Raw genomic sequence first — 134657 nt, 5'->3', positions numbered from 1 at the left:
GTAGCAAAAACAAGAGCTGTCTCCGTAGGATGACATATGCCCCCGATAACCGCTTTCATAGAAGTTATGAGCATTTTTCAAAACCTAAACGCCGACCCTAAGTTCAAGGTCAAAGGGGTCAAAATTTGTGTGTGTATGGGAAGGCCTTGTCCATATACACATGCATACCAAATATGAATGTTACATCTGAAGCGACATAGAAGTTATGAGCATTTTTCAAAACCTAAATGCAAAGTGTGACGGATAGACAGATGGACAGTGCGATCACTATATGCCCTCCTTTGGGGGCATAAAAATGTGTTTCACATTGTTTTGGTAAATTAGTAATGTAGTTATAAGAACAGAATCATCAATTATAAAGTTATTGATTATAAAGTGTTGCTGGCATATTTGATGCATTCTTCTAGCTATAAGAAGGTCCCTGTTTTATCCCCACTGGCACCGAGTGAGGGTTCTCAAAATCTTTAAACAATATAAATAACTACATATAGGGTCAAGAGCCTTGTTGATATGGGGGCTAAACACCTGAAATCAAAGCGACCCAGGATAAAGGCCGAGGCCAAATAAATAAACCAGAGGCCGCATGAGCCTGCTATACTCTGAACAAGTATTGTTTCTTCTCAGAAAACTGGCTTAAGTGTCTTACTAAGCTTTAGACTTTGAGTTTCAGTGCAATCAATCTAAAATAAATTGGTCAAATTAAATAATAATTTGTAAAAAATAAACATTCTGCACAAATTCAATTATTTACTTTACCTGTGTGCATGAATCAATTTAGTCTTGATGGTTAGTGAACTATGTCAAAAGCACCATATCTATGAAACACTTGTATTTTGAATAGTGCAAGGTTCCACAGAAATAATGCTGATGATAATTCTACACGATGATGAATTACTAGATATATTTCTAAATTCCATTTCCACCAACAATTCGGTTATTCCACTACCAGTTCACATGCTTCATACACAGTTGAAAATAACACTATTCCACTCATCAACCGTGACAAATGTACTCATTTTTTCAACTTTTCGCAATTAAATTGTCTTCTACTGTTATTGTTGTTGTTGTACTTTTGAAAGTAGTTCGAAAGATGGCGACTATTAACCCAGAGATTGATTTATGAAATAAATCGTCTGCTGATCCAGAGTGTGGAAGCAGATGGGACTGGAGAGGTTAACATTTTCTGCTACAATAATGCTCATAATGGAATACACGATATGTATCATGCATAACACATCGTCACTTCATTACTAATAATGTGTTTATATCGGGCTTCTAACCCTATTTTCAGGTTTCGTCAACGTTTTATTTAATGTTTGTAGTATGAAACTGTAAGTTAATTACCATGAAAATAAGTCTACATTTAAGTCTATAAAATAGTCCAGTGTTTTAATGGATGTGCAAACGAATTAAAACTAAAAGAAACACATTACTGAAATAATTTTTAATTGCACATTATTTTATTTATGTTTCCAAAGAATTGCATAATTATGTTCTACTTTCAGCAAGTTGGATTATAAAACGAACGTGAACATAAAAAACTAAATCAGTCAAAAAGTTAATATACAAATTATAATAAAATACAAAGCTGAGATTATTTACAAAAGCTTTTTAAAAAACATAAATTTCTCTTTAGCGAAAATAACGTTATTTCATTGTGTAAAATAGATTATGATTTTATTATTTCACAGTCACTCACCAACTTATTTCATATAGATTCTTACATACAAATACAATCCAATTATTATTATTGTCAGTATAATAAGGCATTGTAAGTCAAAGCATATCCAATGGTGTAATAGTGTAATAAGGTAACCGCCTTACGGAGGGGGGGTTATGATATTCCACTAATCAACAAGTAAAAAAGCTCGAAAGGAGAGCTTCAAAACTACTCATTATTACACTGATATTTTCAAATGCAAAACTAAAATGTATAGTGCATTGATTTAATTTCTATATCTTATGTATATTAAGACTGTAAAGACTTAATATGGCAACAATTAAAACACAGTTGAAAGGAAGATAAATCATACATCTTTTAATGTCACTTTGTGAAAAAGATCTTACAATGCATACACAATTATTTCTTACTATGATACTACCATTTTAACTGTAACTAAGATGTACACATAAAGAAAACAATTCGTCTTAAATTAAAGGCGAAAATATCGTATGTGGTAGACATACAAACAATTGTACATCAAATTAAAAAATACATTTTTTATGATTTTTTTTTGTTTTAATATGAGAATTTAAGAAGAATTCACATCATCAAAAGCCTTTTTACAAAAATATTAGCACTGTTTGTCATTTGAATATTAGGTGTCGTAATGTGCTGTAACAAAAAAGTGAAAATAAACAAATATCAGAAATGATATTGAATAAAGACAAAAAAGCCTCAGTAAAACAAATTATTAAGTTTGTATAAATCATAGTTTACAGTATGCATGCACAAATACTGTGTCAGACTTGTAAGAAAAAAACATCTAATGTATCGAAGGTCACGTAAGATAAACAACAGACTTGTGAGTGGCTTACCTTCAATAACCTTTCTATCCCGACGTCTACGATCTTTAAATAAACTAGGGAAGCACGAACACCGTATATCCGGATGGGCATGGCGTATTCATTTTTAAGATTCAAAGTTTAAGATTTTATTTTTTATAATATTTCCAGAAGGCCATTTGTCCATTTGGACACATTTTAGTACATGCAAGTGATAACAACATTAATAATACTATAAACATATATCTGATGAGTACTTAAGTTATGAGTAAGCGAGATTGTTCAATATTATACATACTACATGAATAATATCAATAGATCAATATCTGCATTTAATAATACATGCATTTACTCGTCGCACAAAATCATAGTGAGACTGTAAAAAGAACTGACACAAAACTTTTGAAAAAACATAAGAAGCTGAGTAATACAAATACCATAATGCATTGTTTTCATTTTAAAATAACATTTATAGAAAATGCACTAAATGAGATTTACAACCAATCGTGTTTCATTCTAATAACAGAACAAATTACGTGATTATAAACTAAATAAATACAAATTTAAGTAAACAAAATAATAAAAAAAACACATGGAAGATGACATGTTAAGTATGTATCGTATAATAACAATTTATAAAGACACATATTACATTCGATTGTTTATTAAATGAGCACAATATACTTAACATTTTGATAACATATAACATACATGTTCGTTTGATTTACATACACAAATAAAAACAAAAGACATTTACGTATTTTATCACATGCTATACCCTGTTTCCCATGTAACACAACCATTACATATTTTTTTTTATTACACATGTGTAATACAACATTTTTAAGCGTTTTCATTGGCTTAGTTTTCGTTTATTGACCAATCGCATTTTGTTATTTTGCTGAAATGACGTTGTAACTTCAAATGATGGCACGAAATGTAAACAACATTCGGGATTTATCATTTTGTTTGCGTAAATATTTATTTAATTTGCTCATTTAAAAGCATGTGATAAAAAAGATCTGACACTCGTTGTCATATCATACCATATTTTATTAAACTCGTCCAGGAAATTCGTTAGTAAGCTCACCAAAGGCTCGCTTACTAACAAAATTCCTGAACTCGTTTAATAAAATATGGTATGATATGACAACTCGTGCCAGATCCTATATTTATCTAGTGAAATATGTCGATATCATTTATAGATATACGTCATACGTGGAATATGTTTAATGGGTACATTTTCATCAAATGGACAGGCACATGGTAATCTAACTGGAACTGCGACATTTTTGCATATTGGGTATGTTTCTAAGATATGAAGGTATATATTTACATCTAAAGCTGTGTATGAGTTGCATTCAAGCACAAAATGATATAGCCGGCTACAAGTAATACATGTCCTTTGCTCATCAGGTTTAGGATTGGGTTTAGACCATTTGCCACTTTGTATTCTTAATCTATGAGAAGATAATCGTAACCTTGATAAGCTAAATTTGTACTGTTTAATATAAAATTATTTAAATGTGGTTGAATTTAAAAGTTTGCTATATTCTATAAAAAAAAGCTCTACTCGAGTTTACCAATCTACCGTTCCAATTTGGGATTAAATTACCTGTTGATCTCTGTTTCATAGCACCTAGAAATATAGTATATTGACCGACATCCTGAAAATACCAGGCATACTAACAGTCAAGTGTGTTAAGCAAATCATGTAGAAGGGAGCATCAACGTTTGTGTTATGATATCTTTCGCAATCATTCAACAATGTGAGTTATTTTTTACTTAACTTATTACTATCATTGTGCAATATTTTGATCAAATATTTTATAATATTAAAATATCTATTGTTTGACAGTTCACTATGTATAATATCATTTTGAGTGCTTCTTTTTACACCAACAGCTTTTTATAAAATTGCATATGAATGCCTTGTATAGCGTCGCCCTTGAAAACAAAATTCGCTACCGTAATTAAGAATGGGCGAGATTAGTTTATCAAGCAAATCTAGTCTGTGTTTCACAGTAATCTCGAAAACGTGTTAAGGTATTTGCTCACCTTGAATATCGCCTTCAAAGCTTGACCATCTAGTGTGCTTTGTGCTCAGAGAACGAGCCACCAGGCATACAACACCAAGATAATTAAACTTACTATCTCAATTTAAATATGATGGTAGTGGAATGAAACATTGTTTGGCAGCCGCCCCCCCCCCCTCCCCCTTCTGAATACCATGACTTTAGTTTAATCAGTGTTAACTGCTTATTGCCAGGGTTTACAATATTTATGTAATACATTTAGATTATGTTGCAATTCCTTGGCGTTATTTGCAAAAATAATGAAAGCGTCTGCATACAACACGAGAAATAGTTTTAAATCATTTATATCTATACCATTAATACCACTTTCAGAAAAGACTGATTCTAAATCATTTAAGAACATAGAGAACAGGAACGGCGATAAACAATCCCCTTGTCTTACACCTAGCAAACATTCGAAATCCCCACTTAATTTATTATAATATTTTACTCTTGATTTAACAGTTGAGTACATTGGTTTTACTATATCAAACATTTTGCCTCGTATCCCTTGTTACACCCAATGGTTTTCTCGAACAACATAATCAAACGATTTACTAAAAGCCACAAATAAACAAACAACTTTTTTCCTTGATTAAATAAGTGTGTCATAAGAGCCTGCAGTACAAATAAATTATCAAAGGTGATCATATTTTGTCTAACCCCCCCCCCCCCCCTGTGCTTCTACGTATACGTAACAATGTTCCGCAAAACGAGAAAGCCTCATATTTAAAATGAGAGTGAACAGTTTTTCTTATATAGTATAGGTCCATTTATTATATCTTTTCATATAATTTATATTAACTATTTTTAGGAAATTCTGTCCTCTCTAGTATTCGTTCACCCATGCAGCTGATGCAATAGTTGTTATGTCCAATCATAATAATGAATTCTTCCGATGTAAGATTTTCATTGGTCATTAAAATGTAACTGTTGATTTCATAATGAAATAACTGACCACGCTTGCATTTGCCAAGGTCGTCAAGTGGACGCAAGTCCATCCTCGTGGTCTTCACTTTATTCCAATCTAGTGAGTTGTTAAACGGTTTTCATTTATTGAACTTTGTGTATGGTTGCATTATGAAATGTGTTTGAATTAGGTTAAATATTGTGATATTAATTTAATTCATATTTCGTAGTATAGCTTATTTTGTTCTGTTTGTAAAATATTTTCATTTTTCTGTTGAGTTCTTTTCCGTCATTGACTATATTGGTCGACGTCTACAATAAAATGGATATAAACCTCCATTGACTTGACTTACCACGTGTCCCCACTCCTAAACCCACTACAATTACGTACTCAATAACGTTATGCCTCTATAGCTATTTTCAACATTAATACTACCTTTCTTTTGCAAAGGTACAACGAAGCCCTCATACCAAGAAGTGGAATTATAACCACTATCATTTTTTATTTGTTAAAAAGTTTATGTAAATATGGCGTTTATTAGAATTAAGTTCCTGTATAGATTTATAAATTAGTTCTATGGAAATTGGTTATTTAGTTGATAAAACATAACACAACATTCGTTTCTCTCATACCATTCCACGAAGTAGACTTATTCTTATTTAGTAACATTCTGTTTTCATTTGTTTTATTATTTTTTTTTATTCAGTTAACTGTAAAATAGATCCCTTTTACAGCATATTCTTGAGAAAACAATGGTTTTTATGAGTATTTTGTTGTGAGCTAACTGCAAGTATTTCTAAATTTGCATTTGAAAAAACAGGAGGCAACTCCATCTAATATTTCATTAAGATTAATTATGCAACGGTCGAGATCATATGATGACGCGCTATTACTTACGCTCGATTGGTCATTGTCGGCTCGGGTACTACTTACATGTATATCGGGTACTCTTAAGTATACTTACATGTACCCCGGGTACGGTGAATGTACTTTATTATGTTCATATATATGGCAATATTCTGTAAAATAGCCTCTTCACTATCGAAACTCCTGCTCAAAAAAACATGTTGAAGAATTTTTTTTTCCAAGAGAACTTTGTTTCGTATTCCGTAGCGTGTTTTACGACATCGGTTTTTGGGCGGGAATAATACTTTAGTACATTCTAAATTTGCCGGTAACGTGTTAGTATATGTTCCGTACCCGGGGTACATTTAAGTATACTTAAGAGTACCCGGGGTACAATTAAGTAGTACCCGAGCCGACAATGACCATTCGAGCATTACTTACAGCATTTCTCCATGCACTTTTACAGTAACATCACTTGAGCGTAAAGCTTCCAGAAATAATTGCCCTAGGTCAGTGTCCCATACATATTTATATTAAAAGATAATCCTTACAGACTACCATTTTGATCAATATAAGTATTGTTTGACTGATTATTATATTTAAATGTAAAAGAGCAATCAATTAAGCAATGGTCGGACAAAATATTTGGATCCTCAACTCGGAAAGAGTGAACACTATTAAAAATACCTTGCGTTGCTATAACATAATCAAATACACTAGAGCACGTTCTCCAAATGAACGTGCACTTCCCATCCTGATGTATACCACACCTACCATTTAAAATGCGCATTCCGGTATCTGTACACAAATCTAGTAATATTAAACCGTCATTATTACATATACCTTTATCCTGGTAACACCGCGCGGTGTCAATATCAGCTACGTTATCTTTGGGTAAAAACTTTATGTGATCTTTACTTTCATCTGGCACAAAATCGGGTAAATCATATATATGAGCATTCATATCACCACACTACGGAAGCGTATATGGTACACCCAAATAATATGGTCTTGCCAGATTAATTTATATCGACTTACTGTTAAATAACATGATATGTCGACATAGTTTTGCAGCTTTTTCCCCACTTAATTTTACTCGCCATAACGACATTAAGTTAAAGTCTCGACGTAAATGTTTCCGGCTTTTCCCAAAAATTATTTGGTCGACATAATCTAAGTCGACAAATCAACATAATTTTTGGCGTCATGGTCTTGTGAAAATGACTAACCATCATATTTTTGTCGACACGATGAGCTATTTTTTACGCCATTACACCTTTTTCATATCATGTCGTCATAGAATATGGTACACCCAATAATATAGTCATGCCAGATTAGTTTATATCGACTTTCTGTGAAATAACATGGTATGTCGTCATAGTTTTGTAGGTTTTCCCCTTATAATTTTACTCGCCAAAACGACATTAAGTTAAAGTCTCGACGTAAATCTTTCCGGCTTTTCCTGAAAAAATATTTGGTTGACATGATCTAAGTCGACAAATTAACATAATTTTTGGCGTAATGCGCTTGAGAAAATTACCATCATAGTTTTAGTCGACACGATGAGATATTTTTACGCCATGACGCCTTTTTATATCATGACGTCATAGAATGTTGGCATTATCACAGCATCAGGGTGTACCATATACGCTTTCCATACCACACAATATAACATTTAAAGTGTCACCTTGTTTTGAACAAAGATTATCTAACCTAGTGCTCTGTCAAGTGGATGGCGTTCTTCCATAGCCTGCCTCGAACTATTCGCAGGTAAAACATATGAATATTTATAAATTTTAATCAAAACACATTTGAGATGGAGATATTTTTACACAAAGGATGTCATCTTCGCTGGTTAATACTCAAGTATCTTTGCATTTCATTTGAAATGTAAAACATTATTCCTCCGGATGGTCGTTTGCTTGATTTTAATTTACTGAGTTCGATTTAATACATTTAAATCCGAAAAATCGTTCGTCCATGTTTCAGTAAGTAAAACAATAGCATGTAAAGAAAAAATATTAATATGTAAATAATTTAATAAAAATAATAGTTAATTAAGTTTAAAGAAATGTAAATTTAAAATGGCTTGGCGGGAGAAAATATTCATCCTATTCAAACTAAAAAAACGAAATGACCTCGTTGTGCAAATCAGCTGCAACTACATAAACATACACTTAAGAAAATAAATATTAAAACATAAAGATATAGAAATATATAAACAAAATAAACGTCAACTTAAGCACAGTAAGCCCAGATATACATCCTCCCCACGACCTCGGAAGTGTAAACACGTGTTGCCTAATCATGTTAATGTAAATGGAGCATTCGATCATTCGATATGAAGTATCATTCGGTTGATTAACCAGGATATCTCATAAAGGAGCTTATTAAGAAAGTAGGCTTTTTTCTTAGTCAAACAAACACATAACGTCGTGGTTTGTTGTATTGTATTCTAATGAGATTGGTATGGCAAGGTGATGATTTGATTAAATGAAATATACAGTGTATATTGTTAAAAGTATAATAAACAATTTGCATTAAAAGTAATGTTGTTTGTATTTATATTGTGTTTTTACGTCCCGTTAACCTTTTATGATCGTTACCTGACAGATTTTACCAACCACGTCAAAACAACGTTATTATCAACCGTTGTTAAGTCGTTCTACTATGGTCATACTTGATTTGGTTAATTTTAATTTGAATCTTAATTTATTTTTGTAAACTTATGTAGACAAGTGTAACTTAAAAAACAGTTTTTATGAAAACTTCAGAGGTACATTTTTTAAGTGTGATTTTAAATTAACAACACCATTTATTTCCTTTTTCAATATGTAGTTTAAGTTCAAATTTTTACAAATTCAAAGAGCAATGATCTAGGATAAAACAATCGTATGTAATGAGAATTTCGCGTATAAAATGCATGTATACTTGTTTGACATTTACTGTTGTTGTTGTTTTTAGATTTGCACGTATCTACCATCTATCTAGACTTTTCTGAGAAAATCCATGTTCACCATTGTTTTATGTAAAGAGCTGACCGTATGCGCGCCACGTCTGACTTGCTTTTTTCTCCAACTGCCTCGTTTTACTGTTGAATTTGTATTACGTGTACTATAAGACAATGCAGCAAAACGCCGTTGCAATGATTTTAACATATGCAAGGTAACAATTAATAAAACTTTTACAAACTTAAACGATATTTCATTTAATACACATTTAGAGTTTTGTTTTTATTAAAATTTATGTTCGAATAAAATAGTTTACAATCATGTTATTTTTATTGTTAAACATTCAGAGTTAGTTTTTAAATATTCAATAAATTAATAGTATTTTGTATTTGTGTACAGATAATAAAAAAAGGCATACAGGATGCGTAAAAACATATTGTTCATACAGCTACTTTTATTTGAGATATATCGTAACCAATCACATAGAAATGTATGCATGCACATATTTATTATTTATAATTGTAGTTTTGACTTAAAGTTCCATGTTAATCAGGAACGTATATCAAGCCGATGTATAAAAAATCAAAACAACACAACATCAACATGATGTAAAAATATGCTTTTCGACATCTATTTATAAGCCAAACTTGAAATTTGACTAACATGTGTTTCTTTTCGCACTAGATAACAAATTATTTGTTCACTTATACCTTTATTAGATAATTGTTGGATAAATACGTATCACTGATTGATGCATGTGTCATCGTGTAATGAACCAATCAAAGATTACTGTTTGTTTAATGGTAATCAAGATAAAAAAAATTGTTTCATCATTGTTGCCGTTTGGTATCTTTACCATTTTATTTTATAGTGATATAACTACTTTTTCGGCGTAATTGTCTTAGCCAGCTTTTCACCTTACCTGACCTTTGTAAGTGCCCAATAACTTTCAAATAAAATTTCCCGCGGCTAGATCCGAATGAATACACTTCATTTATCCCATTGGCTGATTTGAGCATAATTCCAAAGAACATCGGCAACACGACCGCGTCTTTGTAACGATGTTAAATGCGTATTCAGCGTGAATCTACTTCATCTCTTATAAAAAGGCTTGAGGGATAGAACAGTTTCACACTCAACTCACAACATCAATATAGTTTGTGTGTGCCCCTGTACATTTAGAAGATTGTCAGCGCCATAGCGTGTGTACTTAAAGGCCGTGTTATCATATTTAGTAATTACTACCGCATTGCATTCTCTAATCACGTATATTTTAGTATAAAGCTTTAAACAAACCGTCGTTCCAGCAGTGGAATCGTGACCTCACTTTAATGCATTGCATTCCATCTCGGAAGGTATAAAGTTCAGTTCACGGTCAGTACAAGACTCATTATATAAACTCTGTCGCGTTAACCCGGTAAACATGACCAGAAATATCTTTATTGCAGATATTCGGCGATTATAATTATCGTTGCTAAGCGCCCAATACCTAACTTCTAACGCAACACCTAATAATCCTTTTTATCCTATATATTTCCTTAGTATTGGGAGCTACCGCCCCCAAACCCCCGCTTTGTCGATAGTGGTAAACAACTGCGTACCGGTAGAGTGCAATCTAGCCTAAAAAACAACAACAACACGCAATGGATCCGACGATGAGCGGAAAGTGTTGAATAATTGTGAATTAAGAGGAAGGTAGTTCACGGTAAGCAGTGTTCGTAGTTTCTTTCACCGGCCTTTTGATTATTATACCATTTTTCGATGTAGGGTACCCTGTTTTTCCAGTAATTTCCCTTGTTTACTGGAAAATGGGCGGGTCCGGGGTCTGCTGCGTTTCATTTCTGTAGTCTTTATACTATAAAGGGGTATTTTTTTATTTCGCCATTAGATTAGCTTTATGGGTAGAATTTCAAACTCTTGTGCTTAAACCTACAGAACAAATCGAAATTTAAAAAAATCTGCATTAATCTGCAGAGATTTCTTAGTTATATAACAAATGCATCACAAAATATCTGGAAGAGGTAAACCAGCAGGAAGGAAGTGGAAAGCTCAGACAATACTGCCAGATAATCAGGAAACTAGAGTGTTCAGTCAAGTTTATTTACTATATAAATATAAGGACTCCCCCCCCCCCCCCCCCCCACGGTGACCATGTTTTTTTACCGATCCGAACCATTTTCGAACTCAACTGTCGTATCCAGATAACAAATGTTCTGACCAAATTTCATGAAGACTGGGCAAACAATGTGTCTTCTAGACTGTTCACATGTTTTCACGATAAACATATAGAGATAACTGCCCGCCCCCTGTTTTTTCACCGATCAGGACAATTTTCGAACTCGTCCGAGATATCAATGAAACCAATGTTTTGACCAAGTTTCATGATGATTGGGCAAAAATTGTGACTTCTAGTGTTCACAAGGTTTCTCTATAGCCATATAAGGAATACTGCCCCGCCTCCTTGCGGCTATGTTTTTCAACGGATCGGAACCATTTTTGAACTCAACCAACATATCATTTAGACAATATTTTGACAAAGTTACATGGAGATTTGGCCTCAAATGTGACTTCTACAGTGTTCACAAGGTTTTTCTTTTTTGTTGACCTAGTGACCTAGTTTTTGACCCAGCATTACCCAGTTTCGAACTCAGTCGAGGTATCAATGGGACAAATGTTCTGACCAAGTTTCATGAAGATTGGACAATAAATGGGGCCTCTAGAGTGTTAACAAGGTTTTACTAAAGCCATATAAGGAACAAGAGCTGTCAGAGGACAGCGCGCTCGAGTATTCGATTGCTTGACAGTATAACGTAAGCCATCATGGGAAAATTGTTCAAATTATTCAATAAGGTGAAGGTAATAGTTCAGGTATATTTTCCACAATCTATTGAACATTTGTAAAGACATAAAACAAAGTAATAAGATTATATGTTAAGTTTGATAGCAATAGCTTGGGTGGGAAGTTTGGACGGTCGTTCAAAAATAAAATAAATATATGTGTTTTTTGTAACCATGTTTTAAAGAAAAGAAAATTGTTTTGGGTTAGTTAGGAGTGGGGGTGTTTAGATTGAGTATAATGTGGGGTGTGGTAATTTATTACATGAGGAAGAGGGGGGGTATAATGTGGGGTGTGGTAATTTATAAGATGATGCATAAAATTAAAATAAAATAAAAATTAGGGGGTGGGGGGTGAGGGGTAAGTGTTGTTTTGTGAAAGTAATAATAAATGTGATCACAAATAAAGAAGTTATGGCAATTTAAGCAAAATTTTAAATTATATAAGTGTAAAAGGGACCATAAGTATGTCAAAATGCTTGATACAGTGGTATGCTGTTGTTTATAAGTTGGAGTAATGTTGGTAAACAAGTATGCAAAATATAAAAGAAATGTGTCAAAGGATATAGGAAATATAATTTGGGGTAGTACGCAAACTTTAATATAGATTTATCAATAATATGCATATTCTAAGTATAAAAGGGGCAATAATTCTGTCAAAATGCTTGATACAGTTGTCTGCTCTTGTTTATAGGTTGGGGTCATGATGGTTAACAAGTATACAAAATATGAAAGCAATATGTCAAGGGACATTGAAAATAGTTGGGGTAGTACGCAAACTTTAACATTTGCTGCATATTGTAAGTGGAAAAGGGGCCATTATTATGACAAAATGCTTGATAGAGTTGTCTGCTCTTGTTTATAGATTGGGGTAATGTTGGTAAACAAGTATGCAAAATATGAAAGCCATATGTCAAGGCACAATGAAAATATTTGGGGTAGTACGAAAACTTTAACATTTGCACGCTAACGCAGACGCAGACGCTAACGCCGACGCCGGGGTGAGTAGGATAGCTCCACAATATATATTTTATTTATAATAGTCGAGCTAAAAATGCCCCGCCCCTGGTGGCCATGTTTTTAAAGCAACCAAAACCATTTTCAAACTCATCCAATATATCATTGGGAAAAATCTTCTGACCAGGTTTCATGATGATCGGAAAATAAATGTGACCTCTAGAATGTTAACAAGGTTTTACTAAAGCCATACTAATGCCCCGCCCCCTGGAGGCCATGTTTTTTTATCAAACCGGCATCATTTTCGAACTCGTCCGAGATATTATTGGGATGAATCTTCTGACCAAGTTTCATGAAGATCAGACAATAAATGTGGCCTCTAGAGTGTTAATAAGATTTTACTATAGCCATATACATGTATAGCCATATAAAGAAAAATGCCCCGCCCCTTGGCAGCCATGTTTTTCAAGCAAACATAATCATTTTCGAACTCATCCTAGATATCATTGAGACCAAGGTAACAACATCAAAGACACGTCTGTTTGCAGATGATGGGCTCCTCTACAGAGAAATCAGGACAGAGGCTGATTCAGTTGAGCTACAGAGGGACCTTGATGCCCTTGGTGAGTGGGAGACAAGACGGCAGATACACTTTAATCCCTAGAAAAGCCAGGTCTTACATATGTGTACCAACAAGCGGTTCCGCAGAAAACATTCATACAACCTTCATGGACACATTCTTGAGGACGTTGAAAATGCTAAGTACCTGGGAGTGACACTTACTGGAGACCTTTCATGGAAACAGCATGTCGACAACACTGCAGCCAAGGCCTCAAAGACACTTGGATTCCTGAGGAGGAACCTGTACAACTGCACCAAAAAAGCTAGAGAAAAAACTTACCACTCCCTTGTACCATCCCTCAACTATGCAGCAGCCGCATGGGACCCATACCAGGCCAGAGACATAAACCAGCTGGAACAAGCCCAGAGAAGAGGTGTTAGATTTGTTCACAACAACCACTGGGACAGATCACCAGGCTGTGTGTCACATATGCTCAAGGATCTTAGATGGCGGCCACTACAGGATATGAGACAGGACCATCGTCTGACCCTCCTTTACAAGATACAACATCAGCTTGTAGATGTAGATCCCGGACCTATCCCATCACGGAGCGACACAAGAACAAGAGGAAAATCAAAATTGAAGCAGGCAAGCCCACAATCTACTGTCTATAACAACTCGTTCGACCCCAGAACCAAAAGACAGTGGAACCAGCTGCTGATCCTTGTCACTGACTCCGCCTGTCTAGAAGGGTTTAAGACTGCTCTGGCCCAGCTCAGAGCCTCACCCTCTAGGACAGCGTTACCAGCCAATGCCTGTACATAGTTTTAATGCGCACATATCCTTTTAGATTTTAAATTGTTAAATACCCAGTGGCTGTCTCATCCCTCAATTAGGTCAACCGTACAGTCTATCAAAACTCCTGACCTTTACCTAAAGAAGAAGAGTCTTCTGGCCAAATTTCGTGAAGATTGGACAATACATGTGGCCTCTAGAGAGTTAACAAGGCAAATGTTGACGCCGCACACAGACAACTTACGACGCACGATGGACAAAAGGCGATCACAAAAGCTGACCATGAGCACGTTGTGCTCAGGTGAGCTAAAAATAAGGAGTGTATGTCACCTCTATGCCACCGAGGGTTCATGCTACTTCTAGTGTGTGTTTTTCTCAGCTTTGACATGGTGACTTAGACTTTGGACACCCATATACAAGATTCAAACTTGGCCTCGAAGTTATCAATAAAGGCATTCCAAGCGATTTCCTTCCGCATTGTATCATAAATGTGGCCTCTAGAGTGGGTACAAGGTTTTGCCAAAATCTTGTTTTTTGGCACACAGATCCTTGATTCAAACATGGCGTGGATATTGTCGAGATAAACATGCTGAGTAAGTTAAATAAAGATTGAATCATAAACGTAATATCTAGATTTACGTGTCGTTTGGTGCTCTCTCAGACGGCTGTGCATGTAAAAGCAACAAAACTTGTCCGACCTCTCTAATGTCTATCATAGATGTGATCATTTACACATGCAAATCAAAAGGTTGAAGCACACTACACTTACAATGAATGATCAGGAAAAAAAACTCACTTTGTGCTCAGGCAAACTAAAACCAGGAAGAGTCAGGACATGGAACTATCTTTAGTAATATGTGATAGATGTTTTGGTAATTAAAATAACTCAGTTTAAGGAAAAAATTTCTTTTAAACTGGACACTCCTGCCGAACTCAACTGCTGACCACTATTCATGATCTTCTCACCAGCTACAACTCTAGTTAACAGAGAGACATGGCTATTTTGGACTTTCAGTACTGTTCCACATTAAAAAGCTCCTGCATAAACTAGAGCAGTATGGCGTGACTGCAAACATTAATCACTGGCTCGAGGACATCTGTACAGACAGAGTTTGAAAGTTGGAAGGAGAGGAGTCCACTCCTATTAACCCCATGGCACAGTCCTAGGCCCCCTGCAATTCCTATGCCACATCAATGATACCAGACTCAGTAAAGTCTTCAGCACTTTTTTGCAGACAATTGCCTTCTATACCATTCTATCAGTAGTCGTCTGGACCACGATATCGTACAGCAAAACCTGAAGCAATTGCCAACACATGACGAATGCGCTTCAACAAACAAAAATGCTACGGCCTGACCATATACATGTACCAACAAGAGCTGTCACCATAGGATGACTTATGCCTCCTTTAAACGCTTGGTAGAAGTTATGAGCTTTTATCAAAACCTAAACGCAGATTTCAAAACCTAAACGCGGACCCTAAGTTCAAGGTCAAGGTCACAGGAGTCAAAATTTGTGTTCGTGTGGAAAGGCCTTGTCCATATACACATGCATGCCATATATGAAATTGCTACCTAAAGCGACATAGAAGTTATGTGCATTTTTCGAAATCTAAACGCAAAGTGTGACGGACAGACGGTCTGATCACTATAAGCCCTCCTTCGGGGCATAAAAATGTCTTAGAATATCAAAATAAATCAGAAAGCCACATAAACTAGAGAGCGGACACCATGCTTAATCCTTGAAATGCACTAAGTGACCCCGTGACCTAGTTTTTTACCCGGCATGACCCATATTCGAACTTGACCTAGATATTGTCTTGATACAACTTCTGACCAAGTTTGGTAAAGATCAGATGATTGACCTACATGTATTTCTTATTAAGCAATTTGATCCAATCCGAGCTGTCGTTTTATCGGCCTATGAACCAATCGAAACTCCGCTTTTTAATAGCGTTAGGCTCAGTCGCTTTGTTGTTACATTGAGTAATGCATTTATAACGCTTGTAATTTATGTTAAGTAATTCTATTTTTAACTACTAGATTTTAATTAAAGCACCGCACCAACACTGCAAAGTATCCTATTTTATAAATGGTACAGCCCAGTAAAATCGGGCTGACCATATTATGGCCGTTTTCGACCTTTTAATGCAGAGTTTTATGTTAAGCATTGTGCTCGGGCAATGCTTTTTTAACCGAAGTCCCGAGGGTAAACAACCCCATTAGTCAGTAAAGATCAGATGAAAACTACTTCAATTAGAGAGCGGACACCATGCTAAATCCTTGAAATGCACTAAGTGACCCCGTGACCTAGTTTTTGACCCGGCATGACCCATATTCAAACTTGACCTAGATATTGTCTAGATACAACTTCTGACCAAGTTTGGTAAAGATCGGATGAAAACTATTTGAATTAGAGAGCGGACACGAAAAGTGTGACAGACAGGTAGACTGACGGACAGTGCGAAAACTTTATACCCCCTTTTCTTCGAAAGGGGGCATAAAAATCTCTCAAATTCTACCAGCATGAAAATCACTTCCTTCAGCAAATTCAAGAAAATCCATATTTTGACATAACAATACCTGAAGACTTATTTAAGAGCTCTCATGTAAACAAAATCACCAAAACAAGGAATTCCACACTTGGCTTCCTTAGGCGTATTGTAAAACATTGCCCTAAATCCTGCAGTAAACAACCAATCTAGCCTTGGAATTGTCAAACAATAACATCGTCTGAGACCCATATGTAACAAGAGATGTGTTTGTCAGAAACACAATGCTCCTTATTGCGCCGCTTTGAAATAAAACTTCAATATATCATTTGGCAGGTTTAGAAATTATCTCCCTTTTTAAGATTATTACTTCCTTTGGATTGTATTTTTTGACTTTTGACCTTGAAGGATGACTTTGACTTTGACCTTTCACGACTCAAAATGTGCAGCTTCATGAAATACACATGCATGCCAAATATCAAGTTGCTATCTTCAATATTGCAAAAGTTATGGCCAATGTTAAAGTTTTTCGGACAGACGCACAGACTGACAGTTCAACTGCTATATGCCATCCTACCGGGGGCATAAACATATCCAAAAGCAGGTAGTGAGATTCATTACCCATGTCTACATTTACTCTAACACCTCACAAGTATGCTAGAAGACATGAAGATCCCTCTACTCCATGAAACAATAGGGCCAGAAGCCAACAATCGCTTACCTGAGACTTCGGAGAACTGAACTGCTCTTAGCTGAGCAACTTTTGAGACGTTTCTGAAACCATTTTTAAGCTTGGCCAAAATATCAACTAGAGAGTAAACAAGGTTTTACTATGGCCCAACAAGGAAAAATGCCCCGCCCCCTGGCAGCCATTGTTTTCAACGGACAGGAACCATTTTCAAACTCAGCCCAAATATCATAGTAACAAATGTACTAACCAAGTTGCATGAATATTGGATAAAAAATGTGACTTGTAGAGTGTTAACAGGGTTTTACTTTGGCCATATAAGGAAAAACGCCCCGCTGTCTGACGGCAAATTTTTAGACGAACCATAACCATTTTCAAACAAAGGTTCTGACCAAATTTCATAAACATTGGACCATAAATGTGACATAAAGAGAGTTAACAAGGTTTTACTATAGCCATATAAGAAACAAGACTATTGCCAAGCAATAAAAGTCCTCTACCGGCTCCACCATTGTCAGAAATTCCATCATTGTCAGAATATTTTCTGTTGCCATAGCAACCAGACTTTTTGACGTAGGAACAAAATGAAATGACGTGCATAATGTCCATATTGCCATCTATCCATGTTTCAAGTTTCATGAAAAAATATTAAGAACTTTTAAAGTTAACGCAGGATCCAGAAAACCACCATTTTCAGCAGTATTTCTAGTCTTTTTGTTGCCATAGTAACCATAATTTTAGACGTAGGAACAAAATGAAATGACGTGCATAATGTCCATATTGCCATCTATATATGTTCAAAGTTTCATTAAAAAATATGAATAACTTTTAAAGTTATCGCAGGATCCAGAAAACCACCGTTTTCAGCAGTATTTCTAGTCTATTTGTTGCCATAGCAACCAGAATTCTTGACGTAGGAACAAAATGAAATGACGTGCATAATGTCCATATTGCCCTCTGTCCATGTTTCAAGTTTCATGAAAAAATATTAAACACTTTTAAAGTTATCGCAGGATCCAGCAAAAAACACCATTTTCAGCAGTATTTCTAGTCTATTTGTTGCCATAGCAACCAGAATTTTTGACGTATGAACAAAATGAAATGACGTGAATAATGTCCATATTGCCATCTATCCATATTTTAAGTTTCATGAAACAAGAGGGCCATGATGGCCCTGAATCGCTCACCTGACTAACCAAATACAATCCCAACCCAGATTTCATCAAACATTCTGACCAAAGTCCATAAAGATTAGATGAAAACTGTGACCTCTATTGTATACACAAGATTTTTCTATTATTTGACCTAGTGACCTAGTCTTTGACCCTAGGTGACCCAAATACAATCCCAACCCAGATTTCAACAAGATAAACATTCTGATCAAATTTTATAAAGATTGGATGTAAACTGTTACCTCTATTGTCTACACAAGGTTTTTCTATTATTTGACCTTGTGACCTAGTTTTTGACCCCGGATGACCCAAATACAATCCCAACCCAGATTTCATCAAGATAAACATTCTGACCAAATTTCATAAAGATTGGATGAAAACTGTGACCTCTATTGTCTATACAAGGTTTTTTCTATTATTTGACCTAGTGACCTAGTTTTTGACCTAGTGACCCAGTTTTTGACCCCAGATGACCCAAATTCAATCCCAACCCAGATTTCATCAAGATAAACATTCTATTCAAATTTCATAAAGATTGGATGAAAACTGTGACCTCTACTGTCTATACAAACAAATTGTTGACGGTTTTTCTATTATTTGACCTAGTGACCTAGTTTTTGACCTTAGATGACCCAAATACAATCCCAACCCAGATTTCATCAAGATAAACATTCTGACCAAATTTTATGAAGATTGAATGAAAACTGCGACCTCTATTGTGTACACAAGGTTTTTCTATTATTTGACCTAGTTTTTAGCCTAGTGACCTAGTTTTTGACTCCCAGATGACCCAAATACAATCACAACCCAGATTGTATCAAGATAAACATTCTGACCAAATTGCATAAAGATTGGATGAAAACTGTGACCTCTACTGTCTACACAATGTTTTTTCTACTATTTGACCTAGTTTTTGACCTAGTGACCTAGTTTTTGACCCCAGATGACCCAAATACAATCCCAACCCAGATTTTATCAAGATAAAAATTCTGACCAAATTTCATAAAGATTGGATGAAAACTGTGACCTCCACTGTCTACACGTTTTTCTATTATTTGACCTAGTTTTTGACCTTGTGACCTAGTTTTTGACCCCTGATGACCCAAATACAATCCAACTCAGATTTCATGAAGATAAACATTCTGGCCAAATTTCATAAAGATTGGATGAAACCTGCGACCTCTATTGTCTACACAAGGTTTTTCTATTATTTGACCTATTTTGTGACCTAGTTTTTGACCTAGTGACCTAGATTTTGACCCCAGATGACCCAAATACAATCCCAACCCAGATTTTATTGAGATAAACATTCTGACCAAATTTCATAAAGATTGGATGAAAACTGTGACCTCTACTGTTGACACAAACAAATTGTTGACGGACACACGCACGCACGCACACACGCACATACGGACGCCGGACAACACACGGTCACATAAGCTCACCATGTCACTTCGTGACAGGTGAGCTAAAAATATTAAGAACTTTTAAAGTTGTCGCAGGATCCAGAAAAAAAAACACCATTTTCAGCTGTATTTCTAGTCTATTTGTTGCCATAGCAACCAGATTTTTTGACGTATGATCAAAATGAAATGACGTGCATAATGTCCATATTGCCATCTATCCATGTTTCAAGTTCATGAAAAAATATTAAAAACTTTTAAAGTTATCGCAGGATCCAGAAAAAAACACCATTTTCAGCAGTATTTCTAGTGTATTTGTTGCCATAGCAACCAGAATTTTTGACGTAGGAACAAAATTAAATGACCTGCATAATGTCCATATTGCCATCTATCCATATTTCAAGTTTCATGAAAAAATGTTAAAAACTTTTTAAGTTATCGCAGGATCCAGAAAAGTGTGACAGACGGACGGAGACAAAACCATAACCATAAAAATACCCCACCCCTGGTGGCCATGTCTTTCAACGGATGGGAACCATTTTCAAAATAAGCCCAGATTTCATTAGCACAATTGTTCTGACTAAGTTTTATGAAGATTGGACTAAAAATGTGACTTAAAATGCAAACAAGGTTTTACTATATCCATGTTAGGAAAAATGACCCAGATGCATTTTTGAACTAATCCAAAATTTCATTAGAACAAAATTTGTTGTGACCAAATTTCATAAGGATCAGATAATAAATGTGGCCTCTTTAGTGTTAACAAGACAAATGTTGACAACGCACGACAGACAAAAGGCGATCACAAAAGCTCACCATGAGCACATTGTGCTCAGGTGAGCTAAAAAGGAAAGCAAACAGGTTGAACTTATATAAAGTGGTTGAGAGGCTGGTACCAGCATTACCAGCCAAGACTTTATAACTCCAGTCCATCAATCCAAACAGAGTTACCACAAAAACTATCTAGATAATAAGGCCGAAATTATAGCAAAAAAATACTCAATAAATAAATCAAATTTTTTCTTGCAAATACAATGCAAAACTTTGTTACTTTAAAAACACATTCTTCCCTTGGGATATATTTGTGAGGAACAAACATGGAGATGTCTCTTAAACAGCTGACAGCTTCATGTGCTACAGCAGGATTAACCACCCTCTCTCCTGTTGCGCCAACGCTCAAAGACTGCTATGTACATATCCAGATCTAGATCAGGGTATTTAGTTTCTTTGTGTTATTAATAAGTTGGCTTTGGAAAGGAAATATTGTATCCAAATGTTTGCACTGATTGTCAGAATTACTTTGCCAATAATCATATATTTCTCTAAAAATAATTCGACTTAAATTACATTATACATTGTATTAAAATTTACATTGCATAGTTTTCTAGTGACAGATTTTGATGGGATTAGATGGGATAAGAAGGTAATAAGTTGTAATCAACAGGTTTTTCACTGCTGATCGCCACTGTCGCAAATTGCAAAAAAAAAATCAAAGCAGCGAATTTCATGAAAGACAACTTATTTGTAGACTGAGCTCATCTGTATTACAATAAATCTGGTTTGGTACATTACTTGAGCATATTTATTCACCACATTGCATGCTAACTAGCTCTATGGGAATTGTTTGCTATATTAAGTTAATTGTTATTAAGATATTTTCGTATATTATATTTTTGGGACCCGATGAAACCGTCAATAATGTTGACATTATTTAATGAATGATACATACATCATCAATCACTAACAAATATGCTTTATTTCACAATTATCAGTTTTATGGTTACATTTTTGTCACAAAGTTCAAAGTCAATGGCAACATATTTAAATGTATTATTGAAACATTATGTTATATACAACATACATTTATGTTAACATTTAATATGGTTTAAAACAGTACAATTTTTATGGCATGTTTAATTGTACATGGAGTCAAATTATACGCATTAAAAAAAGCAAACTAACAATAAAACATACACATAAAAAGATGTGAAATATTGATATCCAAGACCCTTTTCAAAGACAGTGCAGCATATAAAACTCTTGATCAAGTCTTATCATTTACATACAAGTTAACTGTATGCCTTTCTTTTGTCAATACTTGTTATTCATAAGCGCTCTATTATGCCGTTGTGACAGACGCTCCAGATTTACCACAAATGTCTTTTTATTTCATACAAGTGTTTTCATAATTGTACATTATAAATGATTGAACACATGAACGCATCTCAGTCTCTCCATCTATGGCCGCACTGCATATTGCAACACTTATAGAATGTTGTCATGGGCTCATCAGCAGATCTCGTCTGTATCTGCATGAAGAACGCCCGGTTGTGAGAACACTTGGGACACGTCTCTTCCGTGGAGTCTACATTCTCCCACGCTGCTGACCCACCCAGCACATCATCCACTTCCTTCAATTTCGGATAGGTTCTGTTCGAAATTTTTCGGCTGACATTCTGCACGTAAGGGCAAGTCTGACAAGCAAATCTGTAGCACTGTGTACCTTCTTCAACTACCAAAACGTTCGCACACGTGGGACAAAACAGAAGCATGATTATTATGCGAAAAAGCTGTGTTACTGTCGTGTTGCAATTATTTTCATCATTTGGCCGCCATGACACTTCCGATTAAGGAGTAAATATTGTGACCAAATTCACAATCATTAATGGACAACATTCCTTCATTAATTTTTAAACAAATAAAATACATAATTTTAAACTATTTTTAATTGATTATTTAGTGTTAAAAACGACGAGTTCTAAAAACGAATTATCTTGTTGATATAATAATGTACCATGTAAAGGGAAGTAACTTTTAACAAAAAGGAATTTGACAGATCAATCTGTCAAGCATATCCTCGTTTAAACAAATAACGTTCTGTAATGATCCCCAATAATTGTTGGACATGAAGGAGTTGTACTCCTGTATTTTAATAAGTATTATGCTTATTATATGGTAAGTTGTCTGTTTAATATATTACTCAGAACTACTGCCGTACTGACAGAAGGAACCTGAAAAAATGTTTTCATCCATTGGTCAATAATGGGTTTGAATGAGTAACAAATAGTTTTATAATTTTGGGAAAGCAATGTTTATGTAATAATTATATCATATCTCAATTGATTTATTGTGCATAAATATGCATAAAGTACTTGCACACTACACAGTACTGTAAAGAAAATTTGAAAATCTGTTTTGTCGGATTCTTGTATGATACCGCATGTAGTCTTATTTATAAGACGCGGAAAGAATTTAGAGATACTTTTTATATGGGTTAAATTCTTTGGAAATATTACCAATATAAAAAGTAGCTTAATATTTGAGAGCGTCAACAAGTTGGACGAATACCGCATGCTACTTTTTAATCTATGCTGTCATGAGAAATTTTACTTAAAATCATGATTGTTTGACATTTAAACAAATATGTAACCCAGCCAGAACAATCCTCGACTATATAAATAATAAAAAGCTTCAAATTATTTTCAGTGCTGCTTATAAATCAGATTGAACATATGATATGGGTATTTTTTTACAATCAAGTTAGTCCAGGTGTAAACACAGTGTTGGGGATGCTTTGCATAAGGCCATCCTTAAAAAATTGTTTGTTTGGCATAACCCGACCCAGGTAAATTTGGGTGGGTCGGTAGGTAGGGATTTTATTTATTTTTTTGTATTTTTTTTCTGACATTGAACTCCGACAAATACCAAACTGAAAGGTTATTATCAAATACAGCTCCAAGTATTCTGCCTCATGAAAGGAAATTGGTAAAGATTTTTCTACACCGTCCGTATCACCGCACGTGTATTCGTACGTCTATTTTTTCTATAAAGAGCTTCTTTTCATTTACTTATTTTTTATACGACTCTTGCTATTGGCCGTTAAATTGTAGGCAGACGACAATATCAACTGTGTATTCCTTTATCTGCGCATGAATGACCCAATATTACTCTATAGTCAACTCAATGTTGATTGGCCTGCTACCATATGCGCTTCAAATTGTTCATGGAAACAAAGAGAAAAAAGTTTTTTAAAAACACTCCGGATTAAAATGGTGGATGTTTTCAATGAAATTTAACGAGATTTAAGCATAATCGCAAATTATATTTTTCTAGAGACAAATTCGCTATACTTTTGCAAATGGCGAATGATAGCGCGAGCCCTGTAGAAGTGAGCATTTAACACAATAATAACACGTTCGCAATGCTCACGCTGTCGTTCGCCATTTGAGTCATTCGCAAAACTATTGAAAATTTAACTCAAGAAAAATCTAAATTGCGAAAATGCGCAAATCTAGTAAAATTTTGTTGAAAACATCTGCCCTTTTTAATCTGAACTGGTTTTCTATATTTGTCTCTTTGTTTCAATGAAAGTGTTTGCAATTCGAACAGTTTACGAAACCCGGTCTGTACCCGATTAGACATTGCTTGACCTTATTGTTAATGAAGTGCACATGGTAGCTGGCCAATCAGCATTGAGCTCGCTTACACATGACATGACGTTGTCGAATGTAACGTGAGAACGGGTGGAGCTATCGGATAATATTGGGTCATTCATGCGCAGATGTTGTATAATTTGAATATACATTTAATAGCGCCGTCTGCCTCCAAAATAGCGACCGGTCGGAAAGTCGTATAAAGAGATATGCAAATTAAACAAAAACGTGACAATACCCGTCAATAAATATTTCTAAGCTGACCACTTTTTATCTTTCTACCGAATATTAAATTAAAGAGTGATAATTAATTAATTATATGGCGATAATATTACACATCTCTGCCGATTGCCGAATTGAATTGAGCGGTGATAATTAATTAATTTGTTTTTTTTACTCCCAAACTATCCTTAGCGACAGCAGCGTATTTTAATTAAAGGGATACAAGAAAAACAAGAGCAGTTTAATTGTATTTAAAGTCTAATTAATCGCATATGCATATGTCAAATAAATAGGCGACTCAAATAAATACCGGTACGCGTTTTGTTCATTGCTATTCTAGATATCCTTGAAAGAGCATTCAATTAAATGACGCAAATAACCGGAAAGGATAAAAAGCGGAAAGGACAAATTTAGCGGAAAGAAGTTTCGGCGAGCAAAAAAATTTTTGTTTGAAAAGTAACAAAAAAAGAATTCAGTCGAGCCGATTTTAGTGGGTCGGTCGGGTTATGCCAAACAAAAGAATTAAGGATGGCCTAATTCAAAAGTTAATTCATTTGTATACACACAGTTAATTCAACACACAACATAATTGCCTGTTCATGGCAGTAAAACAATTAATAAACAAACTCACATTTGTACACAATAGTTTTCATCCATTTTAACAAATCCTAAATATTCCAAGTCAAAATTTAAAATTTTATTTTTCTGATTGATTACAAGTGGTGTCTTTTTTGTCTGATTAACACACAGAACATTCAAGAATAGGCATGTGCTGCTTTTTTGCAGAATATATAGCATACTGTTCAACATTAAATACTCCCACCTCTCCCCAAAAAAGAAAGAAAAGTGGATACACATTAAGTCAAACTCCATTAGGATATCACACACATGCAAACCTTCCTTCCCACCAAAATACACGCCACATTTATTGTCCAATCTTCATGAACTCTGCTTAGAATATTTTCCGAATGATATTTCAGCTGAGCTCAAACTTGGTCACATATTGGATCAAAATCTAGGACACTAGTTCAAATTAAAGAAACAAGCCTGTGAACAACAGTAGGGGGCATCATTTATTGCCAAATCCTTGAGGGGGCATCATTTATTGACCAATCCTTATGAAATTCGTTCAAAACATTTCATGATTTGTCCCAATCATAATTTGCTTAAGCTAGACACTGTGTAACTAGGGGTCAAGAACTATCTATCTATCTGCATGGTATGATCGATTATCAGAAGCAGGCGCGTTGTCAGAAAATAGTTGTTAAAAATATGTTAAGTGCAATATACTAGGTAAAGATAAAAAGATATCAGATAAAAGAAGCTACAAGATTGAGATAAAAAGTTAAAAACAGAGTAGACTTTGAACTGGTGGAAAAGATGCAGCTGCCCAATAAAGATACCTATACTGGAACTAGCTTTTAATGGCACAGGCAGGCCATTCCAAAGTCGCATTAAAGAAACAGCTGTTGAACACTCCAGAGGCCACATTTATTGCCCAATCTAAATAAAACTTGCAAATAACATGTTTCCCAATAATATCTCAAATAAGTTTGAAACTGAGCAACATGGGTTCATAAACTAGTTCGCTATGTTGAATTACTGAAAAAGCTTGTGAAAATTATTGAGGCAATAAGCAAGGTTTTCCTTGAACGCTCTAAAAATCAAACATGTAACCCCTCAGCATGAAACTTGTTTATAAAAGAAAATAAATTGTGTTGTTATTATATCTGGACAGCGTTAAAAAATGATCTTGGCTTGTTCAAAACCATTGTGCAACTTAGTGAACACTACTTGGTCAGAACTATTATGTTCCTAGGGTTCTTAGGTAAGCGCCTTATGCTCTCTTTTTCAATATTAAGAGAATTATCACAAATGCATCAAACTAGGCTTCAATTCAAATCACTGATAATTTAATTACAAGTTTCAATTCAGCTCTGTAATAAAAGACTTTATCCAACTTTATCTCCCTTGGGGCAATTTAGGAAACTACCTGCAATAGTTATGCTAAGAAATGAGCCCTGAGCCATATTCTGCCCAGCTTATATATATTCTCATATACCCGGTACCAAAAGTAACCTTAGGCCTTCATGGCTTACCAGAACATCCTACCAGGAAAATCCTGACAAACAAAGATATTCAAGTCCCATAAAAGTGACATCAATATAATTATGAACTAATAATTTCTTATACTTGACGTATTGGGAAAATAAATGGAGATTTGGTTATAAAAACTACTGAATGAGGAAAGACCTGATTAATTGTTCAAGAAGTTATTGCCTTCAAGCAATCTACATGTAAACCAAAAACTGTTAGTTTGTGTTTCAGCTTATTTGGGTTGAGTATGTGTGGACATGTACATTCTTTTTGTAGGTTTTCAAGTCTGATTGGACAAATGTATACTTTCTGTAGATATTGAAGTATGTAATTATAAACATATGTATAATATTTTTTGTTGATATTGAAGTATGTCTGGATATATGAATACTTTTGGTTAATATTCAAGTATGTATGGACATAATGTATACTTTTTGTAGATATTCAAGTAGACATGTACATATGTATACTTTTTTTTAAACATTCAAGTATGTAGGGATTTTTGTATACTTTTTAGCCGGATTTTTTTCGAAAAAATCTCGGCTTATAGATTGATGTTGTCGGGCGGGCGGGCGGGGGGGGGGGCGGGCGGGCGGGCGGGCGGGCGGCGTGCTCGAAAATGTTAAAGTTCTTATTTCATGGTATAACTTTGGTATGCTTGGACCTAGAGTCTTCAAACTTGACATGAAGGTTGGCCAGGATTAACAGATGACCACTGGTCATTTCAAGGTCATTCATTTGAAGGTCAAGGTCACTGTGACCTTCAATATAAAAAATGTTAAAGTTGTTATAACTTTGGTATGCTTGGACCTAGAGTCTTGAAACTTGACATGAAGGTTGGCCATAACTAGTTAGTAACCACTGGTCATTTCAAGGTCATTCATTTGAAGGTCAAGGTCACTGTGACCTTGAATGTAAAAATGTTAAAGTTCTTATTTCATGGTATAACTTTGGTATGCTTGGACCTAGAGTCTTCAAACTTGACATGAAGGTTGGCCAGGATTAACAGATGACCACTGGTCATTTCAAGGTCATTCATTTGAAGGTCAAGGTCACTGTGACCTTCAATATAAAAAATGTTAAAGTTGTTATAACTTTGGTATGCTTGGACCTAGAGTCTTGAAACTTGACATGAAGGTTGGCCATAACTAGTTAGTAACCACTGGTCATTTCAAGGTCATTCATTTGAAGGTCAAGGTCACTGTGACCTTGAATGTAAAAATGTTAAAGTTCTTATTTCATGGTATAACTTTGGTATGCTTGGACCTAGAGTCTTCAAACTTGACATGAAGGTTGGCCAGGATTAACAGATGACCACTGGTCATTTCAAGGTCATTCATTTGAAGGTGAAGGTCACTGTGACCTTCAATATAAAAATGTTAAAGTTGTTATAACTTTGGTATGCTTGGACCTAGAGTCTTGAAACTTGACATGAAGGTTGGCCAGAACTAGTAAGTAACCACTGGACATTTCAAGGTCATTCATTTGAAGGTCAAGGTCACTGTGACCTTGAATGTAAAAATGTTAAAGTTGTTATAACTTTGGTATGCTTGGACCTAGAGTCTTGAAACTTGACATGAAGGTTGGCCAGAACTAGTAAGTAACCACTGGACATTTCAAGGTCATTCATTTGAAGGTCAAGGTCACTGTGACCTTGAATGTAAAAATGTTAAAGTTCTTATTTCATGTTATAACTTTGGTATGCTTGTACCTAGAGTCTTCAAACTTGAAATAAAGATTGGCCAGTACTAGAAGATGACCACTGGTCATTTCAATGTCATTCATTTGAAGGTCAAGGTCACTGTGACCTTAAATGTTAAAATGTTAAAATTGTTATAACTTTGGTATGCTTGGACATAGAGTCTTCAAACTTGACATGAAGGTTTTCAAGCACACTTAGATGACCACTGGTCATTTCAAGGTCATTCATTCTAAGGTCAAGGTCACTGTGACCTTGAATGTAAAAATGTTAAAGTTCTTATAACTTTGGTAGGTAAAAATGTTAAAGTTCTTATTCCATGTTATAACTTTGGTATGCTTGTACCTAGTTTGTGACCTTAAATGTTATTGTTGTTCATGTATATGCATGCATTCAAAACATAACACAAGGTTTGCTCATGCCTTGAAAAGTACTTACATTTCATTTTGACCTTTGAACAATATTTCAGTAATTTAAGTATTGCATTGACAAAAACACGAAAGGTACTTTCCTGTCATTTAAATAAAAAATCCGGCTTCAATGCGGTCATCTCCGACCGCGGAACTCTTGTTGTTGATATTCAAGTATGTATGGATATATGTTTACTTAGGGCAAGCAGATTTAGTCAGCTGTTAAGCCCTGCCAGGCTTGTGGCTATTGACAGATTTGAACACCCCTATGGATTTGCATCCAAACTAGCAATTGTACATTTCTTTTTATCTCCACGCTTTTTCAAAAGCGTGGGGATATTGTGGTTATCTCCGCCGTCCGTCTGTCTGTCCGTCCTGGCCACTATCGCCTCATACACTATAAGCACTAGGACCTTGAAACTTACACACATGGTAGCTATGAGTATATGTGTGACCCTGCACTATTTGGAATTTTGATCTGACCCCTGGGTCAAAAGTTATGGGGGTTGGGGCGGGGCTGGGTCAGAGATTTTCACTCATTTTTTATAATATAATATTTTACATTAACTTCTTCATTTCTGCACCGATTTACTTCAAATTGTTACTGAAATTCTCTTATGAGAATACGGTCAATCTCAACTATGCATGGCCCAATTACCAACCCTGAGGCGCCCAACTTACATAGGCCACACCCACCCAAAATTGCCTTTTACTATAACTTCTTCATTTCTACACTGATTCACTTCTAATTGATACTGAACTTTTCTTATGACAATACGGTCAATCTCAACTATGCATGGCCTAATTACCAACCCTGGGGCGCCCCTCCCAAATAGGCCACACCCACCCCAAATTGCCTTTTACTATAATTTCTTCATTTCTACACCTTAGTTAGTTTTATTTGTGTATACATGTCAAGCATTTTACAGTTCAATATAATAAATGCATTACAATATCGTAACATGTTAAGTACAAATACAAATACTACGATATAGCTAACATTGTAACTTCAAGTGTAAATGATCACAGATCTAACTAATATAACGACATGATGTATACACAGGATAACCGTAAAGCCTAGACATGTAAACATGGATAAGCTTATTTCCAACGGGGTCCCTGGATTTTGTTAAACAGGTCTTATAAGTGACTATAAATATATAGTTTGTTTCAGTTCTTAAGATAAAAACGACATGATCTTTAAATTATTTCTTTTACATATTAAACAAGTGAGACTTTCAAACGTTAACATGATAATACACAGACTCATACAAATTAGCATAAAACTAAGCAATTTCATAAAATAAAACAAATCTAAAAGTAAAAATACATGGAATTCTCGTCTTCCTTCATTTCATTTAATAGATGGTTCTTAACAAGTTTCTTAAAAGTAAATTTCGATTCGATGGACTTTATATTATCAGGTAATCGAACCAAGATATTTTACATGCGACTGAGATTTTATAACATTATCATTACATTGTATATTAAAATTGTCCACCTTAGTGAGTTTACCTATCGAACCAAAAAGAATACACTCTGTTTTGCCTAGATGGAGGGATAGCTTATTGTCTATTAACCACTTACTACAGGACTCGAACTCTTTGCCTAAAATTTGACTATTAATGGTACTAGGATGTTTATGTGATTCACTTCTTATTGATACTGAACTATTCATATGACAATACGGTCTATCTCAGCTATGTATAGCCCCATTTTCAACCCTGGGGCGCTCCGCCCACATAGGCCACACCCACCCAAAATTGCCTTTTACTTAACTGCTTCATTTCTACACAGATTCACTTCTAATTGTTACTGAACTTCCCTTATGACAATACAGTCAATCTCAACTATGCATGGCCCCATTACCAACCCTGGGGCGCCCCTGGGTCAAACATGCTGCGTGGGGATACGCGTTGGCCTCTGCCGCGCCATTTCTAGTTTTAATATGGTTTTTATTTATGTTCTTAATTTTATTTGTTGTACAGTGTTTTAAATTTTGGCCTGAAGTTCTGTTGTGTTTTATTTTTTAAGCACAGCAGAGCTTTCTAGTGAAGAAGCCTTAGCATATCCCTACAAAGAGGGTAATGTGGATCGGAGAAACGCAGATGGATGCGTGAAGTTTGCCTATCAGAGGCAGTTGTACGCCCTATATCCTGCACATACTGGAAACATTCTACAAGATCATGATTCCGCTGAAATACCTTTGAAGTCTGAGAGCAGTACAACAAATAGAAACCCAGAAAAATCAAAACATATTTTACCAACTACCTCTTCTGCCATTCTGAAGGATGTTCTGTTTAGTTTAAAATCATCATCAAAAAGTTCCTTGAACAATAGCAGAATATCAAGCAGACTTGTGCACAATATAGAGTTCTTTCATGGCAGTGAAAGCTTTGGGCGGTATAATGACAAAAGATTTGTGTTCTATCACTTAGCTTATATCAATAATCCTAGAAATACTCTCTCGGTATATGAGCCGTTGATAGATGGAACATGTCAAAATGGCAGTTTTCATCCTGCCACAGTCATTGAAAGTGGACAGTCTAGAAAATGTAAACTCGCTACAAATGCAGGATTGTTCAACACCAAAACTGGAGCTTGTTACGGTAACATTTCACTATTACATGCTTAGTCACTGTAATGAAAAACGCATTTACACTTGTTTAATATTTATAATCCCATCTTATAACTTATGTGGCAATCGTTGCTCCAGACCAGCCTGAGCAATGCACAGTCTGACCATGATGCAGCTCTTATGATATTCATTAATAAAATAATGCATTTCAAATCAATGTGACATTTGGCATTGCTTTGTTCAGTGGAAATGTTGGTTTATAGGTAACATAGTGAGCAACGGTCGACTGGTGCAGGACACCGGAGGCATTAGAAATGCTCACTTTGGAATCACAAAACAGAACCAGCTCTTCTTTGGGTGAGTGGTTGCTCAAATTAATCTGCGTAGGGTCTTGGGTCTGCCATAGTTCTAAGTGAGCAGCGCTCTGGGAAAACTGGGCTTATTTCATGTGCATAAAGTGTTGTCCCAGATTAGCCTTTGCAGTCCACACAGGCTGGTCAGGGACAATGTTTTCTGCCTGAACTTGATTTTTGTTTAAAAGAGACTTCATTTAAAGAAACATACCAAAAACGTGTTAAGTGTTGTCCCTGCTTAGTCTGTTAAGACTGCATAGGCTAATCTGGGACGATATGCTATGCACATCAATTAAGCCTAGTTTTCCCAAAGCCCCAATTTACACACATGTATTGAGCATAGTTTTCCTAAAGTGCCAATTAACACACATGTATTAAGCCTAGTTTTCCAAAAGCGCCAATTTACACAACTGTATTAAGCCTGGTTTTCCAAAAGCACCAATTTACACACATGTATTAAGCCTAGTTTTCCCAAAGTCCCAATTTACACACATGTATTAAGCCTAGTTTTCCCAAAGTCCCAATTTACACACATGTATTAAGCCTAGTTTGCCTAAAGCGCCAATTTACACACATGTATTAAGCCTAGTTTTCACAAAGTGCCAATTTACACACATGTATTAAGCCTGGTTTGCCTAAAGCGCCAATTTACACACATGTATTAAGCCTGGTTGTTCCAAAGCGAGAATTTACACACATGTTTTAAGCCTGGTTTTTATAAAGCGCCAGTTTAAACACATGTATTAAGCCTGGTTTTCTCAGAATGTTGCACAATTGTAACTTTTTGCATTAAGAGATTTATAAGTGAAGCAAAATATAATTGAATCTATACTTTACAGCACTTGTCATAGTTTTCGGGTCAATGAACAATACTTTTGGGGTGCCAAAGAATTTTATGTAATGACAGATATGTTTAAGAGCTGAAATACATTTGTTTTTATAAATTATTTTGGTTGTTACATAGTCAGATAGATAGGGAATACAAATTTCTGTTTTCTAGGAAAACTGGGCTAAATGCATGTGTGTACATGTATGGTGTTAAGGACTTGTCCCAGATAAGCCTGTGAAGTCTGTAAACTAAAGCCAAATCAGGAATAACACTTTCCTCTTTCATTTTGTGTTTGTTGAAGTCTCTTTTTAGCAAAAATACAATTAAGACTTTAAGTGTGGTCCCTGATTAGCCTGTGTGGACTGCACTGGCTAATCTGGGACAACACTTTATGCACATGCATTAAGTCAGTTTTTCTCAGAAAGCAGCTCAATCATTGTTGTTTATAGTCTTAACAATCAGCAAATATTTTGTGAAGCAAAAGGAGCTCACATGTTTTATAAATGTTTCAGATACCTGTCTGAAATTGATCTAGTCGCGGATGATTTCCAGCAGTTGGTGGGTGGGGTAATATGGGTGCTGAGGGATGGCGAGACGTATGTTGACAAGAGCATCCAATCAGAATGCAGGGATACAGAGGAGACGGGGACATTGTACACGTTCGCTTCTGTGATATCTGCACGAACTTTGGTTGCCCATGATAAATACGGCAGAGTGATGATCCTGCAGGTGGAGGGAAAGACGTATAATAATGCAGGGTTCGTTGTAGCTTTTTTAAAGCTGAACTCTAAAAAAACAGGACTTAATGCATGTGGGTAAAGTGTCATCCTAGATAAGCCTGTGCAATGTGCACAGGCTGATCAGGTACTACACTTTCGGCTTTTATGTTATTTTTTGTTTAAACAAAGTCTCTTGGAAACCAAAGTGTTGTCTCAAAGTGTTAAAAACCAAAGTGGAAATCTAAGTGTTGACTGACTGTTCACCTCTGATAGTGTTAACATCTTTTGAAATTCAATTTACGTTTGTAAATATTTAATGGCACATTACAAGACTATGCTTTTAAACCTTATTAATGACAACCTTTGGACTGATGGAAATTTCTTTGATAAAGCGGGTGATTAGAAACTTAAATTATGCTCGTATTTAAGGTAATTGTTTCAATGTGAAACTAATAAATGACATGTGTTATAAAATATTTGTATCAATCTTACTGGTATATGCAGTATCTATTTAAATCAACCCATTTGACAAAATTTCAAAACACAAATTTCTTATTGTTACTTGTTATTTTTTCCCAAAAGGTTTTAGAAAACAACGATGTCCATATGATCTTAACTCTCTGCTCATAAAACAGGCCTTAATGCAATTGCATAAAGTGTCTTACCAGACATTCCGCCTTTATGGTAACAAGAGTTTAAAGCGAGTCTCATCTTAGCAAAAATCCAGTAAATGCTGAAAGTGTGGTATCTGATAAGCCTTATGTGGACTGCACAGGCTAATCTGGTACCACACTTCATGCACATGCTTATATACAACTATTGTATTTCCAGTGTTTCCCTGTATGAGGCTGCAGAGATCCTGAAGAAGCACGGTGCCGTCAATGCCATCAACCTGGACGGGGGTGGCTCCTCCACCATGGTCCTCAATGACACCCTGCTCAGCTACCCCTCGGACCCTTGGTAAGTAAGGGATGTACCCTACAAATGACTAGAACGAGACTAACCATGTGGATAAATACATGTGCTAATGGAAGACCCAAATCTGAGCTGTGTTATAGGAATACTGGGCTAAGTGCATGTACGTAAAGTTACCTCCAAAATATTCCTGTTCATTCTACAAAGGCTTTTTCGAGATGACACTTTCTGCCTAGGCGAGATTTTCGTTCATAAGAGACTATCTATAAAAAGTAAAATTCCAAAAAGCGTAAAGGGTTTTCCCTGATTAGCCTTTGCAAATTGCACAGGTTAATCTGTGATGATACTTTATGCATATGCATTAAGCCCTATTTTCCCAAAGCATTGCTTATGAAGATTATAGATATAAATATATTTGTTAACTCAAACAAAGTATAAGCTTTGATTCAAATCAAAAGGCTGCATAAAAACCAGTGTATAAGTATAAAAATGAACAATCATCCATGTTTTTTTGTCTCCTACCGATTTCACTGAAGGGGACTTATGGTTTGCGCTCTGTGAGTCTGTCAGTCCGTCAGTCTGTGAGTCTGTCACACTTTTCTGGATCCTGCGATAACTAGTTAAAAGTTCTTCTCATTTTTTTTAAATGAAACTGGAAACATGGATAGATGGCAATATAGACATTATGCACGTCATTACATTTTGTTCCTACGTCAAAAATTCTGGTTGCTATGGCAAGAAATAATAAAAATATATAAAAAATTCTGACAATGGTGGAGCCGGTAGGGGACATATATTGCTTGGCAATAGTCTTGTTATTTTTTGTACTTGTTCTCAGTCCAGACAATGAGAACGTGCGCTGTGCAAGAAATGTCACCACCATTCTGTGTGTTCACGACCCTCCCTGCCCATCACCAGACTGTCAAGGTCATGGGTCATGTGACCAGGGGGTGTGTCACTGCCACGGTGCTTGGACTGGACCCAGCTGTGATAGGCTGGAATGTCCCAGTGATTGTAGATATCATGGAACTTGCACTGAAGGTGATTATTGTATGTAAATGATACAAGTAATTGTTTTGTTTTCTTCTCAGTTAACCTTTGTGCCTTAAGTGGAAACGCTTTCATAATTCATGACTAAAGTCTTAAACTTAATCTGAAATTTAATTGAAACATAAATTATAACAAAGAAATAGGAATGCTTGTTTTAACAAAAGTTTTTAAAGTAGAGACTTAGTTGTAAATTACAAGTTTTTGCTTTGATTGTATACTTTCTTTTGTACTTCACTGCAATGAAGAAAAATTACAATATTTCAAAGATTTGTTCATTTTAAAATTTAACTTGTAGGAATTACTTGCAAATGATTACAAATGATCTTTTTTTATTATATAACACATTTCACTCTCTGTAAATTGTTTTCTATGATAAATACTTAATAGAGATGTTCACAAGCACTTTCATTTTAAACAATTACAAAATAAACCTTGATACAGTTTTGGAATAAAGTCAGTTTTTGAATAATTAGTTTTGTTTTCTAGCATTTTATATTGTCTATTTTATATTTGTGTTAAAGATTGTTTGCAAATTAACCAAACAAGCCCCAAATTTATTAATAAATAGTCAAACTATATTAATATAACTTAAGCCTAGGGATAGCACCAGATGTCAAAATGGCAGTTAATATAAAATTGTCAATTAACAGCAATGGTTTAATGGTTTATTGGGCAATAGAATTTCATATTATTGTACCCCTGCACATGATTTATCTTCCTTGCACATGGGTGCTTAAATATTGGCGTGTGGTTTACACTTTTCAAGTGCGAATAATTTTGCCATCTCTAGATTTCTCTTCCATTCAGATGGGTGTGTGTGCCAGGCAGGTTACCATGGTGATGACTGCTCAATGCCATGTGCTGAGGGTTGGCATGGCAACCAGTGTTCACTCAGGTGTATCTGTGAAAACAACGCAACTTGTGATGGTGTGACGGGCACCTGTCTGTGTCAGCCAGGATTCTCAGGAAAACTATGTGAACAAAGTAGGTACTGCATCCCAGTCAGAGTTGATGTGATGACCCCCAATTATGAAATTGGGATCACTGCTTCGTCTTATTGCCTTGTTTGTTAAATCATTGTCATTTATTCACTTGTAGTTCTTTTGGTTTAATACGTATTTTTATACCCCCATTACCATTGGTATATATAGGAGTCACTTTGTCTGTCGGTCTGTCCCGAAATTTCATCTGATCTTCACCAAACTTGGTCACAAGTTGTATCTAGATGATGTATAGGTCAAGTTTGAATATGGGTCATGCCTGGTCAAAAACTAGGTCACGGGGTCACTAAGTGTGTTTTAAACCAAAAGTTTGTCCGAACCATAAATATGTCATTTATTGTTAGATTTTAAAATAACTTGGTACATTTGTTCACCATCATAAAACGGTGTGTCGTGTGAAAAAAGTATGTCGATATCTCCAAGGTCAAGGTCACACTTGGAGTTCAAAGGCCAAATGCTTGTCCGGGCCATAACTTTATCATTTATTGTGGGATTTTAAAATCATTTGGCAGTTTGTTCACCATCATTGGACGGTGTGTTGCGCGAAAGAATTACTTCGATATCTCCAAGGTCAAGGTAACACTGTGAGTTCAAATGTAGAAAATGGCCATAAATGATCTTGTCCGGGCCATAACTATGTCATTCATTGTGAGATTTTAAAATGACTTGATACATTTGTTCACAATCATTGAACAATGTGTCATGCGAAAGAATTACGTTGATATCTCTAAGGTCAAGGTCACACATGGAGTTCAATAGTGAAAAATGGCCATAAATAAGCTTGTCCAGGCCATAACTATGTCATTCATTGTGAGATTTTAAAATGACTCTGTACATTAATTTTGTTCACAGTTATTGGACGGCGCGTCATGCGCAAGAATTCAAGAGTTCAAAGGTCAAAATGGCCATAAATAATAATTGCATAATAATTCTTAAAAATCGCCATAAATGTGATTCTCTTGTTTTGTGAAGGCAGCATGCAAAATAGTCTGTGACAAAGCTCTAGTTTCATAGCGGAAGGAAAACAAATTGTAATGAATTTGTCTTACATGTTTTTTATGCCCTCGGATCGAATCATCGGGGGTATATTGTTTTTGGCCTGTCTGTCTGTCATTGTATGTGTCTGTCTGTGTGTCTGTCACAAAACTTTAATCTTGGTGATAACTTTTGCAATTTTTAAGATAGCAACTTGATATTTGGCATGCATGTGTATCTCATGAAGCTGTACATTTTGAGTGGTGAAAGGTCAAGGTTATCCTTCAAGGTCAAAGGTCAAATATGTGGCTTCAAAGCGGCCCTGTAGGAGGCATTGTGTTTCACAAACACAGCTCTTGTTGTGCATAAATGTGAGCCACGCTCTGGGAAAAGCAATCTTAACCCTTTGCATGCTGGGAAATTTGTTGTCTGCTAAAATGTCGTCTGCTGAATTTCTAAAATTAGCATTTTCTTCGATTTTTTTCAAAGAATATTATCAGAATAGCAAACAGTTTGGATCCTGATTGATGAGACGCCACGTTCTGTGGCGTCTCATCTGGATCCGAACTGTTTGCAAAGGCCTTCAAAATTCGGTTCCCGCACTGAAAGGGTTAATGTATATGCATAACGTTTTGTCCCAGATACGCCTGTGGGGTCTGACACTTTCTGCTTTAATGGAAGATTTGGTTTTGAAGGAGGTTTCTGTTTACAAATATTGGGTCTAGGCAAAAAGTATTGTCCCTGATTAGCCTGTTCAGACTGCACAGGTTTATCTGAGATGAAATCATGCATTAAGCTCAGTTTTCCAAGTGCTTGACCCAAAGCAATTTTTAGCTTGGCGTTTTTGGAGAAAATCCGAGGTATTGTCATAGCCAGCTCGTTGTCCGCCGTCCGCCGTCCGCCGTAGGCGTCGTGCTAAAACCTAAACATTGGCTCTGAAATCAAAGTGCTTCCACCTACAACTTTGAAACTTCATATGTAGATGCACCTTGATGAGTTCTACACGCCATACCAAATTTTGGGTCACTAGGTCAAAGGTCAAGGTCATTGTGACCTCTAATAATAAACTTTAACATAGGCTCTAAAATCGAAGTGCTTCCACCTACAACTTTGAAACTAAATATGTAGATGGACCTTGATGAGTTCTACATGCCACACCCATTTTTGGGTCACTAGGCCAAAGGTCAAGGTCGCTGTGACCTCTAATATTAAATTTTAACATAAACCTTAACATTTGCTCTAAAATCAAAGTGCATCCACCTACAACTTTGAAACTTCATATGTAGATGAACCTTGATGAGTTCTGCACGCCACACCCATTTTTGGGTCATTACCGGTAGGTCAAAGGTCAAGGTCACTGTGACCTCCAAAAAAAAATAAAAAAATATTCTGACAAGCTTTCGCAGCTGAGCGTGACACCCATTATGCGGTGCTCTTGTTTTGTTTTATATGCAGAGAATATTTTGTCTATTTACAGTTGAGGACATATTACCCCATTTTGTACTTACTTGATCTGTTGGGCCCTTTTGGCTTTCAAAGTAGAATATAGAATAAGTACCACTAAATTTTTTCAACTGGTAAGCAGCTTCAAATCTTGCTTTCCCTATATCAACCAACAACTCAATACTCAGTACAGCTCTGCTAGAAGTTTTTTGTGCTTGCAGGGTGCATGTGGGGTACATACGGCGAGAACTGTTCTCAGTCGTGTAAGTGTGATGATGAGTGTCTGTGTGACCCGGTCACAGGCTACTGCAACTACACCTACCTGCACACAGATCTAGTACAGGGTAGGTAACATCCACTTTGCATATGCCCTGAAAGGGAGGCATATAGTATTTGCAGTGTCCTTCATTTTGTCCACAATTTTTGTACAAGCCTTGCATCAAAATGATAAAAATTGCTATATTCAACAAATAACAAAAAACATGTGAAATTTACTTTGATTCTTATGTGATCAAATACATGTTGGCTAATGGGACCTGTATTTTTCTGTTGTGCTCTGATAGAGTCAGGACTTTTGTTTTGTTAATTTGATAGATTAACAACAATAACTTTGTAGATGTCTCTAGGAAGACCACCAAATACTTGTCATCTATTGATTCTTACTTTAAGGGCATATCTAATACGAGCTTTGCTCTGGGTAATGAGGTCTTAATGCATTGGGGTAAAGTGTCATCCCAGATTAGGCAGCTCAATCCGCATAGGCTTATCAGGGATGGTACTGCCACTTTTATTTAAACAAATTTTAAAGGCAGTCTCTTCTAGGGAAGATCAGGCAAAGATGGAATGTGTTGTCCCTATTTTGCCTGTTCAGTACGCAAAGGCTAATCAGGGATGCTACTACTGCTTTTTTGGAATGTTTTGTTTTAAAGAAGTCTCTTCTAAGGAAAATCAAGTATAGGCAGAAAGTGTCGTCCCTGATTATCCTGTGCACACACGTATTAAGTTCTATTTTCCAAGAGCAAGGTTGTATTAACCCACGAATAATCTGAAATGGATTCTCTTTCTTGCAGCTGGTCCCTGTTTACTGAAAAAATTGGAGCAACGAAAATGCTTGGAGGTTGATATGTCAAAGGATTACAGGTATTTGCCATGTATATAATTACAACTTCTGTCACATTCATATGAATGCTGCATTCTGATTGGATAATTTGTTCACATGACCGGTTTTTAGTTCCACTATTATATATGAAATATATAGTGGAGCTATCCTACTCACCCCCGCGTCGACGTGAGCGTTGGAATGTTTAAGTTTGCGTACCACCTAAAATATTGACCCTTGACATATTGCTTTTATATTTTGCATACTTCTTTACCAACATGACCCCAATCTATTAACAATAGCAGACAACTGTATCAAGCATTTTGTAAGAATAATGGCCCTTTTTCCACTTGGAATATGCATATTATTGATAAATCTATGTAAAAGTTTGCGTACCACCACAAATATTATCTATGTACTATGTCATATTTCTTTTATATTTTGTATCCTTTTTACCAAGATGACCCTATTCTATAAAAACAAGACCTAACAACTGTATCAAGAATTATTTTCCCTTTTTATGTCCCATAAACATATTGTTTTTGCCCTGTCTGTTGGTTGGTCTGTTGGTTGGTTTGCGCCAACTTTAACATTTGCAATAACTTTTGCAATATTGAAGATAGCAACTTGATATTTGGCATGCATATGTATCTCATGGAGCTGCACATTTTGAGTGGTGAAAGGTCAAGGTCATCATGCAAGGTCAAAGGTCAAATATATGGGTCAAAATCGCTCATTTAATGTACACTTTTGCAATATTTCAATATTCAAGATAGCAACTTGATATTTGGCATGCTCATGGAGCTGCACATTTTGAGTGGTGAAAGGTCAAGGTCAAGGTCATCCTTCAAGGTCAAAGGTCAAATATATGGGTTAAAATCGCTCATTTAATGTACACTTTTGCAATATTTCAATATTCAAGATAGCAACTTGATATTTGGTATGCATGTGTAGTTCATGGAGCTGCACAATTTGAGTGGTGAAAGGTCAAGGTCATCCTTCAAGGTCAGAGGTCAAATATATGTGGCCAAAATCGCTCATTTGATGAGTACTTTTGCAATATTGAAGATAGCAACTTGATATTTGGCATGCATGTGTATCTCATGGAGCTGCACATTTTGAGTGGTGAAAGGTCAAGGTCATCCTTCAAGGTCAAATATATGGGTCAAAATTGCTCATGTAATGTCACTTCTGCAATATTGAAGCTAGCAATTTTTTATTTGACATGCATGTGTATCTAATGGAGCTGCACATTTTGAGTGGTGAAGGGTCAAGGTCAAGGTCATCCTCCAAGGTCAAACGTCATATAAGGGGACATAGTGTTTCACAAACACATCTTGTTATACTTGAAAATTTTGTTAAGTTTTGTGTTTAGGTTCGCTTTATTCCTAAGGTATCAAAGCTATTGCTTTAATACTTGCAACACTAACTAACTATCATAAGGGGACTATGCAGGCAAAGTTATGTAACTCTGACTGGCATTTTGACAAAATTATGGCCCTTTTAGATAATTGAATATTAAGTTAAATTTTGTGTTTTGGTCCATTTTGCTGCTAAAGTATCATAGCTATTGCTGTCAGACTTGGAAAACTTGCTAACAATCGTATGGTGACTGTACAGGGCAAGTTGCATAACTCTGGTTGACGTTTTAATGGAATTATGGCCCTTTTTGTCTAAGTAATTTTGAATATTTTCTTAAATTTTGTGTTAAGATCCACTTTACTTCTTAAGTATCAAGGCTATTGCTTTCAAACTTCAAATACTTTTCTAATATTATGAGGGAACTGTACCTGAAAAGTTGAATTTGACCTTGACCTTTGAATGACCTTGACTTTCGAGGTCCAATTGATACATTTTGCTTAAATTGCCATAACTTCTTTATTTATGATCAGATTTGATTCATACTTTGACAAAACAACACTTACCTGACATACCACAAAGGACTCCACGCAAACCAACCCCCAAGCCCCATTCCAGAATCCCTTCGCCCCACCAGAATTTTGTGTTTTCCTTTCTTTGAAAGATCATCTAATAAATGACCACACATTATACCCCCCTCTCCACCCCCACACCATCACCCTCCCCCACCATCCCCCCCCCCCCAAAAAAAAAAATATTTTTTTTGGAAACATGGTAAAAAAACACAAATATTTATTTATTTCATTTTTAAGGATCGTCGAACCATCCCATTCAAGCTATTGCTATCAAACTTGTAATAATATCTTATTAGTTTGTTTTATGTTTTTACAAATGTTCAATAGATTGTGGAAAATATACCTGAACTCAGAATCGTCTATTAAGTACAACTTCTTTAAAACATATACGAATCAATGTTTCAATGATGGTCCTCTTCTTAGAAAATGACTATATTACCTTGACCCTATTGAATATGAACAATTTCCCCATGATGGCTTGCGTTATACTGTCAAGCACTCGAATAGTCGAGCGCGCTGTCTTCTGACAGCTCTTGTTCATTTTCTGATGAACCCACTTTGTATGCAACTTTAAACATGAATATTCATGGCGCTACTTTCTGGTAATAAACAAGTTGCCAAAATGACGTTATGTTTTGCGCAAAACTTAATGGCGTTGTTTTTTATTGGTCATTAGCGAAATGACGTTATATTTTTGGCGCAAACTTCAACGCTTTATACCTCTTTGACGGAGATGAAACCGAAAAGGAAAATAGATTCATACGTTAGATTAAAAAGGACATTTATGACCCTTACCGCGATAGAATTTCAGCTTTCTAAAGAGTTGAGAGTTTGGATTTAACTTTTATGGTGACATTGGTCTGTTAGCCAGAGCAAGACTCATGTAAATGTGAATGTATTGTTGCAGCTTTATCAGTTTGTTTTACTTCCAGGAATACTGTTATAGCCCTGACCCTGATCTCTGTGATAGCTTTCCTCAGCTGTCTGCTAAATGTGGTGCTAATTTGTAAGTGCTGTCATCAAAAGAAAACGGCCCGCAAGAAAAAACGTGTGCGTGCTAAGCCCATATCAAAGGAACAGATTGTGCTATTACAGTCTCAACGATGGTCAAGTTTTACAACTTCTTCATCGTCCGATGATGAGACCTCTTTTATGTTGAAAAATTCAGGGCAATCCTAGCGTAAAGATGTCACTGGTTCAGATGGCATATTCATTATATATGCAGTTGACTTATTGTCTTCACATTGCCATAGGGTGTCTTTTGTTCATTAATGCTGAAGTTTTATATCTGTATCTGTATCTGTTACATTATTTACTCAAATTACAAAGTAAATAATATATCAATTTAATTTATTTGTTTGGTCTACAAGTATTTAAAAACTAAATTATGTCTTTATTCTTTGAGCACAACTACTTTTAAATGGTAAACATATTTGTATTCAACCTATGGAATAAAAAGATTGTTTATCTTTTTTATTGCATACATTGAATAATTTTCAGTCATTATTTATTTCATTTGTTTGTTTGTTTTTTAAAGTAAGACAAAAGAAAAAGAAATCAGTTGAGGAGTGTCTTTATTTATTGATTTTATTGCGTTTCCTTTATTTTATTTTTGATATTATTTTTTTCTTGGTGTTAAGGGTTTTCCATTTTGTATGTGAAACATTAAGTATGTCACACAAATATTTATTTAAAAAAACATTGAAGGTTTGTGTTTCTGAAACCATTTGTTTCTATTTGTAAGGCATATATTAAAAAATTTATGGGTATTTTGTTCAAATTATGGATGCCCGAGATTGTAAATTTTAAGTATACATTATTGTTTTGAAAGTAATTATGTTTTGTTTAGCCGACAATGCCAAAAGAGTAAATGCTGAGTTTACAATATTATAATTGTAATTGGTAAAGTCGTGTCTGTATGTAACAAAAACATTTAATTGTATCAATATGCCTGTTGTCAACGTTCTCTATCATTTTAAGCTCACCTGAGAACAAAGGGCTCCATGTGAACTATTGTTTTCAATTATATGTTCATGTACTAAACCTTTTGTGTGCAGTGTCTAATTTGAACTTGTAACGCTAAAGAGGCCATATTTATCATCCAATGTTGATGGAACTTGGTCAGAATAATTATTTGAACAATATTTAGATCGTTTTTGATTGTGGGTAATGTGCATCCGAAAACTAGGTCACCAGGTCAAATCTGAGAAAAACTAGGTTTTCACTCTAGAAGCCCCATTTTGACATCATCTTGATGAAACTTGGTAAGAATCTTAATCTTGACAATAGGAAGGCTAAGTTGTATTCTTGATTATTATATGGAATTATTATGAGGAAACATGTTAGAATGTTTTTCTTGACAATATTAATTCCTTCTTTAATCTTGGGAATGGTGTGGTAACAAACAAGGTAATCAGTGAAGTGCTTCAACATTCGGTGTACCTTGAACTCAGGAGAACTCTTCAGTGCCATCATTGTCCATTTGTTTAGGAAAGAAAATGACGATTTTCTTTTAAATGTATTTAAAAAATGTTGGTGCAATATGTTCATATTTCTTGTTTAACTTTTTGAAGATACATGTTATATGGTCTTTGTATATATGTATAAATATTTTAATTAGTTACTGTTTGTTGAATTAACATATTTAAAATTAAATAAAAAAATAAAGATGATTTGTCCTGGCTGATTCATTTCAGGTACAGAATTGCAAAGTAATGATTGTGATTATTCTGAATATATTAATTCACAATTATGTTCAGTATTACTGTTTCCTTACAGATAGCATAACTACAACGAAAATTTGCAAATCTGAAACAATGTTTTTAAATTGTGGCGAAAAGGTTTTGGGTTCGAATTAGACGATTCACGTTTCTTCACGGTTACATAATAATTACCTCCCTTAGTTTTACATTTGCCAAGTAAACAATATGTAGATATTAATTTAAATAACGGAGTAAGTTCTGTTTTTTCGTATTGGAAATAATTTATTAAGAATGTCTAGAGCCTTTGATATTTTAGAAATGTATGTAAATAAAATCCTGCATATATATTCGGCTTGTTTCTGAGGCAGTGAAGGAGGAATTGATTCTATGTAATCTCCGTTGAGTTTGGAGAGCAATCGGTTAGCTTCGTCAAAAGCGAAGAAAGTTCGAAAACGTCGGTGGTTTCCGGATCGTGTCTTTGCGTCGGCTAGGTGACGCTCGATTCGCCAGTATATAAGGGCTCGCAAATAGGCCAATTGGTCATCATACCGGACAGGTGGGGTTTCCTCCGGGTACTCCGGCTTCCCCTCACAGCACAAGACCACCTCAAAATATTAACAAGAAATATCTTTAAAAAAGATATACGGCGTTGATTGTGGTTGGAGTTTATGGAAGGTAAAGATTTAAATGAATGAGATCAAGGATAGCTAATATCTTTTTCTGTGCAGTTTTTAGCTGCATCAAACGCAGTACGGGATGTTACGCGGAGTTTTCGCGGCTTATTTTACATTATTACATATTGCTGGTCATAAACCTATAGATACAAAAAAGAAAACCAAAGTCAACCGGCCACACGCGAAGTCTCCGTACATATTTTAAATATGTATACGCGCGTTCTTCGAACAAACCTGTTTGAGTGGTTTATCGGGAATTGCTACGTGTATTTGATTCGATTATTAACAGTATCGAGAATCATCGCGCTCATACTTAATACATTAGTCAATATGCTGCAATAATACATTAGTAAATATGATGGAATAATTCTTGTTAATTAATTAAAAATAATATTTATCATGGTATTGTTGAAAACACATTAAGAATCTATTATTGACATGCCATAAAATAATATCGCTGGATATCTTCATTTCACATCTTTCTGGTGGTAAAGAAAATTCCGGTTCACCTAGTTCACGCTATAGCGTCTTTATTATATAACTATTATATAACTGACCGCGAACTCCGAACAGCACAGAAGGTCTGATCTGTATATAAACTCTGACATTCAAACACACTAACCGCGAACTGACCCCTTATACCTTGCGGGTTTAAATGCAACACATTAAAGTGAGGCATCGCTTCCACTGCTCTTTATACTTTTACATATAACATGTTGACAGGAATATGCAAGTCAGTACTAAATATGAGAACATGGCCTTTAAGTACACAACGTTCTCGCGCTGAAAATCCTCTGAAAATAAAAGATGTACGCACAAACTGTATTGATGTCGAGATTGAGTGTAAAACTGTTCTATCTATAAAGCCTTTTTATTAGAGATAAAACTGTTTCATGCTGAACACGCAGTAAAACAGTGTTACAAAGACGCGGACATGTTTCCAATGTTCTAGTGGTATTATCAAATCAGCCAATGCAGTCAATGAAGTGTATTCATCTGTACTTGGCCGCGGGAAGTTTTATTTGAGTTCTATTTGACGCTAACAAAGGTCAGGCTAAGGTGAAAAGCTGGCGTATACAGCTGACGCCGAAAAAATCTTTCAGTTAAGGTAGTGCACCTCTAATGATTTCCCGCGATTTCTTCGAAGGTTGAAGAGCCTACTATTAGGTGCCGTAGCCTAGTGGTTAAGGCGATAGACTAGAAATCTTTTGGGATATTCCCGCGCAGGTTCGAATCCTGCCGACGACGTATACTTTTTTGCGACGCGTTTTATTTATTTTCTAACGTAATTTGATTTAATATGGCATATAAGCTATATTTATTGTTAAATTTGTTGCAATTTTTATGCACATTTTTCAATTATTAAAATTAAAACAACGTTATGGTGAAATTGGGTGATTTACTGTTGAAAATACGAACCATGCATGTTGCATTTTTATTTTTATTTAAAAAAGTAAACGGTAAATCTGTCTAGTTCTTGGTATTTTTGCTGTATATAGTGTTTCTATAAAAACTAAGTTTAAAATATGACTTAAATGATCCTATTTTGAATTTTATGACACTTTGTTTTTAACCGACCCAATTTTTACTTGGCTGAAATCACTTACATTTCATGGTGCTCTTCCATAGATAAAAATTTGTAAAAAATAAATGTCTGTAAAAGAATACTTATTTCATCTTGTTTAAACTTTAAACACCTTTACAGCATCTGTACACACCAACTGCATGCCCATATTTGGAAATTTGAATGAATTATGGAACTTTTATATACCCCAGGGGTGAAAATAAACTGGACAAAAGCCGAGCGTGGGGGTGGTTTTGAAAAAATCGGTATATTTTTTTAAAAAGCATGGAAAGCCTACCTACAAATTTGCATGTAGTTCAGTGAAATGATGCTGATTAAGAAAATAATTAATAAGATTATATTTGGATATGTGCCCATTAGAGGTGCGCTACCTTAACAATAAATAGCTGGAAATTGCAGCTATAATTCAAAATTCGTCCCAACTTTCGTGAGTTTAAAATCTGATTAGGAAGGAGTGCTGGGACACACTCCGGATCTTCGCATAATGCCGCCTCAGGCGCGGATGGACCTCATAAACATTGAAATACACACACCCAATTAGTCACTTCTCCTGCGTATGCGAGCAGGTCAACATCTGAAGAAAGAATGCGATACTCTAAAGACATTCCTCTTAAGCATTAGGGTAAGTACATTGACTTCAAACGGTGCTGCCCGGACTGCAGAGTTCATGTTGCAAAGTTGGTGTCTACGGAAGTCGTACAAGGTGGTGGACGTTACACCTAGGGCCTTTGGGTAACGAAAAGCTATTTAGCTTCATTGAAGGCAACGGTCCCCTGTTTGTCGCACTGTAAATATTCGTGGCGACTTTTTAAAAATATTAAATTATATTGTTATTTTGTAATTGACCTTCCAAGGACTTCGGAAGACACATCGTCATTGTGAGGCCGCGCACATAGCGCTCGGTGGCGGCCGGCTCGCGCTACAAAATGTTATCAATTTACCAAAACGTGAAAAGGTGCCTTTAACAAGGTGTTTGAACTTTAAGAAAACGTTCGACTTTCAAACGAATAGGATTTACGGGTGCGCCAGACTCCATTGGTTTATTGACTAAAGGTTAATCAGACTGAATGTATAACATCGTACACCGTGAGTTGGAGATTGTGTGACCTGCGTCTTGCGAAAAGGGATCTTATAACTTAATTGGTCAGCGTAGCTACAGACTATCCCAATCCGGTCGGCGGCGTTGTTGCAAACCCCAGAAGGTTGATTATAGTGTTGTACGACTTAACTTGCGTGCTGTGACTGCCTTTGAATTGCACATCCGCATTACAATCACACAACTTTACAAAGAAACTCTCGTTAAATACCCAAGGCCCGCACTTGAACTTGAATAACAAGGCAATAGGGAATTGATTGATTGATTGATTGATTTCTGTATGGAATACACATACATGGACATTTAAAACAGCTTGTATAATACAGAATAGTAGAACACATGAGAATAAATAAACCATGACACGCACACCAAACACCAAGGATAGCACAAAAAGAGCGGCTTTTATTTCCATTGTGGTCCTTTGTGCTGGTGGCATGACATAGAGAGCTTTTAACTAACAAAAAGTAGTTTTTAAACATTGACCTTGTAACACATCGGTCTTTTGACGTCATCCCGTATATGTATTTATTTTCATTCTATTTGTTACGCCAATTACAACATTAATATTTCATTTGATTTGAAAATGCAGCTTTTCAGCTATGGCAGAGGCAAAAGAGGAATTGGCGAGACCGGAAGCCTCTGGTATTGGTTGGCGATCGCGGGAATCGCCGTACAATTTCCCTCGGTGAAGTGCATATCAACGGAAAAGTTTGCGGAAATGTTTGGAGGACCTTCAAAACAATCTGATGTTATTATCCTGGTAGGATAAGCACACTAATGCATGTGAACATTAAGGTTATGTTTACAGAAAGGGTATTAATAAAATCATTCTTTCTACGTGTATAAACTGTAAATAGAATCCGTGTCAATTTAACAACTGCATTTGATAAATGGAACACATGTTGTTTTTTCCGACGATCATTTCCTGATTGTGCATTAAGTTAAGTTTAAGTTCATACATGACGATTTCCAGGAAGTTTAATATATACACAGTGTAAAATATACAGCAAGTAAACTTTATCAGAGTAGGGGGGTTTGTAAATTAATAGATAAAGCAAAATAAGATAATTGCATGAAAATAAATAGTTTGTTTTAGCTTTAAAAAAAAAACTAAACGATAAAGTAAATGAAGTGGAAAGCATTTAGTTTGCAATTCTGACGCAGGTATAAATTAACATTATTATGCATCAGCTTTTCGTTATATACTTTAGAAATTTCCTGGAAAATAAGTGCAAAATGATACATACACATATTTGCTTGGGTAATTTGTAATTTAAAAAAAGCAACATCACTGATAAGTTATGTTGATTTTGCCTTTAGTTTCGTTACAAAAAATAACCATCCATTCGACGTTTGTGTCGTGATGACACTTCAACATTCAATCAAAACTGGTCACTTGACTTAGATAATCTGAATTTCGATTTCAATCCCGACGGATTTGTCCTATATTTGCATGTTTAATGTCACAGGACACCAGACCGGAAGAAGAATACAAAGTGAGTCACATCCCCGGCGCTATCCATGTGGACTTTGAGGGCGACGCTTTTCAGATTATCGAGTCCGTCCCGCAGCTCAAGACACCGGGTCGGTAGACTTAAATAATACGTACACAACTTAACTTTACTATGTATAGACATGTAAATGTTTAGGGATGTGGTACTGATGAAGAATACGTATAAATAGTGGAAGTTTATCTCAGAATATTAAAATTATTTCTGCATGACAAGATGTTGGTAGGTGTATCCAAAGTAGATTTCATTGTTATATGAATTGTATAGCAAATGATCTCTGACATATCTTTGAAGTATTTGTACCTTGTCTAACATACTTTCTGTTTTCTACTGAATTCCCTTTCAGACCAGGTTGACACAGTGGTGTGCTATTGCTTTATTGGATATCGCTCATCTGTGGTGGCTGAAAAACTAGTCAAGGTCTTCTCAAAAACAGGTAGCCATATACTTTGGGAATAATCATATTAATTTCTCAACTTCCTACTTAATATCGCAACATTTGTCAGTGAAATAAGTTTGCTATTCTTTTTTGCATAACATATGTTGCTTGGTGTTAACAATGAGCATTTGAACTTTTTTTTCGTAAACACACAAATATATAGAATATATGTCTAGGGCGAAGTAATCACTCAATATGTTACATTTCCTGGGTCAATGACAATAAACATTAAAGAACTCATCCTTAAAACTTGTTTTGAACCAATAAAAACATGTTAAAAAATAACTACATGTATTAGTCGCATTGGTCAATATTTTAAGTCTAGACTTTGTTTGAGACTAAAAGCGTTGTGACTCAGTCTAGTTGTCGTGTTTGTACAAATGCAGTTACAATGATGACCTCAATATTCAGACACCTCTGGCCCTGTCAGACCCACGGTTGTGAATCTCGAAGGGAGTCTGTTCAAGTGGGCCAATGAGCGACGCCCACTGGTGGATGCCGAAAACCAGCCGACAATCTACGCGCATCCGTATAATGCCGTTTTTGGAAAGTTGCTGGACAAAGACCTGCGCAGATATGGAAAGCTCTGAAAATAGCATCAATTATCTTTGTGTGTTGTAGGTGTTCGTAGAAGCCAAACATGGTACTAATGTTGACTTCGTGTGGGCTTAACGTACCTTCCTGATAGCACTTTTGATGAGGTCTATTTATTCGGGGTGGGGTGGGGTGGGGGAGGGGGGACTGAGTCTCAGGTGGAAACCCCAACTCTTCCATATGGTGGTCAGAAATGAGTGTACCAAACACTGCGCTAATGTGTCAGTCAATAGTCCAGTGTGCGTGTGGGTGCAAGTCTCTATGTTGTGTATGTTCGTGTGTCTGTTAAGATAGCATTTTAGTAGTGTGTGTTTAATTGTTCTTTCTGCGACCCTGGTTCAGTTTAGGTGAGAAATAACATGAGAGGAAAAAAAAATTGCATTGTTTGATTGTATGTGACTCAGGAGCATGCTGGCTAATTGTAATCAAAGCGCTGAAGGCACTGAAGTTGTTCGCTGTTGTCGTCCTTGATTAGCTTGGCTAATCAGTGTGCACAGGCTTATTTTATTTGACATGCATTAAGCCCGTTTTCCCTTAAAGCAGCAAATATGTACATATTTCAATGATAAACACTAGAATGGCCAATGTCGTCTTACAGGCTGGTAAATACACACACTGCAGTAGTAGAGCAGACGCTCCGAAGCATTCGTCGTCTGCAGTGCAGACAGGCAACGGTTATCGTTCCTAGCGTAGTGAGTTACCGTCCTTAGCGTAGCTAAGCAGTGTAAGCACATACTGATTTGCAAAACATGCTCTGCAAGTTTAGTCGGCCGATTACGCGACCAACTAAAATCCCGCGCATACGATAGCGCATCCAGGCTTTCAAGTTGTAATGGCGAACTTGTGGACATGGATTGGCTTATTACATGTTCACGGTTCGACATTAACTTTTTTTAGAGCAAGACCGTCGGACCAGCTCCTCTTAAAATGTACTAGCTCGAACCTGATGTCTACTAGATCACAAATGACTTAGCAAATGAACACAATTGTGTAATGTAACTGTTCAATCAGGATTTATCAGTAAATAATCAGTGAACACCATATTTTTTTATGCATAGAGTAAAACAATAAAATAAAACTTTTTTTGCTTTTCTCCGTCAAATTCAATCCATAGGAACTGACTCGATTTTCCATCTAGGATAAAATTTATGTTTTCGTGTTTCTTCATATTTACGTTTCATGTGAGTTTAAGCGTCGGATTCTTTTTTATTAACTGATTCGTCGTACGAAAATCCGACCTTGAACAAAGCCATTCTTTAAATTACATTCTCTTGTCTGCTACACAAAAATGTTTACATTGGCGATACCAATTTTCGACAGAAGTCGTAAAATTATGCTCTACAGTTTTACGACACTGCAGAAAATCATTAATATTCATGACAACTTGACCAATGGAAACAAGCAATTTCTGCAGGAAGCTCTCCTTTGCGTCTAAAAATAGCGATGAATCATGTGAATGCTCCGCATTTATTTAGATACACTAGTTTTGTTACCCCCTGCCAGAGGTGGAGAGATATTGTTTTGGCGTTGTCCGTCCGGCACTTTTGGGTGGCACACTACAGTTTTTTTAGTCTCGGCCAATCGCGTACACAAGCAGGAGCGAACCAATGTCTCGAAACTGGTCACCTCGCAAATCTGAAAATAAACCAAGCACATTGCCAGAATGGTTGAGGCTGTGCCTTCTGAAAAATCAGTAACATTCAAATCAAATGAGTTGGGGCAAAATGTTTTAGTATTGATTATTTCAAATCAAAACATCAGAATTATGTGTGTTTCCGAGCCTTTTTAAGCCAGTTTCAACAACAAACTGCCACTTTCCTGCAGAAGCAAGGTGCCTGGAAACCATGTTTTTACATTGGTAACTTACCAAGTACTAAACAGCAATGGAGAAAATTGGGGGTCAAAGGATTAGATTTTTTGTAATAGTTCAATGTCCGTACGCCCTTTCAAATTTCCAACAGAAATACTGACCGGAGCCAGCATTACACCTGTTTTCGAATTGCATTAATTCTACTTCCTGTATGCAGCTATAGTTAAAATACCAATGTTTTGGTAACTTACAAACATCCAAGAAAAATCACCACAACTCAAACCTGACATTCATTATTATTAAGACACTCAAAATGGTGCTTACTTGAGCAATGTTCTCTTTATTTAGAAATTTGACCGGGGCCAATTCGCATTGGTGGCTAAAAAGTGTGGTGTGCAGCCTTGTGTCTGGAGCCATATCTTGTTATCCCCGCCAGAGGCGGAGGGATATTGTTTTGGCCTTGTCCGTCCGTCACTTTTGTGTCCGGAGCCATATCTTGGAAGTGCTTTGGCGGATTTCATTGAAAATTCGTATGAGTATATATATGCATAAGAGGATGATGCACGCCAAATGGCATTGTACACCATCCGTTAAAAACAGAGTTATGGCCCTTTGTATGTTGAAAAAATGCTTTTTACTATAGGCACTTTTGTGTCCGGAGCCATATCTTGGAAGTGCTTTGGCGGATTTCATTGAAACTTGGTATGAGTATATATATGCATAAGAGGATGATGCACACAAAATGGCATTGTATACCATCTGTTAAAAACAGAGATATGGCCCTTTGTATCTTGAAAAAATGCTTTTTACTATAGGCACTTTTGTGTCCGGAGCCATATCTTGGAAGTGCTTTGGCGGATTTCATTGAAACTTGGTATGAGTATATATCCCCCGCCAGACACGGAGGGATATTGTTTTTGCGTTGTCCGGCTGTCCGTCCATCACTTTTGTGTCCAGAGCCATATCTTGGAAGTGCTTTGGCGTATTTCATTGAAACTTGGTATGAGTATATATATGCATAAGAGGATGATGCACGCAAAATGGCATTGTATACCATCTGTTAAAAACAGAGTTATGGCCCTTTGTATCTTGAAAAAATGCTTTTTACTATAGGCACTTTTGTGTCCGGAGCCATATCTTGGAAGTGCTTTGGCGGATTTCATTGAAACTTCGTATGAGTATATATCCCCCGCCAGAGGCCAGAGGCGTAGGGATATTGTTTTGGCGTTGTCCGGCTGTCCGTCCGTACGTCACTTTTGTGTCCGGAGTCATATCTTGGAAGTGCTTAGCGGATTTCATTGAAACTTGGTATGAGTATATATATATGGATAAGAGGATGATGCAAGCCAAATGGCATTGTACACCATCTGTTAATAATGGAGTTATGGCCCTTTGTGTCTTAAAAAAATGCTTTTTTGAGTGTCAAATATAACACTCTTGTGTCCAGAAGCATACGGGCGGGGGATATCAATTCAACGAATTTGCTTGTTTTAATGTAAATAACGGATATGAGAGTAATTTGACACATTAAAAATAAAGGTTTTCACAGCAGTTAGTTATAGTTATATGAATCAGTTTAGATTTTTTTATATACGACCAGTCGGACAAGCTAGCCCGCAGTTTTACTAGCCCGACCACCGATCTTACTAGACAATGTCTGTCGGACGTGCCTTAGTGTCGAACCCTGATGTTGTAATGTAAATACTACACACCAATTAATGATTTGGCCAGCGTAGAAGGAATCAGACTCATAGGCTGGGATGACAATGCTTTGCGGCATGTATAAGTACTGTCGTACCTGCATGCAGATATGTATACATTACAATTCTAAGTACAGCGTTTGTTTGACATTCTTACATAATCTCTTCGTTATTTTGATGTTTCATAATTTACATGATACTTGTGATAAAATTAATGATTTGAAATAAACAATAAAGTGAACATTTTATTATACTGGGTAATGCTCTGTCTTTTTTGGCATTTTATTTTAACATACAAAAAATTTATTTTTGATAAAAACAACTTTGATACAATTTCTAATTATAAATAATATGCGAAAACAATTTCTAATTACATGTTTTGAAAAAAAACAGACACCTTTTTTTCTTTTATACTTAATCTGTGCATGTAAAGTCATGATCATAAGTTACGGCAAAGGTCAAATAACATCACATAATTGACTGAAATATTAGCATATTTTTAAGACATTGACATGCGGGGCTATATATATCACTTGTATTGCCAGACGTAAAACCTCGTCTTCACAAACTCGGTATAAGCGTGCTTTATATATGGCAATTCTATATGTAGCAAACAGTAAAAGTTGATATATGACCAAATGTACTTTATATACTAACAGGTTATTGCTAAGGAACGCCGTAAATAAAGTGGAAGAAGTATACCGAATGAAGTAAGTCTGTATACATATGAAAACTCTCTTATTTTATTGAACATTAATTAAATAATACATTTTATGCTCGGGTGCAAAATATTTTGTTAACATATTCTTCGATATATAATTTAATACATTGACATTAATTAATTAATTATTATAAATATTGTGTTGTTAATATATTGTTCGTCTCGAACAAACAGCGACAGGTGCAATCATTTAGTGAGCCCTTAGCGTTTAATGTAGATTGCAATCGTTACTCTACAATTCACGGTTCATAATAAGCATGGGCTTCTTGCAAGATAGAGGCAATGATCAAGGAAACATTGTATCGTAAAGTGTATTAACATCAAGTAGCAACTATTATCATATTACTTAAAATACGCGGCTGATTAAGCGAAGGAAGAAACATTTACACAAAACCCATGGAATCAGGCTCATAGAAATTACACCGCATCACCCACACCGAAGCTAACGGCAACTGCCGGATATTATGTCAGTGGCACTTTTACATGCAGTTTGTTCTTCTGGTTACGATATCACATGCCACAAGTAAGCCCGTAGCTTAGCACATCATGATAAAGATGATAGCAAAGGAATGTATCGTTAACTTTGCTTTTGTCATGACCTGTCCTTTCTATATATATTCAAGTTATTATAGAATTCAGATTTTGCCCTTTGACACTCGTAATTAAACCATCGATTATTTTAATGTTCGCGATATTTGCCTCTAACTTGAGTGTTTATGGTCTTCTTGAATAAAGGTGAACAAACATTATCAATTACAGAGCACATTTTTTTCTAAACAATATAAAGAAGTGAAACTCCAGCTAATGGAAGTATCTTATGACGCCGAACTAGTTGTAAGATCGATAGCATTACATATATATTAATCAAAGATTGAATAGTTCCTTCATAATTGAAAGATTGTATATAAGTATCCTTTTTGTCATTATCCCATTTGAATACGTGCTATACTTAATCGCACTCTTTGATAACCCTATTATTAAAACAATATTTTTTAACAGAAGTCATGTGAGATTGTAGCACACTGTGGTCGGATAATACATTCGATTCAAGTACTTCAAACTGATCAATACATGAAAATAACAACGGCGTACACATAACCAAATTAATAACATTCGATCTTTGTTACATAAGTAAACTTTACTATTTGGCTAAATGTTTGTGTTTCTGAAACCATTTTGTTTCAATTTGTGAGGCATATATTAAAAAAATTATGGGTATTTTGTTCAAATTATGGATGCCCCAGATTGTAAATTTTAAGTAAACATTATTGTTTTGAAAGTAATTATGTTTTGTTTAGAATTCAATGCCAAAAGAGAAAATGCTGAGTTTACAATATTATAATTGTAATTGGTAAAGTCATGTGTCTGTATGTAACAAAAACATTTAATTGTATCAATATGCCTGTTGTCAACGTTCTCTATCATTTTAAGCTCACCTGAGAACAAAGGGCTCCATGTGAACTATTGTTTTCAATTATATGTTCATGTGCTAAACCTTTTGTGTGCATTGTCTTATTTGAACTTGTAACGCTAAAGAGGCCATATTTATCACCCAATGTTGACGGAACTTAGTAAGAATAATTATTTGAACAATATTTAGATCGTTTTTTATTGTGGGTTATGTGCATCCGAAAACTAGGGCACCACGTCAAATCTGAGAAAAACTAGGTTTTCACTCTAGAAGCCCCATTTTGACATCATCTTGATGAAACTTGGTATGAATCTTGATCTTGACAATAGCAAGGCTAATTATTAAGTTGTATTCTGGATTATTATATGGAATTATTATGAGGAAACACGTTAGAATGTTTTTCTTGACCATATTAATTCCTTTTTTAATTTTGGGAATGGTGTGGTAACATACAAGGTAATCAGTGAAGTGCCTCAACATTCGATGTATCTTGAACTCAGATGAACTCTTCAGTGTCATCATTGTCCATTAGTTAAGGAAAGAAAAATGACGATTTTTTTTTAATGTATTCAAAAAATGTTGGTGCAATATCTTCATATTTCTTGTTTAACCTTTTGAAGATACATCTTATATGGTCTTTGTATATATGTATAAATATTTTAATTAGTTACTGTTTGTTGAATTAACATATTTAAAATTAAATAAAAAAAATAAAGATGATTTGTCCTGGCTGATTCATTTCAGGTACAGAATTGCAAATTGCAAAGTAATGATTGTGATTATTCTAAATATATTAATTCACAATTATAAGGATGGCTGATGTTCAGTATAACTGTTTCCTCAAAGATAGCATAACTACAACGAAAATTTGCAAATCTGAAACAATGTTTTTAAATTGTTGCGAAAAGGTTTTGGGTTCGAATTAGACGATTCACGTTTCTTCACGGTTACATGATTATTACCTCCCTTAGTTTCACATTTGCCAAGTAAACAACATGTAGATATTAATTTAAATAACACAGTAAGTTCTGTTTTTTTCGTATTGGAAATAATTTATTAAGAATGTCTAGAGCCTTTGATATTTTAGAAATGTGTGTAAATAAAATCCTGCATACATATTCGGCTTGTTTCTGAGGCAGTGAAGGAGGAATTGATACTATGTAATCACCTTTGAGTTCGGAGAGCAATCGGTTAGCTTCGACAAAAGCAATCGGTTAGCTTCGACAAAAGCGAAGAAAGTTCGAAAACATCAGTGGTTTCCGGGTCGTGTCTCTGCGTCGGCTAGGTGGCGCTCGATTCGCCAGTATATAAAGGCTCGCAAATAGGCCAATAAGTCACTTCTCCTGCGTATGAGAGAAGGTCAACATCTTGTGAAAGGATGCGATACTCTTAAGAACATTTCTCTTAAGCATTTGGTTAAGTACGTTGACTTCAAACGGTGCTGCCCGGACTGCAGAGTTCCTGTTGCAAAGTTACAGGGTTGGTGTCTACGGAAGTCGTACTAAGTGGTGGACGTAACACCTACGGCCTCTGGCTGAAGAAAAGCTATTTAGCGTTATTGAAGGAAACGGTCCCCTGTTTGTCGCACTGTAAATATTCGTGGCGACTTTTAAAAAATATTAAATCATATTGTTATTTTGTACTTGACCTTCCAAGGGCTTCGGAATACACATCGTCATTGTGAGGCCGCGCACATAGCGCTCGGTGGGGGCCGGCTCGCGCTACAAAATGTTATCAATTTACCAAAACATGAAAAGTTCCCTTTAACAAGGTGTTTGAACTTTAAGAAAACGTTCGACTTTCAAACAAGTAGGATTTATGGATGCGCCAGACTCTATTGGTTTATTGACTAAGGGTTAATAAGACTGAATGTATAACATCTTACGCCGTGAGTTGGAAATTGTGTGGCCTGCGTCTTGCGAAAAGGGATCTTATATCTTAATTTGTCAGCGTAGCTACAGACCATCCCAAACCGGTCGGTGGCGTTGTTGCAAACCCCAGAAGGTTGATTATAGTGTTGTACGACTTTACTTGCGTGCTGTGACTGCCTTTGAATTACACATTCTAATTACACTCACACAACTTTACAAAGAAAATCTTGTTAAATACCCAAAGCCTGCACTTGAACTTGAATAACAAGGCAATAGGGAATTGATTGATTGATTGATATCTGTATGGAATACACATACATGGACATTTAAAACAACTTGTATAATACAGAATAGTAGAACACATGAGAATAAATAAACCATGACATGCACACCAAACACCAAGGATAACACAAAAAAGAGCGGCTCTTATTTCCATTGTGGTCCTTTGTGCTGGTAGCATGACATAGAGAGCTTTTAACTAACAAAAAGTAGTTTTTAAACATTGACCTTGTAACACATCGGTCTTTTGACGTCATTCTGTATATGTATTTATTTGCATTCTATTTGTTACGCCAATTACAACATTATTATTTCATTTGATTTGAAAATGCAGCTTTTCAGCTATGGCAGAGGCAAAAGAGGAATTGGCGAAACCGGACGCCCCAGGTGTCGGTATGCGTTTGGCGATTGCGGGAATCGCCGTACAATTTCCCTCGGTGAAGTGCATATCTACGGAAAAGTTTGCGGAAATGTTTGGGGGACCTTCAAAACAATCTGATGTTATCATCCTGGTAGGATAAGCACACTTATGCAAACGAATATTGACGTAATGTTTACAGAAAGGGTTGTAATAAAATCATTCTTTCTACGTGTATAAACTGTAAATAGAATCGGTGTCAATTAAACAACTGCATTTGATAAATGGAACACATGTTGTTTTTTTCCGACGTTTATTTCCTGATTGTGCATTAAGTTAAGTTTAAGTTCATACATGACGATTACAAGGAAGTTTAATATATACATGTGTAAAATATACAGCAAGTAAACTTTATCAGAGTAGGGGTGTTTGTAAATTAATAGATAAAGCAAAATAAGATAATGAAAATAAGTAGTTTGTTGCAGCTTTGAAAAAAACTCTAAACGATAAATTAAATGAAGTGGAAAGCATTTAGTTTGCAATTCTGACGCAGGTATAAATAAACATTATTATGCATCAGCTTTTCGTTATAATCTTTCGAAATGTCCTGGAAAATTAGTGCAAAATGATACAAACAAATATTTGATAGGGTAATTTTACCCCCACAAACGAAGTTTGGGGGGGGTATATAGGAGTAAACTTGTCTGTCTGTCGGTCGGTCTGTCTGTCGGTCCGTATTACGTGTCCGCTCTCTAATTCAAGTAGTTTTCATCCGATCTTCATAACTTGGTCAGAAGTTGTATCAACATGATGTCTAGGCTAAGTACGAACATGGGCCTTGCCGGGTCAAAAACTAGGTCACGGGGTCATTAAGTGCATTTTAAACATTCAACATGTTGTCCGCTCTCTAATTCAAGTAGTTTTCATCTGATCTTCACCAAACTTGGTCAGGAGTTGTATCTAGATGATCTTAAGGAAAGTTCGAACATGGGCCTTGCCGGGTCAAAAACTAGGTCACGGGGTCACTTAGTGCGTTTTTCAACATTCAGCATGGTGTCCACTCTCTTATTCAAATAGATTTCATCCGATCTTCACCTAACTTGTTCAGAAGTTTTATATAGATGATCTGAAGGCCAAGTTCGAACATGGGCCATGCCAGATCAAAAACTAGGTCACAGGGTCACTTTGTTCGTTTTACACATTGAGCATGGTGTCCGCTCTCTATTTCAAGTAGTTTAAATCCGATCTTCACCACACTTTGTCAGAAGTTGTTACTAAATGATGTGTAGGTCAAGTTCGAACATGGGCCATGCCGGGTCAAAAACTAGGTCACGTGGTTACTTAGTGTGTCTTAAACCTCACCATGTTTTCCGCTCTGTAATTCAAGTAGTTTTTATCCAATCTTTACCAAAATTGGTCAGAATTTGTATCTTGATAATGTCAAGGGCATGTTTGAATATGGGTCATGCCGGGTCAAAAACAAGAACACAGGGTCACTTAGTGCGTTTTAAACATCACAATATTGTCCGCTCTCTAATTCAAGTAGTTTTCATCCAATCTTCACCAAACTTGGTCAGAAGTTGTATCTAGATGATGTCTAGGTCAAGGTTGAATATGGGTCATTCCGGGTCATAAGCTAGGTCACGGGGTATCTTAGTGCGTTTTTTAACATTCAGCATGGTGTCCGCTCTCTTATTCAAATAGTTTTCATCCGATCTTCACCACACTTGTTCAGAAGTTTTATCTAGATGATCTGAAGGCCAAGATCGAACATGGGCCATGCCAGATCAAAAACTAGGTCACAGGGTCACTTTGTTCGTTTTACACATTGAGCATGGTGTCCGCTCTCAAATTTCAAGTAGTTTAAATCCGATCTTCACCACACTTGGTCAGAAGTTGTTACTAAATGATGTGTAGGTCAAGTTCGAACATGGGCCATGCCGGGTCAAAAACTAGGTAACGGGGTCACTTAGTGTGTCTTAAACCTCACCATATTGTCTGCTCTCTAATTCAAGTAGTTTTTATCCAATCTTTACCAAAATTGGTCAGAAGTTGTATCTTGATAATGTCTAGGGCATGTTTGAATATGGGTCATGCCGGGTCAAAAACAAGAACACAGGGTCACTTAGTGCGTTTTAAACATCACAATATTGTCCGCTCTCTAATTCAAGTAGTTTTCATCCAATCTTCACCAAACTTGGTCAGAAGTTGTATCTAGATGATGTCTAGGTCAAGTTTGAATATGGGTCATTCCGGGTCAAAAGCTAGGTCACGGGGTATCTTAGTGCGTTTTTTAACATTCAGCATGGTGTCCACTCTCTTATTCAAATAGTTTTCATCCGACCTTCACCACACTTGTTCAGAAGTTTTATCTAGATGATCTGAAGGCCAAGATCGAACATGGGCCATGCCAGATCAAAAACTAGGTCACAGGGTCACTTTGTTCGTTTTACACATTGAGCATGGTGTCCGCTCTCTATTTCAAGTAGTTTAAATCCGATCTTCACCACACTTTGTCAGAAGTTGTTACTAAATGATGTGTAGGTCAAGTTCGAACATGGGCCATGCCGGGTCAAAAACTAGGTCACGGGGTCACTTAGTGTGTCTTAAACCTCACCATGTTGTCCGCTCTCTAATTCAAGTATTTTTTATCCAATCTTCACCAAAATTGGTCAGAAGTTGTATCTTGATAATGTCTAGGGCATGTTTGAATATGGATCATGCCGGGTCAAAAACGAGAACACAGGGTCACTTAGTGCGTTTTAAACATCACAATATTGTCCGCTCTCTAATTCAAGTAGTTTTCATCCAATCTTCACCAAACTTGGTCAGAAGTTGTATCTAGATGATGTCTAGGTCAAGGTTGAATATGGGTCATTCCGGGTCAAAAGCTAGGTCACGGGGTATCTTAGTGCGTTTTAAACCTTACCACGTTGTCCGCTCTCGAATTCAAGTAGTTTTCACCCAATCCTCACCAAACTTGGTCACAAATTTTGTCTAAATGATCTCTAGGACAAGTTTGAACATATGCCATTCTTGGCCTAAAACTAGGTCACGGGGTCAATAAGTGTGTTTTTTTAACATTCAGCATGGTGTCCGCTCTCTAAGTAGTTTACATACGATCTTCACCAAACTTGGTCAGAAGTTTTATGGAGATGATCGTAAGACCAAGTTAGAACATGGGCCTTTCTGGGTCAAAAACTAGGTCAAGGGGTCACTTAGTGCGTTTGAAAAATTGAGCATGGTGTCCGCTTTTTTTTGCTAAGGAAGTAAACAAGGCACTATTGTTACTTAAAACAAAATTGTCAATATTTTGAAAAGTTACATAAAAAATAAATATTTATGCTTCCTGAAGAGGTGCTAGAAGACAGTCAGCATGGGTTAATTGTCAGGTCTCATCTAGATGAATGCACATTACCAGGGATACAGTCATGCCATTGATTCATTCATCCTGCAAGTTTACTAAATAAACTCTTAAAAAAATATTCTTAATTGAAAATGAAAAAGTAGGAATAGTAGGAAGATTTGGTAAAAAAATAGGAAAAAGTAGGATCCTGATGAAAAAGTAGGAAATAGTAGGAAAAAGTATGACCGCTTGACAGCCTGTCTATCTGTCCGTCCTGGACACTATTATCTCCTACACTATTAGCACTAGAACCTTGAAACTTACACACATGGTAGCTATGAGCATATATACGACGGTGACAGCTACGGAATTTTGATCTGACCCCTTGGCCAAAAGTTATTGGGGTCAGGGTGGGGCTGGGTCAGTGATTTTCCTGCGACCCTGATTCGAAAAAGGCTCATAACTACTGTGTCCCTTCAGATATTGCTTTCATATTTGGTATGCATGTGTATCTAGACACCACCTATCCATTCGCATACAATTTTTTACCATTGACCTTCAACTTTGGGTCAGTTTTAAGGTTTCGAAATCTGTGACCGCGATTCGAAAAAGGCTCATAACTACTGTGTCCCTTCAGATATTGCTTTCATATTTGGTATGTATGTATATCTAGACAACATCTATCCATGCGCACACAATTTGTTTACCCCTATGACCTTGAACTTGGGGTCAGTTTTCAGGTTTCGAAATCTGCCACCGCGATTTAGAAAAAGGCTCATAACTACTGTGTCCCTTCAGATATTGCTTTTATATTTGGTATGCATGTGTATCTGGACAACACCTTTCCATGCGCATGAAAATTTTTATCCCTGTGACCTTGACTTTGAACTTTGGGCCAGTTTTAAGGTTTTGAAATCTGTGACCGCGATTCGAAAAAGGCTCATAACTACTGTGTCCCTTCAGATATTGCTGTCATATTTGGTATGTATGTGTATCTAGACAACATCTTTTCATGCGCATACAATTTTGTACATGCTACCTTGGCCTTGAACTTGAGGTCAGCGTTCAGGTTTCTGAATCTGCGACCGCGATTCGAAAAAGGCTCATAACTACTGTGTCCCTTCAGTTATTGGTATAATATTTGCTATGCATGTGTATCTGAACAACACCTTACCATGCGCATACAATTTTTGACCCCTGTGACCTTGACCTTGAACATTAGGCCAGCGTTTAGGTTTCGAAATCTGCAAACACGATTCGAAAAAGGCTCATACCTACTGTGTACCTTCAGATATTGCTTTCATATTTGGTATGCATGTGTATCTGGACAAGACCTTTCCATGCGCATTAAAAAGTTTTGACCCCTGTGACCTTGACCTTGAACTTAAGGTCCGCGTTTAAATTTCGAAATCTATTAAGTGGTTATCTACCCAATCAGAAGAAGTGCAAGCATTTTCATCGGACAAAGGAATTATTCAACAATGAAGCTTGTGTATTGAAAACATATATATTGTTACACGGTAGTGGCGCAGAGATGTATTTAGTAGGCAATTATTTGTGTTTATTCATCTGTGAAATGGTTTAGCTCATCCATCTAATGTTTATACAAGGGATTATAAAATATTGGTGCAAAGGGACACCTGTATTTTAGAGAAGAGATAGAATGCAGTCAAGCATAAAAAGCATGAGAAACTCATGGAATAGCGCCTCAAGAATCTATAAAAGGGCTGAAACTTTCAATTTGTTCAATCACACTTTTAGACTCATTATGAAAATCTTTCAAAATGTTCAAGTGTGAAAAATGTGACAAACAATTTAAAGCAAAAAGGACTCTTGAACAGGCACATCAATGACAGACATGAAATTTAACATTTTCATTGTTGTGTACAAGATTGCGATATAAAATTTCTGAGACGCTACTATTTAGTCAACCATTTAACCTCAAAACATAACTTTTCCAAAGCAGAAGCATGAAGATTGGCTATAACAGAGCAAGTTCAGCCATTTCATTCCAATGAGGATGATATGTACATAATGGACGTCAGTTAAGTTGATTCAGTATTAGATTTTTTAGGAGAGCAGGATGAGGACCTAAATCCAAGTGAATTTTACTCTTATATAAAGGACTTCGATTTTAACATTTTCACCGCCACCAGAATCAACAAAGCCTTGACTATGCATGGCCCCATTACCAAACCTAGGGCGCCCCTGGGTCAAACATGCGGCATGGGGATACTCGTCGGCCTCTGCCGCGCCATTTCTAGTTTTAATTTTAAATTGAAGTTGACCTTGATTTATTTTTAAAGCCTGCTTTCAATACATCAACTATATTGTGCAATACAAACATCACACACAAAGCTATTTTGGGATGTAGGTTGTGAGACGCAGACCTCATGCAGCCATCGTTTGCAAACGTCGGATGATATCCATTTTAATGCCGTGCGGGTCTTTACAGTGGAGTGAACGAGTCGCACAGATATGTTTGCCGCACTCCATGAATCAGAAGTCTGTGTTTCACGACTAGTCTCGATAAACTGAAACATGGGCCTGTCGCAACATTTTGGGATGCTTTTTCCTGACCAAACATTCGGCAGTCTGGAAATAAAGTAAAAGTCATTCATACATAACGTAAAAAACAACAACATTTGTTTGCAAAAAGAAAAGCATTATATTCACTAGATTAAGTGTTCACAAAAAAATACTATTTCTGAAAACAAAATTGCAAGAACGATAGTTTGACAGTGAAAAGTATTCATGTTTTATGCATCATAAATATACAATCACATTAAGACACAAAAAAACTACTTTTTATACAAAATAATATAATGGAGCAAAGAGAATGCTGTATTTCATTATATGACACATTAATAAATTAAAATATGAGTAATCTTCTTGTTTAACCTAATTTTCAGGGTTATTTGACAAAAGTGGGACTCTATAACACAGTTTGAAATATCATGACCTTTATAAATTAAAGGAAAATGCAAGGCTCTAAAAACCAATGCACCAACAGAAAGGTACGATGATTATATTCTACATTCTCCCATTATTTTGTTGAATAAAAGTTAATGAAGATCTTTACTAAGCAAACTAGAGCTTTGTCACAGACGTGATGTATACCCCCACGTGCCGCATTGACACAGACTATTTTGCATGCTGTCTTTACAAAACAAGAGAATTAAATTTATGGCGATTTTTTAGAATTATAATGCCATTATCATTTATGGCCATTTCGACTTTTGAAATCTTGAATTCTTTCGCATGACATGCCGTCCAAATTTATGGCCATTTTTTTACTTGTGAACTCCAAGTGTGACCTAGACCTTGGAGTTATCGACATAATTCTTTCGCATGACACATCGTCCAATGACTGTGAACAAATGTACCAGGTTTTTTTAAAATCTCACAATAAATGACATAGTAATGGCCCGGACAAGATCATTTATGGCCATTTTTGACCTTTGAACTCACAGTGTGAACTTGACGTTGCAGATATCGACGTAATTCTTTCGCGCGACACATCGTCCAATATTAATGGTGAACAAATGTGCCAAATGATTTTAAAATCTCACAATGAACAACATAGTTATGGCCCGGACAAGCTCATTTATGGCCATTTTTAGCTCATCTATTTTTTGAAAAAAAATTATGAGCTATTGTCATCACCTTGGCGTCGGCGTCGGCGTTGGCGTTGGCGTCGGCGTCCGGTTAAGTTTTGCGTTTAGGTCCACTTTTCTCAGAAAGTATCAATGCTATTGCATTCAAACTTGGTACACTTACTTACTATCATGAGGGGACTAGGCAGGCAAAGTTAGATAACTCTGGCGTGCATTTTGACAGAATTATGTGCCCTTTTTATACTTAAAAAATTGAAAATTTTGGTTAAGTTTTGCGTTTAGTTCCACTTTTCTCAGTAAGTATCAATGCTATTGCATTCAAACTTGGTACACTTACTTACTATCATGAGGGGACTGGGCAGGCAAAGTTAGATAACTCTGGCATGCATTTTGACAGAATTATGTGCCCTTTTTATACTTAGAAAATTGACAATTTTGGTTAAGTTTTGTGTTTAGGTCCATTTTATTCCTTAAGCATCAAAGCTATTGCTTTCATACTTGCAACACTTACTAACTATCATAAGGGGACTGTGCAGGCAAAGTAATGTAACTCTGACTGGCATTTTGACAGAATTATGTGCCCTTTTTATACTTAGAAAATTGAAAATTTGATTAAGTTTTGTGTTTAGGTCCACTTTATTCCTACAGTATCAAAGCTATTGCTTTCATACTTGCAAGATTTATGAACTATCATAAGGGGACGGTGCAGGCAAAGTTATGTAACTCTGACTGGCATTTGGACGGAATTATGGGCCCTTTATACTTAGAAAATTGAAAATTTGGTTAAGATTTATGTTTTGGTCACTTTACCCCTAAAGTATCATAGATATTGCTTTCATACTTGGAACACTCACAAACTATCATAAGGGTACAGTAAAAGGACAAGTTGCATAACTCTGGTTGTCATTGTTACGGAATTATGGCCCTTTTTTGACTTAGTAACTTTTAATATATGGTTAAATTTTGTGTTTCGATCCACTCGAAGTATCAAGGCTATTGCTTTCAAACTTCAAATACTTACATGCTATCATGAGGTTACTGTACCTGGCAACTTGAATTTTACTTTGACCTTTGAATGACCTTGACTCTCAAGGTCAAATTATTAAATTTTGCTAAAATTGCCATAACTTCTTTATTTATGATTAGATTTGATTGATACTTTGATGAAACTACTCTTACCTGACATACCACAATAGACTTCACCCAAACCATCCCCCGTGCCCTCCCCCCCCCCCCCCTAATTTTTTTTTTTTTTTTTTTTTTTTTTTTTTTTTTAAGATCATCTCACAAATGACCACCACACCCTCACACTATACCCCCACCCCACCCCCCCCACCCCACCCCCCCCCCAATTTTTTTTTTTTTTTTTTTTTTTTTTTTTTTTTTAAGATCATCTCACAAATTATCACCACACCCTCACACTATACCCCCCCCCCCCCCCCCCCCCCCCGATTTTTTTTTTTTTTTTGTTTTTCGCTTTTTTGGAAGATAATGTAATAAATGTCCACAACCCCACACTATACACCCCTCTTCACTCCACTCCTCCCTCCTTTGTGATTGAAAATGAGAGTCCCTTCACCTTTAAAAAGAAAATAGATGAGCGGTCTGCACCCGCAAGGCGGTGCTCTTGTTTACCTTTGAATTCATGTTTTAAAGGCTTCATTTCCATCCCTTAGATACTGATGAGCAGCAAACAGCATAAAACCTGAACAGTCCGCAAGTGACTCGAGTTACTCGCAAGCTGTTCTGGTTTATGCTGTTTGCACACAGCCATTTTCACTTTGCTTCTGAGTGGGAAAGGGTAAAATAATTTATCTCCATCCTAAAAGAAATGTACTTTAAAAATGTACTTTACAACACACATGAAGTAAATGCATGAAGTAAACATTGGACTTTCATAAAATGAAAGTAAGCGATTGAAACAACAGCATGTGGTTGGTTGATAGTTGCCAGGATAAAGCATTAGACATCCTTCTTTAACATCAACAGGCACTAAATGTTTATGTTACCCCAGTTCAAACAAATCTAAAGTTTGCTGATGACATAACCAAGCCATATCAATACATCCCAAGAGTGCAGTATAGACATAGAAACCTATCAAGTCAAAGAATGGAAGGTGATAGATAAATGAAGCCAACACAGAATCCAGACAAACAAATTGTAATTAATCCAAAGAATAAAATTAGCAAAATGATCTAAGAATTAACCCAAAGGATAAGAAATGAAGCCAAAGACTACTAAGCTTACAGATTTAAGAAAACAAATGAGGAATCCGGCTATGTACATTAATAAAGTATATAGCATAAACAAGAAATTCAGTAAGACAGTAAAAAAACATATAATAATACATAATCCAGTCAAATAATATGGGAATTCAGACAAAAAGGACGGATTTTAGATTCCATTGAAAGAATAGGGAATCAAATCCATGAATCCACTTAATAAGAAATCAAGTCAAAGATTAATAAAACCAGCTAGGAGTCACAGAATATGAAATACAGAATACAGTCAAAATTGCTAAATTGTATGAGAAATCAAGTCAAAGAATAAAGAATCCAGTCACAGAATAAGAAATACAATCTTGCCAAATAATGAGAAATCAAGTAAAAGAATACACACAATTAAGTGTCATTCGATAAGAATCCAACCAAAGAAAACAGAAAACAAACTGGCAAAGGATTAATGTAAACTACAACATTTACACTACTGGCATACCATACAAATTAACACAAACATCAATACCTATACTATCATAACCCAATCATTATACAAAGTAATGATAGAGTCAATAATGCAATACTTCAATGGAAATTGTGACAGGGTCATTGTATTATTGTCATAAACCTGCATAGCTGGGTTATACAAACCTTTGCTGGGTCATGATACACCTTTGAAAAAGTGGTTGATGGTTTGTTTGACTCTTTCAGTGCTGGAACCAAATTTTGAAGGCCTTTGCAAACAGTTTGGATCCAGATGAGACGCCACAGAACGTGGCGTCTCACCAGGATCCAAACTGTTTGCTATTTTGATAGTATTTTTTGAAAAAAAAATCGAAGAAAATGCTAATTTAAGAAATTAAGCAGACAACATTTTAGCAGACGACAAATTTCCCAGCATGCAAAGGGTTGATCTTAAGTGTGTCATTTGCTTGATGGGACACCTTGCTAATACAAGACCTTTCATACATAAATTAATTACGGTTGGAAACAGATTAATTATCTAATTAGCGCTGACATATGATGCTCTCACATGCTAATCCCCAATTAGACAGGGTAGCGCATCAGTTTGGTTAGCTGATGAAGGCTATTTGTTGATGTAATGTTCTCAATCAAATAGTCATTAACCCATTTATGCCAAGTGGACTCTCCCATCCTTCTAGATTGGATCAATTTATTTCCAAAATTAGGGATGTCTAGTATATTTATTTCTATATTTAGAATATTTCTTACAGAAATTCCTTAAAGCAAACAGCGCAGACCCAGATGAGATGCCGCATCATGCGGCGTCTCATCTGGGTCTACGCTGTTTGCAAAGTCCTTTTTTTCAGGACGCTAGGCATAAATGGGTTAAAATTTTGTGTCATTGACCTATAAAAAATATGTTTGATATTTGAGAAATTATAATAAACAAAAGTTATGTGTTTGTAGGGTATATATTTAATTTAATGTGATTGACCTAGAATATGTTTTAACATTTGTTCGGTAGAAATGCGTTTTATATTTGATATATTTTGTATCATGTTTTGTTGTATGATATATATTTGACGGTCGGCTACAAATGAATGGATAATAAGATATGATATGTTAAGAATTTCATTTATTTGAAAACGTTGAATAAATTAAAAGTTGCATAAATTTCATATATATAACGGATGGTTGCAACTGAATGTCTGATGATGGAGTTGTATGGATTGGTGAATTTTAGCTTATGCAATTTTATACCACTATGACATTCTTTACGGCCAATATGAATGCTGATTTTGAGGGGAATAATGAAAAGTGAGATGTTTGAGACTGCTGAGATAACTGATCACTATATCAGGGTTACAAATTGAAATGAAGTTCACACTGTATGGTTTCTATGTAGTAAGAGAAGCATTAAAATTTGAGTCGCGTTTTGGGAAAACTGGGCTTTGAGCATGTGCATATAGTCTTGTCCCAGAGCATGTGCGTATAGTCTTGTCCCAGATTATGGTTTGAGGGTTGGGTTGGAGCGTCCTCATGTGCGTATAGTCTTGTCCCAGATTATGGTTTAAGGGTTGGGTTGGAGCGTCCTCATGTGCGTATAGTCTTGTCCCAGATTATGGTTTGAGTGTTGGGTTGGAGCGTCCTCATGTGCGTATAGTCTTGTGCCAGATTATGGTTTGAGGGTTGGGTTGGAGCGTCCTCATGTGCGTATAGTCTTGTCCCAGATTATGGTTTGAGGGTTGGGTTGGAGCGTCCTCATGTGCGTATAGTCTTGTCCCAGATTATGGTTTGAGGGTTGGGTTGGAGCATCCTCATGTGCGTATAGTCTTGTCCCAGATTATGGTTTGAGGGTTGGGTTGGAGTGTCCTCATGTGAGTATAGTCTTGTCCCAGATTATGGTTTGAGGGTCGGGTTGGAGCGTCCTCATGTGTGTCAAGTCTTGTCCCAGATTATGGTTTGAGGGTCAGGTTGGAGCGTCCTCATGTGAGTATAGTCTTGTCCCAGATTATGGTTTAAGGGTTGGGTTGGAGCGTCCTCATGTGCGTCTAGTCTTGTCCCAGATTATGGTTTGAGGGTTGGGTTGGAGCGTCCTCATGTGCGTATAGTCTTGTCCCAGATTATGGTTTGAGGGTTGGGTTGGAGCGTCCTCATGTGCTTCTAGTCTCAAGTGAGCTAAAAATATATCATGCAACGTTTTATCAGGCAAATATCAATGTGGTGGTATGATAAATTCTAATACACTGTGCTTTATGACTAAAATATCAGTAAATTACACATAGTTTGCATAGCATCTTGTTGAGATTTTTTTCAAATCATATTATAAGTTAACAAATTGAATCTCAGCTCAGATATCCTTAGTTTGACCTATTAACAATTTTTCGACTCTTCGATGCCATCTGATCACAAGAAAAATCTGATTATTGAAAATAAAACATGTCCATTTTAGTGAAATAAGGGCTACACAGACCAAAAAATTGTCCTAAATTAAAAAAAACATTCTCTTTTTCAACACAGGTTTCAAGGTTATATGAAAACATACTTTTATTCATATTTCCTGGTTTAGCATTTGCAATAAGTACACTGAATACAAACAAAAAAGAAAATTAAGAGTATTATATCAAGATTTCTTTGTCCATTATAGAAAGGCATTACAGAAATAATACCGGTACATGTTTGTTTCTGTCTTTTCTCATCAAGATCGTTTTTTGTATACAGAGGGTAAACAGAATAGAGCTATCACTACAGGTGATACAAACATACCCTGCAATACCAAATACACAAATATAGACAAACATGTTTCATTGTGACTATAAACTATGTGAAAAGTGATATTTCATTTGAATGTGACATTTTAAGATGCTATCCCGCTTTTAATGATATACAAGGCGCCTACCAGGCTACTGAACACCTGAATATATGCTATCCAACTGAAATAAATCCACCTATCCTAAACGAATTAACATAATTGATGTGGTATGTGATATCAAAATTATATGACAGAGTTGTTAATGGTATCATATTAACACCAAAAAATGACATGGCAGTAAAATTTTATTCGACTGAAAAGAGATTATAGCTGATATGGTTACGAAATGTTAAATTTTTATATCATTATAAATGTAAATTTAGTTACCACGGGAATATCATGTTTCTTTGTATGATAAATACCCTGCTTTGGAATTTGTTAATTCCATCTTTCAATTGAATCACATAAAATGAAAATGAAATACATAGCAAAATATTAAGAAAAAAGCAAGTGTTATACAGAGGATAAAACCCCTTTCCATAAACCCCTTTAAAAAGCTATGTGCACTAATAAGGTAAAGTAATTATTACTTGGCATACAGGATGTAAACACTGAAAAGGGGTGTAAACAAACCAGAGCTGTCCCAAGCCATCTTTGTGACCTTGACTGTCCTATCAAGCTTTTTATTACTGCCATTAAGTTAGCATAAATGTAAAATTGTATTCAGTCCATTTTTGGTGGACAACTTTATGCTTTGGATTAAGTCTGATGTTTCCTTATTTCAGCCATTTCTCAAACAAGTGAATAAAAAGGAATATGAAATACACGTACAATAAACTATAACACTGACAAGTTGACATGAACACGCTATTATTATGCAAATCACATAAACTGGTTACTTAGCTGAAATTGCATGTTGAAATGAATTTGTTTAAATTAGCAATAACACATGATCTATCTGACATCAAAATATATCATTTTTGCAAACCTGAAAATAATACGCTGTAATTATTATTAGGGAGACATGCCTTATGCGTGACCATTTTTAAGTTTCGCCAAGCTGTATAATGCTCAAATATGACAACTGACATCTAAGTGTTACCTTAACCATTAAGGGAACATGAAAGAGGTTTCTACATGTAACTGTTAAACACATTTGGCAAGTTATTTAAGAAGTGCATAATTACTATTGAAGTATCAGTTTGGATTGACCATTGACCTTTTAGTCTGACTTTGAGCCGGGAACATGGGTCTTAACACAAACTGGTGAACATTTGTTGTCAGTTATTGCTCCATTAATGACAAAGAAACAGTTTGGACAAATTTTACCTTCGACCTGTAAGTGTGCCCTTGACCTTTAAGTAAGGTAGACAGGTGTTACATGTTAAACACCGCCTCCTAATGATGGTCTTTTGTAATTATTAATTTTAAAATTGCATGCTGAATGATGTGCTGAATGATGTAGTTACTGTCTGTACAAACCCGAACACACACATACATACAGTAACAGACACACAAATGTGCACTCATACACTCAACCATTTTTACAAATAATTATCGTTGTTTCTGAAGATGTCTCAAATAAAAAAGAAAAGAAAGATATGTCAAAGACATTACCCACGTAAACCATCTATTGCTTTGTCAGAGGCTTTGCAAATCTGCCATGGTTTAGTGCATGTGCAAATAATTCAGGAACATTTACATAACTTCGATTGAAAATTGTGTCATTTTACATCTACATATAGTGGTAATTACATATTTTAAATCAAGCACTTAATAAATTTAGAAATAGTTCACTTCACAGACAATTGGATGAACAGTAAAACTGCCATATTCCACCCTACTGGGGGCATACAAACAAAAATTGCACTGGGGGTTCAAAACCCAGGACAAAAAGAAGCAAATACTAAAACATAACCACTAGACTTGCCTGCCCTGAGGGTTCAATACCCAGGACAACAAGGAGCAAATACTAAAACATACGGAATCCTGATAGTGCCATATATAATCTTGCACTTCTTTCATCAAGGGCCAAACTAGAAACACGAAGCGATACTTGATATTTTTCTTGACAGTCGCGGCGACCCACGATATTTTTCTTAAAAGTCGCGGCGACGCACAATTTTTTTTTTGACAGTCGCGGCGACGCATGATATATTTAATTCGATATATCGACCTTGTGTAGGTGATGATGATGTGGTCGATCTGGTTCTGGGTCCTGCTGTCTGGTGATGTCCATGTGAGTTTGTAGATCTCCGTGTGCGCGAACAGAGTCCCTCCTATGACCAAGTCGTTCTGTTGGCAGAATTGACTAGTCTCTCCCCGTTGTTGGTGATCACATCCACTCCATGTCTTCCCATGGTCCTCTTTTTTGTCTTTGTTGTCGCAGCAAACCTTAGCATTGAAGTCGCTGAGCAACATCAGCATGTCGTGTTGGGGGATGTCCTTCTTGACAGTCGCGGCGACCCACAATATTTTTCTTAAAAGTCGCGGCGACGCACAATATTTTTCTTGACAGTCGCGGCAACGCATGATATATTTAATACGATATATCGACCTTGTGTAGGTGATGATGATGTGGTCGATCTGGTTCTGGGTCCTGCTGTCTGGTGATGTCCATGTAAGTTTGTGGATCTACTTGTGCGCGAACAGGGTCCCTCCTATGACCAAGTCGTTCTGTTGGCAGAATTGACTAATCTCTCCCCGTTGTTGGTGATCACATCCACTCCATGTCTTCCCATGGTCCTCTTTTTTTGTTTGTTATCGCAGCAAACCTTAGCATTGAAGTCGCCGAGCAACATCAGCATGTCGTGTTGGGGGATGTCCTTTGAAACACTTTGAAGGCGTCGTAGAATGCATCCTTGTCCTCTTCTTCTGCGTCGTCTTCTTCATATATAGAAACTTAATAGCATTGATTTTAAAGGTTTTGTAAGTATGATTTAAATTACAGTAATTAAACAATTGCAATATCAAAGCTACTAATTCACAAAAATCTGACATGCAAATTGCACATAAAGTTATACAAATAAAATGTTGATAAGTTTCCAATTCTTATTGGAATGGGTTAAATAAACCATTGGCTAATTTGCTTAAATATCATATTGAACATTATTCAGCTTAAAGGAAACATAATAAAACAAGAAACCGTCAGAGACCGGTGATCAATGCTCCCCAAAGGTTTTTTTTGTCACAATATTGCACTATATATTCAGATAAAAGGAAACGTCTTGAGGGCACAGTAGTTGGGGGGACAATAATTGCTTTATAGAAAATTTCAAAGGGCGATAACTCTGTGAATATACATCCGACCAGACCCCGCTAATAATACGCACATCTCTTCTTGGTAGTGAAGCTTCCCATAAAGTTTCATTGAATTACGGTCATTAGTTGCTGAGAAATAGCCCGGACAAGAATTGCACTATATGTACAGTTAATGGAAAATTTCAAAGGGCCATTACTCTGTGAAAAATCATCCGACCAGAACCCGCTGATAATATGCACATCTCCTCTTGGTAGTGAAACTTCCCATAAAGTTTCATTGAATTCCGGTCATGAGTTGCTGAGAAATAGCCCGGACAAAAATTGTGCACGGACGGACACACAGACGAACAGAAGAAGCGGCGACAATATGCTCCCCCCAAAATAAATTTTGGGGGAGCATAAAAAATGTTTGTGGATATTTGAGCATGTCTATTTAACACAAAGGAATCTTCTTTAGGTGTAAAATATCTCATTTGTTGAGCTATTCAAAATCCTGTGGGGAATATTGAATAGTTTTAAAACATTATACAAACTGGTTGGACCATAGAACATTATTTTGTTCCCCATATAGCTGTTTGAAATGTTTCTGAACTAAAGGATTACAGTAGCTTAAAGGGGTATACATGTAATAACGCTGTTTTTAATTTACTATAAACCTTATTTAAGCAATACATATTCTCTCTTTTCAAGCAGAAATTTATAATGAAACATTGTTATATTTATGAATTTTTTTAGACAAGATTGAAAAAATGCCCTTTATCACTCACCTGGGTAATGGGGCATGGCCAAAATTTACCCCGGGGGCATGTTTTCAACAGTTTTTTTTTCTCAAAAAGCCAAAATCTGAGGCCTACACCATTCATCAGAAGTGTAAAGAGTACAATGCATTATGGGACACAACTTTCATTGGACGAGCAAATTTTATTTAGATTAAATGCAATACGATCATGTACAAATAATGTTTTATTGTGTCATACAAATTATGAAAAAAAAGTGCTTCCTGGGGACTTTCTGATAACCGTAACGGGTAAAAATGAAAATGAATATCTATTAACAGTTACACTGCGTTAGCATGTATATAAATCATCTTCATAATTTCATTTATTTTTCTTACACATACAGCTCTGATAGGGAATACATGTAATAAACACTGACTCTTTAGTTTTTCACAACTTTATTGGCATTACACAACAGATAAACACCAATTAGCTGTCGAAAGTGGTTTAACCTCTACACAGTTAAAAATCTAAAATTGGTGAAACGGACAAATAAAGCAATGAAGCTGTGATCGTCGCTATCTTTGTACCGCATTGCTGAATTTTGAATTTCAGATTGTCAGTTTGCGAAGTCATTTTTTGCCATTTCCCCATCGGCCGAATATTTATTATTTCGGTTATTTACAATGTATCCTAGTTTGCGGAATGCATATTTCCAATTCCCATGTTGCCGACTCCTTTTCATCGTGAAACAAGGTGAATGACGGCCAAACAACGCGGTAAGTAGCGTGTTCATCCCCCGGGAAGTGTCACCCATCAAGAAAAAAGAACACTGCTGACGGGCTTTTTGTTTAAGTACACTGTGTCTGTACTGTAGTCAGGCAAAATTTGAACAAACTTGGTAGAGGACTATTAGATGTCACTACATACCAAATTTGGTAGCCCTAGGCCCAATGGTTATGGATGTAAAGATTTTTAAAGTTTTCACAAAATAGGCCTTATATAATAAGCAAATTTTCAATTTTTTGACCCCCCAAGGCAGGGTCAAATTTGAGTCATGTTGGTAAAGAAGTATGCACAATATTAAAGCAATATGTCAAGGGACATAGGAAATATTTGGGGTGGTTCACAAACTTTTACATAGAGTTATTAATAATATGCATATTCTAAGTGGAAAAAAGGCCATTATTCTTATAAAATGATTGATACAGTTGTCTGCTCTTGTTTGTAAGTTGGGGTCATGTTGGTAAAGAAGTATGCAAAATATTTAAGAAATTTGTCAAGGGACATAGGAAATACGCAAACTTTAACATTTGCACGCTTACGCTTACGGGAAGCCGATCCCGGGTTGAGTAGGATAGCTCCACTATATATATTTCATATACAATAGACAAGCTAAAAATTAATGTCTTCTAGTGCATCTGGGGCATCACCAGCCTTACCAGCTGTTTCACAAGAAAGAGAGCAATCCTTTGTCACAACTTCCATAAACTTGTCCGCGTTGAAGTTTTACAAGAATGGTTGAATATGAGCACCAAATATTTTCTCTCCCAAGTACCTTGGTATGTTTTGCTGGTTGTGTGCATGTTGCAATGTTGGTGGAACTCTGGTTGAGCCAAGTTCTGGACCACTGTTACCGTCATATCTTCTAATGGTGAATCATTGGCATCATCTCCTGCATCACAAAATCGAAAGCTTAATCATAACATCAATCTACATAACTGTCCAGTGTCCATCTAATTATTGTATTCAGGAAATGATTCATAAGACATGCTTGCCAAGAATTGTATGTTAAGAACTCATTTTGATGAAATAAAGAGTTTTTGGAGGTTAATTCTTATTTTCAAAAACCCTAATTGAAGGGCAAGTCATCATTTTGATAAAATGAATTGTGTATCAAGTCCTCACTTTTATGATAAATCAATTGTATGTCAAGTCCTCACTTTTATAATAAAATAAGTTTTGTGTAAAGTCCTCATTTTGATTGATAAGAATTTTTTTGAGAAAGTTCTTATTTTAAAAAACTGGAGTCATCATTTTGATAAAATGAAGTGTGTATCAAGTCCTCACTTTTATGATAAATCAATTGTATGTCAAGTCCTCACTTTTATAATAAAATAAGTTTTGTGTAAAGTCCTCATTTTGATTGCAAATAATTTTTTTGAGAAAGTTCTTATTTTCAAAAAACCTAATTGAAGGGCAAGTCATCATTTTGATAAAAAGAAGTGTGCATTAAGTCCTCACTTTTATGATAAATCAATATGTGTGTCAAGTCCTTACTTTTATAATAAAATAAGTTTTGTGTAAAGTCCTCATTTTGATTGCAAATACTTTTTTTAACAAAGATCTTATTTTGAAAAAACTAATTAAAGGGGAAATCATCATTTTGATAGTGTGCATTAAGTCCTCACTTTTATGATAAATCAATCTGTGTGTCAAGTCCTCACTTTTATAATAAAATAAGTTCTGTGTAAAGTCCTCATTTTGATTGATTAGAATGTTTTTGAGAAAAATCTTATTTAACAAAAAAACAAACTACATTGTAATTGAAGGAAAAGTATTATTTTGATCAAATGAATTGTGTATCAAGTTCTCACATTTATTTGAGAAAATTATTATTTTCCAAAAAAAAATAATTGTAGGACAAGTCTTTATTTTCATCAAATGAATTGTGTGTCTTAAGTCCTCACTTTAAATTATATAAAGATTTTTGGGGAAAATTCTTATTTGCAAACAACTAATTTAGGGCAAGTCTTCATTTTGATAAATAAATTTTATATGAAGTCCTCACTTTTATAATATAAACAACAAGAAAATTCGTTTAATTGATATCCCCCACCAAATAAATTTTGTTTATTGATGGGTGAATAACTTAATTAAAGCTTATTTGTAGGGTTGTGCCTTTTCTTACTTTTTTGTAGTTACATCATACAAAAAAACAAAGGGCAATATCTCTTATTTAAAAAAGTGTAGGGGTATGGTTCTTGTGCATGGAGCTTCTCCTTATTAATATCTATACGCCCATGGAGTTTCATGTTGAAAACTTGTATCATATCTGAGATATAGCCCTGAAAAGTTACATCATACAAAAACAACAAATGGCAATAACTCTCATTTAAGAAAGTAAAGGGTTATGGTTCTTGTGCATGGAGCTTCTCCTTATTAATATCTATACGCCCATGAAGTTTCATGTTGAAATCTTGTATCGTGTCTGAGATATAGCCCTGAAAAGTTACATCATACAAAAACAACAAAGAGCAATAACCCTTATTTAAGAAAGTGTAGGGTTATGGTTCTTCTACACGGCACTTCTCCTCATTGATATCTATAAATTCATTAAGTTTCATGATGCAAATTCTTATAATTATAGTTTCTGAGATATAGACCTGAAAAGTTTGTGATGGACGGACTAACAGATGACAGACTGACAGACTGACGGACAACACCAAAACTATATCCCTCCGCCTTTGGCGGGGGATAAAAATGTGTCAAGTCCTTGTTTACTTGACTTTGTGTTATTCTGTGATACATATATAAATTGCATTAAACGTAACAAGAAAAACTTGCTTCTAAACAAACATTAATTTAACTAAACAATTAATACTGTGTGTCAGAACTGTGTTATCTAAAGATAATTGTTATTATTGCTGTTAATTGAGTACTTTATGAAAATAAACACTAAAATAATCAACACTTTGTGAGTTGCTTTTGCGCGTCTTCCGAACTACGAACTGCGTCTCAAACACCAATCATCCACTGTGGCATAATGTATGTTCTATTATTTGTGTGACACACATATTGACATTTTCTAAACTGTATTATATAAAATTTCATTAAATATAAATTATGGTTTTGCTATACATGTATTGCAAAATGTCAAATGTTTGTTGTAGACTTAATTAGACTAATACCAATTGAAGTCTGTGTTGTTTTCACACATTTAAAATTATCAATTTTACAGATTTTTGAAATAAAGTAGCTATTTAACATAACAAGCGGGCCATGATGGCCCTTAAGAGCTCATATGAGTTCACGGACACAAATTTACCAGATAGAAGGCATGAACTTAGTAAAAGAAAAATATGATAGACCTAAAAAAAAAAGACGTGTTCATAAGGCACAGTTGCCCCCACAATCCACTTTTGTCGCAAAACTACGCTTATGTCAAACACAACCTGTTAATAGCCATATTTGACTATTGACCTGTAAGTGCGACTTTGACCTTGGAGTTCAGCCTTCTCATGTTAGCCATTTGTAAGCATTAAATTTTGGAAGTCCCAGGCATAAAATTGCAATTCAATGCTGAGAGTATAATTATACCATTACAATGTATCACATTATAATAAATATTCATTTTTAATTTAATGTGTTTTGAACAAATGTACGTGGGTCATTCAAAAGTTGTTGTCTGGTAACCTTTTGTTGATTTAGTTATTCCAGGGTATAATCTACATGTGCGTCTCGCGTCTATGACGCACAAATTAATATCGAAATAGACGCATCGTTTTGAAATATGTGCGTCCACTCGGACGCATTGCTGAACTGTATCCATTACCGCATACGCGAATCACGATAAGCACAAACCATCTTGTGTATGAGTCAAAAGTGTAGCAATGAACGCTGAGTTAAATTAACCGAATGAGGCTTGAAGACTCCAGCAAGTCTTTTGATTGGCTCTAGTCGAGCCGCTGATGTATAATACAAACTAATTAGAATCTACCTTTTAAATAGAATGTGTTATGATATTTTCTCGAATCCCCGGATGAAAACCTGCTTTAACTTTGTGTAACTTAGTCATATATAAATATAATACAGAAAAAATGCCTCCGAAATAAGGTGTTGAAGCTTAATCCAAAACAAACAAATCTGGCAATACCTTATATTTCTGAAAGTTTTATTGAAGTATAAAATTGAAAATTGCCTTTTACAAAAAATGTCACGCAAAACCAGTACACTTGGGGCAATTTTAAGGATATTGTTCAATATATTTTGTTAATGAAGCAAGTTATTGAGAAGAATTTTCACATTTAAGTTAATCACACGGAAACACTTCTGTAAGATAGAAAAAGAACTCAAACATGCTTAATGGTATGAAAATAAATGCATGTTTTATTTAGGCTTCATTATTTTTTAAATCACCCATAGGATATGATGCGGCATTTGTCTTTACGGAATATAAAAAATATCAATCATTTTTACCCGGAACTTGGCGCTGTAATAAATTTGCTATTCTGTGTGTTCTTTTACCAAGCTTGATTAGGAATTTTTGAAAACGCGCAATGGAGATTTTCTTTCACCATTAAAAATAATAGTTCACGGATTCAAACCATAATACCTGATTAATATGTTGCTACAGTGGATTCCTGTTCTTAGCATACCATGTCAGCAAAAATTATGCTAATAACAGGAATATGCTATTAACAGGAACACACATTTTAGCATAAATATAGCAACTGGGGGCATACAATAAGTCAAATCTGTTAATAATTGATCGTCAAAGTGAAATGTAAATGCAACATTGTATATGATTGATGTTTAAGATAAATATTTATCAAATGGAATTGTATTCTAAGGTATTTGCATTTGCATTTGAGCATTTTTTAGCAGATTTAAAGCATATTTTCTTGGCATTCTGAGAATGTTCTATATGCTATAAAGACTTTAAGTGAATTCTGAATATTGGGGTTAAAAATTATGCTATTAATAGAAGAAAAATACATTAAAATATAAGAATTAATCTGTGCTTTGACATTCTATATGCTAATAACATAAATATGCTATTATCAGGTATGCTAATAAGTAGAATCCAAAAATTATCCTTCAGTCTGACAGAATTTCCTAGCCTGTCAGACCAAACATCTGACAGATTTTTTTACATTTAGCGGTGTCTGACTTGGCTTCTCACTTTTGAGTTCATGATGCTTAATGTTTTAGATTCAACACTAGTTTCTTCAACCTCACGACACCAGAGCTCCTTTGATGCAAATATACTTAAGTGGTATTAAGGGATATATTTTTTTCCCTGCAAATTGCGTTTAGTTCCTCACATCTGGTTAAAAATAAACCTGTTACCCTCCGATTGACTGTCAATTCATACAGCAAACTCCAATACATATTCCTGTTTGTATTCTTGTATGAAAATGTCCACAACATATGGGCGTAGTTATATGGGGACTGAATATTCAAATACATGTAGGTTAAGTAAGAAGTACAGTAAATGACATGACAAAATGCTGTTAGGACATATCATCATCCTTAATTCTAAACCAGCTATACATGACATTATTCTTAAGAGGGGCATTTCAGAATAAAGATAAAAAGATACTAACGATTCGCAATGGAAAAATTATTTCCTGCAAATATTTTTTATCGAAATTATTTCCGTCAAGACATGTTGTACAATAGCATGCCATGGTTAAAATGAGTGTGTAAAACAATGCCTAAACTCTTTCTGCAAAGTTTGGGAAGTCTGCTTTAGGGACATTTAAATGGAAGGACAGATGAAAGGTAACTCATTATAGTGCCACCAATGTTATTATTATGCAATTTTTTCGCAGTTCAGAGCTGAAAATAACATCCCAGAACTTAATTATCCACTGCCAAGCTATTCAATAAATAGTAAATTGTAAACATTTCAATTATGAAAAATTAAACAACTTGTAATTCAGACACAACTCACATTTTACCTGTTGTTAGCTTTGAACAAGCTAATTGGCCTCGGTGAAAAATAATTTACATTGAAATTGAGAAAAGTCCTCAAGAACTCAGTGCCCCAGATAATTATTTGGGAAATAGGGTTTTCAACCATTGATTTTGAAAAATAGGGTGATTTCATTCTTCATATAGAGTGAAATGAGTAATAAAAATGCATACCTTAAAATAATTGCTGATTTACTTCGGTTGACGCTGCACACTTGTATTGATTCAATAGAACTGTAAACTATCATCATAAATTTTAATAAACTGATGTTTCCTAATATCTTTAATCCTTAAAACTGTCCATGATATAAACTTTAAAAAATGTCGACAATTTCTAACCAATGACATGCCTTTTAATACTTTTGACAGGTTTGTTAAGTCACAGACTTTCCATCATGTTTTTTGGATGTCAACTCAACTGCTGTATACACAGTTTCTAACAAAATCGATAACACGAATGATTCGGCACTTATTGGCTCTTGCTTTCTTGATTCAAAAAAGTTTGCGATCGGCTGATATTTTGGCGCAACATTCTCGGACGTCTTTCGACCTCTCTTAGCTATTTTTATTTCGCATTGTAATAGAAACTGAAAGTACAGACGCTTTACAAATACATGCACAATGGGCGAGGAATTAGGTCAGATTGAAAACGCATAGCGTTTGAATAACTATGACCGTTTGCTGAGCTTGCTGAATGTAAGCGTCACCGCGTTACGATAATAATTCCAAAGAGAAAATACCTAAAATGAGCAAATCATTTTTAATCGAAGTTTTGTATCGTTAATTTGACGAATTTGCTCAAAAGTCAAATTGGTTGCGTTTTCAATACTCATGATATTGTATTTCTTTGCATTTTTAAACATTTTAATAGGGTGAAAGATGCAGATACGCAGCTTATCTGGGGCACTGAGAACTGGTTAACAGACATGATATTTTGGATAATTGTAAAAGTTAGGACATGTATGGGGAGAACGAGAAACGTAAACAATGTTAACCAGAAAGGCACAATCACAGGCAATCGGCACCTGTGACGGAAGCAATTATTAAGAATAATTAAGAAAATAAATCGATAGAAACAGAGAACCTACACTTGCGCACCCATTGAGCAATTCTTTTCAGTCATCGTCGTGATTTTCGCAAAAGTTTTAACAGCCGTTAGACATTTATGATCGATTTTCTTATTAAGCGAATGGCAACAATTTTTTGATCGACTAGTTTGCAGCCAAAATATAAAGCACTTACCGCGTGTCAATGTTAAACTTTAAACAGGTCGTCACATAAACTTGCAGAAGATGTGAAAAAGGCACCATCATGGCAGCAGCCATTTTTTCCAAACAAACCAGTTTCGCACCAAAAGGCAAATATAACAAGAGTTCTGATTGGCTATTGCCATAATCTAAAAATAAATGCTGGTCGAGCACGATTTTTCTGCACGAGCAGAAAAATGCTGGTCGAGCAGTAAATTTGCTGCTCGAGCAGCATTTTGCTGGTCGAGCAGCATTTAAATGCTGCTCGAGCAGCATTTTTTTCTGCTCGAGCAGAAGTTAAAGTTTCGACCCCTTTGGTATCCCATAGTAGACAGCCTGTGACATTTTTATGGTTGTACCTTGCTGTAAACGGTTTCATTTAACAAGTAATTGCTAATGTACGATGAGTCATGTACGTTTGTTTGTTGAGCAAAACGATAGAATGCATGTGCTTTTATTTAAATATAAAACTTTGTATTACGGTATTCAATTTTTCTGAAGAAAATCATATATTATTATCACCACACCATTTGACTTAACCAAACAATAACACTTTTTCAAGAACATTATCATTAAAAATCAATGATTACGGATATAACATACATGAAATATATCCGAAGTGAATTCGAAAAAAAAGCTACATGACGTGGCTTTCAAATTACGTCTTTTATTGTTGTTACGAACACAGAAATTAAATTAGGCTATAGTTCGAAAAGTATGCAGTGTTATACACACATCAAACTAGAAAGAAAACTAACAGGCCCAAAATGAAAAAAAAAGTAAAAATCGAAAATATTGTCATGAATGCATGTTTTCTCTTGGCGGGATTCATATATATGGGCCGTGCTCCGTGAAAATGGGTTTTAATACCTGTGCGTAAAGTGTCGTCCTAGATTAGCCTGTGCAGTTCGCACAAGCTTATCGGGAACGACACTTTCCGCTTTTATGGTATTTTTCGTTACAAAAAAGAATCTTCTTAGCAAAAATCCAGTTTAGACATAAAGCGTTGTCCCTGATTAGCGCAGTCCGCACAGGCTTATCAGGGACGACACTTTACACGCATGCATTTAACCCATTTTCACAGAGCACGGCCTATATTATTTCCGTTATTAGTTATTTAGCATGTTCAATATATTTATATAGGGGTATTTTCCATTTCCATAGAAAATGGACAAAGTAAATGGCGTGTTTAATCTAGAAATATTATTATTTGTTATTTATATTATTCAATGCAAACATAATGCATTTAAAATGACTATATGAACAGACTCTCTTTAAAAATATTCCCGCAGTAGCCGCTGGTCGCTTAAAACGTCCCTTTTTTGATGGAGAGTAAGTTGGTTCCTTTTTCCTAGTTCCTTATTCCTTATTCGAATAAGGAATAAGGAACAGTTCCTTATTCCTTATTCACGATTTCTTATTCGAATAAGGAATAAGTAACAGTTCCTTATTCCTTATTCACGCTTAACATATTTGACTAAGCTTTTTAAGAAAAATAATGCAATCAATTCTTAATTAAATCAAAACTAAATAACAAGAATACATTTAATTTGTGTATAACGATACATATTCATGTTTCTTCTTAGCGTTTTAATAGGATTTCCTGTATAACCCGAGCCGGCATTATCTACTTCGAATTCTAGCTTCAAATCAACCAAACTTATACTTATATACTTGTATACTTATTTAACGTTTATGTGATATAAAAATGCAATCTAGTACATTTCCTTATATTTGTTTTCATTAAAACTCCATTTCCTTTTTCGCGGCCGAATACGGAAAAGGGAACCAGTTCCTTATTCCTTATTCATTCCTTATAAGGAGCCTGCATTTTCTTACTTAAACATCAATGACATTGATAAAAATTGTTCAACATATACATGAACATCATTATATACATGTATATACATAGGTAGGATATTTAAAATACATATATCAATACATTTCTACTAAGTTTTAAGTAATGATAAACCAGTTCCTTTTTCAGTTTGAATAAGGAATAAGGAACTGCTTCCATATTCCTTATTGAAATCGAATAAGGAACTGGAATGTTCTTAATATAAATGATAAATCAAAATCGAATAAGGAACGGCATTTTCTTACTAAACAAAAACATAAATAGGAATCAAAGAGATCAATAAATCAATGAAAATCACTGTAAATATAGGTTGGGTATAACACATATTTATTGAGGTACATTTCTACTTATTTTAGTTTACTTATAACCCAGTTCCTTATTCGATTTCAATGAGGAATAAGGAACTGATTCCTTATTCCTTATTCAAATCGAATAAGGAACTGCCATTTTCTTGCCAAAAAAGATGAATTAAAGTGAACCAAAAAGCTCAATACATCAATGAAAATCATTATTAATGTAGATTGGGCATCAAAAATATGTATTATAGTACATGTCTTCTTTTTTTTATTTAATTTTAGCCTAGTACCGTACATGTCTACTTTTTTTATTTAATTATAGCCTAGTTCCTTATTCGGTTTGAATAAGGAATAAGGAACTGATTCCTTATTCCTTATTCAAATCGAATAAGGAACTGGCGATTTCTTAATTAAAAATAAGTGAAAATGAATCACTGAGATCAACAAATCATGAAAACCACTGTTAATGTAGGTTTGGTATATCAAAATAGCTATTGAAGTACATTTCTACTTAGTTTCATTTAATTATAACCCAGTTCCTTATTCGATACTCAGCTATCGGATAGTCTTGGAAGAAGGTAAGGTCCAGATAAAACTTCAAAAAATGTATCAGAGATATAAATTAAAAAAAAAACTCACATTTAACATAGCCAATTATTACGAATATAAAGCTGCGCTATGATAGAATGATCCGAATTAAAGTATCCGAAATTATGACCTCTGAATAAGGAATTAGTAATAAGTTAGTTCCTTATTCGGAAGCCCGTATTTCGGACAATCGCTTTCAGATATTTTATTTTTTAGATGTGTGTGTGTGTGTTATTTAAGCTTGATTATGTTATATGGATGTATTCTGTCACATTTCTATTGTATATTCTATTTTACGAAATACGCTGAAAACAAATATTATTAAGACGATATTAAGGAAATGGCATTGTTCTACTCAAACATAAATTAAAATTTACCAAAGAATAATAAATGTCAATGAAATGATGGTACATGTAAAAATATATTTATTGAAATACATTGCTGCTTAGTTTTATTTAATGAGAATCCAGTTCCTTATTCGGTTTGAAATAGGAATAAGGAACTGGCTCCTTATTCCTTATTCAAATCAAATAAGGAACTGGCGATTTCTTAATAAAAAAATAAATGAAAATGAACCAAAGAGACCAATAAATCAATGGCAATCATTGTTTTTACGTTGTGTATCCAAAACATTAACTGCAGTACATTTCTACTTTTTATTTATTTAATTATAATCCAGTTCCTTATTCGATTTCAATAAGGAATAAGGAACTGGTTCCTTATTCCTTATTCAAATCGAATAAGGAACTGCCATTTTCTTACAAAAAACAACAACAATAAATCAATAAAAATCATTGTAAATGTAGGTTGGGTATCGCACATATGTATTCTTGTACATTTCTACCTAGTTTTTATGTGTAATGATGACCAGTTCCTTTTTCGCGGGTGAAAAATGACAAAGTAACCAGCTGCACTAACTCGGAAAAATAGGACTGGTAACCACCGATACCAGCGCCATTTTGTCGCGTCCCACGATCTTTTATTGTGTGCCATTATTGAAGGTCGCCGAGTGTACGGATGCATCCAAGATCGGGAAGACGCGTTTTCGGAGATATAAAATGCATTTTAATATATAAACACTCAATAAAAGCTTGTATACGCATTTGTTTTTTATGGAAAAAAATACGTAGGCATCTCGATGAAACTTTCCATACTACTAGAGGCACCTGGCCGCTGCTTCCGGTGCATTATCGCCTGTATGTTGACGTCAGAGACGTCGAAAAGACGACAACGATGTACGAAATATTGGCATTCGGTACGAATACAGAGCGCAACTGTGACGCTAAGATCTGCGAGGGACTGTTTACCATCGAGGCCATCGCCGTTTTGTAGATCCCACGGACGTTTTGTAGATCCCACGGCCATTAATCGTGTGACGAGGTTGAAAGTCGCCGGATGTATCGTTGGTCTGCATGAGCGAGAAAACGCGTATTCGCACTAAAACAAATCTACGAAGAAAACACTAGTACAGCTAGTATTCGCGCAGGTGTTTGAATATTAAATAAAATAAAATATTCAGGCCTCTCAATTAAACTTTACAGTCGACTAGTGCTTCCGGTGCAGTCTTGCTTTAATGGTGACGTGTTGAAATCCCTTTAAATCCTTAATCATATCCCTTCGTAACCGTTAACGTATGAGGACGGAATGAGCTATCTAAAACATGCATAGTAATGAGATATCGTATAGTCTTGGCCCAAGGTAAGGGTCAGATAGAACGTAAAGAACTGTATCAGAGATATAAATAAAAATCTTACATTAAACATAGACAATAATAACGAATATAAAGGATGCGGTATGCGAGAATGATCCGAATGTAAGTATCCGAAAGTATAGCCTCCGAATAAGGAATTGAGTAATAAGTTAGTTTCTTATTCGGAAGCCTGTATTTCAGACGATCACTTTCGGATTTTTTTATTTTTTAGATGTTGTGTGTGTTATTTAAGCTTGATTATGTTATATGGATGGATTCTGTCACATTTCTATTGTATATTATATTTGACGATACACGCTGAAAACAATTATTATGAAGACTGTAATAAAGAAATGGAATTGTCTTACTCAAACATAAATTGAAATTAACCAAAGAATACTAATTGTGATAAAAAAACATGGTATATGTAGGTTCGAAAATAAAAATATTTATTGCAATATATTGGCACTGAGTTTTATTTAATAAAAACCCAGTTCCTTATTCGGTTTGAATAAGGAATAAGGAACTGGTTCCTTGTTCCTTATTCAAATCGAATAAGGAACTGGCATTTTCTTATTAAACAACTTAATTCAAATGACCCAAAGAAACTAATAAATCAATGAAAAGTATTTAAATGTAGGTTGGGTATCAAAAACTGTAATTGCAGTACATCTGTTCTTCGTTTTTTGTAATGATATCCCAGTTCCTTATTCGGTTTGAATAGGGAATAAGAAACTGGTCCCTTATTCCTTATTCAAATCGAATAAGGAACTAGCATTTCCTTGCTTATTGAATCAATTAAAACGAACCAAAGAGACCAATTTATCAATGAAAATCATTGTTTATATAGGTTGGGTATCAAAATATGTAAGGCATTACATTTCTTCTTCGGTTTTTGTTAAATGATAACCCAGATCTTTTTTTGCTACCGAATAAGGAAAAAGTAACCAGTTGGACTTACATCGCAAAAATAGGACTGGTTATCAAAAAGACCAGCGCCATTCTTTTGGTTCTCGCGACTGGCATTTTCTTATTAAACAACTTAATTTAAATGAACCAAAGAAACCAATAAATCAGTGAAAAGCATTTTATATTTAGGTTGGGTATCAAAAACTTGAATTGCAGAACATCTGTACTTAGTTTTATATAATGATATCCCAGTTCCTTATTCGGTTTGAATAGGGAATAAGGAACTGGTTCCTTATTCCTTATTCAAATCGAATAAGGAACTGGCATTTCCTTGCTAAACAAACCAATTAAAATGAACCAAAGAGACCAATTAATCAATGAAAATCGTTGTAAATATAGGTCGCGTATCAAAATATGTATTGCAGAACATTTCTTCTTCGGTTTTTGTTAAATGATAAGCCAGTTCCTTTTTTTGCTTCCGAGTAAGGAAAAGTAACCAGTTGGACTAACATCGGAAAAATAGGACTGGTTATCAAATAGACGAGCGCCATTTTTTTTTGGTTCTCGCAACCTTTATTTTCCGCGCCAATGTTTAAGGTCACCGGATATACCGTTGGCTTCAAGATCGAGATAACGCGTTTTCAGTGATAGAAAATCTATTTAATTAGAAAAACACTCAATAAGAGCTTGAGAACGCATTTGTCTTTAAATTGAATAAAAACACGGAGGCATTCCTACGAAACTTTCCAGACTACAAGAGGCATCTGGGCCGCTCCTCCCGGTGCATACATTTTTTATGGTGACGTCAGTGATGTCGCACTGACGACAACGCTGTTCGCAATTTTGGCATTCTGTTCGAATACAGAGCGCAACTGTTAAGCTAAAAACGGCGAAGGACTCTCAACCATTGAGACTATCGCCGTTCTTTAGATACCTCGGTCAATAATCGTGTGCCGAGGTTGAAGGTCGCCGTATTTACCGTTGGTTTGCACGAGCGAGAAAACGCGTATTCGCATTTAAACAAATCTATGAAGAAAAAACACTATAACAGCAAGTTTGCGCGCAGGTGTTCGAATGTTAAATAAAATAAAATGTTGAGGCATCTCGATTGAACTTTCCAGTCTACTAGAGACACCTGGACCGCTGCTTCCGGTGCAGTCTTGCTTGTATGGTGACGTGTTGAAATCTCTTTGCATCGTTAATAATATCCCTTCGTATTCGTTTACGTATGAGAACGGAATGGGATGTCTAAAACATGCTTTGTAATGAGATACCGTATAGTCTTGGCAAAAGGAAGGGGTCACATAAAACTTCAAGAACTGTATCAGAGATAGAATAAAAAATCTTACAATAAACATAGCCAATAATAACGAACATAAAGCTGCGCTCTGCAAGAATGATCCGAATGTAATTATCCGAAGTTAAAGCATCTGAATAAGGAATTGAGTAATAAGTTAGTTCCTTATTCGGAAGCCTATATTCCGAACGGTCACTTTCGGATATTTATTTTTTTAGATGCTGTGTGTGTAATTTAAGCTTGCTTATGTAATATGGATGTATTCTGTCACATTTCTATTTTATATTCTATTTGACGATACTGAAAACAAGTATTATGAAGACGATAATAAGGAAATGGCATCTTCTTACTCAAACATAAATTAAAATAAACCAAAGAATACTAAATGTCAAAGAAAATCAAGGTATAAAGATGAAGGTTGGAAATAAAAAAATATATATTTATTGCAATTCATTGCTACTGAGTTCTATTTAATGATAGCCTAGTTCATTATTCAGTTTGAATAATGAATAAGGAAATGGCTCCTTTTTCCTTATTCAAATCGAATAATAAAGGAAGTGGCATTTTTTAAATAAAAAATACAAATAAAATGAACCAAAGAAGCCAATAAATCAATGAAAAGCATTTAAAATGTAGGTTAGGTATCAAAATCATTAATTGCAGTACATTTCTACTAAGTTTAATTTAATGATAACCCATTTGCTTACTCGGTTCGAATACAGAGTGAAACTGTTACGCTAAGAACGGCGAAAAACTGTTCACCATCGAGGCCATTTCCGTTTTGTAGATCCTTTATTTTGCTATCCACACTTCATCCGAAACAATTAAACATTTTTGTTTGTGACCAATCATTTTCCTTTATATTTTACTGTTGTTTATTGGAAAATATAATTGATTTAAAATGGGTACGTCACAGTGTCAATCACACAGTACATCGTTGTGAAAGTAAATTGACATTTTGTTAGTTGGTTATATAAGCAAATCAATAGACGTTATTAAAACATGTTTCGTTTTCTATTCTAACTGTAATTGGCAGATACTAGATAATAACTTATTAACCACCTCGAACAACCTTGGCTCGTCTCTGCTTTGCTTTTACACCTGAGAACTAAACTTCATTTACTACTTGCGTATTTGATACCACTTCTGTATTCCAGAAACACACATTCGGATGGTCGATACCTAAGCCAGCTATAAATAAAGAGTCGAAATGGTTACGGTCATTGACATGGACTTTGTCCCTTATTCATGTTAAGAAATAACTGATTAAGAGTTGTTTATTTACTCTCTGAAGTTGACGGAAGAACTAACGTGAAAAAAAGAGAATCATACTAAAAAGGTGAAAGCAAATAAAATGATTCCAAAACAGATTTGGTATATGTTTACTGTTAAAGTAAGCATACCCCGATCGGTGTTGAACAATTTTGATCATTTTCATTGATGTTTAAGTAAGAAAATGACGTTCCTTATTCGATTTTGATTTATTATTTATAGTTAGTACATTCCAGTTCCTTAGTCGATTTCAATAAGGAATAAGGAACCAGTTCCTTATTCCTTATTCAAACTGAATAAGGAACTGGTTTATCATTACTTAAAACTTAGTAGAAATGTATTGCAATGCGTATTTTAAATATCCAACCTATGTATACACATGTATAAAAGGATATTCATTTTTATGTTGAACAATTTTGATCATTTTCATAGATGTTTAAGTAAGAAAATGCCGTTCCTTATTCGATTTTGAATTATTATTTATAGTAAGTACATTCCAGTTCCTTATTCGATTTCAATAAGGAATAAGGAACCAGTTCCTTATTCCTTATTCAAACTGAATAAGGAACTGGTTTATCATTACTTAAAACTTAGTAGAAATGTATTGCAATGCGTATTTTAAATATCCAACCTATGTATACACATGTATATAATGATATTCATTTATATGTTGAACAATTTTGATCATTTTCATTGATGTTTAAGTAAGAAAATGCCGTTCCTTATTCGATTTTGATTTATTATTTATAGTAAGAACATTCCAGTTCCTTATTCGATTTCAATAAGGAATAAGGAACCAGTTCCTTATTCCTTATTCAAACTGAATAAGGAACTGGTTTATCATTACTTAAAACTTAGTAGAAATGTATTGCAATACGTATTTTAAATATCCAACCTATGTATACACATGTATATAATGATATTCATTTATATGTTGAACATTTTGGATCATTTTCATTGATGTTTAAGTAAGAAAATGCCGTTCCTTATTCGATTTTGATTTATTATTTATAGTAAGTACATTCCAGTTCCTTATTCGATTTCAATAAGGAATAAGGAACCAGTTCCTTATTCCTTATTCAAACTGAATAAGGAACTGGTTTATCATTACTTAAAACTTAGTAGAAATGTATTGCAATGCGTATTTTAAATATCCAACCTATGTATACACATGTATATAATGATGTTCATTTATATGTTGAACAATTTTGATCATTTTCATTGATGTTTAAGTAAAAAAATGCAGGTTCCTTATTCGGCTTGAATACGGAATAAGGAACTGGTTCCTGTTTCCTTATTCGGCCGCGAAAAAGGAAATTGAGTTTAAATGAAAACAAAAATTAGGAAATGTACTAGATTGCATTTTTATATCACATAAATGTTAAATAAGTATACAGGCTTAAGGTTTGGTTGATTTGAAGTTAGAATTCGAAGTAGATAATGCCGGCTCGGGTTATTCAAAAAATCCTATTAAAACGCTGAGAAGAAACATGAATATGTATCGTTATACACAAATTAAATGTATTCTTGTTATTTAGCTTTGATTTAATTGAGAATTGTTTGCATTATTTTTCTTAAAAAGCTTAGTAAAATATGTTAAGCGTGAATAAGGAATAAGGAACCGTTATTTATTCCTTATTCGAATAAGGAATCGTGAATAAGGAATAAGGAACTGTTCCTTATTCCTTATTCGAATAAGGAATAAGGAACTAGGAAAAAGGAACCAACTTACTCTCCATCCTTTTTTGATCAACAAACATGATGAAACGCCATTTGTATTACAAGCTTATTTTTATTCAAATGTTAATTGACACTAAAATCTCAACTGGATAATTGGTTAAATCGGTTACGCACTTTAAAGGGGCCTTTTCACAGATTTTGGCATTTTTTTAACTTATTCATTAAATGCTTTATATTGATACATGTAAACATTGGATCGTAAAAGCTCCAGTAAAAAATCAAGAAAAAAAATTAAAAAAGGGAAAAGAACATTGCCCGGAGCAGGTTTCGAACCAGTGACCCCTGGAGTCCTGCTAGAGTCCTGAAGTAAAAACGCTGTAGCCTACTGAGCTATTCCGCCGAGTACACATTCTTGACGTAGTTTATACCTTATATAAGCAATCTTCGTAGTTTCACAAAATTTAACGACAAAAACAGAACTCTCCAAATTATTCAATCGTTTCGCGTTGCAACGCTTTATAATTTTTAGGTTTTAAAATCGTCAAAAGATGCATATAATGGCTATATTAGAGCATGGTTAATGTTCAGTATTACTGTTTCCTCACAAATATCATAACTAAAACGAAAACTTACGAATCTGAAACAACTTTTTTCAATTTTGTCAATTTACCAAAGCGTGAAAAGATCCCTTTAATTGATTTAAAATACTAACCGAGATTTGTATTGCGTTTTGTTACGTACTGGGCCGATTTTTAATGCGTTTTTTTTCCATGCGTAAATACGCAGATACGCTTCTTATCTGGAGCTCCGGCTAGGCTTAAACTGATTACATAATTTATCACGAAACGATAAAACCTAAATACAATTAGTCTTCTTTACATTGAGGTGCTTTCTATGTTCTATAATTATCATTTTATCCTGTCACATGCCTTTAAATCAGCCCGAAAACCAGGTAACCTAATATCCCAAAAGATATTAGGCTAGATGACCACGTGATCTCGAATATCCGTTAGTAGCTCTCCGCGCATGCGCATGCCTGTACTATTTCCTTTTAATAAGATATACTTTATTTCAATAAAAAAAAATAAAAAAAATGTAAAGTACTGTTTGTTTAAACATTATTGTTTTAACAGCATAATTTAGTCTTTGTGTATTGAATTAATAACGATTGACTCGATTTGAATGTTGTTTAGCAAGATGGAAGCTAGCCTTAGCGTTTTGCATGACGTGACGTCACAATTTTTTTGTTCAAGTGTTTTTTTCCCATATTAAATATTTAAACACAAAATATCGAAAACAAGATATTTTAGAAACATTTCAACGAATGTTGTAAATGTGACAGGATAAGTAGAATAATAGGTTGGTGATGTGGATGGAGAATGGTTATCTGGCTCGTCGGAGGATCTTATCGGGTGAGCCGAACTTCCTCCGACTTGCCAGATAACCATTCTCCATCCACGTCACCAACCTATTATTCTCTATGTAGCCACATGTTTCTTTAAACTGAGTCAGCGGTTGCTGTGTATCATGTACATGTAAGATGCGTATAAAAGATTGCACCTTAATGCAGTGTGTTATTATTATTAGTATTACCGACCCAAACAAGGTTGGATTATAATTAACTATCAACGAAAGCTATACTAGTATATAGTTCATTGCGCTTTTCAAAGTCACTAAAACTGAAATATGCTTAATTCTGCGAATTTGGTTAACTTACAAGTAATTTTCCTTCCGGCATGTATCATCTTGTTTACATAATGCTGCGAAGTCATAAAAATATACATGAGCAATCCATTTGACAGACTTGATAAATACTAGCACGCTATCTTTGTGAATTAATGCACACATGCCGGAGTTGTCAACATATAGATTTCCATTTTAGCCTCGCTTCAGTTATAACGGAGAACCCAATTTTCCAAAATTTAAATTTTACCGGTATTTTGGTAAATTTCGCGTATAATTAAGTGTCTTTCCGTGTAATGTGATTTGTGCTATAAACCCAGATTGTGAATATATGAGTATGAGTATTCTGCGCAATTTGTCTGATCTCACATGGATGATCATGTACAAGGATCCAGGAATGTGAAACTTACAGGGTTCGCTATAATGCATACGTTGCCCTATATAGCTGGTAATATGTGTTTTTTTGACACATTCATTATGTGAAACTCAGATATTGTGTTTCAACATGCTTCTACGTTTTTATTTAAGATTGGATTGAAATCAGGATCAATATCTTCTAAACATACAGTGTTTCGTGGAAATCTTGTTTGGTGAAATTTTCGATTAATTATGAGTTATGAATCACATCTTGGATTAAATCCCTATATGAAACTGCCTCGTAGGCGGTCACTAAGTTTACACCCGAGACCCTCCTGTCTGCTGGTGTTGTGTAGATTCTTATGTGTCTCGACTTTCTACCCTTATCGTTGATGACATGTATTGTATTTTTATCTTTGCTCCAAATTGATTGATTGATTCACACTCTGAGCTGTCTTTATCCGGCGTTTGGGGGAAATGTTAATATTTATCTTTGAATGACACATTCTAGAATTAAAAAAAAAGTAGTATTTTTTTATACAGTCGGCCTTGAAATTTATGTTGATACCATCCACTCAATCACTATTAAAGGGACTTGTTCACAGATTATCGTACTGAATATTTTACAGACAGATCAACAATATTTTAAATCGGCTTAACTGATCATATTAGCAAGACAAAAAATACATGTATTATGAAAAAAATACGTCATGGGGTTTCGAACACGGGACCTTTGGCCACAGATGCCAAAGATATGTTGCTACCACTGTGCCACGGAGGCTTATATAATGTAATTATATAAAATTAATTAAATTATTAAAGTAAGTTCTACACGTTTTATCGAGGAAAACGTTAACACCGCTTTATTATTTTACTAATTTCGAATTAGCTCATTTTATCGAGGAAGGCGTTACAAACGCTTAATTATTTTACTAATTTCGAACGAGGATTATTTAATTAATGAACCATTATATTACACATGTTTCTTAGCCAGGCGTGTTATTTTGCTGGTTTCATATAATGTTTACATTATCTTTAAATCCAGCACAATCATTTGAAAAAAATGTACCAAACTGTGAATAAGTCCCTTTTCTTAACACAGTTGTGTATTTTGACAATGACCGGGCTCTCGTCTATGTTTTTTTAATGGTTATGAATTAATGAAGAAATTATCAGAAACGTACCTGAAGCGATGGGTTGTTGACAGCCGATTGTCCCACACATAGCCGAAAAAGTCACGTGGTACAGGCACCGTGGGTCCATGCAAGGTATCTACATGCCAAACATATAAGAGATCGGTAAAATATTGAAGGTACTATGAGAAACTGTAACAAAAGTGTGACGAAAAATCTATTTTTAGCCTCGGTGACCTTGACCTTGACCCAAGTGAAATCAACCTCATAAAAATGAAGAGGTCCATACAAGGTACCTACTTGCCAAATATGAAAGAGATCGGTAAAGTATTGAAGGTGCTATGAGAAACTGTCACAAAAGTGTGACGGTAGTAAGGACAAACTGGCAACTATATGCTCCCCGAAAATTTTCGGGGAGCATAAGAAGAGTTCAAAATAGAAATGGCCCAACAATACTTAGTCACGACTACAAAACTGTTCAAAAAAGGCGCAACAATACTCCCGACTACAAAACTTTCCAAAACAGAATGCACAACAATACTCTCTTCTACAGATCTGTTAAAAAAGAATTCGCCATAATACTCACGACTAAAAAACTGTTAAGACAATCGTTGTGTAAACGTTGTTAGTGATTTATCCAAAGACCTTTCTATCACCCCAACTATAGACTAGCCTTTCCGCGTAAATACCGGTACACTGGTCTATAATATTTATGATTCGACAGATTAACTATTTTAAAACACAAAATGGTGTCAAAGTTCACGCAAATATTTCCATTCGTTATTCCTAAATAACATTTTATAAAAATGTGCGATTAAAAAATGGCAAGTGTTTATAGTAGGGCCTGGACGTCTGACGACATGCAATATGATTGGTTGATAAATAATTATTAAGTTTGGCGGAAAATTGAAGATATGAGAGAGAGAGTTTAAGTCACATGATACATAATGACCCTAACCCTTATTTGATCTATAACCACGCCTTCTCAGGTCAACATCTTCAGTGAACGAATGCTTTTAAAAAGACACAAAGCTCTCCGAATGGCTCAATACAACATAAACTTATACCTGTCGATCGCGAATACGCGATTTACAATTATCATACTATACAGCAATTATTATAATTCCCATTTTGTTATTATCAACTAAACAAATAAATAATAACATAGGAAAAGGTGTTTTCATTCAAAATAATGCTCTTTATACATAGATTGTGTTAGATGTTATTTTAAGAGCGGTGTAAACACTTTTAACTAGAAATAGATCATCTTTGTTGCGTCATTAACCTTCGCCTCTTATGACTGCGATTCACATTTATATCAAGGACACTTTATACGATATCTGTGGAAGACCAGTGATTTAGTTCCTGTTATAAACGCACAAGAACGCCGATAACAGTTTATGAGCCTATAAGCCCGTTTTCGTGGTACATTACCAATCCCCAATGTATCGCGCATGTTAATATATAACACCAATAACTACGGCAATTTATATCACTTTACCGCCGCAAAAGGCGGATATTCTGACGCCCGGGTGCAATTTTATCTAACAAGTCCACACTCAAATTTAGGTCATCAGGAAATTAAGCAATAACGTTTAGATTTCTTAATTCAATCAATATTTGTTGACTGGGTTTGTTTACTAAATAAGCGAGGAAACGGCCAGAATAAAACCATATAATTCCTCTGACATATATGTATTAACTATTAAATCTTAATGATGCTGAAAGAACATACTGATTAATTTAGTCACCAACGAAGAGTTGAAACGACAGTTTGGCAAAATGACAATTAAAACAAGAGCACCGCATAACGGGTGCCAACGCTCGGCTGCGGATGCAGTTTTGAATAAATGAAAGATTGTCAGAATCACATTGACCTTGACCTTTGACCTAGTGACCCAAAAATGGGTGTGGCGTGTAGAACTCATCAAGGTGCATCTACATATGAAGTTTCAAAGTTGTATGTGGGAGCACTTTGATTTTAGAGATAAATGTCAAGGTTTTAGCACGACGTGGACGGCAGACGGCAGACGGCGGACGGCAGATGCCGGACGGTGGACGACGATCTGGCTATTACAATACCTCGGGTTTTCTCCGAAAACAGCCGAGCTAAAAATCATAGATTCTTACAAAACTGTGTTCAGATTAAATGCAGAACTGACGGGAACATTCTTGCATACCACACATAGCATTTCAAAAATGTGCCCCACACATAGCATTATTGCATTTTATACACAGACTCCGAATCAGATGTATATGCGCAAACATACAATATATGTAGCTTCTCTATGAAGAATTACAATGTCCGCCCTATTTTTAAACCTTCAACAATATTATAATGAACGTTTTTGTTGATTGAATAACAAATATACCACACATATCATTTCACTTTGTGTGTTTTCAAACACGCGGTTGCACTTTTTGGAAAAAATACTTAATTAATTTTGCGAGAATGGTATCAGCATACATTTTAAGGCCGACTGTATTAAAAAAACACTTATTGTTTGTTGTATTGGAGAATGTGTCATATTTATTACGTAAGCCTTTTAAAGATAAATATCAAAATTTCCCCTAAACGCCAGATAAAGACAGCTCAGATTGTGAATCCCACCGTTGGAGCATATATAAAAATACAAAACCTGTCATCACCGATAAGATTAGAAAGTCGAGACACATAAGAATCTACACAATACCAGAAGACAGGAGGGCCCCGGGTGCAAACTTAGTGACCGCCTACCAAACGAGGCAGTTTCATAAAGAGATTTAGTTTAAACCTATTTATTTTAGCTCGATTGCATCGAAAGCTTATATAAACGCTCTCGAATCAATTTTCTGGGTCTGGAACCAGTACTTGGTGTCTTTAGGGGGGATCAACGCTACAACGGTGGGGATCGAACCCGTGACCTCCCGGTCGCTAGGTAGAAACCATATCCATTTCACGACGGCGACCTTAAAGAGATTTAATCTGAGATGAGATTGATAACTCATAATTAATCGAAAATTTAACAGAACAAGATTTCCACGAAACACTGTATGATAAGCAGATATTTATCCTGATTTCAAACCAATCTAAAATAAAGCGTGAAAACATGTTTAAACACATTATCTGAGTTGCACATATGATTGTGTCATTTTTGACGATGCTGCGAAGAAGCTCGTCTAAGTTATCATACCATGAAAAAATTCTTCACAACGGAGACCTATGTAAAAGACCGAGCCAGTCCAATTGAGATAGCTCGATTTTTCTAATCGGCATACCTCGCTGATTATCATTGATAAAGGTAAAATTAGCTCAGCTATAAATGGCACAGCACATTCTGGGAAAAAGATTTAATAATAGTTTGAAAACGTTAATTTTAAATCAGTTATATTCAATCCATTATATGTTTATAGATCAATGAAACAACTATGAATTTTCTGTATTGTATTTGACATTTGTAGTGATTCTGTAAATAAATTGCGAATGAAAACGTGTATAATTAACGTTTAACGCGATCATGAGTGAAAAGAAAACGAATTATTTCAAACCTGCCATTTGTAAACGTTGTAGCGAGTATGGTATATAAACAGCATAATAGCCTTATAATATGTATGAAACTCGCTCTAATGCTTGCGTTCTCATTTTGCATATTAAATAAACTTTTCAAACAGAAATTACAAAAAACAAAAGCCACATCAGTGCACATACTATGTTTGATAATTCATTCGTTTGTTGGATATTATTTGCTGTTTTAAACACATATAGGTTCATAGGAGATTTAGTCAGCCTTACCATGTGTTCATGGGCGAACTCACGTATTCATATGTGCTCATACCTACTTTCGGGAATTATCGTTAAATTAAGGCCGTACATAACGAACAAACATGCCCAAGCTTACTGGTCGTGTACGTAATTCCGGCCACTTTTGGTGTTTTTATTTAAATTCTCACGCTGAAGAATTGGGATCGGAATAAAATTTCACATCAATAATCCTGGGTTCACAACTCATCTTATGTGTATGTTTTATTCGGATGGGGCGACTGGAATAGACCCAAGTTCTCCAAATTAAACACCATATAAATCGTCCATTTTTCTGTGTCAATTGTCCAATTCATTCTTCATACTTAAACTATTCATGTTTATTACATTCCATGGGTTAAGGCAAACGTATATGGTCAACAATGATGCATGTTCCAACAACTTAATCATAAAGTTATTGTTTCTATCTCCATTTGAAACTGACCCTTTAAATATGAAAAATGGCGGAAATCAATCTTTTCAACGTTCCTCTGCAGTTGGTTTGATTTCTTTGTGTGGTTTTAGTTGTTCGCGCAGCCGACAGCTAATGTTACTGCAATAAAATTCAAGTCGGTCTACTCTTAACTACGCTAGGAGCGTCTGCTCTACAACGCTAGGAACGATAACCACCGTATCTGCCTGTTTATACTTCACCACTGGTACACTGCAGATAGCGAGTGTGTGTATGTAATCAATAGTGTTTAACAGCTTATGCGACGACATTGGCCAGACTAGTGTTTAACAGCTTGTGCGGCGACATTGGTCACTTTATCATTAAAATATGTACATATTGGCTGCTTTCAGAGAAAACGGGGCTTAATGCATGTCAAATAAGATTAGCTTGTGCACACTGATTAGCATGTGCAATACGCAAAAGCTAATCAAGGACGACACTTTCTGATTTTATGGTGATTTTCGTGTAAAGAAAGTCTCTGTTACTGGGATGACAATAAATGCATATGCATTAAGCCCTGTTTTCCCACAATGAAGCTTAAATTATTTTTTATTAATGGTTTGAGAAAAAAAACACATCTCGACCTGTGCTTTAAGACACACTCTTTATAAATTTGAATGGGCAGCATTTATTTCAAACTTGCGATATAAAAAGCTATAACATAATTTTGAAAACTGAGTTAAGGCCACAACAAATTGATGATTTGTTATACGGATTTTTGCTACCCAAAATTGGAGCGAGCGAGCGAAATAAAAATAAATTTATTTTTATTCTATTTTTTGTTAAATCACAGGCGAGCGAAAAGCGAAAAATAAAAATACATATATTGTCTATGTAAATTGATATATTTTGTCTAATATATGCATGATATCTGCAAAATACCATTACAAGATCATTGAGAAGTATTAATTGAGTTTAAGCCCTTATCAAATGTTTGTAAAAATATATAAAAAAAAGTCTCTAATAGCTGTTCTGCTCACTCACACGAGGTAGTGATTACTTAAAGTGTACATGGTACATGTAGTTTTCATTATCAAAGTTATATAAGAAGCTTAGTTTTCTGTCAATGATGGTTTAATAACATGACACAATAAATAATAAATTAAATATCAAGCATAAGCAGTGATTTTTCTTCGCGTCATGTTTTACAGCCTGTGCCATTTTGAATGGGGATAACGTGCGATAAACCATGAAATTGGGAATATTTAATAATATATATTATTATTATGATTATAGATAACAGTATTCCAATTGTTAATAAGTGCATGTTTAACTGCTTTCTGAAATGTATATTATAAAGTGCTAGGGCATTAAATTGCTGTATGATAAACTCAATAAACCCATTAAGTTTATTTAAAAAATGTGATTTATGTTTTGAAAATTTTGGCGAGACTTTTAAAAGAAAAAAGTTTCTTTTTGCGAAACAGCGTCTTTACCATTTTCAATTTGAACACAGCCTATAAGAGTCTGTAATTTGGGGCAAAAACACTGATACGAAATATCTCGAATTTGTATTAGTTCTAAATATAACAGGTTATGGTATTATACAATACTCGATGTGTTACTTTTGTTATTTTAACACTGTTAAATGAGAAATGAGAAGTTTAAGTTTTGTAAATTAAAAAAACAACAACTTCCTAATGAAAGAAAAATAAGAAATGGGTAGTAAAAGTTTTGTATTTTAATATAAAAAAGTCAACCAAATGCCAGTAAAGTTGTTCAGGTCAAGAAAGTGTCTTCACTTTCTTACTGATGTTAAATTATGTTTTAGGGGCATAATGTACACATTGCATTCAGCCATCAACAGTTTGAAATAGTAGATAGGTGGCTCGTACAATTTATATTATACTCGACATTTTTTGTCCAGTTCAACGGCGACCCTCCTTTGAATGTTAATTTTTAATATTTTAACTTAATCAATACCAACAAGTTTATTGCAGATTTTTACCAATCGAACGCATACCGGCGACATTTCATATACTGATGTTGTAAAACTTTTTCTGTCCTAGTAAACTATCATGCATATAAGAGTACATGCACCGTCATACGCTGGGATGATCTATACATGTAGGACTCGGACCATCATAGGATGAGGTGCTCTAGGCGGTCACACTGGTGTTGACCAGGACATACACTGGACATCAAAGAGACAGACCCATGTTTACTGAACTCAATTTGAACTGTGTTCCGTCGGAAGCGGACATGAATTTTTTGCTGCGGGCGCAAAATAAAAATAAAAATATTTTTATTTAGTTTTAAGATTTTTAGGTGCGGCGAATCCATCGAACATTTAATCAATTTGTTGTGGCCTAAGTCTAAGATTATGCAATAGCTAACAACGTCGGTTTCAGCGCTTTGATCCTTTTCCTGCATTTTCATTCTTCTGAGCATCATAAATATTATTAGTATTATTGCCTTTTGACTAATCCGGTTAAAGCCTTCAAGTACTTCGAGCATAGTATGTGTTGTATTTTAAGCTAGTATTAATTGGCATATTTGGTAATAAATATTTTATTTTAATGATGTTATAGGTAATGAATGAAAAACTATGTATTAAAACCTTAGATACGTAGATGAAAAACATCGTGTGGTGGTGTTAATACATTTTACTTACGTATACGACAGTAACCATTTGGTAAACCATAAAACATGTATGATAATTGAAGGAGAAGCGAGTTGAATTTATTTATATTTTCAAGACGTATTATTCAATCGCATGAATTAGCGGGGCAACAATTTTGATCGCCGATGACTTTGCGCGGAATTTAATTCAGTAGTTTTATGTGAAAATAAACTACTGAACATTAATCAAAAGATAAGTAGAATGCGTACTGTTATATGTGTTAATTGTTTTGTGGTTGTATTTTCTGGTTTAGGTGCCAACTTTGAAACGATCTTTTTTCTAATTTCAGTCGTTAAATTGCACGAAGAACATTGCTAACTTATTTTTGTGAAGTATTGATGAGGCCGTGTTCTACATTATGTAGCGACTTTAAAGGGATCTTTTCACGCTTTGGCAAATTGACAAAATTGAAAAAAGTTGTTTCAGATTCGCAAATTTTCGTTTTAGTTATGATATTTGTGAGGAAACAGTAATACTGAACATTTACCATGGTCTAATATAGCCATTATATGCATCTTTTGACGATTTTAAAACCTAAAAATTATAAAGCGTTGCAACGCGAAACGATTGAATAATTTGGAGAGTTCTGTTGTTGTCGTTAAATTTTGTGAAACTACGAAGATTGCTTATATAAGGTATAAAATACATCAATTAAGTGTACTCGGCGGAATAGCTCAGTAGGCTAAAGCGTTTTTACTTCAGGACTCTGGCAGGACTCCAGGGGTCACTGGTTCGAAACCTGGTCCGGGCAATGTTCTTTTCCTTTTTTTAATTTTATTCTTGATTTTTTACTGGAGCTTTTACGATCCAATGTTTACATTTATCGATATAAAGCATTTAATGAATAAGTTAAAAAATGCCAAAATCTGTGAAAAGGCACCTTTAATCCCCATGCACTCTAATCGAAGAACAAAGTATAAACGTGAAATACGTGAAATCGACGGTCGTGTTTACGTCTTATGAACAGACACAAATGTACATATATCTATTTTGTTTTAGCGATGATGTATACTGACATTTGATTCACAATATGACCTTGATCTTAATTGAACAATGTGGAAAAATCCAGCGTGCATTTAATAACTTCTAGAACGAACATATCAGATCAAAAATGAGCATAGTGCGTTATTTTTGCATTTAACATGACAACTACACATTTACCATGAAACACATTCACTCATGTGTAAGTTTATTTGTGTTATGTGATCACGAGGAACACACCATGACCGTTAAGATTAGTAAAGTCCTAGAAGTGTATCACAAGCACAACAAATACATGTGATGCAATGTCCTGCAAATGTCATAATAATAGACAACCATCTCAAATTGAACATCTTGAAGGTAAACTATTTGTTATAATAAATTATAACATCGCAAGATTATGTTTTATGCGACATTTGGTACGACTGACATTGAACTTGTACTGAAATACTCTGAAATAAACATTACTATATTATTTTCTTGCTCATCTTGATCATTTTCTATTTAAGGGTCCGTCCAACAGATTTTGGCATGTATTGAAGCTTGTCATTAAATGCTTTATATTGATAAATTTAAACATTTGAACTAAAAATCTCCAGTAAAAGAAAACAAGACTACAATTTAAACAAGAAATATCTTTATAAAAGAAATACGGCGTTGATTGTGGTTGGAGTTGGTGTAAGGTAAAGAGTTCAATGAATAAGATCAAAGATAGCGAATGTCTTTTTCTGTGCAGTTCTTAGCTGCATCACACGCAGTACGGGATGTTACGCGGAGTTTTCGCGGCTTATTTTACATTATTACATATTGCAGGTCATAAACCTATAGATACAAACCAGAAAACCAAAAGATTATTGGAAGTGAAATTAGATCATATGAGTCAACCGGCCACACGCGAAGTATCCGTATTTTAAATATTTATACGCGCGTTCTTCAAACAAACCAGTTTTAGTGGTTTGTCGGGCATTGCTATTTGATTCGATTATTAACTGTAGCGAGAATCATCGCGCTCATGCTTAATACATTAGTCAATATGGCGGAATAATTCTTGTTAAATAAATAAAAAATAATATTTATCATGATATTGTTGAAAACACATTAAGAATCTATTATTGACATACCATAATTATATCTCTGAATATCTTCATTTAACATATTTCTGGTCTAAAGAAAATTCCAGTTCACCTAGTTCACGCGATAGCGTCTATATTATATAACGATTATTTTACTGGCCGCGAACTAACCCTGATACCTTGCGCGTTGGAATGCAATGCATTAAAGTGAGGCCACGCTTTCACTGCTGCAACGACGGCATGCTTAAAACTTTATACTTTTACATGTTAACTGTTCAATTTCAAAAACAATTTAATGGTTTGGCAAAAACGAATATCAGGATAGGGAAAAACGATACTTTTATGAACTTAAATATACTAGTACACAGACAGGAATATGAAAGTAATTACTAAATATGAGAACACAGCCTTTAAGTACAAACGCTCTGGTGCTGGCAATCCTCTGAAAATAAAAGGTATACGCACAAATGGTATTGATGTCAAGAGTTGAGTGTAAAACTGCTCTATCTATCAAGCCTTAAGATTAGAGATAAAATTGTTTCATGCTGAACACGCAGTAAAACAGTGTTACAAAGACGCGGTCATGTTTCCCATGTTCTGGTTGTAAGCTAAAATCAGCCAATGGAATAAATGAAGTGTATTAATTCGTGTCTAGCCGCGGGAAATTTTATTTGAATTTTATTGGACACTTACAAAGGCCAGGTAAGGTCAAAAGTGACGTTAAACAGCTACGCCGGAAAAAAGGAAATAAAAAGTAACCCTCAACAGGGCTCGAACCACTGACTCCAGGAAGTAAAAAGCCTCCCGCCTACACCACTCGACCATCCACGCTCACTTTCAGTGCGGACGTACTGTTTGGCTATATAAGCATTATTTATATTTTTTTAAATCAGAGTTTATTTACAGGTCCTACCGGCCTCTTCACGAGGTCTTTGAGGTCCGACCTGCCCCTGTGACCTTTCAGGAGATAAAAGTTATTTTAAGTCAGAGTAGGTCAGATTTACCCCGGGTGTCCGGGTGTTTTGCCAAAGGTTTTTACTTTTAGTTTTAGGAGAGTTCAGTGCACGCTGGCCAATGAGACCTTAATGTGCCCTGTACTGTATTGTTGGTGATGATTTTATGATTAGGTGTAATGCTGTGTGCATGAGTAATGTGAATTTGTTTGTTATATAGGTGTGTTCGGTGTATTGGTTTGCTTAGGGTGTTTTGTAGGTTAGTGCTGTGTGTATGTGGGTGTTATATAGGTGTGTTCGGTGTACTGGTTTGTTTGGGGGTGATGTGTAAATGAGTGTTATGTGGTTGTGTTCTAGGTCTTATGGTGATTATGTATAAACGGTTGTGTGTAGATTAGTCATAGAGGCCGACCAAGGAGCAGCACTTATTCCACTCGGAGCCACCATCGTCCTTTTTCGCCCGCCTGCCAACCATCCAGACCATGCATCAGATTTGGCTGAATTATACTTACTTTTACGTAGTGTTTGTTTTTATAATTAGCAATAATAGCTATATAAGCAATCTTCGTAGTTGCCCAAAATATCGAATCGCGTCGATACGACGCTTTATCTGTTGGACGGCCCCTTTAACATTGACACATTAATCAATGATATAATGCTCATTCGGTACCATTGAAATGCCTTTCCTTTTTTGTAAACACCCAAATAGATCTTATCAGTTAAACATGTTTAAATAATTTTGATATTTGCGTTAGTTTAATAAATCCTTCCCACCGTTATCTTTGTTCAGAATTCTTTTCATGGAACGGCATGGATGCGAATATTCAGTTACTAATTGAATTCAATTCACGGACAAGTGTATTTTTCTTTTGTTAAAGATTTCTATAGAAAAGCGTATACTTTGACTGCCATCTCGGTTAACAAACGTGCTATTCAGAAGTAATGACGCATGTAGATATTATGGACAGTTTCATCTGCACTAGTGTAATATTGCGTACGTTCCGGATACATAACGTAATATTGTTATATGGAACAGCCGATCTCTTATAATTAATGATAATGTCGTAAACGCTTTTACTCAAACCATTGTTAAGTATTTAGTATCAGTCGTTTCAACATGTGTGCTACACAACAGAAGCTCACCGGAAATATCATTTTCATCAACACAGAATCATCTTCCCCATCACCGGCATCAACATTACAATCACGGATATCACGAGCCTCACAACTAATGACAGCATAAACACCAGCGGCTTCCGCACCAGCATCACCGTCATCAGTATTACACCGTCATTATAACCAACACGACTGTCATCAGCATCCGCCCACCAAATTTAATGCCACCAATTCCAGCACCACTCAAACGCCGACATTTACAGCAGCACAGCGGATATCAGCAATACTACCGCTAAAATCCTCAACACAACCATAGAGATCAGCAAGATTACCATAACTTCAGAATAACCTCGAACAAAAACTCTCCTCAGCATCATTAAAAACGAGCATTACCATTCCCTTTTCACGCAGCAACTATTCAACGTATTAAAAAGGACCGCGCACGAAACATACCAATTATAGCAATAGATTTCAGAAACGAATATAATTTGAAAAAATTGCAGACGACGTTAAATGGGCAGCCAATGTCGACTATGATGAGTTTTTTTTTTTTTTTTTTTAATTAGCTTTTATTTTTCCAACTGAACTTGTGTTCGTTTGCACGTATGAATAAACGAATATACTTAAGAAACTACATGCGCCTATGCGAGTTTTCAAAAATAACAATCTGAAAAAATATTGGTTTACATCCTTATACCTGTAATTTTACATCAATCTTTTAGATATAATGTTTCTGCAACCTGTTTAATGGAAATCCTTTTAACGGAAAAAAATGATAGCCTTTAATAAAACTCGACTCCCCAGTTAAATTATGTAGAGTTTATGCAGCCTCTTAGCTGAAATATATTCATTCGGTTGTAAATCTTCCAATATAAAAATAGACCATCTTTTGAGAAATGAATCATTATAACAAGAAACTTGGGATGAACTTTACTTGTATTTGGCATAAATACTGTTTACAATTTTGCGTATAACGAGCATCCTTTATCAGACCCACGGTCGACCGAGAATAGATTAAATAATGAATGCAAGTCTCTTAAATGACTTATTCAATTTGTAATTTAATAACACCCACGGTGACTATGTATTGTATTGACGTACAATACATAATCCTCCTCCTCCTCATCATCATCACCATCATCATCATCGCCATCATCATCATCATCATCATCATCATCATCATCATCATCATCATCATCATCATCATCATCATCATCATCATCATCATCATCATCATCATCATCGTCGTCATCATCGTTGTTATCGTCTTCTTCGACATTGTCGTCTTAGTCGTCATTTTCGTCGTCGTCATCATTTCGTTTTCATGTTGTCATGATCTTCACTACCTTTATTAACGATAGCAATAGCAACAAAAAAGTGCTATCATCACAAACAGCTTCAGTAGCAGCAGTAACAAAATCATCATCGTGCAACTGTAGATTATTTACCCTTAACAAAATCGACAAATTAACTAATCGTATCCATTCACGCTATATATCTGTGAGGTTGTAAAATGACATTAACCTTCACACTTTTATTTGCGAAGCATCATTCCAATCAATTTACTTATTACTTAAAAGTCATTAGAAAATATTAGAATTTATTGGTTTAAATTTGACTGGCAATGTAGTCATCTGTTAGTGCGAGTATATTGGTTGTATCGATGTTTTCAAATTCAAATACTAACTTCACATCCACAAAACCTAAAACATATAACATAGTTTTATATGTATGTGATATAAAAGTGCAATCTTGTACATTTCAACATGTTTGTTTTTATTTATAATCCAGTTCCTTTTTCGCGGCTGAATAGGGAACTGGCATTTTCTTAATTACTTTCCAACAATAAAATATATTGATTATTTATTCATGACAATTATCCAAAGATTGTTTTAATATGATGTTTTCTTTTAATTAAATTTTATACAATAAAATATACATTATCGCACTGCACAGACACACAACTACACGCACACGTTCGCACACACGCCATCTCGCCTTCACGCGCGCACGCAATCTCAAGTACATACTTACAGTACCGCATTCTTCATACTACCAAGGATTACACCTCTTACACGTCCATTCATCCCCATAACACAAACTTGTCACCGCCATTATCAGCCCATACTGCGTCAGACACTCACCATGATACCAGCATTCACACCCGTCACACTCATACCACTCAACACTCCTCTCTTCATCGTCCACAAGTCCTCTCTCCCCACAGTTGGCGCAAAAATGTGCCGCCGCAGCTTCTTCTGCCATGGCCTTCACTCGTGCCCGTTTGCGTTCTGCAGCCTCCTCTTCTCTCTGTCGTTTCTTCTCCAGTCTTTCCGTTTTTCTTTGCCTCTTTTGAACACGCTCTTGTTCTAACTTTTGCTTTCTCTCTTCAGCTTCTTTTCTTCTCATCTCAATACTGTCTCTCTTCTCTTGTTTCTGTCTTTCTTTTTCCTGAAATAATGCCAATACAAGCATTGTACATAAAAATGCAATCGTATACTGTGAAACCATTATTAATCGTCAGATCGTATACTGTGAAACCATTATTAATCGTCAGGCATTAATTTCCATAAATTTCGTCAGTCGACCGATCGGCGAATTTAAGATCCTAACGAACAATCATGCTCTATGTTTGAACAAAAACAAACACTAAGTTGAAAAATATTTTAAAACTTTACCGTAGACACGAGGCATTAAATTCCAACATAATCCATGCACACATTCACTGCTGTTTCGTAATCAAGATTAATCCGGTTTTGACACAAAGGGATGTAGATTACACAAGGTACTTAACTGACACGTTACACTTCTTTAAAACGCGAGTGCAGTACAGCTGTATCGAATGCGTTGACTTCGTTTATGTAGAATGGTAATGAATTAGCGCTAGTTGTTTATAACTTTATTACCCATTAGGTGCATTGTGTTTTTCAGGGATGTTGCATATTAGCCATCACGCAGCGAATGCCGATGAAAGACAATAAACCAAATGAAAAGATGCGATGTGTGATCAACATGCGTATTTATCACAAATTAATAAAGAATATTTTAATTGCTGTTTTTTGTTTGATTGTTTGCGTTTAACGGGGTACGGACATTAGCCCTCTAGGACATTAGCCCCTAGGACAAAAGCCCCTTCAAAAAGTGCACGCTAGGACATTAGCCCCCAGGTGTTTTACATGTAAAACGTTCAAAACTTTTGTGTTTAAAGTAAGCATTTTTATTCTATTTCTTTAATTTCATATGTAAATACAAACAATATATAGCTTGTACCACACGCGTACATTTCAGTGTTGTTGTTTTTTACAATTTGTTTACAATTTTGTTCTTTGAACTCTATTTATTTTGCAAACACTATGCTATCTGACACCATTCAGAAGTCTAAAATTACCTTACAATTAGATACATAAGTAACATATTGTGTTGTTGTTGCTGTTTTAGAAAACAATAACCCATTAATTCCATTAAATAAAAAAAGATGAAATAAAATACCTAAAAATGAATGTAAAAGTAGGTAGGGGCTAATGTCCTAAGAGGCAAATGTCCTATGGGGCTAATGTCCAAAGGGGCTAATGTCCTAGGGGCTTTTGTCCTAGGGGCTAATGTCCCAGAGGGCTAATGTCCTACACACTTATTACTATTTTATATGTATCAATTTATTTATTTTTAAATTACTGACATTATTGATTTATATACCGGTAGTTTACTTTGGCAATTATAATAATAGAATAAGACTAATTGGCAATTGGCTTCGTTGTTACAAACACTCGTTAACGGTTATTCGATCCCACTTGTTCGCTAATCAAAACAATAAACGTGTGAATAGCATACATTAAGAGGGTCCATTACTGTCCCTTGGTAACAAAAGACTAGTTAATTGGCATGTGACAAACAGACCCCACCTCCTGCAGTGATTCTCAAGTGTGTTCCCGCATTCGTACCACGATTTTTCGCAACTGCGATTGATCGCGAATATGTATTACACACAAATCGGATATTGACTGACGCATTTTAAAAAAATTCAAAATCAGAAATCGGCGAATTTAAGTCCTGACGAAATCGTCATTTTTATAAAAATGACGAAATTGTGTGCTGTCAAAACTAAATGGTTTCACAGGTATACGGTATGTTCATGCAAACATTACAAGAATCGTGGGTGGATGTTAAACAAATAAACAAGTATTCATTGGTATATCCACAAATAACTAATTGCTTTATCGATATTTTTTACGTCACGTACTGTCAGTTCGCCAACAATCTGGCTTGAAGTCAAAACTCGGCCTTTCTGCAGACGCTTTGTTGATGCCTTTTTCTTCTCCATTGGTGGCTCTGGAGTTGGGGCCAGGGTCTTGCCCAAACTTGCGGGAACAATGCCCATCTCAACCAGTGGGTTTTTTGTATTCTTCCCGCATGTTGGACACGTCTCAGCAACGAATGTTGGCGCTTCTAAAAAAAACAACATTTATTCACCTTATACGGGTACAAAAACAACAAAGCGATTCCATCTCCGTCTTACCAGTTAAAGCAATACATAATAATATACTACAATACATTGTTCTTCAAGTTCTAAAATGCACCAGCAACGCATGCAATGTCTTACGTATGTACAATGCTTAATACGTAACCCTGTGCGCATTGACTTACGATTTACGTTTGTCGGGGCGAATGACGGAGCCACCAGTTGTGAGTGTTGATAGCTCTGCGGTTGACTGGACACAGATCCGACACAGCAAACGAATTCGGGATCCAGACATAAGCCCCCCCCCCAGGACAACCCCCCCCCCCAATAAAAAATGAACATTTGGACAATACCCCCCCCCCCCCCCAGTAGAAATGACAGGTAGGATATAAGCCCCCCAGTGCTTATTTTGCATCTGGAAATTTGCCCCCAGTGCTTATTTTAGAAGTGTACGGAGGCCGGGGATGCCTGGTCCATTGCGTGCCTCAACACCGCAGGAAACTTCGCCTTGGTGACCAGTAACCCCTTTCTGGCATATGGAAGGATGGAACAGATGGTGTCCACTCTTGATTTGAGAGGTCCAAGTATCTGAAAATCAGTAAAACAGAAACGATATTAAAATAAATACATGTAATAAAAACTGGTATGAACTAAACCAACCAAACGCTTGTTTGACTGATTTTTATAATTACAGTACAGAAAGAAAACCACACCACGTTACAAAAATCATTGTTTTACTTTTTATTTTACAGCTTTGTAAATTAACCTTAACATCTAACGGCTGGAGCATGTGTGTGGTGTTGCCGGGCAATCCAACCAAAACAATATCATTTTTTATGACCTCTTCAATCGTAGATAACGTCACGTGGCTTTCGTGGTTGTCCATGACCAATAAGACTGGTCGTGCATTGCCACAGTGCGGGACGAATATGTGGGTAAACCACTTGTGGAATAAGTCGCCGTTCACGTATCCAGGCTCATTGGCCGCGAACAACCACGAGTCTGGCAAATCCTCGATCTCTGTATTGGGGAGACATCCCTCTCAAAAATATTCATAACAATCACTTTACCGGTATATTGACATGCCAGAGCGGTAGCATTATAATGGTTGTAAAAAGTCATACGATGAATCAATCATAATAGTATTTTAACTCTTGATAAATGTTTATCTTTGAGATTTGTATACTTACGTGTGTGTTCATATTTAAAAGTTTAGTATAATTAATAGATTAATTACTAGCGGGAATGACTATTCTGACTTACTTTGTACACAAACATTGTTGGAGGAAATCTACCACTGCCGCTGACGCACACTTGAGCATTGATGTGACCATTCACAGACGTTTTCCTCTTAATCACATGGCTGGAATCTGTAAGAGCGATAAAACGCTGTGTAGACTTTATTTTACCAGTCCAGCCCGTTTCGTCGACGTTGAATATCTGCAAAAACATGTTCGACTTTAAATTTTATTTAAATAAAAATAACCGATTTCCATGCAATAAGTATGCACACGTAATACTAATTTCTAAAAATTTGAATATTTCTACTTTAACATGAACACACCTTTTTAAAAGTTTAAGTTTTTTTTACCTGTCCAGGTTTGTCTTTCAGTTCATGATTGTCCAAAACTGCTTCAAACAAGTCAAAAAATTCGTCTATGACAGCCTGAGTGGACATCGCTGCCCTCGCGGCACTCATGGTCTCCGTTAACCGATCTGACAGCTGGCGGCGAGTTAAAAATTCACAAATCCATTTCGGAGAAGGGCTGGACGTGCGGTTGATACGACAGGATTTGTCTAAAATTACAACATATCTGACAGATACAAAAAAGGCAGGATAATTACATGGAGGAATGAAATGAAAAGATATTTCAATTAATGATTAATCAAAGAACTGCAACGAAGAACAATAATTGTTAAAAACATAAAGCACGTTTACAATAGTCTAGTAATATGAATTGATAAATTGTTAAATTATATAAATGATAACTTAATTATTCAAATGGTTTGCATTGACCGTTCCACGGAATTGATAAATTAAGGACTGGTGGTGGATAATAAGGGCCTCCTTCCCGCCCGATTTCTACGGAATACCGGTAGCGCCATCGTGGTTACACATTAAAATCCAGAGGACGACAATGCGATAGTACGATGACGACAATGCGATAGTACGATGGCGACAATGCGACAACGCGATAGTACGATGGCGACAATACGATAGTACGATGGCGACAATAAGACAACGCGATAGTATGATGGCGACAATGCGATAGTCGCCATCGTACTATCGCATTGTCGTCATCGTACTATCGCGTTGTGGTACTGTCGCTATCGTTTTATCGCGGCCATCGTACTATCGCACTGTCGCCATCGTATTGTCGCACTGTCGTTATCGTATTATCGCACTATCGCATTGTCGCCATCGCACTATCGCGTTGTCGCCATCGTACTATCGCGTTGTCTCATTGTCGCCATCGTACTATCGCATTGTCGCCATCGTACTATCGCGTTGTCGCCCACGTACTATCACATTCTCGCCATCGTACTATCGCATTGTCGCCATCGTACTATCGCATTGTCGTCATCGTACTATCGCGTTTTGGTACTGTCGCTTTCGTATTATCGCGGCCATCGTACTGTCGCACTGTCGCCATCGTATTGTCGCACTGTCGTCATCGTATTATCGCACTATCGCATTGTCGCATTGTCGCCATCGTACTATCGCGTTGTCGCCATTGTACTTTCGCGTTGTCGCATCGTCGCCATCTTACTATCGCACTATCGCATTGTCGCCATCGTACTATCGAATTGTCGCCCTCTGGATTTTAATGTGTAACCACGATGTCACTAACGGTATTCCGTAGATTTCACATATATATAGTTATATTACATCGCAGCATTATGTCACCAAGATGATAAATACCGGAAGGAAAATAACTCATAAGTTAACCAAATTCGCAGAATTAATAATATTTCAGTGTGTTTAGGGTTTTAATGCGTTTAAGTGACATTGGAAAGCGCAATATACTATCTATAGCTTTCGTTGATAGTTAATTATAATCCAACCTTGTCTGTGTATATGCTCTGTTATTGCTATTTGATTTGTAGTTTAATTCAAGGACTTTTTTGTTTTATTGTCGCTTTTAAACATTTAATATATTCATAATAAAGACAGTTCTTAAAATCAAAATATAGTTGTAAACATATTTGATACCGTTTTGCATGATTTTTATTCAGAAAAAGATTTTTTAAACAAAAATTGTATTCCATGTACTGCAATAAACTTAGTATTGAATGCTACACCCCCCTGCTATCTGAACTAAGACTATTTGACACCACTAAAATCAATGTTTTCTTCATTTTAAGTTGTTCGCGTAGCGAACTGCTAGTTTTGTTACTGAAAATTTCAAGTCAGTTCGGCTTATCTTCGGAAAGCCTACTACCCGCCACACCTGCCGTATCCGCACGAGAAAGAATTGTATAATTTATGCAAGAGGTTTGAGTCATCCAACTATAGTCATTCACAAATGGAAAAAAATATGTAAATATCGTGTTAAATGGAATATTTTTGAACGGAGCTTATATAGAAAAAAATCAATAAATAATGTTTGTATTATACGTGTCGCGGAAGAAATTATTAATGAATGATTAAAATTGTCCACTATCTGCTGCGTCTTAATGACGTAGTACAGGTCATTCATAATATTAGGCTATTAATAGATTCGGGAAAACAAAGCAATAGTATTGTTTACGCTTGTTTATATTCTCAATGTATAAAACGTTGAACATGAGTACAAAAATAACATCAGGGATACGAAAGACAACAACAAAAATGCTTCATAATCGCTTAAACCGAAATATAAAAAAAACATTTAAATATAACAAGAATTATCTGTTTCGTAATCTCGTTCATGCTTCTACAGCGGGGTTAAATTTGATATTTCTGGGATGCGTTATTTGGTTCTCAACAGATAGCGGCGATCTTTTGTATTTACGGGTGCTAACAACGCAATAATAGAAGGTTAAGCTTGTTTATATTCACTGTTCTTAATTTATAAAACGTTGAACATGAGTTCACCAATTACTATAGACAACCTCAAAAATGCTATAATCGCTAAAACCGAATATTTAAAAATAAATAAATATAACAAGAAGTATCTTTTAAAAAGGTAGTCGGCGTAAATGCTGACTTTGAAATTAAGTTTGCAATTTACGTTTCTAAATAAAAAAAATGAAAACAAAAGTTTAACTTTTTTTCACTTGCAAGTCACATATTCACCGCATAAAATGTGTGTTATTATTGTCAAACCACAAATTAGTGTAAGTAGATAAAAATTGTACTACGGAAGTGCACGTCATATGTGCCCTCACATGCCTTTTTATGAGTATATTTCTTCACTATCGAAATATATCGTATGTTGATATAATATTTAAACGCAGTTTTCTTTAGACAGATTTAACTTACACTTTCATAGCCGCGTCATGTGAATATGGGTCTTATGCGTTTCGGCCAGCGTATCTTAAACCCAACATGTGCATTTGTGCAGTCTGGTCAGAGGCGATGCTGTTCGTTATAAAATCACTCAATGTGTTATGGTCTCATTTTGTATCTCCTGACCAGACTGAGAGGTGCGCAGACAGAATGGGCTATATATATGAGCGCATATGGAAAAAGACCCATTTTCGCATGATGCATGACGAGGGTCATTAAAAATCGCATTGCGAATTGAAAATGGCACATTTTAGAACAATGCTTTTCGATACAAAATTGATTTCAAAATAGCAAACTTGTAAATAAGGGCAGCCTATCCAGGCGTTCAGGGACGATTTACAGACGTGCTGACCGAGTACGGCAAACATTGTGGTTGTATAATTAAACTATTTTCCTCTAATCGTGACACTATACTATTTCGATAATGTTTGTTGTCTCATCTTCAAAGCAAAACTGTGTTTATCGGTAGTCAATTATATATTCCCCGGACGATTTAGTGAACGAGTACTGACCCTGAAATTCTGCGAGATGGGTTTTAACGCGTAATTGTAACTGGGCCACAATTTATGTCGTTTGAACATACAGAGAATGATCCGGAATTCCTTACACTGAACAGTGCTACAACCTTTGCGCTGAGCACAGACACGGAGATGCCTATGAAATATTCGAAAATATTCACGCGTGTCTGCTGGCGTTATATATAAAAGTCATTTAAGGTGAAAAGTTGGGTAAAACAGCTACGCCAAAAAAGCGCATTAGTGCTCTATACATATGTTTAGGTCAGAGTTGTTGACACCGTTTGAACTCCTAAGGTAACAAGTAATGCATAAACAAAGAAGTACGGGTCAACAGGGCTGTCTTTATGACTACCTAATTCGTGAGTAAAAAGTATTGCTCGCAGATTTTTTTATTTTTTATTTATTTCCATCAATTATCTTATTGTATATTTTAAATTTGTATATGTTGTCAAAAATCTAAAGTTTTGTACAGGGAATTTTCATCATTAAATTATATTCTTAGTGAGAAAGGTATTCGATATTCCAACAATATTCATTTAATATGATGGTGATTGCAAATTGTCTGGATATTCAATTCGCATTGCCATTCTCATCATACTTTCTATGCTTTCAGAACGTCCAAAAAGGGCCATGTTGTTGTTTTTTGTTTAAGTTATCTCTTTAAAATAAATAGGATGATAAAAAGTGCACACATCTCGACCCGTGCGTCATGACACACTCTGTATAAATTTGAATGGCGTGTGTTCATTTCAACCTTGCGATTAATTTAAAAAAATGAGTTGCGTCTTACATCATGAAATAGCGAACAACTTCAGTACCTTCAGCGCTTTGATCTTCTAAGTAACAAGTCTATAAATTTGACGACGGTAGCTTTAAAGCGTTCTCAGAAACGAAATGGTCTAAAGACCGACCATTCGACCGATCCACCGACTTATCGACGGACAGGTGCAAAGCATTATTCATCCGTTACCCGCCCATTTATGTCATATATTTATTGTGTTTTTTACTGTATATTGCAGATTATTTTGTGAATGTAATGTTGATGTACTGATATTTTGTGTGATAATTAAAATAAATATAAATGCCTTATTTCAACCATAACTCATGTGTTGCTTTCTTTCGATGCCAAACACATGCGACTAATCAATAGACTTTTTTGGCGTAAGCTGTATTAAGCCAGCTTTTCACCTCTCCTGACCTTTGTAAGTGCCCAATAAAATTCAAATAAAAATTCCCGCGGCTAGGTACGAATGAATACACTTCATTTATTCCATTGGCTGATTTGAGTATTCCACCAGAACATTGGAAACATATACGCGTCTTTGTAACACTGTCTTACTGCATGAAACAATTTTATTTCTAATGAAAAGGCTTAATAGATAGAACAGTTTTACACTCAATTCTCGACATCAATACAGTTTGCGCGTGCACCTTTTATTTTCAGAGAATTACCAGCGCAACGCGTTTATATTTAAAGGCTATGTTCTCATATTTAGTACTTACTTCCATATTCTTGTCAACATGTTAACATGTAAAAGTATAAAGAGCAGTGGAAGCGAGGCCTCACTTTGATACATTGCATTTCAACCCGGGTCAATTCGCGGCCAGTGTATGAATGTCAGAGTTTATATACAGGTCATCTCCGGAGTTCGCGGCCAGTAAAATAATAGTTATATAATAAATACGCTATCCGTGAACTAGGTGACCTGGAATTTTCTTTAGACCAGATATATGTAGATTCTTAATGTGTTTTCAACAATACAATGATAAATATTTTTTTTGATTAATTTAACAATAATTATTCCACCATATTGACCAATGTATTAAGCATGAGCGCGATGATTATCGATACTGTTAATAATCGAATCAAATAGCAATGCCCGACAAACCACAAACAGGTTTGTTCGAAGAACGCGCCTATAAATACGGATACTTCTCGTGTGGCCGTTTGACTCGTATGTTTTAATTTCACTTCCATTCTTCTTTTGGTTTTCTGTTTTGTATCTATAGGTTTATGACCAGAAATATGTAATAATGTAAAATAAGCCGCGAAACATCCCGTACTGCGTGTGGTGCAGCTAAGAACTGCACAGAAAAAAAACATTCGCTATCCTTGATCTCATTCATTGAACTATCAACGCCGTATATCTTTTTTAAAGATATTTCTTGTTTGGTTTACGATAAATAAATAACAATTAATGGCGCATAAATGTTTCATGTTTTTATTCACATGCACTTCTACTTAGGCATTACTCTTTACGTGTACCCATTCAAACACAAGTTTAATATCACGGGTTGTTTATCAGCCGACCTGATATCAGGATTTGTTGTGTTTATATATAAGTAGAAAAGTCGGATGCCTCACCGAAAGCGAAAATCAACAAATTGTATCATTTCATAAAAATAAAAACAGCTTGTGCCAATCACAAGGACACAAACAGACTGCTTGTCTCGCCGTCATCAGGAATTTCCCAGTAAGGTTGTTATAAAAACGAAGCAGAATAAAGCTTAAAGCATACTTTTGTTAATCTTTGTCGGCAAATAATACAGCAAAGTTATACATTTTTTCACCACGTTGGATTTAAACTTCAAGGTTAAAATCGTATTATATTTACGGTGATGAGAAAAATTCAGCAGAATAAAAAATACCTGCGTAAAGATGACAATATTACAGATTATATGAAATGTTAACATTATATTAACTAAATAAACAAAAAAAGAAAATTTCAATCTAAAGATGGGAACCGTAAACTCTACACTGGCAGCTGGTCCCTGGGACGGATTCAAAACGGTGTGGGCTTCGTTTGAGTTTAACCCTCAATGCAATAGCTCACGAGGATGCACGCATGTTTTCAAGGTGAGCAATATATTGAACATATACCATATATAAATGTATGTTGAAAACAAATTTTTGTTTTAAATAGGTGGCGGAATGGATTATATATTTGATGAAGCATATATTCTTCATTATAAAAAATATAACAAACTACCAGAGACGTATCTACGTCTGTGACACTACCAATGGGCCATTCAGACTTACGTGCGTATTCTTAAAGCTGTGACTACAACAGGTTTTATTCAAAATAATCAGCAAAAAACGTCATCGATTATTTTCAATATTCGCCATAGTTTCGAGTGTCCTTTGATTAAAATATTTCCTTTTTCGGAATCTATGACAATAGTTTAGAAATATATTATTTCGCCTTTTCATGAACAAGACTCTTAAATAAATAGAGTTGTTAAAAATATCGTTAGAATGCCGTTGAAAATTGCGAAATATTCAAATGAACATACAACATGAGGATTCGGGATATTATCATTTCGGATCAAATTCTAATATTCTAATTTAAATTAAACTTCACTCTATAGTGTGGTCGTGGAACGCTTGTCAATGTCTGTGTTCTTGGCCAAAAATTCGATCTATACTGCAGTCATGTATTCAGTTATGTAGCATGCATCGTGAAATTTTGGCACCGATTTCAAACGTATTCAATGATTCATTCTTTAATCTCAAGATATAGACACAAGCTGCAAGAAAAACTGTATTTACGGACTAAAGACTATTTCAAAGATAATTCAATAACTTGATATGTTTGCAACAAAAGTTTTAAAAGGTGTGTTTATATTCTTTCCGACCCTGAAAACCCCTGAAAACCCCATTTATCCTCCACCCTTGTACTATGACACAGAAATCCTTCAGATACAATTAGACGCAACTAGAAACGTAACAGGTCTGCCTCATATTCAAAATTAAATTAAACTTCACTCTATAATGTGACCGGGGAGCGCCTGCCAACGTCAAAAGTAAAATAATTTTATGTGTAGAAGTCATAATTACATTAACGTTATAAAGATTATATATCTTATTTGAAATGCCATGTTAAGATCCTATCATTTGATAATCACCGGATTAAACTGATCATTCTGTGTATTTCTTAATAGCGGACTTAGTTATGTAATCTTTAACTCAATATATAACTCTTTCGTAAAGACATTCGTCTTAAGGTATAAATAAAACAACTCCAGCTTGTCGAAAGTGATTATGGGTTTCCCATATTCTATATTTGCGTAACAAATAAAACTTCTTCCTAGACAAAATGCAAAGTACTGGCTTTAATAATAGCTTTTATTTGTTATCACAAACGATGCGCATCATTTGTGTCTAACGAGATAATCTGACTACTACACTACTTTAACCCTTTGCATGCTGGGAAATGTGTCGTCTGCTAAAATGTTGTCTGCTAAATTTCAAAAATTAGCATTTTCTTCGATTTTTTCAAAGAATACTATCAGAATAGCAAACAATTTGGATCCTGATGAGACGCCACGTTTTGTGGCGTTTCATCTGGATCCAAACTGTTTGCACAGGCCTTCACAAATCGGTTCACGCACTGAAAGGGTTAAATCAGAGGTTGTTTAACACGTACGCACTTCGAACGTCTATTGATATTTGAAACTATATTTAAAAAATCATAATAACGGCGATATAATTATAAACATAACATTATGGAGCATTAAACCTAAATATCCTTACACAGGGTGTAGTATACCACGAACGGAACTACTTTACAAAGTCAGACGTGGTGATCAAGAAACAACACAGGATTGCAAAACTTGGTGACTGGAAGCTTTATATATACAGATGCACGACAGGACAACATTTGGCATCCAAGTTCAAACGGCATTTACAAAACAACCACAACATTAGCCAATACAAGGTTCGTTATTTGTGAGCCTTCTTTATTTTTAAAAATTAATACAATGATATAAATGTAAAACAAGAATACATATTTCATTCCATGTAAAAAAAACTTTATAAATAAAAAATTGTTATAGTATAACTACATTTACATTATGTTCTGACTTGCTATGCACCTTTGTTTTTGATTTTATAGGTACGTTTTGTCAAGCCTATCGAAGCAATTATCGACGTATGGTCATCTTTTACAGCCAGTGTAGCTCGTTTTCTAAAATTCAAACTGGGTAAAGACGAAGCGTTACTTATCGAGGAACGTCTGCGTGGGAAGTTTGTCACTTTCGTTACAGACTGTGGCTCAGGAATCAATCGAGAGATCGCAGTTCTAGCAGCGTTCGCACATTTTACCTACCATGAATCAGGTGGGGAATTAGTGGTGTGTAACTTGCAAGGAGTCGAGGATCAATGTGTGTTCACACTTACCAATCCGGTCATTCATTCAAAAGACGGTAACTATGGCGACACTGACCGAGGAGCAGACGGGATTGATGAGTTCTTTCAACATCACGTGTGTACCGTCTTGTGCAGTAACTTATCGAGACCATCAGGTGACTATACAGAACTCATTTCAAATCAAGAACTGCCGCCTCCGTACGAAGAGCTTTTTCCTGATGGTCCGCCGCCAGTTCCTTGAAGCAAACTGTCCATTACTTCTGAAGAATGCAAGATACCTGCGCATTGTATGAAGAGAGTTGCTCGTAAACAGAGTCATAAAGGTGAAGGCTAAGGCATGGGTTTATAGTCTGATTATGATATTAGACACAACTCCAACCGACCCTTAAATTACCCCCCCCCCCCCCCGATCGCAATATACAAAAGTGACTTTATAATGATATAATTATACTGTCTAATATGGTGTGAAAATGTATGTTTAGATGTTGAAGTATATTTTATTTACCATTTTATTAATAAAAAAGCTTTAACATGACATGCTTCTTACTCATATATGAACAATGAAACTCATGAAACAGTATCAGGATACGAACTTTCGTACCATGCGCTGGTCTTCCAAATCAGGAACGTGTTCTATGACTTTTTGACTATGCTGCTTCAGCGGCACGTCTAGGTTATCATACCATGAAAAAGTTCTTCACAATGGCGACCTATGTAAAGATCGAGCCAGTCCGAATGAGTTAGCTAAATTTTCTCAATCGGCATATCTCGCTATTTATAATTGATAAAGATAAATGCTGCTTGGTTCCCGTCCTCTTTCAACTTTATCGAGTGGTTCGGAACAGGAACTAGGCACGAAACTGCCAGGTGGCACTTCAAACGTTGTGACGCTTGGAAAACCCCAAATAGTTATTTTTAGATTTGATCGAGAATGTAACCCGCCTCCAAGTTTTGCTGAATGGGTCAAGTTCCTCATGAGTACTACTTCCCCGTACCCCCAAATACTTTTTTCGTACTCAATTTTTCGTACCCATTTTTTTTTCGTACCCATTTTTTTCGTTCCGATTTTTTTTCGTTCCAATTTTTTTTAATACCCACATTTTTTTCGGACCCATATCATTTTTTGGCATAATTGTTTCGTACCCACAATTTTCGTACCCCAATTTTTGTTCGTACCCAAATTTCGTACCCACATACACAATTGTGGTGATGAAGATAAACTTAAATCCATGCTTTTATATCCATCCTCTTTAAAAGCATCGTCACACCAGTACTGTCCGTATTTTAATATACTACATACACCAGAAAACTAAGTATTTAGAAATAAGATTTAAAAGAGGTCACCGCATTTAAATGGTCTATGCAAAATATCTATTGTGTTTAACAGGTTTAAAGGCATTACCAACCTCGCACTTAACACATATTTAATCATAAAACAAACACGTGTTAAAACATAAACATTTTAACAAGGTAAGAAAATCAATATAACCCCGACGTAATTTCTCAATGGTATAGTATCCAAAAAAGCAACATAACTATCGTTTCATGATATTTAAGAAAACGGACAATATATCTCAACAAGTAAAACGATAAATACTGTCCTAATCATTATATTTAAGCATAAGTTTGGTTATATTATGGGCGAAGGCTATAAAAGAGTACAAGTATATTTGTTCAGAAAAGGTTGCCCTAAACAGTAGTCCATTAAATTTCAATACATAACTATGTTGTTAGAACTGAATGTGCCCGTTTGAGAAAATTTCACTTTAAATGACGGTGGAAAATAAAATTCACCATAAAAAAAGATTATAGGAAAAGTTATGTGCGTAACTTGATCATGCCAATATGAAATCCTACCCACAAGCAATTAACAACTTTGTCCGCCACTTTACTTCACGCCGCAATATGTTAATCGACCGATCACTTGTAAAAATAACATTCCTTAAGAATTACGCGGAATGACCTCGGAGTAAAATTAGATGGTTAAAGATAAGTGTCGTTAAATTGAGCTTGCAATATTAATAGATTTATTTGAGTGCGAAAAAGTAATGCACCGTCAGAGTTCAGCTTAAGCATTCATTAGGCATTTTGAGAAGGCATTAAATGGAATTTGTTTCTTTAAGAAAATAACATTTTAAGTGTGTAATTTTTAAAGGGATACGCATAATCACGACTCGTGTTTTAATACACATTTAGTTAAAGAGTACAATGCAACCGAATTTCATTTTTTACTTATCAAATAGTTCACAAAATGAAAAACGAAAGACTGCCACTTGCGATATATATTTTAAGGTCACTTTAATAATTTAGTACATAAAAAACCGGTTCTTTGTGAATTATTTTTCAAATTATATATTTTATTGGTTACAAGTTTTATTTTCCCTTGCCTTATTTAAAAGCTATGGCATTTTTCGGATCCCAAACTTTGAATCAGATCTATTTGAACCATGTTGCGCACACTTCGCTGTATTTCTTTTACAAGAACATACCATCCACATGCATCCGCGTATTTTTGAATAGCTTCAAACTCAGTCATGTACAGAACAGAACGAAGCGAACATAATGAACAGCTGTTTGTGTGTTAATGTCTCTTAATGATCTGAATGTTTTAGCTAAAGCTTAATGTAGAAAGAATGATTTGAATTCGCTTCATATTAACCACGTTGTATAGCGCCATGACAAACGTTTTATGCAAATGCAGTTATTGAAATGTTTCTATTGTGTGTATACCTCATTTTGATTTGAAAAGCTCGGCATAATCGTTATTTATGTAGAAATCATGATTCATTTGCTATTTATTGCTTTTCTATAACATTTCTTAACAAGACTGTTACAACATAATGTTTTATAAATTGTATGTTGATAAGATATTTAATGTAAAGATTACATATATTTATTCTTAGATTAGCTATATAAGATGTTAAAATATCAGAGGCGTATTTAGGTGGGGGGCTAGGGGGCTAAAGCCCCCCCCCCCCCCCCAGCTGGCAGGCTAGACACGATTTTTAATAAAAATGAGCCCCTTACAGTTTCAATCCACTTGTGTATTTCCTGTCATATGTCCCTAAATAAGCCATAAACAGCTGTAGATTTGTGTGATTAGCCCCAGGCATGTGTACAGACGATCTAACCTTCGTCAGCTAAAGTGCACGCTTCATTGACTGTAAGTAATAAACTGCGCTATTTGATTGGCTGAAGAAGATACATTCAACTAATAAAATTCATCCATATTTAGCTATATTTAGCTATAGATAAATGTTTACAAATGGCTGCCGCATGAGACTTGTGAAAAACAATCTTTCAATTTGTAGCAATTAAAGAGTTTAGACGAACGCAATGGACAATCATTATTATTTTTTCGGTAATTTCTTTGATAAATTTAATTGGTATTAGCTCTTTAGAGTGATGATCCTTTTGAGTAACAAGTTATTGCCAGTGAAATTCAACTGCACACTTAATGAATGGCAATTATTTTTTTGTTTTTATTTGGTTTTGTTACAAATCGGGCTAACTGCTTTGATGTTCATCCATAGTTTTTAAAATAAAAAAAGACTCAAAAATGAAGAATTACTTTGCTATATGAAACTAAATCATTTTCTTAAAGCGTGACAGCATCGAGGCAGCAACACCCGAATTAAACTACACAAGAAACCTAACGATTCCCTTTGTTGACACTTTTGTGAATGAAATGGACATCCGATTCAGTGATTTGCAGACTAAGGCAGCCATGGGATTGAAGTTTATACCTGAACAAATGTACTCCTCTCCTGTCAGTACTAGTGACCTTGAATGGTTCAATGATGATCTCCTTCTCCTCAGTCCCTCCCTGCCGAGTTGCACTTTATATGGCAGGCTAGGTGGAAAGGTGTACCCAACCCAACTACTTCCCTTCAGGGCTCTGTTGCACATTGTGATTCCCAGCTGTACCCCACCATTTACACTGTTTTGTCCATATCATGTGTGTTCCCTGTCACATCATGCGAGTGGGAAAGGAGTATCAGTGCCCAAGGACTTGTTAAGACAAAACTAAGATCATCAATGGGTCAGGACAGGTTGTCCGCGGTGTGCCTGCTTTCCATTCATAGGGACATGGACATAAACAATTTCATGTTGTACCTAAGTTGACCTAGTAGGATATCCAACAAGGTTTAATAGGAGGTCCACCCATCTAACTCCGTTAAAAAAGTTATGGATAAAGATAATGTCTCCCACCACTTAAGTGGTTTGAGAGACATTTGATTTACCCCTGTGTGTCTGTCTGGCAGTGTGTCTGTCACACTTGATGTGTGAACTCAAGTTCTTATTTGTTTCACATGCACTTTTATCATGCAAAATGCTGATTAGATAGCAGGAAATCGCATCATTTCAATGTGCCATTTCAAAAAAAATCGACGACGGAAGGGGAAACCCCTCCCGCACCCTCCCTCTTGAGCCCCCCCTCTCAAAATTTTCTGGATACGCCTCTGAATATACCTTTTGTTTATTAGTTTTAAGTGCTCTATATATGTCATTGTTTGAAAAAAATTGTAGATTTAGTTGTTTATATAATCTATTCTAGTTTTTTTATGTGTCATTGTTTGTTGATTTTTAAAATAGTTTATAGTAATCTCCATTTCTGTGCAATATATCGATAGTGGTATATATCCTCTTTAGAAAATCATCATGGCGGATTAGTTGGAATTGGTTGAATCATTTAATTGTGTAAGAGTATTGTACGTGTTTATTCATTGTTAATATTTTGTGATGTATTGGTTTTAGAACACACATACGTTATACAAACAGTATTTAAAATCAAAGCGCTGAAAGCACTGTAGTTGTTCGCTGTTGTACAATCTTAGACGCAACTCAGTTTTCAAAATTATGTTATAGCTTTTTATATCGCAAGTATGAAATGAACACACCCCATTCAAATTTAAAAACAATGTGGCTAAAAGCACATGTTGAGATGTGATTTTTTCAAATCATTAATAAAAAAGATTATTTAAGCTTCATTTTGGGAAAACAGGGCATAATGCATATGCATAAATTGTCATCCCAGTACCAGAGACTGTCTTCAAATGTAAAACACCATAAAGTCATGTGTCGTTCTTGATTAGCTTGTGCACATTGCACAGGCTAATCAGTGTGCACAGGCTAATCTTATTTGACATGCATTAAGCCCCGTTTTCCATGATTGCAGCCAATATGTACAGATTTCAATGATAAACATTAGTAAAACGCCGTCTTACAAGCTTTTAATTAATATTGATTAAATACACACACTGCAGTAGTAGAGCAGACGCTTCTAGCATTCGTCGTCTGCATAATTTTACTGCAGGTAGTGAATACAGGCAGTGGTTATTGTTCCTAGCGAAGCTTACAGCAGACTGACTTGCAGTTATCGTTCCTAGCGTAGCTAAAGCAGACTGACTTGCAAAACTGCCTCTACATTAGTTGTGAGCTAACGCTCACAACTAAAAATTGTAACAAATAATGGTTCATTAATATGGTAAAAGCTCTCTCATTTGCATTATATTGTCGAAAAAATGTTTTGTTTAAATTATTATTTAGAAAAATAAATCGTTTTTATATTTTATTATTTGCATGCTATTTGCAACAGTTATGGCTATAGTTCAAAGATAAAGGACACAATTTTGTGTCAAGAGTTTTTCAGATATTAACTTCATGATTCAACGTGCAAGTGAGTGTTTAATATGACGCTATTCTCTGTGTTAACAGGACATGCGAACAGGTAACGGGTAAAGATGACTTAGTTTTTAGAAAATTACAAATAAACCGCTTTTGTGTACTGTTGCCGACGGGAATCTAGTTTTATTTTGGTCAAGACAAGACATAAATTTGTGTACGGATTAGTTTTCTGTTCTAGTTTTGCCGAAGATTTGTTTACGAAATAACAAGCATCGGCAACATTAATAATTATCATTCGTAATCGGTTAAATAATAAAGCGTCTGTAAGGCATTTCCTCCATAAGTTTGTGAAAACATGAAGTGCTTATATAGCTTTTATAATTCCTTGACAATAGAATAAGCTTGCGAAACCGATTTTGCGCCAGGAGGTCATGGGTTAGAAACCACGAGACGACTTTTTGTGTAACTTTTTTCTTGCTAATATAATCTGTTAAGCCTTTAAAAGTAATTGATTTGTTAATACACTTACTCAATGTATGTTTCAAAAATGCAAAATCTGTGGACAATTCCCTTTCAAAGTGATTGAGTTAATGACATAAGCATTATTTTCAACGCCAACTGTCGTTTAAAATTTTCTTTTTGTTTGACTCTATAATTTGTTTTCTTTATAACCCCATTAAAAGATAAATATCGACGTTTCTCCCAAAGGCAGAATTAAGACATCTCATATTGTGAATCCCAATTTTGGTTTTGCAAAGATTACAAATTCAAAACATGTCAGCATTGATAAACGCCGGTATAATGTCGAGGCACATTATTAGGGAATACCGTTAGGGCCATCGTGGTTACACATTAAAATCCAGAGGGCGACAATGCGATAGTACCATGGCGACAATGCGAAAGTACGGTGGCGACAATGCGAAAGTACCATGGCCTCAATGCGACGATGGCGATAATGCGACACGCGATAGTACGGTGGCGTGCTTTCTGTACATTTCAGATAGTCATATCGTACTGTTGCCATCGTATCATCGCATTGTCGCCATCTTACTATCGCGTTATCGTACTGTCGTCATCGTATTATTGCATTGTCGCCATCGTACTATCGCACCGTCGCCATCGTATTTGTTTCAGCAAATGCCAATACCATTTTTTTTCTAACCGATATTCTCCTATTATGTCTTAAGGCACAACGCTCATTAAACATGTACTGTATATTTATTACAAAACAAACTTGTCATATACGAGCAAATGAACGTTTCTCAGATTACCAATATGCTGAACTTAATTAAATACACGCAGTTTAGTCATTGGCTTGGGTTTTTAAGAATGCATTTATTTCGTTCATTTGTATTTTGAAGAAAATCAAATTTAAAATTATCAAATTGTAAAGGGATGCAGGCCCATAGTCACCATTCATGTGAATTGTCATATTCAGTTTGAATTCTTATTGGTATGTAATAGTACAATGCAACCAAATGCTGTTTGCTGCAGTAGTTTCGTGTTTGATTACTAAACGGCACATGAAGATTTTCATGCGCTTCTCGCCTATAATAATTGTCATTAGTCAAGGGAGATGGCCCAAACTAGTAAGCTGTACGAGATAAACAACCTAGTGCACGTTTAAGTGGTCTATGTATCAGTCATATGATTATGTGGAAAAAGAGAGACGAGGAACATTTTACTTTCATATTTTTTTCTGTTACGTATTACTGATTACGTTTTTTAACCTATTATTTTTTACTGAAAACTTGTTAGTTGTAATTATAAAAAAAAAGAAGATAATTTAAGTTAATCTTATGTTGTCGTTCTTTCTACAATGACGACCTGATTTTGCATTTTTCTCGATCCTTATTATTTACAAAACTTCTCGTTTTGTTTTCTTGTCTTAAAGTATATCTAGCGTTTAAAAGTAAACAATACTTTGGGACGCAATTAAATATCTTACCGAGCATTCTTTTTAACGACAACTTTTGGGACAAGATAATTAAACGGATCATATGTGCGTTATTTGTAATTTATATTCCATAGTTCCATACTGCTACGAGTTAACCGGTCTGTTTTCAATGCATCCGACCATAAGCTATAAGTGATAATGTCCACCATAATTCAGTTTGTTTTATAAAATCTTTGTCTAGTGCATGTTGTTTGATCTCTGAGTGTCAGAGCTTTATGCATGGAGAGTCACTTGGTCTTAAAAATCCAAGGCATTGTTAAAGTGTATTTTTTCTTGGCATATGAAGTATTTTTGATACTTAAAAGTTTTACTTTTCAACTACATAATTAAAGAACATCCTTATTTCAATAATATTTCCGATGTTAATTTCTGTGTTTATCACACAAAAAAGTTCATGAAGGCTATTTACTTAATTTGTTTTTTATTAAAGCACAGGGAATATATCCACGTTGGCTTACGTTGGGTGATATGTTGCAAATACAAACTATTGAATATTTCGTGACGTTTCTATGGACTTAAGAGTTAATTGCATCAGTTGATGTCATGTCCACATCAAGAAATACATTTTACTGGTATTATCCCGCTAATCATTCATATGAATTCTGTTATTGAAAGCACGATCGCTTGTTTATATTGGGATTGTTTCACCAATATAATTCTACGATACAGGCCGGTTTCCTTCGTTGCTGAACAGGACACAAACATAATGTAGCGATCATACTCGTCATACATGCATCTTAATGTCCGAAGCCGGTAAGGAAAGTTTTATTTAGATATCAAAATAATTTAACACAAGTAACCTGAAAGATAAAAGAACGTAATACAACGATACTGTTTTACCAGGTTGAATCAGAGACATGCACGTGACATGGCTTAAAAACAACTCGGAATTAGCATACAATTCAACGAATTCGAGTGCATGGAACAACTAATGTTCAAAGATAACGGACAAAGAATTGATTCTAAACCCATATGATTTCATCTAATCTATTTATATTATAATTTTCGAACATGATGAGACACACCGAAAGTGAAAGTATTTTCCATTAATTGGATTCACAAAATCAATATTTAGCCCGTTAAATTGAACTGTCTACAAACATACACAAGGTAAACTCTGCACAGATTTGTTATCAGATTTATAGCTCATACCATTGAAATATAAACCAAAATCTGATAAACTTGATGTGTCACAGACAGTGATGTCCTACTACATAAATCGGACACCGCCATTTCGAACATTAAGTCAAAGCAAACCAATTTCAAAACAAACTACATAGGAATTTATCATCGAAATCCACCAAACATTAATAGCGATGTGAAGTCGACAACATTTAAAATAGTGCATTAACGAATTTCGATAGACCAAGAGCCTAAGTTATGCCAAAAATGGTTTTAATTCTTCTCGAAATGATCAGTATTGAAAACGTGGCAGGTTCTGCAGCTGTGAACGTTAAATTGAAAATTGGCCATACACATGAACACAAAAAGAGTAAATAAACTTTTAAGGGTTAATAAATTGTAAAGTGTAAATAGAAAATGGGTCAAAATGTGGCCAAAACTAGTTTCATAAAAATGCATTCCATTATCACCTGTGATAGTTGGAGACTATTCCGTCAAGCGTTACGATATTATAAAAATGAAACAGATACGACACATTTTGTCACAAACGAAATTCTATAAGAAAAAAAAAAGACCAAAGACACAGTGATTTTATTAATAAGAAGGCTATTGTGGTCTTAAAGCGCTCACCTGATTTCAACGTACACCAATTGTCGTGGACTCCAAATGGTTTCCTAAATTATATCACATTTGACTAATATTCAAACATTACATTGACAATGTCTGTATACACATTTTGAATGTGTTCAATTCATAAATGTTTCTAGAGTGGAAATATGCTGTATTTTTCCTTAAAATTCACAAAGTGACATAGAGTTGGATTTTACGTGACCCTAAATCAAACTTCATACATTTACTGTCAAGATAACCACTGTGACCAAATTTTATAACCATTAACCGTACAGTCTAGAGTAGTTACAGTGTTTTTCTCTGAATTAACATGATGAACTAGTTTTGGACGTTCGTGGCCCGCATTCGAACTTGTCCTATATATTGTCAAGATAAACATTCTTATCAGTTTATATAAAAATGTGTTCATTAGCGATGTTTTTAGAGATGAAACAATGTTTTTTATGAGATGTTCAAGGTGATCAAGTTTATGGACGTACGTAACATATATTTAGAATATCATCACATTATATCAAGATAATCATTCTGACCAGGTTTAATTAAGATGCCATTACCGTGTCTTGTAGCGTGTTAACAAGGTTTGTGCAAGATTTGGTCTGTTAACATGTTTCAAACACGTTACGTACGAGTGGACACTACAGCGCTTATCTAGAGTTAAGAATAATAAGAGTACATTCGGAAACCTTAATATTTAATTTCTTATCACATTTATATTTTAACTCGACTGAGATATCATAAGAACAAATCTTCTAACCAATTTAAATGAAGATCTTACTTGAAATGTGATATATAGTGTGTTAAAGAGGCCTTTTTTTAATTTGACCTAATGATCTTATTTTTGACCACATATGGCCCAGTTTCAAACTTGGCATATATATCATAAGGACAAATGGTCTCACCAAGCTTCATGAAGATTGGACTAAAACTAGAGTGTTAACAATGCTTCTATATAGCTATACAAGTAAAACTGCACCTTACCCCGGCGATCATATTTTTCTAAGGGCCTGAATGACTTCGAAATTTGTTAAGATATTATTAGAACAAATGTTTTGACCAAGTTTCAGGAAGATAAGACAAAAAAATCGATTTCTAGTGTAAACAAACTTTTTTATTTGACCTTTTGATCTTGCTTTTGACGATTCCCAGTTTCAAACTCAGCTGAGATTTCAAATGTTCTGATCGAGATTCGTGAAGGTTGCACTTAAACCTATGGCTTTTAGAATGTCAATGAGGTTAGACTTTAGCAATATTCGGAAAACTGCACCTCCCGCTTGCGGCCACACATTTCGCCAAATCGGAGCAATTTTAAAACTCAGCCAAGAAATCATTTAAACAAATGTTCGGATCAAGTCCCATGACGATTGGAATAGAAATGTTTCTCCTAAAGTATTAATAAATTTTGACTATAGCAAAAAAATGAAAATTGCCCAACAGCCTGATGGCTTTTCTCCGACGTACCGGAACCATTTTTCGTTTTTTAAAACAAATATTCTTACCAAATGCACAAACTATATATGTTACTGTTTTAGTGTTAAGTAGCATTTTGTTACATTTGGTCTAGTGCCTAGTGTTTGATCTAACGTGACCCAGGTTGAGCTCAAGTAAGATATAATTGGCACATATGTTATAACTAACTTTCATTGCGTCTGGACAATAAATATTGCCTCTAGAGTATCAACAAGTTAAATGTTGACGTCTGGCGAAATACGATGAATTTTTGTGTGGTAAAACAAACCTTTTTCTACATACAGATCATTTAAAAATACACTTTAAAGTTTAAAAATACACAGAGCCTAAATTTTTAGAGAAAAAATATTGCAACTACATTTCTTCCATTTCAATAATCTGAACAGTTGTTCATCTTTGATATTTTAAGCACTTACTTAAAGTTTAAGACGTTTTACCAACCACTATTGTATGTTCATAGATAACAGTTCAGGAGTTGAAAAGTTCAATGCCCAATGCCTCCCAATTGTGCAATATTTTATTGCCAGGATAAAATAGCTACAAAAACCTTGACGTAATTGTCTTTTGCATATTTTTTAATATGAAAAGGTTGTTTGAAAATTTTATTAAATGTAATTATTTTTGATTTCAGAATCTTGTGGTACGCAATTGGTGAGTTTTTGTATAAGAGACTATAACATGCGATATCCGTTATGGCAGAAATTAAGTACGAAACTGTGAGATAATGCCTGTATGTGTTGCCGTAAGCATAACACAAAATACGTGCAGAAATATTAATTATATTTTTAGGATTTTGTAATGAATGGGTGTCCAGTCGTGTTTTTTTAACACGTGTTATGTAAACCAAGCGTCGGTTTTCCAGCAATGATTCAACAATTTAAATAATTTTCTTTGATCTCTTTTGCTGTCAATTAAGTGCGTTTTGCATTGAAATACAACGAACACGTCAACATACTTTCCCTCTAGACACAAAGGCATATATAAACGTCGATTATAGCAACCACTTTGTGAACAAAGAATTTATTGGCATGTCAATTTGTGTAAAATCCAGGTTACCGGAGCGCGATTATCCGTTAAAATCGGTTCAAGGTTGTTATTAGTGTTTTCACGGGATATCTCAGTTACTTTACCGCTTCGTTAAGACGGAAGTTTGAAATAAGTGATATTCTATACACAGCATTTCTTGTGTTGGCTTTTTTGCTCTTTGTGTATTTAAATTATGCACGGCTTCAATTTAAAGGGGCATGTACACGTATGTTCGTATTTAAAAAAATGTAACTAAATGGCTTTACTACCAAGAGTATAATATTTCGAATGTTAAACAAAACAAGAGGGCCATGATGGCCCTGTATCGCTCCACTGTTTTTTCTTTGCGAAACAAACGTGCAATGCGCATGGGTTGAAATGTACTCAAGCATGTGACTTTCTCATTCTATCCCTCGTCCCATTGGGGGTTTAAATTGCAAGGGTGAGCATTTTTATATATGGAAAAAGTTACTACCGTGTTAACTAAACAGACTTAAAAGCCCGGGAATTGTTGCACAGGTCCTTTGCTTATAACGTAGGTACATTTATCTCTCCAAAAGATAAAATCGTTCTTTCTATTTCACATATTTTTAGATGCTGAAGATCAAATCTACGCATTTGATTTGAAACAGATTCACAAGACCCATAGGAATCAAAATGCCTTAACCCTTAACCAAACGACACATTTTGGACTTTCCCAATTTGAAAGAGGTTGCAGACGTCAATTAAATTAAAATGGAATATTAAGGAAATGATCAGGTAGGGTAGAAATAATTGTGATAAAAGGAGAAATCGCTCATCAACCCACACATCCCTAAGACCAACAGGCCTGATAATATTATGATAATCTAAAGATTAATTCTTTAAATTTATAAATGTATTTAATTAAGTAATACATTTGACTTCTAAGATCAATTCATAACTTATATTAAGAAAATTATAAAATGGTCAGAAATATATATGGATTGTTCAGAAATTGACAATCATATCCACAATTCATGAGTCACGATTCACAATGGAACAATGATTCATTAATTATTAAAAAGCAGCATATACGATAGTTAAGAACATTGCACTTCATTAATTTCATTACCTCTTGGATACAAAGTTTGAGTTTACCGTGACGTATCATATATTGACTTTTCTTAAAATAATTATGTTTATGGAAGTTGTGTTTTTAAAATCAATAATATCTTATTAAACTGGTTTAAACACTACAAAAAAGACATGAAATTAACGTCATCAAAATTATTTTTTTCTGCCGGATATATGGTCACTTTCGACATATTTAAATAAAACTCGACTTTTTTCAGTTTATAAGAAAAACATTCATAACACATGTTCTTACTTCAATGCCTTTGTAAGCAGTCACCATCTGACCTAAAATGGCACTAAATGACAGGGTTTTACCTCATGTTTACAAGATCTTGATGTTTTTGTTGGTCACAGCCAA

General features: G+C 35.2%; 3 protein-coding genes and 2 long non-coding RNA genes across 6 annotated transcripts; 3 read left to right on the top strand and 2 right to left on the bottom strand.

The window, feature by feature from the left end:
- Nucleotides 1-22975: 22975 nt before the first annotated feature.
- On the top strand, nucleotides 22976-56790 carry LOC127844236 (N-acetylglucosamine-1-phosphodiester alpha-N-acetylglucosaminidase-like). 2 transcript variants are annotated; one of them, XR_008032636.1, is made up of 11 exons: nucleotides 22976-23146; nucleotides 31087-31661; nucleotides 31894-31987; nucleotides 33325-33570; nucleotides 34363-34491; nucleotides 35285-35487; nucleotides 36304-36480; nucleotides 39137-39259; nucleotides 39986-40055; nucleotides 42881-44165; nucleotides 56449-56790. XR_008032636.1 is itself a non-coding variant. In XM_052374303.1 (10 exons), the coding sequence occupies exons 1-10, from the start codon at nucleotides 23097-23099 to the stop codon at nucleotides 43125-43127; spliced, it is 1914 nt and encodes a 637-aa protein (XP_052230263.1). In that variant the 5' UTR covers nucleotides 22976-23096; the 3' UTR covers nucleotides 43128-44620. The 2 variants fall into 2 exon arrangements, 1 of the variants encoding a protein (XP_052230263.1); XM_052374303.1 differs by lacking the exon at nucleotides 56449-56790 and having other exon boundaries at nucleotides 42881-44620.
- LOC127844237 (uncharacterized) lies at nucleotides 47306-50665 on the top strand. Its single transcript, XM_052374304.1, has 4 exons — nucleotides 47306-48765; nucleotides 49475-49589; nucleotides 49863-49952; nucleotides 50367-50665. Exons 1-4 carry the CDS (start codon nucleotides 48589-48591, stop codon nucleotides 50543-50545), a joined length of 561 nt encoding a protein of 186 aa, XP_052230264.1. The 5' UTR covers nucleotides 47306-48588; the 3' UTR covers nucleotides 50546-50665.
- LOC127844239 (uncharacterized) lies at nucleotides 52135-99368 on the bottom strand. Its single transcript, XR_008032638.1, has 3 exons — nucleotides 99310-99368; nucleotides 95833-95920; nucleotides 52135-52184 (listed from the first exon to the last, which is right to left on the bottom strand). It is a non-coding gene; the product is annotated as an uncharacterized LOC127844239 (long non-coding RNA).
- LOC127844238 (uncharacterized) lies at nucleotides 64607-83155 on the bottom strand. Its single transcript, XR_008032637.1, has 3 exons — nucleotides 83014-83155; nucleotides 76631-76747; nucleotides 64607-64640 (listed from the first exon to the last, which is right to left on the bottom strand). It is a non-coding gene; the product is annotated as an uncharacterized LOC127844238 (long non-coding RNA).
- A 19364-nt stretch (nucleotides 99369-118732) lies between the features above and the next one.
- Nucleotides 118733-126949, top strand: LOC127846549 (alpha-protein kinase vwkA-like). Its single transcript, XM_052377903.1, has 3 exons — nucleotides 118733-119082; nucleotides 120764-120943; nucleotides 121121-126949. The coding sequence occupies exons 1-3, from the start codon at nucleotides 118963-118965 to the stop codon at nucleotides 121613-121615; spliced, it is 795 nt and encodes a 264-aa protein (XP_052233863.1). The 5' UTR covers nucleotides 118733-118962; the 3' UTR covers nucleotides 121616-126949.
- Nucleotides 126950-134657: the final 7708 nt, after the last annotated feature.

Source organism: Dreissena polymorpha, chromosome 9 (genome assembly GCF_020536995.1).
Source record: "Dreissena polymorpha isolate Duluth1 chromosome 9, UMN_Dpol_1.0, whole genome shotgun sequence".
Classification (NCBI taxonomy): Eukaryota; Metazoa; Mollusca; class Bivalvia; order Myida; family Dreissenidae; genus Dreissena; species Dreissena polymorpha.
This window is presented reverse-complemented; position numbering and strand designations above follow the sequence as displayed.

What these genes read in the sequence shown, in the direction of transcription:
- LOC127844236 (XM_052374303.1), top strand. Translation starts at nt 23,097, where the DNA reads ATGAAGGAGTTGTACTCCTGTATTTTAATAAGTATTATGCTTATTATA. An exon ending in TCATGGAACTTGCACTGAAG is followed by an intron (nt 35,488 to 36,303) that starts GTGATTATTGTA and finishes TCTTCCATTCAG; the next exon opens with ATGGGTGTGTGTGCCAGGCA. An exon ending in GCACACAGATCTAGTACAGG is followed by an intron (nt 39,260 to 39,985) that starts GTAGGTAACATC and finishes TCTTTCTTGCAG; the next exon opens with CTGGTCCCTGTTTACTGAAA.
- LOC127844237 (XM_052374304.1), top strand. Translation starts at nt 48,589, where the DNA reads ATGCAGCTTTTCAGCTATGGCAGAGGCAAAAGAGGAATTGGCGAGACC. An exon ending in CCCGCAGCTCAAGACACCGG is followed by an intron (nt 49,590 to 49,862) that starts GTCGGTAGACTT and finishes ATTCCCTTTCAG; the next exon opens with ACCAGGTTGACACAGTGGTG. An exon ending in CAAGGTCTTCTCAAAAACAG is followed by an intron (nt 49,953 to 50,366) that starts GTAGCCATATAC and finishes CTCAATATTCAG; the next exon opens with ACACCTCTGGCCCTGTCAGA.
- LOC127846549 (XM_052377903.1), top strand. Translation starts at nt 118,963, where the DNA reads ATGGGAACCGTAAACTCTACACTGGCAGCTGGTCCCTGGGACGGATTC. An exon ending in GATGCACGCATGTTTTCAAG is followed by an intron (nt 119,083 to 120,763) that starts GTGAGCAATATA and finishes ATCCTTACACAG; the next exon opens with GGTGTAGTATACCACGAACG. An exon ending in ACAACATTAGCCAATACAAG is followed by an intron (nt 120,944 to 121,120) that starts GTTCGTTATTTG and finishes TTGATTTTATAG; the next exon opens with GTACGTTTTGTCAAGCCTAT.